Source organism: Paramisgurnus dabryanus, chromosome 2 (assembly GCF_030506205.2).
Source record: "Paramisgurnus dabryanus chromosome 2, PD_genome_1.1, whole genome shotgun sequence".
Lineage (NCBI taxonomy): Eukaryota > Metazoa > Chordata > Actinopteri > Cypriniformes > Cobitidae > Paramisgurnus > Paramisgurnus dabryanus.
In genome coordinates this window covers 6,428,413-6,572,591 of record NC_133338.1, presented here as the reverse complement: position 1 = coordinate 6,572,591, position 144,179 = coordinate 6,428,413, and the positions used below count along the sequence as shown (strand labels likewise).

At 37.2% G+C, this 144,179-nt stretch overlaps 6 protein-coding genes across 6 annotated transcripts in view; 3 read left to right on the top strand and 3 right to left on the bottom strand.

Annotated features, from left to right (window-relative positions):
- Positions 1-3,356, top strand: part of cemip (cell migration inducing hyaluronidase 1) — a 165,670-nt gene extending 162,314 nt beyond the window's left edge. The window contains exon 29 of the mRNA XM_065249447.2: positions 2,278-3,356. Coding sequence (XP_065105519.2) covers positions 2,278-2,405 — 128 coding nt within the window. The 3' untranslated portion in view covers positions 2,406-3,356. The remainder of the gene's footprint in view (positions 1-2,277) is intronic.
- Positions 3,357-11,642: 8,286 nt separating this feature from the next.
- mesd (mesoderm development LRP chaperone) lies at positions 11,643-14,115 on the bottom strand. Its single transcript, XM_065294270.2, has 3 exons — positions 13,929-14,115; positions 12,126-12,358; positions 11,643-12,028 (listed from the first exon to the last, which is right to left on the bottom strand). The coding sequence occupies exons 1-3, from the start codon at positions 14,079-14,081 to the stop codon at positions 11,806-11,808; spliced, it is 609 nt and encodes a 202-aa protein (XP_065150342.1). The 5' UTR covers positions 14,082-14,115; the 3' UTR covers positions 11,643-11,805.
- A 1,222-nt stretch (positions 14,116-15,337) lies between these two features.
- Positions 15,338-18,484, top strand: tlnrd1 (talin rod domain containing 1). Its single transcript, XM_065249448.2, has one exon. It carries the CDS (start codon positions 16,886-16,888, stop codon positions 17,948-17,950), a length of 1,065 nt encoding a protein of 354 aa, XP_065105520.1. The 5' UTR covers positions 15,338-16,885; the 3' UTR covers positions 17,951-18,484.
- A 19,896-nt stretch (positions 18,485-38,380) lies between these two features.
- il16 (interleukin 16) lies at positions 38,381-86,225 on the top strand. Its single transcript, XM_065294267.2, has 22 exons — positions 38,381-38,607; positions 45,924-46,312; positions 51,970-52,082; positions 52,235-52,346; positions 55,901-56,011; positions 58,340-58,448; positions 59,728-59,876; positions 63,035-63,145; positions 64,205-64,319; positions 64,472-64,545; positions 66,256-66,475; positions 68,802-68,919; positions 69,007-69,139; positions 70,184-70,283; positions 72,967-73,457; positions 74,419-74,527; positions 74,902-76,252; positions 76,765-76,951; positions 77,684-77,785; positions 78,212-78,458; positions 79,106-79,234; positions 84,939-86,225. The coding sequence occupies exons 1-22, from the start codon at positions 38,595-38,597 to the stop codon at positions 85,103-85,105; spliced, it is 4,650 nt and encodes a 1,549-aa protein (XP_065150339.1). The 5' UTR covers positions 38,381-38,594; the 3' UTR covers positions 85,106-86,225.
- A 2,228-nt stretch (positions 86,226-88,453) lies between these two features.
- stard5 (StAR related lipid transfer domain containing 5) lies at positions 88,454-95,473 on the bottom strand. The gene is made up of 6 exons (XM_065294266.2): positions 94,949-95,473; positions 94,812-94,861; positions 94,399-94,531; positions 92,509-92,626; positions 92,165-92,258; positions 88,454-92,033 (listed from the first exon to the last, which is right to left on the bottom strand). Exons 1-6 carry the CDS (start codon positions 95,036-95,038, stop codon positions 91,889-91,891), a joined length of 630 nt encoding a protein of 209 aa, XP_065150338.1. The 5' UTR covers positions 95,039-95,473; the 3' UTR covers positions 88,454-91,888.
- Positions 95,474-96,743: 1,270 nt separating this feature from the next.
- On the bottom strand, positions 96,744-136,863 carry LOC135731376 (transmembrane channel-like protein 3). Its single transcript, XM_073811889.1, has 23 exons — positions 136,677-136,863; positions 135,045-135,191; positions 127,631-127,706; positions 126,695-126,776; positions 121,374-121,480; positions 120,731-120,829; positions 120,505-120,647; positions 119,843-119,990; positions 117,761-117,804; positions 113,764-113,911; positions 113,480-113,589; positions 113,300-113,384; positions 111,335-111,619; positions 110,626-110,754; positions 106,248-106,315; positions 105,788-105,916; positions 100,413-100,523; positions 100,077-100,202; positions 99,889-99,967; positions 99,677-99,719; positions 98,495-98,759; positions 98,312-98,383; positions 96,744-97,993 (listed from the first exon to the last, which is right to left on the bottom strand). The coding sequence occupies exons 1-23, from the start codon at positions 136,781-136,783 to the stop codon at positions 97,132-97,134; spliced, it is 3,465 nt and encodes a 1,154-aa protein (XP_073667990.1). The 5' UTR covers positions 136,784-136,863; the 3' UTR covers positions 96,744-97,131.
- Positions 136,864-144,179: the final 7,316 nt, after the last annotated feature.

Below are 144,179 nucleotides of genomic sequence, written 5' to 3'. Positions count from 1 at the left end.
AGTGGGCCAGACACACTTAAAGGTGAACGGGGTATTTATCCTTGTTCTGTGATGTGACATGTAGACAAAAAATGTTTTGTTTGGGTCTGTAATGCCTTAGAAGCTTCCTAAAAACCTCTCTCAGATAGCTCTATTAGGGTGGGGGATTTTAAACAAGTGGTTTTGCACCTATTTGGCTCCCCCTACTGGCTTAACTTGCAATCTTATTACTGATTGGCTGACTTTGCTGCCACTCAAAAAATGTAATCAATTATTTTAAAGTGGAGGGGCAGGGAGATGCCTGTGATGTCATAAGCATCAGTTTTTCAGATTGGGACGTTTTCTGGCTGACATTTCTAAAAGAGGAATTTCTATGAGACTGAGATGTTTAGCATGTTAGCACTTTTTGTATGTTTGTGAATGCGGGTAGACTACCATTATTCAACAAAGACAAGGTAAAAATGGTTTTTCATTCTCTGTCCCCTTTAAATGTCCTTACATTACACAATGTCCTTACACAGCAAGAGGTATCGGATGCTAGAGGTGGATGTTTGGGCCATTTTTCAAGTATTTGTAACCAGCTGATCCTACTATGACCTTTGTGGATGTATGATGTAGAGATCTTCTTGGGTCGATAGAAATGTACCCGACCTGAAATGACCCAAATCATTTTTTTTACAACCCAAGACAAACACAACAAAATAAGACCCGTGTCCGACTCGACCGGCTTTTAACCCCCCGACTGGACCTAAATGTAAAAACTGCAAAAAATGACTTTCTAATTTAGTATTTTTGTCTTATTTCTACTGAAAACATCTAAACATTCTTAAATCAAGATGTATTTTCTTGATGAGCAAAATTACCTAAGAAAATAATACTAGTTTTTAGACAAAAAATATACAAATGAAGTGAATTTGTGCTTAAAACAAACAAAAATATCTGCCAATGAGGTGAGAAAATTTTACTTGAATTAAGTATTTAAGAAAAAAGAAATCTTATTTCACTTTTTTTTCTCACCCCATTGGCAGATAATTTTGCTTGTTTTAAGAACAATTTCAATTAAATTGTATATTATTTGTCTTAAAACTAGACTTATTTACTTAAGTCATTTTGCTCATCAAGAAAAAGCATCTTAATTTAGGAATTTTTAGATATTTCTACTGAAAACAAGACAAAAATATATCGTAAGAAAGTCATTTTTTTGCAGTGCATAATCTACACTGCAAAAAAATATTTTCAAGAAAAAAATTCTTAGTATTTTTGTCTTGTTTTCAGTAAAATATCTAAAAATTCTTAAATTAAGATGCTTTTTCTTGATGAGCAAAACGACCCAAGAAAATAAGTCTAGATTTAAGACCAAAAATATCAAATTTAAGTGATTTTGTGCATAAAACAAGCAAAACAAATCTGCCAATGGGGTAATTTTTCATGAATTTAGCGTTTAAGAAAAAAATTCACGATTTTTTGCTTACCCCATTGGCAGATTTTTTTGCTTGTTTTATGCACAAAATCACTTAAATTTGAAATTTTTGGTCTTCACTGCAAAAAATTACTTTCTTACTCAGTATTTTTGTCTTGTTTTCAGTAGAAATATAAAAAAATTCTTAAATTAAGACACTTTTTCTTGATGAGCAAAATTACCTGTTAAAATAAGTCTAGTTTTTAGACCAAAAATATCAAATTTAAGTGAATCTGTGCTTAAAACAAGCAAAAATATCTGCCAATGGGGTGAGCAAAAAATCTAAAAAAAATATTTATTTTTTCTTAAACACTTAATTTAAGCAAAATTTTCTCACCCCATTGGCAGATAATTTTGCATTTTTTAAGCACAAATTCACTTAAATTGTATATTTTTTGTCTACAAACTAGACACATTTTAACAGGTCATTTTGCTCATCAAGAAAAAGCATCTTAATTTAAGAATTTGTAGATATTTCTACTGAAAACAAGACAAAAATACTAAGTTAGAAAGTCATTTTTTCCAGTGTAAAAACTAGACTTATTTTCATGGGTCGTTTTGCTCATCAAGAAAAAGCATCTCAATTTAAGAATTTTTTGATATTTTGAATGAAAACAAGACAAAAACACTAAGATTTTTTTTCTTGAAAATCATTTTTTGCAGTGTAATGATGAGATCAGAATATTGACATACGAATATATGTGACCCTGTCCTGAGTTAAACCATCACAGTTTGGCAGTTGTTACACTAAACTGAACACTAAACCAAAACCAGATTTTTGTTAGCTACTGGAGATCAAACCGATCCCTTTAAAAACAAACTTGTGGTTTCTTTTTCAGATAAGTTAGCTTTTGTTGGCTTCAAAGGCTCGTTCCGGCCGGACTGGGTGAGAATGATGGTGGACGAAGAGCGCGTCAAACTCCACCAAGTGCTGCCCATCCCTGTGGTCCAGACAGTAAAACTGTGAAAACAAGCAACGTACCCCGGAAAAACTCAAAGACTCTTAGTAGCACAACTGTCGGGCGAGCCACCTACGCCCGTGTACACCCACTGAACCCAAACGACCAATCAGAATCAAGCATGTGTTTATGTGACCTTACAGCCGCTACCGACAGATTCCATTCTGTGTGACGACGTGGACATTAAGTGACGTTTGGATCGTGTTGTCTATTGTTTATACTTGAGTTTTTACGAAGAAAAAACGAACAACAAACAGCATTCCTCGTTCTTGTCCCTTTCAGTGATGTTTGCCTTCATGTTATTCTAAAAAAAAATCAAAAAATATGTAGAAAAGAGATTTCTGATTGTAAATGTTGTTGTGAGTTTTGTTTGTTTTCTTGTCATGCAGAAGAGCGTTCGGTCAGTTTTGTTTGTGTTGTACAAGAGAGCCAGCAAATACCAAATCAGTCTTAAATCGACCGAATTTCAAGAATGGAATGGAAACTGAGCATTGGTATATTTTGTCGGTCTTATCATACAATGATGCAAATCTGTGATAATCTGTGAGAAATTTGGCAAGATGTACGACGATGTCCCTTTGCCGAAATAGCTGGTCTTTTTTCGGGGATTGTAATTTGTTAGTGTTTTGTATGTTTTGTGTGTTTCTAAAAAAAATCCTGATTGATAACAGAGATATATTTTATACTTATTTATTGTACAGGCACTCTTACACAAATCTAAAAGGGACAGCTTTTAAGGGACTAAGTTGTAATGTATTTCTGTCTGATCTGTAAAAACAAACGTATAAGTTTCACTTTCAGTGTATAATTCAAATATAAATGACATCAACTTTTAAGTTGTATATGGATGTGATGTAAATGTAACTGATTTCAAAGTAAAAAGAAAGTGTAATACTTTAGATAAAAAAACGTATAAAGACTTTTGTACAGAAATAAATGAATAAATCTTTTTCCTCATATCTTGCTGTGTCCATTAAATGTGTTGCTTTCAAACAGAGGGTCTAGATTTAGGTTTAGTGCTTTGGTGCGTATTGCAAAGATTTGACGTATTCATATAATCCTACAAATGTCTATATATCGAATAAGCAGCCAGGCCGATATATTTTTACATAACTAAACTAAATGTGTTCAAAAGAGCACTTGTCTTTCTTTATTTTTACCTAAATATGTCTTAGTAGACATATAGGCAAACTTAAAGAGACACGCCACTTTTTTTGAAAATATGCAAATTTTCCAGCTCCCCTAGAGTTAAACATTTGATTTTTACAGTTTTGGAATCCATTCAGCTCATCTTAGGGTCTGGCGCTACCATTTTTAGCATAGCTTAGCATAATCCATTGAATCTGATTAGACCATTAGCATCGCACTTAAAAATAACCGAAGAGTTTTGACTTTGCTGCCGTAATGATATTACACAGCGCCTGAAAAAAGTCCCCTGTTACTGAAAGTTACCAGGGGGACTATTTTCGGCTGCTGCGTAATATCACTGAGCCTCCTGCAGCCATGTTACGGCAGCAAAGTCCTTAATTGTTACGCCAGAATGAAAGTATAGTTCCAAGCCATATCTGTATAGAAAATCTCAACTTTTATTTTTCCGTTGGTCTTAGTTCACGATGTAACAACAGAAGAGTCAAGTTTTAAATAGGAAAAATGTCAAAAACACTGGGTTTTTTTTAGCGTGATGCTAATGGTCTAATCAGATTCAATGGATTATGCTAAGCTATGCTAAAAGTGCTAGCGCCAGACCCGGAGATCAGCTGAATGGATTCCAAAACATTAAAAATCAAATGTTTAACTCTCAGGGAGCTGGAAAATGAGCCTATTTAAAAAAAGTGGAGTGTCCCTTTAAAATTACTAAATCAATCTATAGACTACAAAGGTAACACTAAAGTCGGAAGCACCATATCTACCTTAAAAATATCGGTTCAGCCCAGTGTTGTAAGAAATTGTTGAGTTAAAGTCAACTTAAATTTTTAAGTTATAACAACTCACCTGTAGTTATAACAACTCATCTCTAGTCAAGATAAATAATAGTAAGTTGAAATGACTTGTAAATCCGAGTTGATTCAACAAAAAAATTGAAGGCAGCAAAGTATTTTTTACAGTGTATATAAGGACTTTCACTGTACGTCCTGCACCGAAATGCTCATAAAAGAAATTAAGCAAGATTGTTACTTATGAATCTTTCATGTTCAAAAAAACTTTCTGGCGAAGTGCGTTTGGCACAGAAATACTCTGTGACACTTTGACACTTTGCCTATGTTTAGCATGAGAAATCCAACTCTTAAACAGTGTTAGTACGTCAGAATGCATGAAATAGCTTTAAAGGATTAGTCCATTTTCTAAAAAAAAAAATCCAGATAATTTACTCACCACCATGTCATCCAAAATGTTGATGTCTTTCTTTGTTCAGTCGAGAAGAAATTATGTTTTTTGAGGAAAACATTGCAGGATTTTTCTCATTTTAATGGACTTTAATAGAGCCCAACACTTAACACTTAACTCAACACTTAACAGTTTTTTTCAACGGAGTTTTAAAGGACTATAAACGATCCCAAACGAGGCATAAGGGTCTTATCTAGCAAAACGATTGTCATTTTTGACAAGAAAAATAAAAAAATATGCTCTTTTAAACCACAACTTCTCGTCTAGGTCTGGTCCTGAAAGCGCCAGCGCGACTTCACGCAATACGTCGTGACGTCAAGAGGTCACAGAGGACAACGCGAAACTCCGCCCCAGTGTTTACAAGTGTGAAGAAACGTTCCGACATTCTGACGTTGTTGTATGTGGAATGATAATAATTAATGTCTTTGTGTCAGTTTATTGTTTACAATGGTCCGCAAATGTGCGTTTTATATATGTAACACATGAGATCCCTCCGTCACTACGCATTTACGTTAGATTGCGCTGGACCGGACCTAGACGAAAAGTTGTGGTTTAAAAGTTTGGGGTTTTTTTTTGTCAAAAATGACAATCGTTTTGCTAGATAAGACCCTTATGCCTCGTTTGGGATCGTTTACAGTCCTTTGAAACTCCGTTGAAAAAAACTGTTAAGTGTTGAGTTAAGTGTTAAGTGTTGGGCTCTATTAAAGTCCATTAAAATTAGAAAAATCATGGAATGTTTTCCACATAAAACATAATTTCTTCTCGACTGAACAAAGAAAGACATCAACATTTTGGATGACATGGTGGTGAGTAAATTATCTGGATTTTTTTTTAAGAAAATGGACTAATCCTTTAACCTCCCCTTTAAGAATGACCATTGTGGTTGTTGGTGTATTGTACTTAAAAGTTGATTCTGCAGTGCAACCGTTTGTGTGGAGGTTTTGTGTTTAGCTACATAACTGAGTCAAAGTTAAACTCTGACCTGTGAATTCATATAGAAAAAACCTTTGACCAATGGCAGATCTAAACCTCATAGTAATGGTGCAGATTAACTACATGGTTTGTGCAGTGGTGTCCCATGATTTTTTTTACATTATGATGTTTTAGGGTGTTATTTATTATTTATTAATCGTGACCCTGGACCAAAAAACCAGGTCACACACAGGTATATTTGTAGAAATAGCCAACAATACATTGTAGGGGTCCAAATTATCAATTTTGAAATCATTAGGATATAAAGTAAAGATGAAGATATTTAGTAAATTTCCTGTAAAAAAATGTAAAAACTTATATTGATCATTGGTGATTGTGTTGCAAAGGACTTCATTTGGAGATTGAAGGCAATTTTCTCAATATTTTCATATTCCAGATTAGTTAGCCAAATATTATCTTATCCTAACAAACCATACATCAATGAAACGCTTATGTATGGAGTATAAATCTTCAAAGAATCGACCGTTATGATTTTTTTTGGTTCAGGGTCACAAATAAATAAAAATGTGACATCATATCCTGTTGCACATACAGTATTTGTTAAGGTGTCTACAGAATCTATGGTTCATGGTATGTATCTAACTGTGTGTGTTCTTCATGGTCCTCCACCGCAGCAAGATGTTTTCACTTCAGCAGATGGTGAGGAAATATGACCACGAAGGCCATACCGAAGTAGGGTGGATACATACATTAGAGCTCAAAAAGACAAGAAAAATACAGAGAATTTCTTGATGATTTTCTCTCGGTGCAATGCAGACATGTGTTGTTTTATCTAGATCTGCAAATTTTATTCAGATTGACCACATTCAGAATCAGAACACCATGTCATGTCCGAAACAATTATGACTGTGGTCGGTTTGGTGTGGATTAATGTTAACAATATTCGCTTACTTTGCATACTGTTTTGGCATGCAAGCACTAAATAAACCCTACTTTTCTATCACATAAATAGTACATCCTTTCTGGGCATGTAAGTAGGCTTTGTTACATGGCATACAGTATGTTAGGCCTGCACAGCAACCATCGCATAGTATTATTTATGTTGCCTAGCAATGCTCTGTTACTGTTTACTGGCTACTGACCAATCAGCATCCAGTAGCAGAAGTATAAATAATATGTACTTCCTATTGTATTACCCAATGCAAGGGCTTTGATCTCAACCCCCAAAAGTGTTATGCTTAGTACAGCACATGAAGAAAAGCCTCCATAGCACACAAAGTTCTGTAAAAATTGAGCCAAGATGCCGATGATGTGGAATAATGCCGAACAAGAAACGTCTACAAGAATTGATGAACGCTGACTGGATGCATTCAGAAAAATCGTCGATTAGATCACATTTCTCATTCGATGTGTTGAAAGCACACAGCTTTCGATGAGAAGTGCGTATATTTTCTCAGGTTTAATGGCATGTGGAGGTTCAGACGAGAAAGTATTGATTGATTACTCTATTACTGCTTAATGTCGCTCTAAAACTGGGGCAATGATTCTGCCTCAGCTAGATTCATTTTTATGCCCGAGGCTTTGTCTGACTGACTCTAGATCAGTTCATTTCTGCCATTGCTTCCTGATGCATCGCAACTTTCAGCTTTAAACCATTTAAACCAGTAAACATATGTTATCTGCTGCTATTAGATAAGACTGTGTATATAGGCTACTTAGCTTGTTACCAAAAACAGCAAAACCCAATAAGACGATGTTAGTTGGATAAATCAGATGAGGATCTTGATTTGTATGGAATGTTTAGGAACACATGTTTTTTTAACATAGGTGTCATCTGGGGACATGTGCCCACCACTTTTTGAAAGCATTTGGTTAAAGGGATAGTTCACCAAAAAATGAAAATTCTGTCATCATTTACTCACTCTCAGGTTGTTACAAATCCGCATACATTTCTTTGTTCTGATGAACAGAAAGGAAGATATTTAGAGAAATGTTTGTAACCAAACCATTTGTGGACCCCATTCACTTCCATAGGAAAAAAGAATACTATGGAAGTAAATGGGGTCCACGAACGGTTTAGTTACAAACGTTTCTCAAAATATCTTCCTTTCTGTTCATCAGAACAAAGAAATTTGTATAGGTTTGTAACAAGATGAGGGCGGGTAAATGATGACAGAATTTTCATTTTTGGATGAACTATACCTTTAAAATGTTCTGAACAATCAAGTGATACACTGCAAAAAAATAATTTTCATGAAAAAAAAATTCTTAGTATTTTGTCTTGTTTTCAGTAAAAATATCAAAAAATTCTTAAATTAAGATGCTTTTTCTTGATGAGCAAAACGACCCAAGAAAATAAGTCTAAATATTAGACCAAATATATAAAATTTAAGTGATTTTGTGCATAAAACAAGCAAAAAATCTGCCAATGGGGTAAGCAAAAAAAATCTTGAACATTTTTCTTAAACACTAAATTAAAAAAAAATAGCTTACCCCATTGGCAGATTTTTTTGCTTGTTATACAGTATGCACAAAATAACTTCAATTTGATATTTTTGGTCTAAAAATTAGACTTATTTTCTTGGGTCGTTTTGTTCACCAAGATAAAGCATCTTAATTTAAGAATTTTTTTAGGTTTAAAGAATTTAAAGGTATTTTTACTGAAAACAAGACAAAAATACTAAGAATTTTTTTCTTGAAAATATATATTTTTTGCAGTGTACCTGTGCGACTTACACTGCAAAAAAGACTTTCTTAGTTAGTATTTTTGTTTTCAGTAGAAATATCTTAAACTAAATTAAGATGCTTTTTCTTGAGCAAAATGACCTAAGAAAATAAGTCTAGTTTTAAGACAAAAATATATTCAATTTAAGTTAATTTGTGATTAAAACAAGCAAAAATATCTGCCAATGTGGTGAGAGAAAAATCTAAAAATAAGATTTATTTTTTTCTTAAACACTTAATTTAAGCGAAATTTTCTCACCCCCATTGGCAGATAATTTAGCTTGTTTTATCTAATTCACTTAAATTGTATAGTTTTTGTTTAAAAAACTAGACTTATTTTCCTACGTCTTTGCTCATCAAGAAAATACATCTTGATTTTTTTATATTTCTACTGAAAACAAGACAAAAATACTAAGTAAAGAAGTCTTTTTTTTGCACTGTACGACCAGGGTCCAGGGTCACATGCTGCATTGTGTTTTTATGGTGTGTTTTCTTTTACATATGTAATGAATTTCATTGTAATCATTGCTTTAACGCGCTACTTTTTTCTTCAGTATGGTGCTTTGGCACAGTTCGGTTGAGTTGGTGTTGTAGGGACTGCTACATGTGCAGTCGACATTGTTGAGGGTTTTATGCTACGTATTTTTGTGTTGTTGACTGGCCTACGCTATACCCATTTTTGATGCGCCATTACTCAATGTTTTTCCCGTCCTGCTGTAATGTTTTTTCATCTGATCTTTTGTCCCCACTTTTCAACACAAAATGACGCCCCTTTTTTTTAAAACATTTACATGAAATCAGGGTCCCCCACATATGATGAACCTTTAGCGAGGGACTCCTTTCCTAAATTATGCATCCACATTTTGTATAAAGAAACATTGAACTGTGTTTGATTTATAGTAATTTTAATATTATAAAGACAGCAAATCGTTTACAAACGGAAAGGAACAGTATGTAGTATTGTGGCCAAAACTGGTACTGCAATCACAAAACTGGTGGCCAATACACAACATGACAACATAAACATCAGTTGAGGGCTGCAAAAAAATAACCATTTGGACGTATGACAGAATATTTCTGTGTCAAATGCACTTCATCGGAGTTCGTGCAAAAGTTTTTTTTCCGACTACTGATTCTGTTATGTAACAAGTGCTGGAAGTCCAGTGTAAGTCCTTATATGGGCACTTCTCCCGAAATAGCACACGGACACACCAACCAAGAGCTGACACGAAATCAATGTCACTAAAAAAGTGTGTTGTTGTGAATTTTCCAAATCTTCCCAAAAAAAACACAGAATTATGGGAACAATAATTGTTTTTTCTGTTTTTTTTCAATGTAGGATACACCGAACTTGCAAGTGGAATATTCTTCCTACAGGCAGTAGGGGCGAGCGCGAGAGTCTTCATTCTCCCTGTAATGAGTCATTTAACCATATACCGACTTACTAAGATGATTAATTAACACGAAAACGTTCCCTGGTGTCCCTTTAAACCAAAGCAATCCTATTAGACATGCTGTTTTGATTCACTTATCAATGTGATATAACACTGATAAAGCCCCACCCACAGCCACTGACTGACAGTCCGGTATGACCATAGTTTCTGCCCTCAGTGAGTCGTTCGCGTCCGCCCTAATTTAATAGTGAGATGGTATTGTCTCACATTGCGAATTGAAAATACGGAAATAATTTCGCAAAAACTCCCATATAACTGCAATGGAGATGTTTAATTGCATTTTCAGGTCACTTGACGCAAGTCACATAATTATTATTTGAAGATAATGCAGTATGTGCTAAAACCTTCAGAAACATTTGACTACGTTTCTGCTCCCAAGTATAAGAGGCTTTCCTTCCAAATAATGTTTGAATAACACTCTTATATCTCTTTTGATTTAAAATCATGTAACATTACCTCCAAGAAACACCTATATGTTGCTGCTTCTAAGAATAAGTATCTAAGTATATTTCCTTGGCGTTAATATTTGAATAAAACTTGTACCTCTACTTCGGTTAAAAATAAAGCCTAGTGCTGTGGTCGGGATGTGATATTAGTAAACCTATAAACATCAGTCGACTTGATGTTTGGAATGATTTATCGCGAGAGGAAAAACTACCTTTCAGTCGAATATCATTGGTTAATGGAAACGCCATCATTTCGCAGTAGCGCTAAAGTTTTGCGCAGAGCGCTAAAGTTTTTCCACTGCAAAGTATCAAACCACATGTTATCAATCATTGTATATTCACTGAATTAAGTAGTTTAATCCATTTGTAGTTTTTTTTGCAATTCCCAAACAATAAGGGAGTGACTTAAACTAAAAGCTTCATATGAAATCATGAGATAAATGAAAAGATTTCTGATAACTGAAAAGAGACAGTGGACTTATATGGACGTATTTTCATAGATCTCCAGGAAATTGAAAGAAGGAAGTCAAGTGATGTCATCAGTGTGATTTTGATTTAAAATAAGAGTTAAATGGTAACACAAGTGACACAACTCCAGGGGACCACTACTTTGTACTTTCATTATATATTTTATCATATTTATTTAGCATTTTGTCTTTTAATGTAATTTACATAATATATTTGATAGTTATGGCCACATTATTGTATTTTAAATGGAAGAAAACACTGTTTTTGATCTCAAAATAAAGCACTTTCCCTCTGTACATGACTGTGGGGAAAAGCACTTCTGTGGTGCTTGGAATTCTAATTAATTAATTAAAATATTAATTAAATAATTTGTAATATTAATACAATTAATTGATTGTAATATTAATACAATGAAATATTGCTACATTGATGGCTAACATATTGTTTCATTTTAAAATATAAAAAATTGTAACCCTAAAGGGTGTTTCAAGTGTAATATTTCTGTAAAGGCTGGCTAGGGACAGAAAAAATCACATTTCCATATAGAATGACCCAAAGGTATAGCTTTTTGGACATGCTATGATAAATGAACTGTGGGGTATTTTGAGCCGAAACCTCACAGACACATTCTGAGCACACCTAAGACTTGTATTACATTTCGTAAAAATGGGCATAAAAGGTGCCCTTTAAAGGTTTAAAGTGATATTCTGACACCATCCCATAAATTCTGTCAATGTGAACAGATTTTGCAGGGGAAGACCCAGATGGATGTTTGCAGACAGCTTTGAAATCGATGGTAAATGATGCAATGCAAATAGTGTATAAAAAGTGTTTTATTCGTCGAATCACATCACGACGTACCTGTGTTACAATACCAAAAAAAATCTAATATTCTAAAGATTTCCAAAGATTAATGATCTGACGTTTTATGAAGTACACCAATAACCACTTGTTCGTTTTCAAGTTCTTTTATGGCATATGATTTTGAGGCTGGCATATCAAAGTTCCTGTTTGCTTTTATTTGCTCGGTTGGCTGCTTTCTTGTCTCCTTTCTTCTTGGTCTCGTTTTTCTCTTTCCCCTTGGCAGCTTTCCCAGGGAACACCTGTCCCTCCACGGTTACGTCCTCGCAGCGGTCCTGGGCGACCAGAAAGTCTTTAATCTCCCAGGCGTAGCTCCCATCGCGCAGCATGAAAATGGCGCGGTTAGATCCCACCACAAATCTTAAGAGAAAACAAATAAAATTAACTTTTGTTTAACATAAATACTTTATTTAACAACCATATGCCTTGTTAATGATGTGTTCTAGATAGGCAGTACCTTTGAATATCAAAGTTGGCATTGAAGAGGCTGCCCTGCCACAGGCTGGTGATCTCCTCTGTTTCTTTCTCTGTTGGGTTACCTGACACGGAGGCAAACACCATTAATGTCTTTCCTTTCTTGGACATCTTCAGGAGCTCCTCTGGTTTTGATGGATTTATTTTAGAAAAGTCGATGGGCGGAGGGGATCTCTTGTGCTCAGGCAAGTCGCCTTCCTCAATGTCATCATCTTTCTGCAGTGAACAAAAAAACATGTTTAGATGTCTAGCTATCGGCAGGTCAAATGGGTGATTCTTGCGTAATTAGACTTATGAGGTGTCATGAAACATTTTGATAAAAAATGTAAATGCAAAGTAAGAGTATCAAAATAAGAACTTACAGTTACAAACATCTCTTCATGTACTATTTTGCCCACGATTTCAAATAACATCATACAAACCAATTTTGATGTTTTTTTTTCACATTTAAGGGGAAAATTTTCATTACCGCAACGTGTCCATGACTGGATTTGGGTTTTTTGACATGGAAATATTTATAATTAAAAAATCTAAAAATAAAAAGCTTCAGTGCATGTTATACTATAAACATTTACAGTAAAGAAACATGTTGTATTTGGTGATCATTGGTAAATGTAGAGACAATAATAAGGAATATAAATGTGTCCAAGACCAATTTTCTCATCCTCCGCAACAATTTTCAATCATTGTTTAAGCCCTCAAGGAACATTAAAAAAAAATTGTTGGAAGGGACATAATTGACTGTGACGTCTACCTGGAAAGCAGTTCTTATTTTTTATCTCCAGGTAAAATTTTGTTTGTCATAGTACCTAGACAACTTTTTATTTCTCATTAAACATGAGTTTGTAAATGCATATATTTAATGTTATATCATGTTGCGGTAATGATCATTTTTGATAATGATAATCTAAAAAAAAATGTAAATAATTCTATAGGGAATATTTTTTAAATCCTCCAAAAATAATGGTTATAGTAAATTCAGACCTTAATCTTATATGTGCAAAAATCTGATGCTGGACACCTTCTAAATCTGGATTTCGTGAGAATCACCCAAATGTGATATTACAGTGTCACTGGGAGCCAATGTATTTAAATACATACATATGTACGAAAATAAATAAACAAGTAAATAAATTCTTCAAGACAAGTTTGGAAATCTTTATGAGTCCTGAATCGAAATATACAAAAGACTACTAACAAATGGCTTCAAATATATGTGCAAATATAATCTCTGTATTTTTGTATTCTGCTTTGGTAAAATGGCACTAATGCAAATGATACTTTCTGTGAGCTATGTATGTTCAGTGCAAAACTTTTAAAATGCAACCTTTGTCCCTATAAAATCTGTTAAACTTTGTTAAATGACTTTGTCTAAACCAATCACATTCCACCACATAAATAAATGACAGCGAGACACACACAGAGAGAGAGAGAGAGAGAGAGAGAGAGAGAGAGAGAGAGAGAGAGAGAGCGAAAGAGAGCCTAAAAAATAATAAATAAATAACAAATAGTGTGAATGATGTAAAATTTTAAAGAGCACATACATGTGTCAACATGCATACATTAGCAACATAAATTAGCAACTGAAATACGTCACGACCAGACAATTTAGAACAAATTTAAATAAGTCGGGTTTCAACCTGCATTACATAGGTTTGTCCATTCATGTTTAACATCACATGTGACTCAAACCCTTCAAAGTTACAAGGGATTGCGCTTGTGACAACTTGCCCCAGGCTCCCGACAGCAAGTAACGGTGAGCGATTTGTGGTTTATTTAAACCTACCTCCCACTCCTCTAGCAGTCTGGCCATATCCGCATCATTATAATCCCGTATGTCTTTCTTCTTTTTAGGTTTGGTGTCGTTACAATGAACCGAAATGAATAAAATAAGGAAAAGAAATACTGCTACAGTTCTGCAGCCGACGGGAGACGCCATCTTTAAACCTGGAGTTCGCTGATTGGATAGAATCCTTCGTGTCGTCATAGCAGTATAGAGGGGCGTGTGTCTTTCAAGTCAAGTAATAAAATGCACTATGTATAAATTTTAGGTGTATGAATTGAAATATTTTAATTATAAGTTTAATAAAATTGTATAAAATTAAAAATAAAACAAAAACAAGTATTTAAAAAAATAAAACAAAAACAAGTTTAATAAAATTGTATAAAATGTACAAATAAAACAAAAACAAGTATTTAAAAAAAAAAAATGGTTTTACCAATGGCTTTAGTCCTCTTGTGATTATACAATAATATAAAAAGTGTCACATAAAAAAAACTTTTTGGAAAAACATTTTTAAACACTTTGACGTTACAATAATTGTATAAACTTGTAAGTACTTGTTTCTGAGTTAAAACAGACACTGTCATATAATTAAAAGCTAACAAAATACAAATTTCGCACACTCAGTTGTTTGAAAATCTTGCAGCTCTGCACTGCAAGTGCATTTGCATGGGACTTAGATGAAGTGAGAGACTCATTCAACAGAATCCGAACAGTTTCCTTTCTGGACACCCCACCCAATGGCACAGTGCCCTGCAGCTGTACAACTGACATGCTTGTATGTGTGGCTCAGCCCCCACCTCGCGTTGTATGCACTACATACAAATGCTGTCTCTATCCCCTTATTATGCTATTATTACTCTTTAATAAATAATTAGACAAACCAAAATAATTATTCAAGGCTTAACATTAATATCACGACTTAAACTAGGCAACAGAGTAGAGCAGCTCAGTTGTTAAATATAAATTAATCATTTATATTGTTTATTTTGTTTTAGTATGATATTTGAGATTTTTTTGTGAATGCCCAAGTTTGACTACCTCTCTTCATGTTCAAAGAGGGAGTATTTTTTGTGAATCCACTCTTTTTTTTATTGCTCCTATTGGCTCCTTCACATTCTCGACTTCGTGTTTTGTCCAATGACGAGTACTTTACTGCATTACGTCATAGTTTTACAACGGTGAATCCGATTTCCTTTCCCAGGAAAATCCGCAGTTTTAAAGATTTAAGCGCTTCTTCGGCGCGGTAGGGCGAATTTTTATAAACAAGAAAGGTCAGATCTAATTAAACGCGTCAAGCGCAGTGCACACGGGCATGAGTAAAACCAATAAATAATTTTTTGAAAAATATATGTTATTGATTTCAATATTTAAAAACCACAATGCACGTATATTAGGAAAATGAAACGTCGGCGCTTCCGCTAAACAAATAATTATTCGTGCTGTGCCGCTTTGAATGTGAAACCTTGTGAAAGTAGTAAATATTCACACGCCAGAGTCGCTGTTGGTTATACAGGGAAGCGCAAACTGGAAAGGACAACGAAAACAAGGAAATACACGAAACAAAGAGAGGAAGCTAAAGGATTTCTTCACGTAATTTCTCTGGATCAGGCTCTTTGGGTGTAACTTTCGCCTCAGACCGGTAGTGGAGTCAAGCGACGGGGCCTCGGGAAACGATGACTGGTGAGGAATGAACACAACTTTACACGCCACGGACGTTACCTCAGGAAAACACGCGCTTCTCTTGCGCAGCTGATGAGGTAAAAGTTGGAATTTTGCCCCCTGCACGCGCTGTATTATCCGGAATAATGGTTATGGAGTGTTTAAAAGTGTCGGGGTTTAAGGGAAGCTAACAGGCTATTCAGCCACACCCTCCCGCCGCTTCCTGATACGCAAGATGTAGCGGGAGACTACAACCGTGTCTCGACAACTAGACTTCGTTACCGGTCTCGGAAACGTAAGAGGCTTCGCTCAAGAGCGGAAAATGGCGAATAAAAGCGAAACTATCCGTCACCGGACGACCGTTGTGTTTCTGCAAAAGTGGGCGTTTGGACGATAGATATGCATACGGATCTAAGTTTGCCCAAAGAACTTGGATTGTGTGCGAAAAAGAAACGGTTGAAAGTCGTTTGGAAGTGTTTTGTGGACTTTAAAGGTATCGTGGGATGATGGTGCAGAGGTGGCGGGACGCACGGTCGGCGCTTCGATCGGAGGGTCGCGTGCGTTCAGTTATACGTCCAAACACATCATCATCATTCAGGACACTTATTCAAATGACGCGATTTAAGAAACAAAAGTAGATGAAACGGATTATAAACGCCCAAACTAGGAGCTTTTGGAAGTCAACCTGCACTTTGCCTTTTGGGGGGCATCCTCGTACCTATGGCACTGCAGTAGCCGTTACAAGTGTTTTTTGCATTGTTGGATTGACATTGACATTGAAGCAACCTGTGAAACTGATCAGACTGTAGCCTACCTTTTAAAAGGTTGTTGTGAATTAGATTTTTTTGTCAGTATGCAAAGATTATTTAAACATTGGGCAATATAGAGTTTTTCAACTGAAAGGATATTTAATTATAGCTCTCCTGAGCCTCTTTTTGCCCACAATTGCTAAGAATCATCCACATATATATATATATATTTGTTTTATTTCATTACACAAGAAAGCCAGGCCCTTATTCTCATAACAAGTTTATTGAGTGAAGTTTCATATTTTTTGCAAATGTTTACTCAGAATCAAGTGGCCCGTGTGAGGTGACGGTGGACATTGTACATATTTTCTGAAGGACATTACAGAAGACGCTATGGCCAGTTTCAATTCATAGTTTCCATAGAAGGTGTGGATTTTTTAAACAACGAAGAAAATGTCATAAGTTATGTTTTCGCACCATAGACGTGTGTTGTAATCTTTATTTTGAAAAAAAAAAGAAAATTTAGGACATCAGTGTGACCACCCTACTATGGCTAGTAGTGGCTCGGGAAAATCAGATAGCGACGTTCCTACCAACACCCTTAGTGGCAGCTTGCAACAAAGGAAAAGACTTTTATCCATCTGTGACGCATGCAAAAGCAAAATGCAGCTGGTGGCAGACCTGCTTCTGCTGTCCAGTGAGACCAGGCCGGTCGTCCATGCCGACGGCCTGCCAGTAGCAGAGACTTTCGAGAAATGTCGTGACACGGTGATCGCCAGGACGAAGGAGCTGTCCATCATCGTCCATGACATTCAGAGCCAGCTTAACATGGGGAAGTTTGTAGAAGTTGGGGACCGACTGGTGGAGATGGGGGACCTCGTGGTCTCGCTGACGGAGTATTCGGCACACGCTGCCTACTTGGCAGCTGTGGAGACCCCGGGCTCGCAAGCTGCCGTTCCTGGCCTGGTGGACCGCTACAAAGTCACCCGTTGCCGGCACGAAGTGGAGCAGAACTGCAGCGCCCTCCGCCTGACCTCTCTGGCTGACCTGACACCACAGCTCCTTCTGGAGGTGTCGCAGAACATCCTGAAGAATCTCACCACACTTACGGACGCCTCCTCCCTGGCCAGTGATAAATCCAAGGACAAGTTTGCCAAGGAGCAGTTCAAAGCCAGTGTCAAGTGCATGAGCACCAGTGCCACAGCTCTCCTGGCGTGTGTGAGGGAGGTCAAGGCCTGCCCCAGCGAGCTAACCCGCAACCGCTGCGTCCTTTTCAGCGGACCCCTCGTGCAGTCGGTGTACTCCTTGGTGGGTTTTGCCACCGAGCCACAGTTCCTTGGCAAAGCAGCCACCATCACCCCCGAGGGCAAGGGGGTGCAAACGGCTGTGCTGGGTGGAGCCATGAGCGTCGTGTCGGCCTGCGTGCTTCTGACCCAGGGCCTCAGGGATATCTCTCAGCATCCAGAGAACACCTCCCAGATGCCCGTCTACCGGGAGCGGCTGCGGAACTCTGCTTGTGCCGTCTCGGACGGATGCACGCTCCTGTCTCAGGCACTAAGGGAACGATCTTCACCCAGAACTCTACCGCCAGTTAACTCTCATTCTGTGAATTAAAACTCATTTAGATACACAACACCAACCCCTCGGCACATTATTCGAAGTACCAAAGAATCTAATCAGGTTTAACCCTATAACAGTGTGATCCAGTTGACTAAATGTAAAGTTTGTTATCTAAATTAACATTTCACGGCAATCAGCTATAGTCAAGTTGAGATCAGAGGTTTGAAGGTTGTTGTCCATAAAGCACGGAATAGGGGAAAGGTTTGCTAAAACTGACAACTGTTTAAAATCTGTTTCCTCTGTTGCTTACGAATTTGGTCAGAAGTGTTTAAAACAGAAGTCTTAGTAAAATTAAACTGAAAATTTACCTCAGTGTTCAGCTGAATGGATATCATTGAGATGTGTAGAAGAGTTTGTATTCAATGTGTGAATTTGCTGCTGTGAGTGTGTGGCATAGGTTTTACACTATTTACAAGACTTACAATTATATTTTAATGTGCTGTGTTTTTTTTCTTTGCCCCCACCCCATGTTTTATCATGCATGTACTGGAGTATTTATTTCAACTTATTAAAATGTTGTTTCTCATACATGTTATTGTGAGACATCTCGGTCAAAAGATTAAATACTTGATTTGAAAGTATTGAAATAATTTGTAAAACCATTCTTACACAAAGTCTCGAATTTAACGGATTACATGCAAGTATAGTTTTGCATTCATTTGTTTCGTAAAATAGGCCTAAAGTGCACGGTCGAAGCAAAGGCATGTTTAGCAAAGCTGTTACAGTAGATGGGTGGTGTTGGAGTAGGCTCCTGATTAATGTCTCATAAGGGACACATCCTAGCACTCAGTGAATAGATCATCTGGACGGTTGTTTCTGTTTATATTTAAATAACATATCTGTGAAAAAATAGAAATCATTGTTTGGTGTAGTTCTACTTAATCCTAGTGTCTTTGAAGATGTTTTTTTCCCCAAAGCTACCTTGACTCTTTCCTGATGTTTTCCATTTGTTATCATAGCCCTCGATAAGCTTCCTGCTACCTTCATCTCCAGACTCGTCGTGTTTGAAGTCTGCAATGTTTATCTCTCTAGCTGGCCAAACAGAGAACAGCATCTGTGTTTAGAGGTTTATCCCACATTTCCTGTAGACTAAAACCCATGGATTAGTCTAATAATGCACATTTTAATACATATCCTTGACAAATACAACAATATTTTATGCTTTACTAAAATGGGGTGAATTTCACAAACATGTCCCGATTGTAATTAACCTCAAAATCATCAGAAAAGGTTCAGCTTGACTTACAGGAATTCGTACGCATTTTACGCGTTGGCTAATTCGTATGACAAGTGAATCGTACAAAAATGTATGAACCCGCCCCTTACCCCAACGTCATGGGTAAAAACGAAAAATGTATGAGTGTGGTCCCATGAATTAATACAAATTAGCTGCCTTGGAAAATGCATATGAATTGCCATAAAATCGCTTTGGAAAATTGCTAGGAATTGTAGTTTTAGGAGTGCTAAGACTTTGGAAAATCCATCCAAAGTATCCATAGTTTTTATTACAGTAATACAAAGACATATTCTTCTTATATAATCATTTCAGAAATGTATTGCTTTTATGCTGATGTAAGATCAGACAAATGGTTTTACTGTACAAAAAATACTGTATTACAGTACTGAGTCTCACCAGATGACATCATCAGTATTTTGTTTGACTCTTCATGGTAAATTAAGAGGAAAATATGCTTCGGTGTCTTATATTTCAGTGAAAATAATGTCGCAATGCAAAACTGTTTAAACTATTATTGCAAAAAATCACATTCTTAGAAATATAGAAAATAGATTCATTTTTGTTTTCCTTTGGATTTAAGGCAAAATGTGACCTGGATGTGTTTTCGTGAGATTTACTCATTAAGTGATTGTGCAGTGTAATGCAGTCTTGTTTTACATAAAGACTCCTGGCACCTCAGACCTTTCATGATAAAAACAAAAAAATGTTAGCGCACAACAGGAAGCCTCTGCTATCTGGAGACACTTCCTTCACAGCACAAAATGTTGGAGTCATAATTTCGACCCAGGTTTCGCCCATTTCCTGCTAAAAAGAAAAGTTTAAGCTCTTCCCTGTCCTTTTGGGTCTGTCTTCTCCCCCACTCATCCAGTTTCAATTTCATTAATATCCATGTAAAAAACTCAATGCAGAGACATTAATCGGAGATAAATTATGTTGTATCTCCTCTTCAGGAATCTGGGATGGAATTTGATTGTCATGGGATTAGGGGTTGACATATTTAAATTGTATTTGTAATAATCCATGGGCAAAACAGTGTAAATTTCAGATAAAACTATAAATTAACTATAGCTAGATGATTTCTGCAGACATCTAGCATTATGTAAACTCACCTCCACAATGCTAGAGACTTCTGCAATGATCTTTAGTTGGGTGTTTTTATCGCAGCACAATAACAAAACACTCACTCAAGTGTCTATGATATTCTGGTTCCTTTAGGCCCATCAGGTGAAATCATGTATATATACGTTTTTAAAAAGATATATAATGTGACTTATTACAGTGTATGGTATATATTATATATCAGTATGTATGCGTTCGAACCATGATCTTTTGCGCTGCTAACCAATGAGTAGGAGCACTTCACATTAAAGAGCCCCTAGTACGTTACCAAAACCAATGTTGTTTTTGCGTATTTGGTGTAATGCAATTTGTTCACGTGGTTTGTTTCAAAAGACATTATTTTCCACAGACCGTACATTAGTGTTGCTCCTCTATGCCCAGCCCTTCTAAAACACGTCAATTTGTACAATCAACGTTCTGAAAAGCGTGATGTGCTCCGATTGGCCAGCTATCCAGTATGTTGTGATTGGCTTGAATAACCAACGCTATCTCATGAGAATTCATACATATTTTACGAGTTGGCTAATTCGTATTAATTCCACATTCGTAAGTTTTGGTACGATTTGCCTTGACCCCTGTGACATTGAGGTTAGGTACAGGGTAACGGGTTCGGTTTCGTTGTGGTTTTTCATGAGAATCGTACGATTTGGCACGATTAACTTCGTATAAATTGATACGAATTAGTAAAATATGTACGTTTTCTGGTGAGGTCTGGTTGGAATACCTTATGCGTGTGCTGAAAATGTGACACTCCTTTTATATTTTTGGAAGATCAGATCCCAACAGGAGATAATATCTTTACTACCTTATCAATATGAGCCGGAATCTGATCCAGAAAATGCAGTGACCAATCTGATCAATCAACTTCGCCAGCGTGTCTTGAGAAGAACTTAAAGGTAAGGATACTAAAACATAAAACCATGTCTGTATTTGTGATAGTAGAAACACAAGTGCTATTCTACACTGTTCATGAACACTGAATCATGGTTTGAATCGTCAGTAGTAAATTCTTTAAATATGAAAACATACACTACTTACAGGTTATGAGTCAAAAGAAAAATGATAATGTGCATTCACTTCAACTCGCTGTGGAAGTAAACTGTTGCCTACAATCCTTGCGTTCATTGTAGTCCAAAAAAAGAGATCTCAGTTGGATATGATAACTCGTGTCATTGTAGACTTTGAGATTTGCATATCATTAACATGTACTAACACAGACTTACACACCAAAAGGGACAGGAAGTAGGATTTACCCCATCTAGTGGTGAAATTGTATTTTGCATTCAAACGAATAGTGCTCTCTAGCGCCTCACTTTTCCAAATGTGTTGCAACTACGGAGGGCGTTATGTACTTAGTGATCTTTTTGTCCGTTTCAGCTGATTCACATGTTCTGGATAAAAACGGGTTGTGGAAACACGTTGGTAGGCTAGTGCTTTTTGTCCCTCTCTGCTATTATAGTTTATCAATATGGCGTAACGACTTGGAAGCCTCCTTGGACTTACCCGTCCAATGTAAGTAAAGACAAGAAATTCTAAGCTTACAAAGAAAAGTCAGATCATTGGCAGAGGTCATTTAAGGACATATTTATAAATAAAGAGATTGATTTTGATTAATAAAACATTTAAAATCCTACTTACAGTGCCTTTAAGAACCATTTGCACGCCACTAAAACAAGCTGCAAGATTTGAGATATCACTCATGTCTGTGAATTGAATGTTGTTGGATGTGTGTGGAAGTTAAATATGAAGAGTTACAGTAGGTGTATGTTCAAATATACCTCTTACTCCCCAGCTCAGGTATAATACTGACTTTTGCTCTCATTCACAGCACTCTTGGTGTCTTCTGGTGCTATTAACACCATGCTTTTCAAACCTTACTGTGTGCAGGTTACTAGGAGACTAGGGTAGAGTCGAATGACACTGTGCTCATAATAAATAAATAAACCTCATCAGATGGCAGACATTACAATAAGGTAAACATGGTCATATACATCTTTCAACTTAGCACTGACAAATCTTGTGCTTTATTAAAGTCACAAGCACACATTTATGTTTCCAGATGAAAACAGTTTTGTGAAAACCAAGACAAAGATGCTCATAAGGAATTATTTGCAATAGAGTATATACATCAGCTTTTTAGAAAATAAAATTCATCTAATCAACCAAATATGTTGGAGTTTAGCAGTGTAAGACATCAATTGTTCTCTAGATCAAAAGTTACGTCTCTTTGTAACCAAGGCCAAATGTCTGTCTTGTGTGATACCTGATCTAATACCGAGCAGATCAGATGTCTATCTGCTTGTACAATATAAGGGACACACCTACAGTAGTGTGTAGGTCATTGTGCTAATGTTTGCAAACGTGCAGGTCAAGTTTCATTTTCAGTCATTCACTAAGTCTGAATTGCAGCTTGTTTACAGTTCACATTGCCAAGCCTAGATTCAAAAAGACTGCTTCATCTTGAATCAGTCTGTCTTTATGTTTAGTATACCGTATATAGGTAAGTGTATATATACGCAGTATACATATGAATGAGTTCGGATGCAAAACCCTCTAAGTGCATCTGATTCATGCATGTTTTCTAGTAAATAAGCATATTTTATCAGGCTCTGGCGCTGTTTAGTTCCAGGAATTTCACTTTAATGCCAAAGAAAAGGTTATCAGTCCGTAATTGAAAAGATTTATTTTGACAAATGTTTCTTTTGTCATTTCATTGTAATTTAACAAATTTGACTGTCTTTAGCTGCTCTAATGCATGCAAAGCTTTTGTGGCAAAACTTCCACTTCTAAAAAAATCTACTTTTTTGAACAAGACCATAAACAAATGCGAAATCATTAAAGATTAAACTAAAAACATTGCAAATTCTGTAAAAATTAAGAAACTGGACCACACATATACGTCTATTTATATATAAAAGTCACGGTTATAAAAATACCCGTGTCCTTGTGGACAAGGCCTTAATGTCACATACAAATTTGGATCTTTCATGTCTTTATTGAGAACGACCAAAAAACCTCATAGTGCTTGTGAAAAAAGTATGTGAAGCCTTGAGTTAAATTACCTGTGAAAGGGTGAAAGGCCACTCCTTCACCTCACTTAATTTATTAATCTATTGTTTTTATCTTTTTAAACCATGGTAACGCCAACCTTTCGGAGCTTTGGAATATTCCCGGGGTTTCGCCAGCACAAATGCGATGCTTTTGATCATTGGATTACTGTTACTTTGCTATCAAGATACACTGACCAGAGTCGATGCACCTGCTACCGGGCTCAGGACTTACCTGATAAAGTTTCCGTTACCGGAATTCTTCTACCTATGGATCTAAGGTACACTGCTGGTAGTTTACTAAACTGAGGAATTATCAGCTTTCAAATGACATCTATGGGATTTGCCAAAATGTCGGTATTTTACGACCTCCGCGCTATTTACATCGAGCTTCTAGGAGCACGTATACCCCCTCTTCAGGGGGAAGTGTCTATGTACCGTCATTTCACTGCAAATGTATTCAAACGGCATCAGTGTGTGCAGTATTAAACATCTTGTCAGCACTCCAATGTGCTGAGCTGCTGTTATACGCTCTTAAATGTTCTTCAGATACTGTATCTGTGCCACCTTCTCTGTTAAAAAGCCGTGAAATGACATTGGGAGTTTTAAAAAGTGAGCCAACACTTCAACATGCAGTGCGACGGCCACAATCCTCGTTATCTCCGCACTTGGTCAAGTCGGCCCTCTTTAATGCACGATCTGTGAATAACAAAGCACTGTTTATATCAGACATTATCAAGTAAAGAGAGAACTGGACTTTGTGTGCCTAAGTGAAACTTGGCACAAGTAATCTGATGGACTTCTGTTCAATGAACTTACCCCCCCCCCCCCCCCGGTTATAGTTTAATACATTCCCCATGACCCTCTGGTAGGGGCGGTGGAATTATTGTATTATCTAACCAGTTCATAAAAATAACACCGGTGCCTATTCCTCAGTTTAATTCTTTTGAATGTCTGGACCTGAATGTTTCTGCATCTGTTACTACTGTTATTGCTATTATTTACAGACCCCCTAAGCCTAATTTTGCTTTTTTTATCTGAATTTGCTGATTTACTGTCCATGTTGTGTTTGAAGTCTGAGAGATCTTTTATCCTTGGGGATTTTATTAATCATGTTGACAACAAAGACTTGGTACAAACAAAGGATTTTTTAGCTTTAGTAGTGTGTTTTGACCTGAAACAAGTGGTGGACTTCCCTACACATAACAAGGGTCACACTCTAGATTTAGTTATAACCAGTGATGCATTTTTGTCTCAACCATCTGCAGTGGACTTAGGCCTGATCACATGGCTCTTCTCTTTAATATGGAACTATTAATTCCAAAAATTTAATCTACCCGTACAGTTAATTACCGGAAATGGAAATCAATTGATTGTATAGATTGAGTCCTCTTTAATTGGGTTTTCATCTAATGACCCACTGGAAGAGAAAATTTCCTTGCTGAACTTTGCTCTCCAGGAGGGCCTGGACTCATTTGCTCCTGTGAAATTTCGATCTGTCCCTGGTATAATGATCAGCTGCACTCTAAGAAGGCAGCATGCCGGAAAATGGAACGTATGTGGGGACTTTCAGGTTTGTGTGTACATCATCAAGCCTGGAAGACCATTTTAAAGGAGTATAAGGCAGAAATGACTTCCATTAGATCTGAGTATTATTCTCAGGTAATTGTCAATAATCAGAGTAATCCCAGACAATTGTTCCATACATAAATAAACTCCTAAAACAACATAGTTCTCCTACTCTCATCACACATGATCTCTGTGATAGGTTTCTTGATTTCTTTAGTTTCAAGATTGATAAGACACGGAGAAGCATGAACATCACCTGTGGGTTAGCTGAAAATGCTTCCAATTCTTCTCAATTCTCTGGCACCCCTCTCACTAACTTTTTTACACTTGATTTAACCACCTTGAGCCAAATAGTGTCTAAATTGAGGATCAGAACCTCCATATTAGACCCGGTTCCAACAAGTTTATTTAAATCATGCTTCTCTAGTGTTGGCCCTGTAGTGTTAAGCATTGTAAATGACTCTCTGCGATTTGGTGTCATGCCAGCAGCTTTTAAAATTGCGGCGGTTACCACTGTACCGAAAAAGCCTAATGTCGACAGAGACGATTTTAACAATTATCGCCCCATCTCAAACATCCCCTTTTTAGCCAAAGTTGTTGAAAAAATTGTGTCATCCCAACTACATACACATCTTACTTTAAATAAGTTATTTGAGCCCATACAATCGGGTTTCCGCAAGTATCATAGTACAGAAACAGCATTGGTGAATGTTGCCAATGACTTGTTACTTGCGGCTGACTCTGGTTGCCTGTCAATCTTAATTCTCTTGGATCTCAGCGCTGCTTTCGATACAGTCGATCATTCTCTTCTGTTCACTCGTATGGAATCTGTGTTTGGCATCACTGATACCGCATTACTTTGATTTAAATCTTATCTTTCAGATCGTAAGCATTTTGTTTCAATGGGCGGGCTCAGATCTAAAACTGGGTCAGTCAAATATGGGGTTCCTCAGGGGTCGATTTTAAGTCCGTTACTTTTTAGTATGTATGTCATGCCTCTCTGTCTTCTTCTCAGATCTTTGGGTCTTAAGTACCACTTTTATGCAGACGACACACAGATCTACATTCACTCTGAGCCAGGTGACTACACAACTATTGCCTTCCTCGAACGCTGCGTGTCTGAGATTAAAGTATGGATGGCTCAAAACTACCTCTGCTTAAATAGTGAAAAGACGGAGGTGATGCTTATTGGCTCGTCAAACCAATTACGCAAAGCAGGATATGCAACAATTAATATAGATGGCTCAGTGTTAGAGTTCCAGAAAAAACTGAAGAACATGGGTGTCATATTTGATGCTCATTTAACATTTGAACCCCACGTACAAAACACAGTCAAAGCGTCATTCTTTCATTAGAAACTTTGCAAGATTACGTCCTATGCTATCGTTTTCTCCCGCATTGACTACTGTAATGCTCTACTAGCAGGTGTATCAAAAAATACTCTAAATAAGTTACAGTATGTTCAAAATTCGGCTGCGAGAATCCTGACAAGGACGAGATCGAGGGAACATATCACTCCTATTTTGGAGTCTTTACATTGACTCCCTGTAGCTTTCGTGTAGATTTTAAAGTTCTTATGCTCACTTATAAAGCTCTCCACGGCCAAGCACCTCACTATCTATCAGAACTCTTAAAAAGTCTACACACCAGGGCGTGCACTCCGCTCTTCTGATTTAGATCTTCTTGCTATCTCTCCTACACGCATGCACTCTTTTCCACCTATGCCCCAAAATTGTGGAACTCCCTCCCTAAGGAAATCAGGCAAGCCGCATCTCTTAGTGCTTTTAAAACCTGTCTTAAAACATATTATTTTAGACTTGCATATAAGTAATTGCTTTTAGGTATTATTGTAAATTGTTTAATGTGTATTTATGCTGTTTTATTTCTATTTATACGCTTTGGGACTGTTGCTACTCTACCAAGAAGTGGGCGGCCAGTCAAAATGACACCAAAAGCACAACGAAGACTCATCAATAAGGTAAAGCAACAACCCTTAATGACAGCCAAATATTTGAAGGCATCGTTGGAACTTGCTAACATCTCTGTTCATGAGTCTATAATATGTAAAACACTGAACAAGCAGTGCATCCACGGCAGAACACTACGAAGTAAGCCACTAAAAAGAACATTGCTCCACGCCTGATATTTGCAAAAGGGCACATTGACACTCCACAGTGGTATTGGCAAAATGTTTTGTGGACTGATGAAACTTATATTGAACTATTAGGAAAAAAGCACAGAGCTACATCTGGCGTAGAATGGGTATGGCATCATGATTTGGGCCTGCTTTGCTGCATCATGGGCCTGGCGAGCTTGCAATCAGTGAGGGGAAGATGAATTCCCAAGTATACCAGACAATTCTTCAAGATAATGTGAGTGTACTCTGTACGTCAGTTGAAACTGTGTAGAAGGTGGGTGATGTATCAGGACAGTGACCCAAAACACTGCAGCAAGTCCACAACAGAATGGCTTCAGAAAGACAAAATACGCCTTTTGGTGTGGCCAAGTCAGAGCCCAGACCTCAACCCAAAGGTTCACATACTTTTTCTTGCCACTCTGAATGTGTGTGTGTGTGTGTGTGTAACTGTTTAAGTGACAATTTTAAGGCTGGTGTACATTCAGAAATAATAGTTATGACAGTAGGAAAACGATGCATTTCCTATCAACTGGAAAACTAATGGAAATTCCTGGGTCAGAGGGTCTGGAAACCTAGAATATTCATGTGAAATGTGTGGAGTGGATATATTGTCCTGTGCCAGTGGGTTAGCTTGACATTTGCCCTTAACATTCAGTGTACATCACCCTGAATTCCTCAGAGACAGGGAGAGCTGGCAGGAATTCAAAAGGAGCTACATTCCTCATCATTCCCTTTTGGCTGACCTCAAACCAGTAGATTTTTACACCACCCTCTTTCATACCACAATCCTTATTTGTCCAGAGTTTGCTATATTTCCAACATTATATTTCTCCAGATCAAGCGGCACAGTTGCCCCTTTGTGCGGCTTTCACCAAAGCCCTGCGACCAAATGCTTGATGGAAACGAGCAGCCAAACCTTTCCTGGCATCCGGTTCTCTACAAAATCATCCTCATCCACATAGACCTTGCCCAAGGCCTGCTATTGTCTCTCCCGGTTTCCTGGAGAAGCAAAGGTCAGGTGGGGTGGTGCCTCAGCTAAATGCTATTGTCCTGAAATAGAGCAGTACCTCTGTAGAGAGAGCTTTCCTGATATTGCCTGTATGCCGTCATTGTCTAATGAAGCCCAGGGAACAAGACGTTTTCCTCGCCGAACTGCAAGCTGCCAAATGTTTGATGAGAAGCTTTCGTGTGTGTCTACAGCTCAGATGGAATGGGAGAAAATATGAAATGCTCAGAAGCTATTTTAAACCTTTGTCAGCAGTCTGACATTGGCCATAAAAATGTTTTAGGGTATAAGAACAAAAACATAATGATAAGTGAAAGCAAATTGAGTAGTGTTTAAGGCATCTGTTAATACAAGATAAACTATAAATATTGCTTAAACCTAGGATGTATTTAAAGTGTTATGGGTGTACTGAGAGGCAGGACAAGGCAGAGGATCCATGTGCAGCATATTTATTAAAGAACAATAAAAACAAAAGCAAAAATAATAAAAGCAGGGTAATTCACATATATAACGACTCACAAAAGACAACTGAAACCTTAAGCCCGATTTGTAGTCGTGCGTAAGCTCTAAGCCGTAGCTACGCCGTAGGTTATCCATAGCCTTGGCGTGGCTCTGCGTAGCCTGACGTGCACCTTGCAAAATTTTTAACAGCCCGTCAAAATCACAAACGCTGTGATTGGTCCACCAGAACCCTCCTGTCAGGTAAAAAAACTGGGTCGTAGGTATTTCTGTTTGAGACGGTGACAAAAAAAGATGAGCCAAGTTGAGGAGTGATTTAACTCAAATTGCAACAAAAGTCTTCGTTTACTTCCATCATTGCTGGTCTTCTCAAATCATACACAACAAGTTGCTATTTCTTCTTCGTTTGTGTGTTAACTTGCCAAGCTTATTTTTCTTTGACAGTCGCGCTGCTACTGTGGTTACACGCGTGGACGCGGACGACGACGCAGAAGTATAGACGGTTTCAGCGGTAACAACATAAACAAGCGGCTGTCGTGGTCCGTACGTAACTTCCGGTAATCTTCGCTAAAAATAAATAACAACAAAGTTCTTTAAACATAGTTTATTTATATAACAAGCAAAAAAACAACACATAGATTACCTAGGAAACCAAAACATTTGTTATTTTCGACGAAGCATTTGTTCAAGAGATCAGTTTAGCAACTAGTCAGACCATTAAAAAAAAACGGAAGTAAAGTTCGGATCCAGACGTGTATCGCGTCAGCGCACGTGCGTCGGATGAAACCGTCTATAAATGAAAACCGATGCGGAACCTACGCCGTAGGACCTACGCACAACTATAACGAGCCCTTTAGGGCTGTGTTTGAAACCGTTCACTCCTTCAATATTTCCTATATACAGAATGACATTTGAAGAAGTGAACAAAAATTAGTGTGCGACTTTTACACCTGTGTGTCTTTATGTATTGTACCGTGAAACGGTAAAGTTTACTTTTTTACTGTTTGTCACATTTGTCGTGTTTATTGTATTAGTTGATAATAAAGAGAACAAAACAACTGCTTGTCATATTTATTTACTAGGGCTGTCAATCGATTAAAATACTGAATCTAGATTAATTGCATGACTCTCATGAGTAAATTTGAGATTAATCGCAACTTAATCAAACATTTTTATCCATTTAAAGATTTTTTAAGGTACAAAAACAAAATCACTGCACCCATACCTTAAAATTACTTGTAACACAGGCCTGTTGAATGCTTTATTCTGATTGGCTGAGAAATGTTCCATGGGTGTTGATTATTTATCTGTAAACCGCACACCTAACCTTTTAAATGTCTTAAAAATGGGCACCAGTGCAATGTTTGTGCTACCCGTCGTATGTAAGGGATAATGTAGAGGCAGCCGGTAGTTATTGGGAAATAAGCCCCGACAGTGTGATCAGGACCCGACGCGAAGCGGAGGGTCTTGTATCACACTGAAGGGGCTTATTTCCCAATAACTACCGGCTGCCTCTACATTATCCCGCTTATTACACGGCTACTTGCCACATAAGAAAAAAACTGGACTTGAATATGAATTTGAAACATTTTATTGGCATATTTGTTTTAAATTAACATTTTTATCCTTCCGCGAAACTTTGCACAGATGCATAAAATGATCGTAATACCTTATTAAGATCCTCTGCTTCATAGTTGTCTGTCTCCATTTTTTTCTCTTTTAGCCAGTCTTTGAGAAGTTTTAATGCCCATTCTGTATTTTTGTGTGTGTTGGCTTCGTAGCTGTCATGCTCTATTTTGTCAAGTTCAGTCTCAGTAGATGTCTGTGTCTTGTCGTGGTTGTCCAGTGTTTGTCACAAGATGGCGCCAAACAGTAATCTTTATTGATCTTTATTGGCGCGGAGCGATTTTACTCGTGCAAGTAGTCCGGCTATGCGTTATTACTTTGGAGCGGTTATTATTTGAAAAGAACGAACCTGCAAATGTCTCAACTGACCAATCAGAATCAAGCATTCCAGAGAGCCGTGTAATAAAAGAGGAATAATTATCTGGTCCTTTGAATTATTTTAAAATAATGCACAACCGCGATGTAAAGGCACAATACCGCATTGGGTGTGCATTATTTTCTTATAATTCAACGGCCCGTCGTCAGTTTTTTCTTACTGGTAACATCACAACAGTAAGTTCTGCATAGGCAAACACCGCTTAGATGTAGCTCTGCTTTTGGTTTCATATCTTTTGATCTGCTCTACCAACTGTTTTAAAGACAAATGTAAGACATTACATTGAAGCATTTCTCCGTCTCAAGAATAAACACTTAATGGCAGTACAACAAAGGTTTGACTTCATTTGTGTTGTAATCAATCGTCGTACCGTCCAAGCTGCACGACTATCCTATGGGAACATTCACAGGGAATGACATCATTCCTGAGCAAGTCGGACACATAATAAGTTGGGCAAACAGTGCGTTTATTTACACAGTGTTAAATTGTGCAATAAACTAAAAATGGTGCTTGTAAGGGAGCTATCATCTGTTAGCTAAAAAAGCCTCACATGCTGCTGTTTTCATGCGTGGGCCATGTGGTCTCCACACATCCACACCAGAGAGTGTTATGGCAGGTGTGAGAGGAACTGTGAGTGTTATAAAGGGGACTTTTTCCATGTTTAAGTGTTATAATTGGGTCACCGGTGCTTCTATCAACCTAGAAAATGTGATAAAGATCAACCCAGTAAACAACCCACCCAATAGGTGCAGTGGATAAGACACTCGCCTTTGGTGTGAGAGACCCGGGTTCGACGTCACTGTGACACACCATTTTGTCCCTGAGCAAGACACTTAACCCATAGTTGCTCCAGAGGCGTGTGACCTCTGACATATACAGCAATTATAAAAGCGTCAGCTAAGTAACTAACTTAGTTTTGGTAAACCATTCTCTGCAAGCATGTGAAAAAATAGGTCATTGAAATTTGTCTCCCCTTGTGATGTCAGAAGGGGATAATACCACCCCTTAATCTGCACTATACATCCATGGCTCTCGCATTTAGTGCAGAGATCAGCTCATTTGCATTTTAAAGGACACACCCAAAAACGGCACATTTTTGCTCACACCACAAAGTGGCAATTTTACAATGCAATAATAAATTATCTGTATGGTATTTTGAGTTAAAAATTCACATACATACTCTAGGGACACCAATGATTTTTTTTACTTAAACAAGTTTTGTGAAATGTCCCCATTAATGCCAATCCCAAAGTCTCGCATAACTCAGAGGTCTGAATATTACTCTTATAATGATTTACTAGAGTTTTCCTCTTTTCCTCTCTCTTAAGGATGCTTAGAAAATTCAAAACAATATTACGGTTTTTGTTACGTATCAGGATAAACTGAAATGTTTATTGCAAATGAAGAAATGCAATGTGAGTAGAATAACTTGGTGCTGTGGCTTAGTTGGTTAAAGCAGCTGCCTAAATAAGAGATCCAAGGTTCAATCCCAGCAGTGCCTTTAGTCTGTGGTTCACTACTGAAAGATTATTGATGGTGTCAGCACATATCCATAAAAATAAACAATGTTTAGATTGAAATGTGCAATGTGAGTTCCTTTGGATAAAACTGTCTGCCAAATGCACACATGTCAGTGTAGACACGTCAGGAGCACTGTTTTCTCACCTCATTGAAAATAAATGTTGACCTTCACTGTAAAAAGTTTAAACAACTTAAAATAATAAGTCATTTCAACTTTTTGGACTAATTAGAAGTTGCTATAAATATAAAAAAAGTCGTAGTAACTACTTAAGCCCATTTAAAGAGGTCATATTATGAGATATTTTTAAGATGTAAAATTAGTATTTGGTCTCTCCAGAGCGCGTATGTAAAGTTTTAGCTCAAAATACCCCACAGATAATTTTTTATAGCATGTTAAAATTGCCACTTTGTAGGCCTGAGCTAAAATATGCCGTTTGTGGGTGTGTCCTTTAAAATGCAAATGAGCTGATGAAATGCAAACACTGATCACAATGATGGTGGCTTGTTGCAATTAAAACTCAATTGTGCTGTCAATTATTATTTTTTTTCTATCTCTCTTTCTCTCTGCACTTAATTGCAGTGTTGTGGTTGGATAGTGCAGATTAAGGGGCGGTACTATTGTAAAAGTCAAAAAACAGGCGAAATCATTGATCATCAATCAATTGCAAATAATTGTTTACCATAATAAAGTTACTGGGTTGATCTTTTTCACATTTTCTAGGTTGATAGAAGCACTGGGGACCCAATTATAGCACCAAAACATGAAAAAGTCCGATTTTAAGTCAAGTCCCATATGGGAAAAAAATTATTTATCTGGCCAGAAATATATTTTAAATATATGCTAAATATATTTTGTAGAAAGTAATCCTCAATTAAATACATTTTTCAATTTTAAAAATATATTTATGTTTATAGGTTCGTAACATAAACAAAGTTGATATAGTAGGCTGGATATATTTTGTAATGTTTTAAAAATTATTAATTTTTAAAATATATTTAAAAATCTACTCTAGATTTTGCTAAAAATCTACACAGTGCACCTTTACGTTAATCAAAATTGTATTGACAAACTGCAAGGGCCAATAAAAAGTTTCTATTGCCTTGAAGTTGACCTTTTAGTAGTCCTAAATTTGTATTTTTTATTTATTAAGGTTTATTTATTCCTTAATTTAACTGTATTTCGGCATAAACAGTGCATGCATTTGGTGTTTTGTGGGGTAACCTAATTGGTAACATGGGTTGCAACCAAGCGCCCGACTTAAAAAACGTCTGTGTATGTGCTGTTATTGTTTAAAAATCTGTGTAGGAGGGTAAATGGGGGAATGATGTTCATTCAGCGGGGCAGCCAAAGTGCAATGTCTTCCTCTTGGCACGCTTTCTCCTTCCTTTTCTTTAGGGTGTGGCTCATTTCCTCCCCTCCTCTCTCTCTCTTTCTCTCTCTCAAACACACACACACACATAGTCCACAGCAGAATCATATTATGTACACAATATACTTTTCTTCTTACCATTTCTAAAGTTTTGAAATGTGAATAACAAGAATGTGACATGGAGTTAAGCCTGTCCTACCCAATTCAAGGGGCATCGTTGTCTCACTCTCTGTTATATTGGGATGTAACAGACACTGAGACCGTAATTTTTTTACGTTTCGCATTTTTGCAATATACGTCTAAGGCCATTTGATGTCAAGGTGGCTTTAAGTGGCTGAATGAAGTCAATTCCTTAAAATAGTGTCCCAATATTTTTTTAGGTCAATGGGAGAAAAATACGTTTCTTTGGCATACAACTACATATACTGCAGAAAAATTATAAATAGTATAGCAGTGCACAAATATGGGCCAAATATTTAGTGTTTTATAGTGAATGGACACTAGATGGCAATAACAGGCTTTGGATCCACACATAATGCTGCTGCTTACCAGGAGAGGGCGCCACTGTAAAGCAATCCAGCTTTGATATCAATTTGCATGACATTTCTACTGTGACATAGTATTAGTTTTATTTGTATTGTTTATTATAACTATTACCGTAAATTAGCATTAGTAATAGTTATAGAAGTTGTGCAAATTGTGCAACAGCATCATAGCATGGTACACTAGTGATCATATTGAAACAGATCTTTGTGCGTGATCCTCCGTTTGTAAGTTTGATGCACTGCATGAGTTCGGTTTATTCAAGCGTGCATGTGTAGGTGCATGCTGAAGGCGTTCTCTGTCTTTACCAGACTGTGTACTGTATGTGTGCTTTGCTGGGCACACCGGGTCGGTGCTCAATAAACTGCAGTAATTTAGCCATAATTAACCCCAGGCATCGGAGCACAGAGGAGCCCTCAGTGTACCCACACACATACACTCGAATACTTCCACTCACGTTTACCCACACACGTCTGCCGTGAATGGAAAGTCTGTGCGCGGAGCAGTGTACTTTTGACTGGATAAACAGGAATCGCTGCACAAACATACAATTCAATGAGGAAAGTATATATGCAACATTTTTTTCGGGTAACCAGGTTTTGGTTACATAATGTTGACTCACCAGATACATTCCAATTTGCATAACAAGCACTATACTATTATTTGTTCAAATAGTGTTGAGTTCACTTAAAAAAATGAAACAAGACAAAGTGCACTGTGATTCCCCAGATGGTGCAGTTATGTAACCAAAAAAATAAACATGGAACGTTGGACACAAGTTTATGCACTCAACAGAAGCAGCTTTTAGCAGAAGAGGCGATATACTAAAGCCACATGCACATTTGATTTGACACCTTACTGCAAGCTAGTCACAAACATCACCGACGATAAGATAGAGATTTGTAGTGTGCACTTTGCAAGTTTAGTTTTGCATACTGTTTCATGACCTTCCCTTAGTATGTAACTTGTTCGGACAGCTGTGCAGGAGCAAAGAAAACTGCTGTGTGATTTCTGCAAGTAAAAAAAATCATACATACATTCTCCATAGAGAAACTGACAAGCTTCGAGATTATTAAGTCTCTTGTCTCTGGGTATGGCAACTTATGCGTTGGGTCAAAAAAGGACAAACCCAACAGTTGGGTCAATTAGAAACAGAAAATGTTTAGATTTGACCCAACAATGGGGTTGAAACATCCAAGCATAGGTTAAATTACAACCAAATGGGTTGGTTTATCAAATCGTACAAACATGCACGAATGATCGTACAAACTCATATGAATTAACCACCTCGTAAAATACATCCAAATTGCCATGAGATCGTGTTGGGTCAAACCCACAACCTCATTTCTTTTTTGAAGCCCTTCCTTCCCCAGGCTAGGCTGGTTGACTGGTTTATCTGGTTTAGCTGATGTAGGACACCACTTATTTAAAACCAGATGACGTAGCATGTTGACCAGACTGGAAGACCAGCTTAACCAGCTTTGCCAGGCTAGCTTAAACCAGCTAAGACCAGGCAACCAGCTAAAAAGCTGGTCTTTTCTGTAGGGTTTTGGATGCAGGCCACAGTAATGGCTAGTGTAATATTAGTTTAATATCATACTATACTTAGTGAATTACGTGCATCTTTTTATACACCATTTGTTTCATGGAACGAGTGTGTTTGTCTTTTTTATTTTCTAACAATATGTTAAAGGTGGTTGTCAGTTCCTGTGGTCTCATGGGATGAAAACGTTTCTGATACGTGGAACCAGGACAAGATCAAACTTTTTTCCAAATAGGGATTCAGGCATCCTACACATATTGCGTACTGCTTCTTATATACTATTGTAGAAAGGCATATTCAGATCGGGAACAGTTCACGGCTATAAACTATTAGATTGGATAGACAGGCTCCTGATTGGTTAACGCGGCGCGAAATTCCGCCAAAGTTCTAATTTTTCAACTCGGGCGTCAGCCGCAAATTCGCGTGATCCGCAAAATGCACAAAAGCACCATTCGCGCGTACCGCGCACAACGCTAAATTCGCACGAGCTTCACGTGCGAATGAGGCGGAAACGCGTCTTCCGCTCCGCGCCGAACGCCTCTTCCGTGCCGCGGGACCTCCTGACGCGCGTCAATGCGTCTGCACATTGACTTAACATTGAAATCACTCGCGCTTCACGCCTCTACCGCGGTTGGTGTAAATGCAGCATTACAACGACCTACCTGACCAACTTGAATTGATATGTGTTTCCATGACACAGCTTTTCTTCCGACGTCTCTATATAATAGGAGCGTAAACTTATATTATACAGCTCACACGGTACAAGCTTTTCGTCTATTTTGCTTTTTACGTTTGTTTGGATGCCCCGTTTCTATTGGCCGCTTGGGTAATCATCACAGAGCGCAGCGCAAAAGCTAAACCCTTTTAAACTTTGACCGCGCTTTGGTCGACCCAACAAAAAAAAAACGGCCTCGCACTGCACAAGCCATTGAAATTAATTGTTTTTTTTATAGCGCACACACACTTTGTCCAGTGTGAAAGCACCATAAGGGGTTTATCTAGCGAAACGAGCAGCATTTTTTTATGTACTTTAAACACAACTTATCACCTTGCACTAACCGTTTGATGCGCCAGCGCAACATTATGTAAGGTGACGCATTACATATGTGAAACACACACCTGCGGACCATTTTAAACAATAAACTGACACAAAGACATTAATAAGTATCATTCTACATACACAACGAAGCGGTCATCTTTCTACACAGTTGTAAACACTGGAGCAGTAGTTTCGCATACGTCATGCGTAACCTTTCGACGTGATTTTGAAATATTTAGTGCAAGACACGAAGTTGTGGTTATAAAGTACTTTTTTGGGGGGCTAAAATGACGATAGTTTCGCTAGATAAGACCCTTAAGGGCTCATTATAGTTTGGCGTAGGTCCTACAGTTTAGCCGCGTCGGTTTTCATTTATACTTTTGCGTCGTACGCGTCAACGTGCAAACACACGCGCAGACCACTGGTAGGCAATATCCACGCGTGTAACCACAGTTGTAGCGCGACCGTCAATGAAGAAGAAGCTTGGCAAGTTAACCCACAAACTAAGAAGAAACAGCAACTTGTTGTATGATTTGTGAAGACCAGCAATGATGGAAGTAAGTAAACAGGGACTTTTGATGCAGTTTGAGTTAAATCACTCCTCAACTTGACCCATCTTTGTTTTCACAGTCGAAAACGGAGATACCTATGACACAGTTTTTTTACCTGATGGGAGGGGTTCTGGTGGACCAGTCACAGCATTTAAGGTCCGCGTAGAACTGACGCGCTGTTAAAAATTTTGCGAGGTGTACGTCAGGCTACGCAGAGCTACGCACGGGCTACTGATAACCTACGGCGTAGCTACAGCTTACGCACGACTATAAATTGGGCTTTATGCCTCGGTTGGGATCATTTGAAGCTGCATTAAAACTGTAAACTATTAAGGTTCACTATAAGGTGATATATCATGAAAATACCTGAAACAATTTGAGGAACAGCGCTATAAAAATAATCCTGTAGACATTTCCTGAAATAGCGTTTGTAACGCTACTTCTTCTGTGGCACAAAGGGAGTTTCTGCATGAGAGCGCCCCCTGGCCTTCGGATGTGCCGGGATTTCACCGTAATTTTTTTCAGATTCATTCATTGAGAAAATTCGCATTTGCATGGTTAATCATTACATCCCTAATAAAATATAAAGATATGCGGCCCACCTCCTTCAAACCCAAAGAATTTGCATCCATCCGGAAGTTATTTTCATTTATCAGTCCTTCCAGAAAACGCAGAGTTTTTTGTGATTGTTGCGGGCTAAAATCCTTGATCTTGCGGCACGTTTTCTTAAAAAATGCAATGGAATATGCGGGATATTTATGCAATTTTAAGTGAAGAAATTGCGGGACTTTTTATAAGATGAAAGATCTAGGACATTTTTTTAAATAACTGAAAATGTTTTCGGCTAAAAAAATGATGGATCTTGGATGGCTCATTTTTGGCCAAACTGTCTCTTTAAAAGGTTTTTTCACAGCGATGCCATAGAAGAATCATTTTTGGTTCCATAATGAACATTTAGGGTGTTATTTATTTTTCAGATTTTTGTCTAAAAAAACTTTTTTTACTATAAAGAACCAGAAAGGTTCTTCAGATGTTAAGGTTCTTTTTAAAACCATTCAGCCAAAAATGCTTCTCCGATTTCATTGTGAAGCACCTTTATGTTTAAGAGTGATAATGGTGGTGGTTGTCTAGTTGATTAGGTCTTAGGTCTCTCTCTCTCTTTCTCTCTTTCTCTCTCTCTCGCTTTCACTCTCAAAATTGTCAGACAGGAAAGGGCTGTGATTTGGTGCCTTGCTCTATGAGACGGCGCTTGTGTTTAGTGGGATGCTAAGAAAAGGGAGGGTAGGCGGCAGTTACAAACGCTCCTCTTAACTCCCTGACAGCCTCTGGCACTACTGAGAAAAAAATCTCCAACCGTACAAGAGGAACTTGTTCAGCAGTGGACCTTTATCATGTTGAACTGACCAGTGTCTTTTATCCTTCTGGATTACCCTACATAGCAACTTCTAATAGAACGAGGAGTAATCTTTCCCATAAGGTACTTGAGGAAGCCACTATGATCAGCTTCGGTAAGTGTTTATCTCATTCCTCCTCGATGGAATAGGAAACTTGCCTGCGACTTGAACCAACGCTTGAAAACAGATGTTTAGTGGGGGACAGACTACAAACCTTTGGACACACATAGTTTACCATGTCAGGTTGACTGGCATCAACCAAACACAGGCAAAGAAAATTGCACGGCATCCGTAGCCACAAAACTGTGGCGTATCCCGGACCTTGTGTGTTTGCTGGTGTACTCCAGACGCTGTTTGTTATAATTAGATCAAATGGAGACAGCTAAAGCATGCAGTACTGTCAATGCATTAGTGGTGCCGTGCTGATTCATACTGTCACATTACAGTTCTGCCTGAGGTTCATCTCCGATTTATCATCATCATGCTTGTGGAAATCTAAAATTATGTTTGACAGATTATCCAAAATGTTGTTTTTAAGACCGATTGCATGCAGGGTTTGTTGGGAGGGTTTTAGTTCTTGCATAATATGAAAAAGTTGCATAGCTTTGGCTGTTGAATGGTTGGTAAAGACAAAGCTTTGACATGAGGTTTTGATAAAAGGGAAACAGTGTTTACACATTTATAAACACTTGGCGATTAGGGGATGGCTCATGACAGTAGAAATATGTAAAAAGGAATGAATACAAACAGGATTTGGGGAAAATAGCTACACTCAAAAAAAAAAAAAAAAAAATGCTGGGTTGCTATTAACCCATGCTGGGTAAATATTAGCCAGTGCTGGGTTGTTGGGTACTTTTTAACTCTTTCCCTACCATCGTTTTTTTTTAAGCTGCCAGCCAGCACCAGCATTTTTATAATTATATGATTTTGAAGTTTAATGCTTTCCAGAACATGTTCTTCTTTGTATATATATATTCTTCATCCCACCTTCATTTGTTCTCCTTTAATCACCTCACAAATATGGGTATGTTTTTTTCAAAAATACCAATTTTTTTTGCAAAAAACTGAGATAATTCAATTTTTAGAGATCAAATTCAGAGCGATGATCAAAACATACACAGAGTTCTTACTGTTTGCCATAAGGGGTTGCTTCCGGGTTTTGTAAGTTGAGTAAGAGCACCACCTGGTGGAATATAGTGGACATACGGATTGCCAGAAAAACTCGTCATTGGCAGGGAAGTGTTTTCTCTTAATTGATGAGTTAACTAATCAATTTCAGGGAAAGAGTTAAAGATCCAGTGTGTTTTTTGCAACATCTAGGGTAGTGGTTCCCAACCTTTTTCACTTCAAGGCCCCCTAGTTTCCCACAACAATATATGAAGGCCCCCCACTTACAAAATTTTTTCCACATAAAATTAAATAGGACTAGACATATGTATATTTGCTACTAAAATAGCCAGAAAAATAAAATAAATGCTTGGTTTGTCCAATTTTTTATAATTTTAAGTCATCTTAAGGCCCCCTTGGAAATCTGCTGAGTCCCCCCCCGTGGGCCCAGACCCCCTGGTTGGGAACCACTGATCTAGGGAAAAACTATTAAAAAATGTTACAAACATACAGCTCCAGATTTAAAGAATGATCATGTGATTTTTAAGAATGTCAGGTGACCTGTAAAAGCGAAATAAAACTGTTGCTATTGCAGTTTTGTTATATGTTCTTTCTTTGAATTGCCTGAAAAACCACCTCGAGCGTAAAAACTTTTTTTTTTGCAATATATGGAAATTTATGTGAAATTGATGTGTTCATTTTTTATTTGTTATTTCAATTTGCGCAATTTGAAGGGTAATGGAAACGCAGTCTCAAACTGTACTCAGATTTTCATCGAAGTCTGCATAATACAGGACCAAACTATAATGAAATGTGGGAATGGGTTCTTTTGCATTGGCCAGATTAGAGGTCTTCTCGGGTCCAAAGAAATGTACCTGACCAGAACCCGAACCCGAGGTGCATAAATCTTTTATTTAACATCTTTCGCCGCCATTGACGAGTTATCTCGACATTTATGAGTTCATATTTACCTGATAAATATGCCTTTTTGACGAATTTCTCTGAAAAGGTGTAAAACCTAATTTATCAAAAATTGAAGCAAAAAAATTATTTAATGATTCGTCTGATCTCCAATATAAATTCCTTAAAAAATTAAAATGTTTTAAGCTTTTTGCTCAAAATGTTGTATTTTTTAAGAGAAATATCCATATTTCAGTGGTTAAATTAATTGAAAAAATAAATATATAATGAAACGTTTTTTCCCCGTTTCGTTTGTTTGTTTGTTTGTTTGTTTATTGTGTGTTTGAAAGCAGAGGGTCTGTTATTTCATTTGTTCTATTTGTATGTTTATATATTTATAGAAGATTTATAGTCTTCTTAGATCCATTTGGCGAGACCTGATGCAGCTTATATTATACCCGACCAGTGTCCGAGGCACACATGAAACTTTTAGACCCGAACCCAATTGGGTCGGACCTCGGGTTTTCGTATCTAAGTGAACCTGTGAAGACCTCTAGGCCAGGGGTTTTCAAACTTTTTGTGTGTGTGGACCACTATTTGTAATCAAGCATTTTGCGGACCACCTCATAACTCATAATAAAATATGTCTACACAAAGTCCTGAATTTATCTGCACCTCTAAATAGGCTTACTACCTCTAAAACTATAACTGGTCATCACATCAGTACAACAGATTCTTAAAAAATATTCTTAAAAAAAAATAGTTTTCTTAAAAATATATATTTTATATTTTATTTTGCCTTTACACGGACCACCTGCAGTACCCTCACAGACCACTAGTGGTCTGCGGACCACAGTTTGGGAATGGCCGCTCTAGGCCAAATATCAACCACCCTAGAAACACGTATGGGATGTGCTATTTTGAACTGTGCTAGCAACAACCCAAAACACCCTAGAAACCACCTAGTAATGCCCTAGCTACCACATTGCAATAAACTAATGACCACTCAGAACATCTTAGCAGCAACCACATAGAAAACTTTAGCAGCTTTCAGAAAACATTACAAGCAACCTAGCAACTACCCAGTACACCCTAACAACCGCGAAGAGGTGCTAAAAATACACTCACAAAAATGTAGCAATGTTAGCGCTTTAGCTCCGGCAGCTACCATGAATACACTTACATGACAGGGACCGTTACTCGTGCAACCTCGCTACATTAACATATCAAGGGGTGAGAACCAGAAGGGCCTAAGTGACATTTCACCAACTTTAATAGAGGGCCAGAACAAAAAATACCATGGTTTGATCTTACCTTGTGTACTTATTTCAATGTTTTATAACTCCAAATTGATTAGGAATGGAATTAAACAGTGAATTAAACAGTGTGAATCCTCTGTGCCATTACATCAATGAGTCAATGCATTTCAATACCATACTGTTGCTATTGAAATGACCATAAATGAAGTTGGAAAATATTGCAGTAAATGACACAAAAATAGTCAGTGTACCAGTAAAACAATCAAACTTTTGTTAGTTTACCTCTGCCGTCAATGCACTCTGGTTATACCCTTTATTATTAAACTCAGTTAGTGAGCTAGAGTCCAGGAAACTACTCAGGTCTTGGGTCCAGTCCTGGGTGAGTCAAAGCTTTTTCCTTGAAGGGATTATATTATCCTGAACTTCTAAATTGGGTTTTGGATGATACCTTTGCTCAACCAGCATCATTAAATACACCAACCAACATAATTTTGCTTGTAAACATGATTTTCACTAGCTAGACTAGCACCAAACCACATCCTTGGACTAGTATAGAAATGTAGTTTAGCTGGATGCAGATGTTTTAAGGGCAATCCAGGCTTCTTATGTAAAGTGCTACAATTGTCAGCCAGAGAAATGAACTCAGCGCTTGCGACACACATTGGCAGATACTGTATGCTACTTTCAAGACTGAGGCGGGATAGGGAATGATATTTCGTCATGATTTACGTAATACATCCCAGTGGTTCATGGAGTGATGACTTTGCATTGTAAAAAAAAACAGAATTAGCTTGTGCAGAACCTTACAAACACAGTGTCTACTGTACATAATTGCCTTTTAATGGCGCATTATTGAAGCTGAACCTCATAAGTGCTCGGTTTGGAAGCCCATACATAGGCAGTAATGTACAAATAGCTCAACATAAAACATACAAATATGAAATCAAATAGACAGTTTGGATTGAGTATCGACGTTTACATTTATGCATTTGGCAGATGCTTTTATCCAAAGCGACTTACAGTGCATCACAAGGTATACATTTTTTATCAGTAGGCATATGTGTGTTTTCTGGGTTCGAACCCATTACCTTTTTGAGTTACTAACGCAATGCTCTACGACTGAGCTATACAAGAGCATTATTGACTGTTTTTATGTTATACTTCTATACTTTAAAGGGATAGTTTGGCCAAAAATGATATTAAACCCATGATTTACTCACCCCCAAGCTGATGCATATGTCCATAATTTTTCAGATTAACACATTTGGGTTATTTTCGAAAATGTCTTAGATGTTTGAGTTAATCAAATGTAAAGTTACAGGGTCCACGTCCTTCAAGTCCAAAAAATGTGCATCCATCCGTCACAAAATAAATCCAAATGGCTCCAGGATGATAAACAAAGGCCGTCTGAGAGAAATCCGTGCAGTGTTGTTGTAGAAATATCCATATTTAAAAACGTTATAAAATAACTAGCTTCCGATAACGCCGCCATCTTAGACTCCTCTGTATTCAGAAAAGAGTATCAGCGTAGTTTACGCACTTTTCTTAGTGACGTATGAAAAATTCGGAGGGCACAGAGCAGCAGCACAGAACCCTTCGTAAACTGCGTACACTCTAATCTTGAATGCAGACGCGACTAAGATGGCGGCAATACCAGAAACTAGTTATTTTCGTTTATAAAGTTTTAAATATGGATATTTCTACAACAAAACGGCACGGATTACCCTCAGAAGGCCTTTGTTTATCATCGTGGATTTTTGGCCGAACTATCCCTTTAATGCTTTTGTGTATAGCCAATATGAACTTTAATGTTTCGTCTGCAACTTTGCATGTTTTATAAAAAGTTTAGCATCAACAACATAAACAAACAGCTTTCGAGGATCAAACGTAACTTCCAGTAAACTTTCACAAAGAATCAATAACAACCTTTAACAAGCAAAATAAATAAGTAAAGTTATAAATAAGTAGATTACTTAAGTTAAAATCATAGATAAAGGGTATCAACTCATTCCCCAGACGTTTTTAGAAAAGTTGCCCGTCAGCATTTTTTGTGATTTTCACAAAAGTTCCACAAAATGCCTTCCATGGAAAATGTTCTTCTACAATTATATAAACATGCAAATATATCAAATGAAAGAACAGACCCTCTGCTTTCAAACAAACAATAAACAAACAAACAAACGGGGAATTTTTTGTTTTATTTGCGTATAAACTCTTAAATATGTTTTTTTTTTCTTAAAAAAATAAAAAAATAAAAATTTGAGCAAAAAGCTGAAATAATTTCAGTCTTGTGAAGGAATTTTGTTAGAGATCAGATTTAGAACGATTATCAAAACACACACAGTGTAAAATGAATAAATTATTTTTGCCAGTTTTTTTCTAGTGGATAATTGCGGTATTACAGATACTATATTACAATGTGGACTACAGATCGGCCAATGCTCTCTTGACATAGTGTTGATCCATGACCACCATCTCCCCTCGTCTTTAAGGAAAAAAAATTTCTAAAATGATTTTTGACAAGGTATTTGTTCCAGAGTTCAGTCTAGCCACTAGTCAGACCATTAAAAAACAGAAGCCGGAAGTTGAAACCGTCTATAGGATGAAACTGTCTATAGACGCTCTTTGCAACCCAGCAGACGATTCTGGGCCGAATCTGGACTGAAGTCAGCAGCTCCGGTGCAGATCCAGCCCGAAGTCATCTGTCTGGGAATGCATTATGTGATTGACTTTTCTGTAAATGAAACATGCCATTCTGCCTCAAAATTTGTCCCATTTTTTGTCTTGATTCATTTTTTGCATTGTAATGTTTGCAGACTTCTAAAGAGGGAAACATTTTTAATTCCCATATGAACGATCTCATGACTGAGTGCAATGTCTTTTTATAAGTGATTAACGTAAAGGAGTTATGGATTAAATGTCAAATAAATGCTTGATAGATGAGACGGATTATTAGGGAATGTGCTTGACAGTCGAGCTTTATTAGCAAAAATACATCTTGGGGCGGTTTCCCGGACAAGGATGAGACTAATAAATGTAAGAGGTGTCCAAACTGAAAACAACTTGCACTGACATATCTTAAAATACATTAGTGCCCTTTGTTTGCCTCAAAATGCACGTTTTTAGTAAGGCATATTTCCTAATTAAACTAAGGTCTAGTCCTGGTTTAAGATAATCCCTGTCCGGGAAACCACCCCCCATTAAGTTTATTTTGCAAAGCTATCTTTGGAATAAAGTGAGCCGTATGGACTGTATTAAGGTATACTTTTATAAACATTAAGTATTTTATGGGAAAACACTCGGTTTGGACTTCCCAAGAGGTTTTTTTCAATATCAAAAGACATTTTATGATCCATACAAAATCTGAGATGGCTTTGTGGTGCAATAACGTTCAATGTTGGTGACCATGACATCATTCTAGCCTAACACTTTTGTGCAGTAAGTACATTGTGATTTAGACACCGGCCGTCACAGTATATTCCCACATGCCATGATGGATATGAGCTCATCTCACATGTTTCATTAATGTATGTGCAGCTGGTCATTTATAATGCATGATTTTGCTATGTGTGTATGGAAAAAACAAGACAAAACCATTAGGTTCAATCCCCTTGGCATCTACTGTAGTAATAACGCTTGCATTTTCTACCATTTTCTACGTTTTCTCATTGGAAACTCAACCATCTTGCATTTAAATGAAGCAATCTAATCGAAGTTATAGGAACTTTATCCATATGACTCACTTTATTCCAAACACATGATAGCTTTGTGGGTAAAGTAAACTTGAAGGCCATGTTTATGCCCCAAATTTAAAAATGGCACATTGTCGACCCCCGAACCAAACTTGTATGTGTCGTAGCTGAACTTAAAATGCTTATATAGAACCTTTCGTGGCACGGTTTTGTAAAGAAAAGTCATGTAAACAATGTAAGTAAATAATGACACAGTTGTTGTTTTGGATGTATTCCCCTTCCCTTGTAATCTATTGCTGTCGTACATTTGTTAGATTCCCTGCCAAGTCAGTCACGGGACATTGGTTTCGCTCAGAAGAAAAGCGCTCTTAACTGCGCTCGTAGCCTCTGCGATTTCTGAAAACACTTAGGCCACAGGACTGTACGGCAGGAGGGACTCCTAACCGAATTTTCTAATTGCTTTCTTCTGCAGAGCGCCCTCCTCCATTAGCGCTGATGCATCCTGGGAGAGAACCTCCCTCTGTGGCCATCATGCCTCTGAGAAACACCCACCACCAACAACTGCATCACAGGAGGAGAACCAAGAGGATGGAGAGGGGGAAACCTGGATCGCGCTCCAAGAAACTAGCCATACTGTCCAGATCTCTCATCATCTGTAGCTCCAGCACCAATGAAGAGCCATCGAGCCCAGAAGAGAGGAACTGCGAGGCCTGGGATGAGGGATGCTACAAAGACCCGCTGGAAGGGTCAAATTCGGAAAAGTATATCACGAGGAGCATCAGCTTGCAGACCTCCGCGCAAGAAGCTCAGGGGGGCCAAGAGGGCCCCAAGAGAGCCATGAGGAGGTCCTTCTCCATTAAGGTATGTATTAGTGATGACATCACAGATTTTGAAAACATCACAATGTTCCTGTATTCCTGAATTGGCAAAGTGTTGCTTTAACAGCGCACAAGGTCATGGCTTTGATTCCCATGCTCATTTTAAAGGCGCACTGTGTACATTTCAGATGGATCTCTTGACAAAAATGCAATATAATATACATAACTATATTATTAGTGGTGTACAAAGACCTTACAAGATGAACTGTATAGTTTTTATTACCTTAGAATGAGCCATTTTTATCTACATACACCATGGGTCCTTCTACATGGAAGTCTCTGTCATGTTTCTACAGTAGCCCTAAATGGACAAACTGCTCTATAGATCGCGTTACAGCCATACTTTTTCTCGACATGTTTGTCCTGTGGCGGCTACCATATGAGTTTTGAAATTGAGGGGTGAGCTGTTGGTTGCAATTCACAATCTCACCACTAGATGTCGTTAAATATACACCTTTAAAGTATAAATTTATTATCAAACTTAGTAAGGTTAATGCGGAAGACAAGAAAACAAGGTAAGAATATCATGACAACAAATCTTTTTCGACCATTTCTGTGATGGTGTTAAATATTTTAACTTATTCCCGCCAGCCTTTTCTTCGAAAAGTTGCCCCTCCAGCATTTTTTGTGATTTCACAAAAGTTTCACAAAATGCCTTTTCAAAAAATTATCTTCTAAAAATATATAAACACACAAATATATCAAATGAAAGAATAGAGCCTCTGCTTTAAAAAAAAAAACAATAAACAAACAAACACAACGGGAAAAAAATGTTTTCCATCTTTCCGCAATACCGCTATTATCCACCAGATCTCAATGAAAAGTCGGAATTATCTCTGCTTTTTGCTCAAAATGTGGTGTTTTTGCAGAAACCTACCCATATTCAAAAGCTGATTACAAAAGAACCACTGAAGGTAGGATGAAACGTTTTTTTTTTTTTGAAAGCAGAGGGTCTGTTCTTTCATTTGGTATATTGTATGTTTGTGTATTTAAAGAAGAACATTTTCTGGAAGGCATTAAACTTTGGTGAAAATCATGAAAAACGCTGGCGCTGGCTGGCAACTTTTTTTTAAAAACGCTGGCGGTGAAAGAGTTAAAGTTGTCCAAATTAAGTCATTACACTGCAAAAAATTATTTTCAAGAAAACATTTTCTTATTTTTTTGTCTTGTTTTCAGTAAAAATATCAAAAAATTCTTAAATTAAATGCTTTGATGAGCAAAACGACCCAAGGAAATAAGTCTAGTTTTTAGACAAAAAATATAAAATTAAAGTTATTTTGTGCATAAAACAAGCAAATAAATCTGCCAATGGGGTAAGCAAATTTTTCTTGAATTTGGTGTTTAAGAAAAATGTTCAAGATTATTTTGCTTACCCCATTGGCAGATTTTTTTGCTTGATTTATGCAAAAAATCACTTAAATTTGATATTTTTGGTCTAAAAACTACACTTATTTTCTTGGGTTGTGTTGCTCATCTAGAAAAAGCATATTAATTTAAGAATTTTTAGACATTTTTACTGATAACAAAACAAAAATACTAAGAACATGTTTTCTTCAAAATCTTTCTTTGAAGTGTAGCAACTGCATCCATTCAAAAAAATTAAGTTTTGATATATTCACGGCAGGAAATTCACAAAATTTCTTCATGGAACTGATCTTTACTTAATATCCTAATAATTTTTGACCTGAACAAAATCAATCATTTTGATACGACTACAAATATACCCACGCTATTTAAGTTTTGAGTCACATATTTTTGTAAAATTTAAAAGTAAATACAATCACATGAAATATGCAAATATACCATGGTCAACCCTGCACTATTTTGTGCCAGTTGCACTTTCTGTCACTATGTACACTGCTAAAAATTAAGTTCTTACTTAGCATTTTTGTCTTGTTTTCAATAGAAATATCAAAAAATTCTTAAATCATGATGTATTTTCTTGATGAGCACAATGACAGAAAAAAATAAAAAAAAATTTACAAAAAAATTCAAATTTAAGTAAATATGTGGTTAAAACAATAAAATACATCTGCCAATGGGGTAAGAAAAAAATCTTGAAATAAGTTTTTTTTTTCCTTAAACATTTAATTCAAGAATTTTTTTCTCAGATATTTTGGCTTGTTTTAAGCACTTATTTACTTAAATTGTATAATTTTTGTCTAAAAATGTGATATTTTTTCTTAGGCCATTTTTTGCTCATCAAGAAAATACATCTTGATTAAAGAATTTTTTTATATTTCTACTGAAAACAAGACAAAAATACTAAGTAAGAAAGTCATTTTTTTTTCAGTGTAAGCCTGTGTATGTCACTATATATTGTATAATGTGGGATCACACAGATGTATCTTCACAATATGAATCATAATCACATGGCTGATGTGACGGGTGAATCTATGGTCCAGCCCGGCTCATTACATCAGCACAAAAGAGGTCTTGTTATGATACAGAGAGACACAGAACAGGGCTCTCATACAGTACAGGCCACATACAGTAGAATATTCATATAATGACATTTAAGTCCCAAAGGACCACACTGTGATAAAACGCCACTGTGACCTTTGCACAACATTTAAATGTATTGTAACAATGTTTATTTTAAAATAGCGCTGCTTTGACTTTATGAAAAAATGAAAGAGCTTTGTTTTGAATAGAATGTCAGTGTGCTGCTAGTTTCAGATTTTCGACTTTGCCGCTTACTCCAGCCTACAGACTTAAAAAAAACGACAGAAAAAACTGGGTAAATGACATTAAAAGCGACCAATAACAATACATTGTTTTTAAAGGGGTGTGTTTATTAAAAATAGATGATTGCCATTGCAATGCATCAAGATGGCCAGTGAATAGACTGTGAAAGTCTTAGGCTAACTGTGCGGTATAAAAAATAATTTTATGGAAAAACATAACTATTTGTGACCCTGGACCACAAATCCAGTCATAAGTCGAATAATAGCCAGTCATAATAGCCAACAATACATTATTTGGGTGAAAATGATCTATTTTTATGCCAAAAATCATTAGGATATTAGGTTAAGATCATGTTTCATGAAAATATGTATTTATCATTAGTAATATGCATTGCTAAGGACTTCATTTGGACAACTTTAAAGGTGATTCAATCAATATTTAGATTTTTTGCACCCTGTAGACATTTCATATTCATATGAATTAGCTACTTTGTAAAATAGATACAAACTATTGAGCCTGCCTTTGAGTAAAACAACCAATCATAAATGGATAAAATATTGATGATTATTTAGGGGAGGGGCCTCTTGCCAACCTGTGCGTATGTAAAGTAGCTGAAGTGACCTCGAAAATATGTTGTTTAATTGTGATTTAAGAGATATCTAGAGTGTTTTTCCATTCAACTAGATAGGATTTTTGTCTTGCATGAGTGAAATAACTGCCCAGAGGTGATGCAAACATGGCCGCCAAGTAACGTATTATGCAACAATTCACATTTTAACAGTAGTAGAGCATCTCGGGTCCGTTCTGCAAAACACATTCATTTTAATGACCCGATGCCCCTATTATGATACCCGACCCGTGTCTGAGGCACACGTGAAACTTTTTGACATGAACCTGCTTGGGTATCGTGCTTTTCGGATCTAAGCGGACCCGTGAAGACCTCTAGGACCCGATTTGACCAGAGTCAAATCCCCTTTGTTTGGCCTTTGCTAGGGACAACTTCCTCAATCTGGCGTAACCTTTCCGGACAACATGTGCTAAGTGCTGTCTGATCACAACACACTTTTTTTCACACAGGAAACATGAACACATGTTACTGTACACTCGCCTAAAGGATTATTAGGAACACCTCTTCAATTTCTCATTAATGCAATTATCTAATCAACCAATCACATGGCAGTTGCTTCAATGCATTTAGGGGTGTGGTCCTGGTCAAGACAATCTCCTGAACTCCAAACTGAATGTCAGAATGGGAAAGAAAGGTGATTTAAGCAACTTTAAGCGTGACATGGTTGTTGGTGCCAGACGGGCCGGTATGAGTATTTCACAATCTGCTCAGTTACTGGGATTTTCACGCACAACCATTTTTAGGGTTTACAAAGAATTATGTGAAAAGGGGAAAACATCCAGTATGCGGCAGTCCTGTGGGCTAAAATGCCTTGTTGATGCTAGAGGTCAGAGGAGAATGGGCCGACTGATTCAAGCTGATAGAAGAGCAACTTTGACTGAAATAATCACTCGTTACAACCGAGGTATGAAGCAAAGCATTTGTGAAGCCACAACACGCACAACCTTGAGGCGGATGGGCTACAACAGCAGAGGACCCCACCAGGTACCACTCATCTCCACTACAAATAGGAAAAAGAGGCTACAATTTACACAAGCTCACCAAAATTGCACAGTTGAAGACTGGAAAAATGTTGCTTGGTCTTCTATATAGACATTCAGATGGTGGAGTCAGAATTTGGCATAAACAGAATGAGAACATGGATCCATCATGCCTTGTTACCACTGTGCAGGCTGCTGCTGGTGGTGTAATGGTGTTGGGGATGTTTTCTTGGCACACTTTAGGCACCTTAGTGCCAATTGGGCATCGTTTAAATGCCACAGCCTACCTGAGCATTGTTTCTGACCATGTCCATCCCTTTATGATCACCATGTACCCATCCTCTGATGGCTAGCATAATGCACCATGTCACAAAGCTCGAATCATTTCAAATTGGTTTCTTGAACATGACAATGAGTTCACTGCACTAAAATGGCCCCCACAGTCACCAGATCTCAACCCAATAGAGCATCTTTGGGATGTGGTGGAACGGGAGCTTCGTGCCCTGGATGTGCTTCCAACAAATCTCAACTGGAAGATGCTATCCTATCAATATGGGACAACATTTCTAAAGAAAGCTTTCAGCACCTTGTCGAATCAATGCCACATAGAATTAAGGATGTCAAACACAGTATTAGTATGGTGTTCCTAATAATCCTTTAGGTGAGTGTATATTGCGCACTGTAAACACAATCATAGCTTCGAAAACACACACAAAAAATGGCACCTTGAACTATTGTGTTACATGCTAAATTGAGAGAATGGCATGCAGTCAATTACTTCAATTTCATATAAAATAGTCTTGTCAAATATTGAGTCAATGAGATGTTACCTAGGTCCATTTGTCATGCTGGAAAAGAAGGTCAAGCAGATTGCATTGTGGGATGCAGCATCCACCGCAGTGCGCTCCGGTTGTTTACCTCACTCTTTTTGCTGATGTAGATCTGCTAGGAATTCCTTGATGCAGAAAACAATTCTGCGGTATGACACTATGCTTAAATCCGCATCTATCGGTGAGAAAGTTTGTTATAAAAAAATGTAAAAGGTTTTAAACATTGTTTGCTTTCTAAACCATTGCTGTAGTAAAATGATCCAACCCAACTCTCATAGATGCTCATGTAGTCTTAATTTGTGGGACATTGAGCTTCTTTTTATTGGGACCCTGATGTGGTTTATGATCTGATGTGGTTCGTGGTCTAATAAAACACAGTTACTACAGTCACATTTACTTCAGCTGTCAAACCATTAACTCTAGGTCTGATTTTTTGGGGTTGTAAATAGGTCTCTTTAAATGTGGGAATAGTAGCGCCCTTGTTTGACCGATCCGTGGCTTTTCCCTAAAACAGGAAAGCAGTTTCTGGAGAATGTGTGTTGCCGCTGGGGAGGAGGGGCTACATGTGGGCGATAACAAACTCCTGTCCAATGACAATGGCGGCACTGTTGGTCAAGATCTGCACAGGTAATAATCACCTAATTTTTACTGTTTTGCCAACAAATGTCCCATTCACATGTTCCCATGAAAAATGCATGCATGTGCACGCTCAAACACACACACACGCAAAGCTCTGCATATTATAGTGTGAATGTAAGTGCTTTGTTCTCTGTCTCTAGGGACACTTATATCTACTTTGGAGACAGACTTACCCCATTTAACGGACAGATTGTAAACGATCAAACTAAACTGGAGCCTGATCCAGAGAAAAAGAGAACCACCAGTACTGAAGTAAGACTTTATAAGTTTCATATCTATATTCAAACTGATCAAAGGGTTTTTCTGAGAACAGTGACTACTTCTTACAAGTATCATGAACAAAATTTTATTTTAAATATTTGATTCATGGAAATCTTTGCTCATGTCTCCTGATCAGTGGCAGCCGGTAAGAAAGATCTAAGGCATTGAATAAAATGGAAGTCAATGGTGCCCCAGATCTGTTTGGTTCTTTACATTTTTAAATGTAGGCTATTTTTCGATGAACTATCCAAGTGTTGTTTTCAGAACAAAAAATGTAGTAAACAATACAAAAATGACTAATGAGATTCGAAAAAAATATTTTTATTACCCAATGGGAAAACAGTTTTTTCGTGTTTCCTGTAGCTCGATACTCTATGTCAACTATAGACATAAATATGTTCATTTGATTTCTCCTAAGGGATTTCAGGAGTGAAATCTGAGATGTTTTTTGTGCTTTTAGATCAGGAAACATCTATTCTGGGTGTTCTTGTAATGTCAGTGATCCCAAATAACTTCACTCCTACACTCTGTGCTATGCTTCTGATAGCAGGCGTACATCGCTATGAAAGCCATTCAGTGATTTATTTCAGACTAAACATGTGTTGTTCTCAACAGATGAAAAATAAAATGGCCTGAATGTCCTTTAGTTGAGAATGGTTCTAATCAGCCTTAAAGGGCACCTATTATGCCCAAGATGTAATCTAAGTCTCAGGTGTGGTCAGTATGTGCTTGTAAAGTTTTAGCTCAAATTATGTCCAAATGCCCCTATTTGAGTAGAAGCAAAAACTGTTTTTGTGCGTGTACCTTTAAATGCAAATGAGCTACTGCACCTAGACTCCCTTATCAAAATGGACAGTGAGTGCTTTTAGGTAAAATATATCTGATTCCTGTGAATACAGTCTTTCCCTTTTCCCTGGCTGGAGAGACAATGGGGCTCATTTACATCTCATTTAGCTAAGCCATACCCCCTGTAAAGCCGTTTTGAGATACAGATGTTCTAGCATCATATGTAGTATTTTATTGCAGAAGTCCGAATGACAACATGCAAAAATAAACAGGACTTTTACCTTTGTGGGGATCACAAGTCGAATCCAGTCTGTTTCAGATGTGTGAATCATCCAATGATTTTTGTCCACAAATGCGTATAATCCGTGAAATATAGATATATAGTCTATTGTTTACATCAGATTTTGCTTGAACTTCTGGTAATAGAATATAATATACAATCTGAGGACTATTTACATCGTAACATGTAAGGGTTTATCAGATTACACTCCGTCAAACACATGAACCCGCCTTCAAAGTTTGTATTTAAAATAGGGAGGTAGTATAATAGATAATCCAAAAACAGCACAGTCGAAAACGTGATGTCCTTAAGAGATGTTACCAATCGCTCGCTCGTTCCTCCATCAGCCAATGACTTCATGGAAAATATTGATAGACAAAACATGTAGCCAATTATATAAAGAATTCAACGATCTCTGTGTAACTTATATGAGTTTGACTTCATGCTGCGCTGCAAGACGTCAAAGTACCGCGAGAGCGAGTCGAAATTAAACTACGCCGTAAGATTTCTTGAAGAGCTCTTGCGGTACTTTGACGTCATCCGACTGCGGCGCCCCATAAAGTCAGTGACGCGGCTGACGTACGATGCGGCTGACTGTTATTTGTTCCGCCCCAGCTTCTTTTATTTTTCTTTTGTTTTGTGCGCCCGAGCTTCATTTACAGTCTGGGGAGACGCACGCTAAAAGTTTGAAAAAATAAATAAAACTAAGCAAACACGTCTGAGGAACGGGCAGCCGCGTCACTACAGTCACGTGACTTCATGCGGTTCAGAGCCGGAAAAGAAGACAATGCTGAATAAAGTCGTAATTCTTGCTATTTTTGGACCAAACTATATTTTCGATGCTTCAACACATTCTTACTGACCCACTGATGTCACATGGACTACTTTGATGATGTTTTTATTAACTTTCTGGACATGGAAACCGTACATAGATTTTCAATGGAGGAGACAGAAAGCTCTCTGACTAAATCTAACGTTAAATCATCTTAAACTGTGTTCCGAAGATGAACGGAGCTCTTCCGAGTTTAGAACGACATAAGGGTGAGTCATTAATGATATTATTTTCAGTTTTGGGCGAACTATCCCTATTCAGTAGTCACGCTGTTCCCTTTGGGGGCGGATATACACACAGACAATGACGCCCCCCGCTGCACGCTAGAATCTCCGGAAAAACAAGCCGATTTCAACCGCAAAATGTACGCTTTTAAATATACAAAAACTGCTATCTCACACATGGAGAGGCTTCTTTGTGATCTCAACTATCAGATTCTGCAATAAAACGAAAATCACAAATTTTGAAAAAAAAACTTTGTTTCTCATTTTCTCGAAACTTGTGCTGCCAACTTGTGTCACTGGTTTCCGTTACGGGTCACATTTATATCCAAACATCTAAAAGTGGATTTTGCATAACAGATGCCCTTTAATACAAAAATATGGTAAAACATTCTGAGTTGATTTAACTTAACTCTTTCCCCGCCACTGACGAGTTATCTCGTCAATTAAGAGAAAATGTGTATGTTTTGAATCTGATCTCTAACAAAATTCCTTTTCAAAAATGTATAAGCAGAGAAAAAATATAGATAGGATTAAAAGTTTTTTTTCCCGTTTTGTTTGTTTGTTTATTGTTTGTTTGAGAGCAGAGGGTCTGTTCTTTCATTTAATATATTTGGATGTTTATATATTTTCAGATTTTTTTTTTTTTGTGAAACTTTTGTCAAAAAATGCTGGCGGGGCAAATTAAAAAAAATGGCTGGCGGGGAATGAGTTAAGAGAAAACGCTTCTTTGCCAATGACGATTGTGCTTTTATGGCAATTTATATTTCTGCTACTACCCACTACATAAAATAAATGTAAGAGCTGTCCAAACTCGAAACAACTTGCACTGACATATCTTAAAATACATCAGTGCCCTTTGTTTTGCCTCAAAATGACAGAATTGATGGTCATATGATCAAACCAAAAAGAACAAAGTGGTGCCTATAAATAGCAGTCCCTCTCCTCTGTCCCATGACAATTTTTTCAGCATCCCTCCACTCTCAATTAGTTTCATTTATCCCATTTAAAGAGGGGGAAGTACTCTGGGTTCGGGCAAAAATTCCGAGCTCAGAGCCCTCTCCTCGGACAGCATGCCATTGCCAAGTATGCGTTATCTCATTTTCTTATCGATTACATGTTAATGCGAACTCATGAACTATCTGTATATTCGATATGTAAATGTATCGTCTTTTATAAATGCTTTGTCTTTTTTACTAGAAAACAAGACACATGTTATAAGTCAGACTTTAAGTCATTCACTGAATCTGTTCAGCCAAGAAAGACACTCTGCAGATTTATTAGGTGGTAGAAACTGATTTAATCCAGGACTGGAAAAGAGAAACAGAAACGCATGTGTCCTGTCTTACAGTACGATTCAACACACATTTTAAGAAAGATGGTCCTGTTATGTTAATAATTGTTTTCTGTTGTGTTTATACCGCAGGATTTCTTTCCATGTGAGAGCAGAACTCTGTTTACAAAGGTGAATGAATCAGACAGGCTTGGCTACAGTTATGGAGAAAAGGAGTCGATCGGAAACAATAATAACCTAAAGGTGCATAGAAACCTTTTTTTTTATTCTGCGCGATGTGTGCTGTATTAAGCCAGATTAGAGTCATGTCGTCATATGGTGTTTCGAAAACTAAAGTTACACAATGGATAATTTCAGCTCTTAAAGGGCACCTAAATTATTTTACCCCTTTTTAAAAGATTAAGCGTGTACATAATGTGTCTGTGTAGTTTCAGCTCAAAATACCCCACGTATAATTTATTATAGCATGTCCAAAATGCCCCTATTTGGGTGGGAGCAAAAATGTGCTGTTTTTGTGTCCGTACCTTTAAATGCATATGAGCTACAGCTCCTCACTCCCTTACCAAGAGAGACGATGTGAACGCTTTCGGTGTAAATAGATCTGATTCATGTAAATACAGTATGAGACAATCTTACTTCACTACTGAGATATGGCGGACAGCGTACAACTTGCTGAGGGCGGAACCTATGGTAATGCAGGAGTGTCAATCAGTGTCCATGGGCGGGGCTTTATCAGTGTGACGTCACATTAACAAGAGAATAAAAGTGGTCTGTCTAATGAGACTGCTTTGGTTTAATGGGGATTTTTTTCACTCTAGGGTTGCTGTGTTCACACACACTGCCAACACATATTTATGTCCAACACCTTGTTAAAGTCAATTTTGGGTAATAGGTGCCCTTTAAGTTTAACTGAATGATACATGACATGTTTAATGTTATAGTAATTTAGGCAATGTATACACACCTGTGTCGGTACACCAATGGATTTCTAAATGAATGTTTTAAGATTAGCAACTATAAACATCATCATTTGTGTCATTTTTGATATGTATACGGGTCATTCTACAAAAAAAGGTGGAAATGCTTGTCCCTTGCTTTTGCAGACCCCTTAATCATTTAATTTGACCCAATAATCCCATAATGATAAATATTTAATAAATATAGACTGTCCTTAGAATGATGAAAGTTTATTTATTTAAATTTCTTTTTTTTTTCCTTTTTTCCTTTTTTTTAAATGTCTGGTCCTGAAAATTGCCCTGTCCCTTTGATCATACATGGAAGTTGAACTGTGTACTTATTATTTAAAACCATGTTTTTTATAAAACAAATCTAATTTACATTAACCTTTAACCCTGTATGAATTTACTACAACACTAAAATTGTAAAAATACACTATTAATATGAATAATATCGAATAAATATTTGTCCCCCAAATTTATGTCATTGGTGTTACCCTACCCAAAGCACTTTTATTTTGAAACAATGCATCAGCTCTTTGAAGTTTTTCATGGGTCAAAAGGGTCAGTGAAAGAAGTGCAGTGGAGGAAGGCAAAAGGTTTTTGAGATGTCTTACCTTATTTGTATAAAATATCATGATATATCTAAGAAGTTTGAGATAAGTTTTTTTGGATGTCTTTAGTGTGACTCTTTTTTTTATAGCTGGGAGTGTAAAGATCTTTACATAAAAATACATTATACTGAATAAGTATGTTACATCTCTGATGAAATACCACATGACTAATGGCAGCCATTTTGTTAAAATGTTAGTTTTTTCTGTAAATTGTCATTGGTGTTACCGTCATTAGTGTTACTTCTCTAATGAGTACTTACTAAGCACTATTCCTTTAACTGACCAACATAAAAGCATAAAAACAAAACAAGATGGAAAAATTTATGAAAGTTTATAAGTTTTATCATATTCATTCTCTATAATTATATTCTAATTTTGTCATTGGTGTTACATTGTGTCATTGGTGTTAAACCAAGTTTTGGTGTTATGAATGTATTTTCTTGTACTTTCTAGTAATATTTTGTTGTTGATATGATGTAAGACATTGTTGATATTTCAATTTTTGCATTAAAGCCTTTTTGGTTGAATATTTTAGTTTTTGTTGGTTTTAAAGAAAAAAGTAAAAATGAGAATCAAATAATTTCATACAATGTTGGGTAAAGATAAGAATTTAATTAAACAAATATTAATAATCAATTATTTTTCTTGCTGTTATCATTCCTCTACTCAACCTTTAACTAAATACACAAACTGTAATGAGAAATTTTTTTTAGTACCAACATTAATGTTGTTTAAATCACAGGTAACACCAATGACAAATAAATGACTCATGGATTCTTTATAAAAATGTGTTAAAAAGTAAAAAATAGATTATTAAGCTCCCCGTTTTGCGGATTCATAGCTTTGACAAGTTAATTAATGCTATTAAAGAAGTTTTGGGTATGTTGAAAGAAGTTCATTTAAGCAAATTTCCATCACCAGAATTCCACCTTTTCTGTAGAATGACCCATACATTATGATATGACCACCTGGCAATAATTTCAGACTGTGTGTTTGTGTAGATGCCATTAATTAGGGTTTCAGAAGATAACAACAAGAACTGTGAAGATGAGAGCGATGATCTGAACTGTCAAGAGACGTCCTGCAAGCGATCTCGTTCCAACTCCACCAGTAAGACATATCTGCATGCATGTTTCTTACATATAGGCCTGGTTTCGCAGACTAGGCCTAGGTAAAGCCAGGACTAGGCCTTACTTAAATTAAGATGTTTAAGTATCTTTTATCAACATGCCTTAGAAAAAGACGTTACTTGTGTGCAGTGGCGAGTCCAATGACTTCTCTTCCGAGGGGCGCGAATTTCAAATATGTGTTTGGAGTGTCGTATGTGGCTTGTCATGTCAAAATATGTATCTGGTGCATCATGTGAACCTATGTGCACCATGCGTCATGTCAAAATACATGCCTGCTGCGCGTGTCAAAAAGGTTTATGATAAAAGAGACGCACATGTTCATTAAATACTTGCAAGACGCTAACGGTACATTCACATGGTTCGTAAGCGTTAACGATTCCCATTTACTTTTAATGGGTGACGTCAAGCGTTGGCGAACTGAATTGTGGATCCGTCAGCGCCGGTTCACTGCCGTTGCTCGCGGCAGAAGTTGAACATTTCTCAACTTTTCAAGCGGCAACGCGAGCGTCAGCCAATCAGATTGCCTTATGCAAATAACCTAGGCAGAGCCAGCCATTTACGTTTGTGGAAGACCTGAGCATTAACGCTTACGCCCCGTGTGAATGTATTGTAACTTAACACTAAACTCTGATTACAAGAGATTAAGCGAGTATCTGGCAAATGAGAGCATCACTTTTATCATAAACCGCTTCTAAGCGTCTGCAGCAGGCACGCATTTTGACATGACGCATGAAGCACATAGGTTCACATGACGCGTCAACGGGCTGTGTATATGTTTAGACGAGTTTCGCATCGTGCACCCTCCAAAAAAGAGTCACCGTCCGCCACTGCTGGTGTGTATCTTGGGACAAATCCATGGCACTGGCATATTTTAAGATCTGTCAATGCAAGTTATTTTCTTTTCAGACAGTTCCAGCATGTGTCTTAGTGTAAGACTAGCCTTAAGCCCTGTCTGTGAAACCGGGGGATTGTGTTCGGATGGTGTCAGATAAAGGGGACTTCTATCAAGTACATGTTGATAATATATGACCTGGAGATATTCATCACAGGTTTCATAAAATTCCCCCGCCTATTCACGCAGCACAGTACTGCGAAGACTGAGTACTATTACATCTTTATTCTAGCGAACACATCCTGAAAATAAACATATGGTGTGCTTTTCTTGCTTCATAACAGTAAACTGATTCATGCTCACATTGTCCCACTGTGCATGTAAAGGACAATGTCTTACATAACTTCACAAGTCCACATGGTTTTAGGCGTTCACCCATACTGGATCGGAGACTTGGACAGCATCATTATGAAGACGCCAGAGCTGTTCCCGTGTCATACGCACTCTACTGCAGGCTTTTACGGCAACCGGAAGTCTCTTTCTCAACAGCTGGAGTTTCCTCATAGCATTCCACAGGTGAGGGTGGCTGACCGGATCTGATCTCCGGGTCATGATTTCATCTTTTATAGTTTGTAGGATGTTTTATCCACTGCTAAAAAGCTTTTGTGAAACAGAAAGGTTCTGGATGTTAATGGAAGCAAAGAGGCAAACACAGAACCGACACCTTTTAGAAAACTTTATTTTAAAAGTGTACGTGACATTTATATATCAACACTTTCAGTAATCAGTAATAGAGAGCCGCAGGGATGATGTTTTTTTGTAGGCAAAACCCGAATCCAGCATTTTAGCACTTCCGGTTCCATTGTCCCAAAGTCAATAGGTTTTTTAATTTGGTTTTGGTTTTGATGGAGGGGTCAAATTGACCCTAATTGGATTCAATGCTATTCCCTTAAAGGATAATTCCGGTATTTAACACTTGAGTCTCATTTCTGGTTTGAACTTCAGGATGAACTTCAGTGATGGACACAGAAATTTTGACAATGGGTCGTGTCTTGACTTTTTGACTCGTTTAGACTCATCTCTTAACTGATTCAGAATAGAAGTCAATGACCATGCACAAACATGTCATTAAAACAACACTTAACGTTCATTTTCAAAACTGTGCTACTCACCGAGTGGTTTGTGGTGTTCGTTGATGATTAAAAACAAGTTGTGTAGCGAAATACAGTTTCTGTCGTGTTTTATTTGGCATTTTGTAAAATTCCATTGACTTCTCTTGGAAGACTCATTGCTCGCTGATATATCACTCCGCTGCCGGGAAACAGTAAAGGGTCTGTTTACATGTGGTTGTAGTTTTTTCCCTCGGTTTCTCTCAGAAGAAATTTTTCCCATATTTGATGGCTCAGTGACCAGCTTTAGGTTTGAAGTTGAGCTCGATTGTGACTGTCTATACGCTAGACACCGAGCGTACTTGTATGGCAAAGTGGTTGTCGCCATCAAGTGGTCGGGAGTGTTCTAACGCTTCAGACTCAAATATAGAGCGGAAGTATATACGCGGTTGTGAGGTATCTGAAAAAATAGTTCCACTATAGCAAATAACACGGATTGAAATCATACATTTTGCCAATATATTTGTTTTTAATCATCAACGAACACCACAAACCACTCGGTGAGTAGCACAGTTTTGAAAATGAACGTTAAGTGTTGTTTTAATGACATGTTTGTGCATGGTCATTGACTTCCATTCTGAAGCAGTCAAGAGACGCTTCTAAACGAGTCGAAGTCAAGACACGACCCATTGTCAAAATTTCTGTGTCCTTCACTGTAGTTCATCCAAAACAAACCAGAAATGAGACTCAAAGTGTTAAATACCAGAATTATCCTTCAATATCGCATTGTGAAAAACAAGAAGGAATTAGTTATGAACAGGCACCATTATAGTATCAGTAATTGTCACACATTACAAACACAAATCCTCTAAACAGTGAATCTAGTTTGTGTATCTAATATCTTACCTTTTGTTGTTACAGTCATGTAGTAGAATAAAAACATTTTGAAGTAAATTTTAAGTGATTTAACTCTTTCCCTGCCATTGACGAGTTATCTTGTCAATTAAGAGAAAGCATTTGCATGAAAAAACGTGTTCCTGATGAGTTTTTATGGTTATCTGTAACACCGCAATTATCCACTAGAAGGCCAATTTCTAAAAAAAAACTGAAGCAAAAAATAATTTATTTAGATAATCATTCTGAATCTGATCTCTTACAAAATTCCTTCACAAAAATGCAATTATTTTTTATACCCATATTTAAGAGTTTATAAGCAGAGAGAAAAATATAGATAGGGTGAAACCTTTTTTTTGTTGTTTGCTTATTGTTTGTTTGAAAGCAGTGTGTCTTTCATTTGATATATATATATATATATATATATATATATATATATATATATATGTTTATATATTTTTAGAAGAAAATTTTCCTAGAAGGCATTTTGTAAAACTTTTGTGAAAATCCCAAAAAATGCTGGTGGGCAACTTTAAAAAAAAGGCTGGCGGGGAATAAGTTAATGTTATTGACGTCAGCAATGAGCTTCTCCACTGTGTCATTTCAAACGCATGTGCACTTTAAATTCAAATAGATTTGATTGGCTGTCACTGGTTTATCGTTCATCAGATGAAAAAAACACTCAGCAAGCGATCCCAACGATATCGTTCATTGTATCTTTACACTGCAAATTACTTTCTTAGTATTTTTCTCTTGTTTTCAGTAAAAATATCTAAAAATTCTTAAATTAAGATGCTTTTTCTTGATGAGCAAAATGCCTAAGAAAATAAGTCTAGTTTTGAGACAAAAAATATCAAATTTAAGTGAATTTGTAATTAAAACAAGCAAAAATATCTGCCAATGGGGTGAGAAAAAAAAAAACTAAAAATAAGATTTATTTTTTCTTAAACACTTAATTTAAGCAAAATTTTCTCACCCCATTAGCAGATAATTTTTGGTTGTTGTAAGCACAAATTCACATAAATTGTATAGTTTTTGTCTAAAACGTCATTTTGCTCATTAAGAAAATACATCTTCATTTGAGAATTGTTTTTATTTTTAAAGAAAAAAAAAATACAAAAATACTAAGTAAGAAAGTCATTTTTTGCAGTGCATTCTTAAAATTGTGGTGTGAACTCTGCTATTCTCTTTAAAATAAAAAGATTTTTAAAATGAAATTTTTATAGTTATCTTTATCATTGAAATTTGATTGGCCCTTTACACTGGTATTGTTACCCAATCATATCTGTAGATCATTTACATGTCTATAAATGTCTTAAAGGAACAGCAGCATATAAACAAACAAATTGAAATTATTAAATTTGTCCCTTTGCTTCGACCCTGCTTAGGACTTTTCATAATGTTATCTGAACATTAAACTACCTTTCACAGTTGCGCTTTATGTGATAATGGGATTATTACACTGGTAATCATATAAATGGTCGTTACAGTAAGTGCTCTAAGAATCTCTATTCCTCTAAAAGTGCTCTTCCGAAGTGCTTTCCCGTTCCCATCAGCAAAGTGGCTATATTAATAAATATCACACTGCATGTGTAACACAAATATGACCACAATATATAACTCACATTTGCTCTGCTGAATTTCACAAAATGTAAACCTGTTGGCCATTTATCTGCTTCCCATATTAGTTAGTTGGTTAGTTTGTTTACTGTATCTTCTCTGTTTCTGCAGGCAGTGGTCAGACCATCTCGCTCTCTCAGTTCTGCACATTTGGTCCACTCATGCAGCAGCGTACAAGCTTTTATTATTTCCAACATCGTCCTAATGAAGGGCCACGGCAAGGTTGGAAAACACATCATGATGTCATACACGCAGGCTTTAAGTGTAAAACTTATTTGATTGGTTACATTCGTATTTTTGTCTTGTTTTCAGTAAAAATATCTAAAATTTATAATATAAATAAATGTACAAATAAAATTAAGATGCTTTTTCTTGATAAGCAAAACGACCAAAGAAAATAAGTCTAGTTTTTATACCAAAAATTTCAAATTTAAGTGATTTTGTGCATAAAACAAGCAAAAAATCTGCCAATGGGGTAAGCAAAAAAATCTTGAAAATTTTTCTTAAACTCTAAATTCAAGAAAAATGTGCTTACCCCATTGGCAGATTTTTTATGTACACTGCAAAAAATTATTTTCAAGAAAACAAATTCTTAGTATTTTTGTCTTGTTTTCAGTAAAAATATCTAAAAATTCTTAAATTAAGATGCTTTTTCTTGATGAGCAAAACGACCCAAGAAAATAAGTCTAGTTTTTAGGCCAAAAATATAAAATTGATTTTGTATAAAAAAGTGATTTTGCATAAAACACGCAAAAAAATTGCCAATCGGATAAACACATTTTTCTTGATTTTTTTTTATTTAAGTGTTTAAGAAAATGTTCAAGATTTTTTTGCTTACCCCATTTGCAGATTTTTTTGCTTGTTTTATGCACAAAATCACTTAAATTTGATATTTTTTGTCTAAAACTAGACTTATTTTCTTAGGTAATTCTGTTTATCAATAAAATACATCTTGTTTAAGAATTTTTTGATATATACTAAGAATTTTTTTTCTTGAAAATCATTTTTTGCAGTGTAACTATTAGCTCTATTTAAATTATATTTTAACCCATTGATTTCTAGTCTGGGTCTGCCTATATTACATTCTGTACGCTACATTGTTCCTTTTAAATATTTGGACACTTTAGCCACAATTGAAAATGTATGAAAGTCATTGCATGTATTTAAAACCACTTTTTAAATGGAAAAAAATTACTCAAAGTGATATTCAGCATAAGCTTATATATAATAAATAAACCATAATGTGATGCACTGAATCAAACATGTAAACATGTATTTCAGGGCTTGGGATTCAGTATAGTTGGAGGCAGAGACAGCATGTATGGACCGATGGGGATTTACGTGAAAACCATCTTTCCAGGGGGAGCCGCGGCCGCTGATGGAAGGCTACAGGAAGGTGGACTTGCTAGTTAAATATCACACTGTAATTGGTAATGGATGAGCATATCTATCAGGATCTATCCAGACGGGATGTTCGAAATGATGCATTAGCCGGAAGCGGGCCGAAATATTATATTAGGTAACTCTATTACTGTTTCTGGTTTACAGGAGATGAAATACTGGAACTGAATGGCGAATCGCTGCACGGTTTGACCCATGAAGATGCATTACAGAAGTTTAAAGTGAGTGACCTCACCTCCATAGGTGCATTTTAAATGTGATTTATTATTACATGATGAACGTATTTATTTATAAACTAATATGTGTTATTAAACGCCGATGACTAGACTGAGATGGAAAATAGTTTTGTGTGCCGATGTTGAGGAGAAATTGAATCATGATACAATGTTTTAAATTTAGCTAATGGTGTACTACAGTGCTGTTGCTAGCTAAAATTTAATCAAATTAACCAAAATGTTTTATGAACAAACATGCAGAGGAAATTTTAAACGATCGCTGTCCCTGTAACTCAATTGGTAGAGATTTTCGTTAGCAGTAATGCTCCTGGGTTAGTTGCCAAGGACCAAGGAAGTACACATACTGATTAAATTAGCGGGATTTTGTTCGTATTTTACAGGTTAGGTAATTTATATGAATTCGTACAAAGTTCATCATACAAAAACGTATGATTATTCGAAAAATAAAAACAATTGTGGAACCCCACCCCTAACCCCAATATCGCAGGGGCGAAAGCATAACAATAACGTACAAATGTAAATGTTGAATTAACTCATTCCCCGCCAGGCTTTTTTTTAAAGTTGCCCGCCAGCATTTTTTGTGATTTTCACAAAAGTTTCACAAAATGCCTTTCAGGAAAATTTTCTTCTATAAATATATAAACATACAAATATATCAAATGAAAGAACAGACCCTCTGCTTTCAAACAAACAAACAAAACAGGGGGAAAAGAAAAACGTTATATCCTATCTTTTTAAAACGTATCCGTACTAGTGAGCGGAGTAATAATGCAACCTACAGTAATGATGAGAGAAACAAAGCTTTTTGAAGCTTTGAATCAATTGAAACAATTGCTTAAAAAATGTAATCAGTTTTTCGAAGCGTTCGAAACACCACACACGCTGTTGACACCTGCTGGTCAAAATAGTGTAAAAGCAGGGGCACGTTCAATCTCACACCGGTGCGCAACGTTTTGCTACGGTTTCCGGGTTGAACGACATGTTTCCTGGAAACGGTGTGCAACGGAATCCAACAGGTTTTAAAAGCGTTTTCTCTTGTTTGGTGGGTGTGTCAGAAATGTCAGCTCAATCAGCGGCAAGATGTATTAAACCACGCGATAGTAAAGAGACAGCTCGCTCAATGGGTTCAAGTTGGAATGTTGTCTTTCATTCTGGACGGCAAGGTCAGTGACTGTAACATCGAGGGTATTTTACAGTATTAAACACACATTTATAACGATTTCATCAGGCTTCAGAAACATTTAAAAAAGAACACAAAGAATGGCCTCTCAGCTACCGTAGTTGCAACTCTTGCGTCATCACAACAGGGTGTTCAATGCATCACCGTTTCAGTTTAATAAACGTTGTGCAACGTTCTGTCGGGGCTGAACGCAGCCCAGTTCTGTCCAAACAGTTTACACTTTTTACAACACCCCCTAGTGGTGAATCATCGGATTTTCGAAACGTTTCGAAACAGTTATGACGTAATGAAGCCTCGTTGAAGCAGTGCTTGAAAACCGACCATCACTAACCTACAGTATATGTAACGTAACGTAATTCTAAGTTAAACTAACGTCAGCTGACTCCCAATGTATAATGTATATAATTATACATAAAATTGGTAATATCACAAATGTCCGTATGCGTACTGTGATTATGTGTGAATGTCATCTACTGTATGTCCCCAAGCAATAACCTGTGCATCTCTATCTGAAGCAAGTGAAGAAGGGTTTGTTAACGCTGGTGGTGAGGACCAGTCTGCGGGTGGGAGCTCTGCCGGCCAGTCACGGGCAGGTGTCTCAGCTGTGTCGATCCAGATCTCTGAGCTCCAGCACAGGTATAAGCCGAGCCAGCGCTGACCTGGGAGAATATAACTGCCTCAGTAACCCCGCCAAGCCCCAGGACAGGGTCATGATGGAAATCACCCTCCAGAAAGGTGGGTGCACAAGATATCCACTTGTGGGCTGGGCTAAAAATGCTAATTAGGCGAACAAAACTAGGCTTATAATGCAGATTAATGATGAGGTTGGAGCTCAGGTGCAAGTAAAAGTGATTTTTTCTTAGGGTGATAACATGCATTAGCATAAAATGTTTGCAGTTTTCTCATTTATTATATTATTTGGTAATATCACAAATGTCCATATGCGTACTGTGAAGTTAGTATATAGGGTTGCATATTTGCAATGCTTTGGCCAACATCTGTGTTTGTGTTAAGTTTGTTTGTTTCGGGCCTAACACTGTTTCAGATGTGATAAACACTGTGATGAGACAGCTAGCTGTTGCTGAAGCTTCATGTCACACATCATTCGAACGCTTCCCTTTCACGCCCCGCATAACAGCATACATTCAAATACATATCTTTAAAGGGCGCTTGTCAATGCTGGCATGTCCGTATATTCTCGAATAATTTCAAAATATACAAATGGCCAAAAAATGCTGTAATATATTTTAGAATATGTTTACAAATATATATTTTTCACAGATGTATTTTTGTATATTTTGAAATATATTTTTAAAATAAATATTTTTAAAATAGGAAATATATTCACATCGCATTAAAAGAAAAGATTTTTTCATGTTACAAACCTGTAGAGTAAAAACGTTGTATTACCATATATTTAAAATATATTTTGGCCAGGAAAAATAAATATTTTTGCTGTATGGATTGTAAAATTACTTTAAATTAAATTATGCTTGCCCCTTAAATACATTTAGAAATATATTTTGATATTACATTTTTAAACTCACAAATATATTTTATATATTTACTTTCTACAAAATGTATTTCGCCTATATTTAAAACATAATTTTGGTCAGAGAAATGTATTTTTTGCCCTATGGCACAGATTGACTGGGGAATGACGAACTATCTGGGATGATGTGTTGCTCTCAGATTGCTCTTGTGATAGTTTGATATCATATACTGATCTGTCTCCTTAGTAGAAGTAGTTTACGCGAAACAGTATGCAAACGCGTAAGTAGTAACATCGTAAGTCCTATCTTATCGATTTCTAACGACATTGAAGGTAAACACTAATCCTATTCTAATAGCATCACCAAGCTGTGCCGTTGTTGTTTAGCGACCTCTAGTGGTGAAAATTACATCTTGTGCCTTTAAAGGACAAGTTCGGTATTTTAGACTTAAAGCCCTGTTTTCAGATTGTTTATGGTGAAATAGAATGGTTTTGACTGAAATTTCGACTTTTGCGGCTGCCCTGAGATTTTTCGGGTGTTTGTGTTTCATCTCACACCTCTACAATGGGTTTAATGGTGCACTGGAACAATCCTTCCTAAAATGCATTAAACTTTCGTTTACACAGACGTGAAAGTCACCGAGTGGTCAGGGGTGTTCACTGATATGCTCACACAAAAATCGCTGCAAAATACGCATTCCAACAGGTTTTATCGTAGTTTTTACCAACTCCATTGACTTGTATTAGTTGTGCTGTGAGGTGCGGTATTACTCCGCGCCGGGAACTTTGTTTCTATTCTTGCAATTGGCAATGGCGGATTAGCGCCACCACCTGAGCTGGAGTGTTTATAATTCAAGCTCTAAGCGGAAGAATGTACGGGTGTGAGCCGTTTGGAAAAATAGGTCCACAAGTTAACAACGAATGCTAAAACAGCTGTTGGAAAGCATCTTTTGCAGCGATTTTTGTGTGAGCATATCAGTGAACACCCCTGACCACTCGGTGAGTTTCACGTCTTTGTAAACGAAAGTTTAATGCATAGGAAGGATTGTTCCAGTGCACCTATGCACCCATTGTAGAGGTGTGAGGGGAAACACAAACACGCGGAAAATCTCAGGGCAGCCGCAAATGTCGAAATTTCAGTCAAAACCGTTCTATTTCACCATAAACAATCTGAAAACAGGGCTTTAAGTCTAAAATACCGAACTTGTCCTTTAAGTTAACATAATACTTATGTTACAGTAAGGAAGTTTTACAGTGTAAGAATAAAATTCTGTAATCTTTTACTCACTTTCATATTATTTCAAACCTGTATGTTGTCGCTTTTTCTGTGTAACTCAAATATAAGCGACTTTCAGGCTAAATTAACGGCATTATAAAGATTTAAAGAGTGTGTTCATTATAAACATTATCAGCTCATAATTATTTATCAGTTCTTGTTGACAGGCAGGTAAATAAGTGCTGAAATATAGTTTATAAAAGTGCTTATGCAGTCGTTCAGTTTACTGAAGAAGTGACCGGTTTGCGTCACACAAAATGGATGTCAATCATTTTTATCGTCTATTTGTTCAGAGTTTGGTGTAGGTTTAGGTATCGGGCTATGCTGTGTACCTTCAGCTGGGTGCTGTCCGGGAATCTACATTCATACGCTGTCACCAGGATCAGTGGCCCACATGGATGGACGTTTAAGGTACGGACCCAACATTTCGTCTGAACCTAAATGTCATATTCATTTCAACCTAACGTTACTTTAATGTCTTTCTGTGTGTGGCATCAGATGTGGCGATGAGATCATGGAGATTAATGACACGGTGGTTTGTAGCATGACACTAAATGATGTGTACACAGTTCTGAGTCAGTGCAGCCCAGGCCCGGTCCAAATCATCATCAGTCGACACCCCGACCCAAAAGTAGGTTTAAAGTTTTTTCGGTAGGATAATGATTGTGGTCATTCAAAGCTTGAGTATAAACAAATGTAATTTTTTTTATCTAAGTCTAATGGTGCATTCACACCAGATGCGTATAAAGCCTTAAATACAATTGATTTACATGTTAAGTCAATGAAAAGATGCAACAGACATCCTGCGCTGCGAATGAGGTACTGCGAATAATGTGACACAAATTGAGTGTTTCAGGCGTTTGACGCGCGTAACACACAATTCGCACGGGTTCCACACGAAAACGTAACTTTGGCGGATATTTGCACCGCGTTAACCAGTGTTGGGGAAAGTTACTTTTAAAAGTAATGCATTACAATATTAAGTTACTCCCCAAAAACGTAACTAACTGCGTTAAACTTAGTTACTTTTCATGGAAAGTAATGCTTACGTTACTTTTGCGTTACTTTTGCGTTACTTTTTCTTACTTGGCTGAGACTTGATATTTTTCAGGCCTTGCAGGTGTTTTTTATGATCGCAAAAATGTCAAGCTCTGGCCTGCCATCTCCGTTTCTGACTCAAACTGTTTCCGCTCAGGCGCACAGAGTGCGTAATTCTACGTAAATATGTTCAGTTTAATTCAGTACATTATTTTATTTTTAAATTGAATTAATTAAACCGAAAAGTAACTAGCATTACTTTTTTTTAAAAAGTAACTTAAATATTAATGTTACATTTATAAAATATTGCGTTACTTTACTCGTTTCTTCAGAAAAGTAATATTATTACATAATGCGCGTCACTTGTAATGCCGCTTGCTCTAGTAGTGACGTGATTACGGTGTAGTGTAGTGTATATATATTTAGCTAGCTAAAGCCGGCAAATTGAGCGTATTCAAGTCTGAATTTTAACGCACAAATGACACGAATTCCACAAAAGACTGAAGCGGGTTAACTCAAAATGTTCAAGCGTCCAACAATGTGCGAATAGCACAATTTATTCGCTTCATTCGTGTCTGGTTTGAACGCACAGTAAGTTTACGAATGTTGTGTAAATTATGTTTTTGTGTGTATGAAGGTTTCTGAGCAGCAGTTAAATGAGGCCATCGCTCAGGCGGTGGAACACAGTAAACTCAGGAGAGACAGAAGTCAGTGGAGTATGGATGGATTTCACAGCAGTATGTTGTCTGTCTTATCCTTTTATATATTTAAGTCACGTTAAAGGGATATAGTTTGCCCCATAAATGAAAATTCTGTCATCATTTACTTCTCATGTTGTTCTAAAATGGTATGAGTTTCTTTATTGTGTTGAACACGATAGAAAATATTCTGATGAATGATGGTAACCATACAGTCGATGGTACCCATTGACTTTCATAGTAGGAAAAAACAAATACTATGGAAGTCAATGGGTTTATAAAAATATCTTCTTTTGTGTTCAACAGAATAAAGAGACTCATACAGGTTTAGAACAACATGAGGATGATAAAATTATGACAGAATTTTCATTTTTGGATGAACTAACCCTTTAAGTCGCAAAAATTGACTTTGACTCGACTCCCAATTCGCTGGTTTTACAAAAAAATTATATTACTGAATAACCTGATGTGGTTTAAATACAAAAAATTCTCCCATTTGAAGTCTTTTTTCTTCTTTAGTAAAAACACATGGGCATTTGCTCAGACCACAGCGGTTCAATGCCAGTTTTGCATACTTAACAGATTTAAGACAATAATGACTAAACAAGTACAGTACTTTACAAGCATGCAACCACTAAAATGTATCGTCCATCTGTGGAAATGACATCATATGCATGCATTAAAACAATAGCAGTGTTTAATTTAGGAATAGATAGACTCATCATTTGATCATGATACAGTATATTGGTAGTGTGGTTTTATATGGGGGAACACAAATCCGGTTTTCAATCCCGTTTATATACTAAATCAAAATAAAATGTAGTCATTGACAAGGCATTTACAGAAAGAAATAAACTTTTGAAATGAAAGAATGTGACATTAGTATTAAATCGAAAGGGTTTGTAAAAAGGATTTCATACTTGGACTTATCTGAACATATTTTGTTGTTTTTAAGTCACCATTGGACACCATTTTCATTGTAAAGACTTTAAGCTGTAAGGCTAAATATAAAAAGTCCAAAAATTGAATAATAAATGTAAATGCAATTTTAATGTCCAAGTGATGCCTCAAATTTTTATAAACTTAAGACTTGAAGGCTCAAACCTTACCAAGGAGGATTAGGGTCAAGCTGAAATGCGAGAATAAAGTCATTATTTAACGAAAATAAAGTCCGAATAAATATAATTTTGGGAATAAAGTTGTTATTTAACGAGAATAAAGTTGTTATTTAACGAGAATAAAGCCGTTATTTAAGGAGAATAAAGTCGCTATTTAACGAAAATAAAGCCGTTATTTAACGAAAATAAAGTCGCTATTTAACGAAAATAAAGTCGTTATTTAAGGAGAATAGAATAGTTATTTAAGGAGAATAGAATAGTTATTTAACGAGAATAAAGTCGTTATTTAACAAGAATAAAGTTGTTATTTAACGAAAATAAAGCCTTTATTTAAGGAGAATAAAGTCGCTATTTAACGAAAATAAAGCCGTTATTTAACGAAAATAAAGTCGCTATTTAACGAAAATAAAGTCGTTATTTAAGGAGAATAGAATAGTTATTTAACGAGAATAAAGTCGTTATTTAACAAGAATAAAGTCGTTATTTAACGAAAATAAAGCCTTTATTTAACGAAAATAAAGCCTTTATTTAACGAAAGTCGTTATTTAACAAGAATAAAATCCAAATAAATATAATTTTGGGAATAAAGTTGTTATTTAACGAGAATAAAGTTGTTACTTAACAATAATAAAGTTGTTATTTAATGAGAATAAAGCCGTTATTTAACGAAAATAAAGTCATTATTTAAAGAGAATAAAGTCATTATTTAACAAGAATAAAGTCGTTATTTAACGAGAATAAAGTCGTCATTTAACGAAAATAAAGTTATTATTTAACAATAATAGAGTAGTTATTTAACAAAAATAAAGTCGTTATTTAAGGAGAATAAAGCCGTTATTTAACGAAAATAAAGCCTTTATTTAACGAAAATAAAGTCGTTATTTAACGTAAATAAAGTCGTTATTTAAGGAGAATAGAGTAGTTATTTAACGAGAATGAAGTCTTTTTTAATGCGAATGAAGTAATTATTTAATGAGAATTATTTTCGCATTTTAATGACTTTAATCTGCAGATGGTTTTATTTTGGCCCTAATCCTCCTTGGTACAAACTTGAGGCTCGAACTATATACAACTATTTCAAAATCTGGAATCTAAGGGTGCAAAAAAATCAAAATATTGAGAAAAATGCCTTTAAAGTTGTCCAAATGAAGTCCTTATCAACACATATTACAATTGATAAATACATTTTTGATATATTTGTGGTAGGAAATGTACACAATATCTTTATGAAACATGATCTTTACGTAATATCCTAATATTTTTTTGACATAAAATAAAGTGTTTTAATTTAAATTTTGGCTATTGCTACGATTTTGTTTTAATTATAAAATAACTTTGTATATAAAAAACAATTGCATCTGATAAAATAAATACAACGTCCGGGCTGCCAAATCTGCGCTACTTTGCATTTTATTTTTACATTATACATTATTAAGCACAAAAAACTATAAGACAGTAAACTCAAAATAAAGCAAAGCAATAGATAAGGGAATTGCTATGAATATACTTAAGACTGGTTTGTGGTCCATGGTTACATTTGCATACAAAATAATAAAGTGGCTGTAAAGCTTGGGCATTAGATTTATTTTTGTATCTGATCTCAGGTCTGAGAAGATCAGAAGGTTGTTCCCACAGCAGACAAAAGTGCGTCCGATGTTTAGACCGGAGCTCAAACCAGTTAAACTGTAGACGGGCACAGAAGCCCATGATCCGGTCCTGCAGTGAAGGTGCCTACAGTCATCGCTGTATCCCTGAGAGTGTCAGCACTCATTCCTTCCTACAACCTGAGCACGTCACCAGAGTGCAGAGCATGGACGTCTCCTTAACCACCAACAGTGACATTTCTCTCAATAACAGACTGTCTCCATTTACCGACGATGATTATAACATTCCTTATAAATGTCCAGTGAATTTCATTGGACAACAACCAAGAGGTGTGGTGAGAACCTCAACGCCAGGACCAGCAAACCAGACACAAAGATGCTGCAGACGACAAGACGTTACCAGTCAGGAAGAACTGACTGATTCAAGTTGCTCCAGTCAAGGTTCTTCGGTGAGAGAGAAGGATCTACTGGCTTCTCAAAGCAACTGCCAGGTAGCTATTTATAGCTATATGAAATATTATAGCTGCCTGGACCCTGGGCTGGATCCGGGTCGGATCCGCTGACTTCGGCCCGGATCCGGCCCAGAGTTGTCTGTAGTCCGGGTGTATACATTTTATAACTTAAATGCACTTTTAAATGCAATTTATTTCTTAAACAAATTTGATTTGATTTTTAGTCAAGCAAACAAAATGTGTATATATTTTATACATTTTTAGATAAATAAATATAGGGTATTTATTCCTGTTTAAGATGTAAACCAATTTTTTTGTTGTTGTTTGCTCTCTTCCGATCTGCTCAAGTAGGCGGATTTTACTCTGCAGCACATGCATTGCCCATAAATGGTATTTGAATAAGTCAAGGCGTGATTGGCTAAGGTGCGATCCTCCATAAGTTTTGCAATGTCAGTATTATCATCAACACACATCTACAGGAAGCTACAGACAGTTTGACACGCTGTATCAATACGAATGCAATGATGCATTTGTTTTTGTATATTGATACACTATGTGTGTCATCATTTAAAATCATTCAAACCATTCACAGCCTCATGCAACTGTCTTTGGTCTCTCCACATGCATCTAGTTTTTCTGCAGTCTGTACAGGGCTTTGAGAAAGATCTCAAGGCTTCTGTTTAACCATGTACGTAGAAATCCATGCTTCCTCTTTTTGGAATGGTTTATGTTGGTATTTTGCGATGAAGCCTTTGATTTGTTCCAATGTTACATATTTTTTGCACTTCATATATTGAATTCCCCCCATTAGTGCATATGTGTTGATTTGATCAAATGAATGATTGTTGGTTTTTATGTTTTTGTCTTCATGTGAATGTTTGGACGTTTTGCATGTCTATGGTTGCATTTACGCATGATGAAACAATGCCGGATGTATTTCTTCACCTTTTCAAATTATTTGTACTTAAAATCAGGCAACCTTTTCCTGTTTTTGTGACAGGAAGTGGTTGAACCCTCAGAAGTCGGAAGTAAAGCGTCTGCATGTATCTCTGAAACTAAACCTGCAGTGGCAAGTGACACAACACACAGAGAGGGCAGAGAACACAGAGGTATGTCAGACATAAACTAATACATGAACTACTACAACCTGTCAAAAAACATTATAGTAATATATGTTATATAGGTTGGATATAGGCATTTCATTCATATTATTGTTTTGAAGATTAAGAAATTAAAATAAATGTACTTCCTCTGCCGGTTCTTTTCATTTCCTGACTCTACTTAGAACATGTGAAAATTCTAAAGCTATGTTTTCCAAAATAAAATAATATTTGTTACATTTTCAAATGAATACACAAAAAGATATCCTGTGACAGTTACTGAAACTGACAGTTTGTGGGTTACAGCTTTTTACTTTGCACTTCTCTGTTTGGTTGCTCATTAAAGGGAAATACATCTGAACACTATTACATAATTGTTACAGGTCCAAAAAGCCCTTCACCCGTGTGTAGTCCGAGCAGACGGGTCGGTTTGAGACGGCAGGCTTGTGTGGAGGTCAGTACAGATCAACAACTTGATCCCTGGGTCAAGATCACAGATAGCCCGGAGAACCAGTCCTACTGTTCCAAAACCATGAGTGACCTTAATGGGGATAATGAGGTTAATGGCACACCTTCAGAAAGCACCAACGTCACCTCGGACTCCTCTTCCGAACAGACACCCAATGTTAAAAAAGGCCCCCCGGTGGCTCCGAAGTCTGCGTGGGTACGACAGAGCCTGAAGAACATTAAGTCTGGAAAACCAGTTAAAGAGGCTTTGAAACAACCGGACCATCGGAGCCAGGACACCGGCAGAACCTTTGGGAGTGGTCTGAGGAGTGCTTCATCAGGAGGCAATTTGTCAATTAGGCAGAAGATCAGTTCGTTTGAGACTTTCTCAAATGCAGAAGCAGCAGAAAGGCCAAGCAGGCGAGTGGCCGCGGCAACATGCCCTCCTCTAATAGAGAAGACAGCTAAAACACAGAAAGCAGACTATAGCAATGCAGGGAGAACCAAGGTTGTCACAAGTAACTTAGAAAAAAATGATAACTGCCAGTCTCTACCAACAATTTCTGCTTCCATACAGCCTGCAGGGGAAGAAAAGCAATCAGCTTCCCTTAGTTCAAATATTGCTTCAGACCACCATTCTCTAGAGGAAGAAAAGCAACCAGCTTCCTTTAGTTCAAATATCGCTTCAGACCCCCATTCTCTAGAGGAAGACAAGCAATCGGCTTCCCTTAGTTCAAATATCACTTCAGACCTCCATTCTCTAGAGGAAGAAAAGCAATCTACTTCTCTTGATTCAAATATCACTTCAGAGTCCTGTGAGCCAATACTCATTGAGGAACCCACAAGCATCCTGAAAGAGCTTCCACCAGTTGCCGAGACCGAGCAAGAACCTGCACCATCTCAAGAACCTTCTCCCCCTATAAGCCACGTCCCACGGAGATCAAGCAGCTCAAAAGAAGGTACTTCAGAAAAGCCATATTCATCCGAAGGTGTTGGCACTCACACCGTAAGCTTGAGAACCAAGAGTCTACCCCTCAGTCCCTCAGATGCCCCCAGTCAATGTGGCCTGGAAGGGGAAAGTCTGGGGATCATCTTGTCTTTCAGCAACCAGGTGTCCAATGCTCTGATGCGGTCCATGCAGTCACTGCCTCAATCTCCTTGTGTCAGATTTGGTAACCCCTGGGGTGCCCCACCAGGATCCCCTCTTCATAATCCTGTAGAGCAAGCCTCGTCAACCGAAAAGCCCCCACCGACCCTAGAGACCAATGAGAGGGGGTTCTCTGTAAGGTATGTATAATCTCATGTGTTTAAATAGATGCACTTGCAGGATTAAAGCTTTTGGGTGTAATTACACACTTGCTTGACACAATATTGCTTGAGTTTGGATAAAATCACACAGTCGAGAGCCAACAATGCCAAATGCTTTCATGTTGAAAGCTGCCCGCACGATTAAGGCATAATTTGAGAGTCTGTTTTTAAATGAAACAAGAAAAGGAAATGCAGCTTGGTTGCATTAGTCACACACAACAGACATTTTCATAGTACTGTGTTGTACGCAGATAATCTCAGCATATCTTATCACTTTAGGGAGAAACAAATGTTTGACCCAGAAGAGTCTTCAGATAAAACACTTTGTGATGTTAGCAAATTGGTCGCAACATAAAATCAGCCTGTACTTCAAGCAAGTGTATTCATGAGTCTTTTTAAACGTGTTATGCTGTAAAACCAACATCCTCTTGGCAGAGTCCCAAATTTAGTTTTCGTGGTAGTGGCAGACCTTTATTTTTCCTGGTCCACAGCCTGGCCGAACTGAGAGAGCGCACTATTGAGAGAGGGGAAGACTGTGAGAAGGTAGAAGAGACACCCGAACGCCCCCTAAACTCAGCTTCGGCAGTCTGTGCCCAATCCATGATCTCAGCCCTTCCGCCGGAGGAGATCCAGCAGATGATTCAGGAAGTCAAGGATCTGGACGAAGACACGCTAAGGGTGAGCGGCTCTCTGGTTCCGTAATCACATGAACCACAAAGTACATGGTTTTGCCTGTTTTTCATTACTTCCACATTTTGCTTTGTAAACTTGAATATGTATGAGAGGTGTGACTAAACAACGATCAGTTCTCTATAGAGACAAAAGTGCCTGAAAAAGTGAATGAAGGAGGTTGTATTAAATGAGCAAAGACTCTTAAATGTTATATGCTAAGCTAAATGAATGGCTGTATTCCTCTGTTTAAGTCCGGGTTTGGATTTATTACGGAATAATGGGCTAATGCCCTGGAATGTCAAACTGTCAGACCTCAAGCTGCACATCACATCTCTTTTTAAGGGAATATGGCACATACTTTGCTATTAAAGTACTCTTTGAATTATTTAAATAGTCCAGCAAAACCCTGTGTTTGTTTATAGCCTTCTAAATTATTTTAGCCCAATCATCTGCTCATCTTAGCTGATAGCAGCCTCGTGGGACCACAGACCAGCCCTGGGCTACAGCACAAGCAGATAAAAGCCCACCTGGAAACTATTAAAAAGGCAGCCGGTCTTTATAAAACAATAAACCTGCATTCTCTAGCATGTTGCATAATGACTGCTATGCTAAATGGGTTAGAGTATGGATATTCCTTTGTGGATATTCGCTATAGCCACATTACAAAGGGTGTTCAAACCCACCAACCACAAAATGGTCCAGAAACAAGACTGAATTGGTTTTCTTAACATCCATTAGCAACTGGAAGACATCCACGTTGTGATTCTCCATAAAGAGGAAGGAGCTGGCTTGGGTTTCAGCATCGCTGGAGGTATCGATCTAGAGAACAAAGCGACTACAGTGAGTGATGCTCCCACATCTTCAACACCACGGTTAATGTACTTCACCTTTCAATAGACAATTAGCAAATGTTCAAATGCTTGATGCTCGTAAATGCACAAACCTCATGCCACTCCAACCATGAAAAACAACATCCAAACTTGTGTTTTCAGTGAATTGGGATTTGTACTGTCCAACTTTAAAAAGGACAAAAAAATGTTGCACAGTTTAAAAATGAAATTAAAGTAATCCATAGCTGAAAGGACATGATATCCGTGCAAAGTTTGAAGATGCAAATACATCATGTGGTCATGTGGTCACCATATCTGTGAATGGAAACTGTCTGTGGTTAATGCTAGCAACACGTCTCAATTAAATTAGCAGGTTCTTTTGGATCAAAGTTCACTGCATTTTACTCCACCAATGTACCAAATCCTCTTCTTTCAGGTCCACAGGGTTTTTCCCAGTGGCCTGGCCGCTCAGGAGGGCACCATAGAGCGAGGCGACGAAGTTTTGTCCATCAATGGGCAAACACTGAAAAACATCACGCACAGCGATGCCACGACGATACTCAGGCAAGCTCGCAACATGAAGCAGGCGGTGGTGGTGGTGTGCAAGAATAAAGATGCGGAGGGCAAAGATGCTAACGCTAATGAGTTTAGCTGCAGCAGTGGGACAGACAACAGCTTCACAGGTGGGTGTTGTGTTTATAAAGCTAATACTTTCTGAATAATGCTTGTGAGAACACCACAGTTTTTCTTCTTACCTCAGCACATCTTGAATGTGTTAGCATTTAGCCTAGCCCTATTCATTCCTATGGCTCCAAACAAAAGTTTTATGATGTGCCACCATACTTACTCATGTAACTACTCATGTAACAGTCTTTACATGGAAGTGTTTGGTGGCTTCTAAATTCATCCCTGTTTGGAGCCATAGAAATGAATGGGGCTAGGCTAAATGCTAACACATTTATGACACGCTGTACAAAGATTAAAAGTCTACATACTGAAAAAAGATTGGTATGTATTAATTCGAGGTAAGACCATAGTAAAATATTGAAAAACGGTGGTGTTTCCTTTAAGGGCGGGTTCCCGGACAGAGTTAAGATTGATCGAGGACTAGGCCGTAGTTTCCTTGGGAAATTTAAGTCGTTTTTACAAACGCATCTTTAGACAGATCAAGTGCACTGATATATGTTAAGATATCAAACATGCATTTTAGTCTGGGACTAGGATAAACACTGTCCGGGAAACCTCCCCATAAAGTGCAAATATAACAATATATGTTTGTAAATTGACATTATACTTTTAATCCTATGATTTGTGACGCAATGTCTCACAGGAGAAGACGGAGGTGAAGTTGTAACTCTCGAGTTGGAGAAGAATGCAGGTGGGATTGGATTTAGTCTTGAGGGTGGAAAAGGCTCCATTAATGGAGATAGACCACTGACTGTCAACAGAATATTTACAGGTCAGAACATTACAGAAACTTTATTCAAAACATTCACGTAATTCCATCATACAGATTTTTGCAATATTTTCTAAATGCAGATAAAAACTACAGCAAAATGACTGCTTTTCCATTAACCAAATTCCTCTTGCTAGAAGTCATATTTTTAATCAAAAGAGACGCAGACATGTTATCCAAGCATCAACGACAAGAAAATCCCCTTATACTTGGTAGCAGCCACGTATGAGGTTATGGAGGACCACAAGAGTCATGCAAAATGTAATAAAGAAATGCAATATTTAATAACTACCTGGACAATAAAAATATACGGAAGCCCTTCTGATGACATGGTAAAACTTGTTTTTTTAATCGTGGCAACGAATTAGCAATTCATTCCCACGAATTATTAAATCGTTGGCCACGTTTTAGTAATTCATTCCCTTGATTAATCTTGCGCACGTTTTAGTAATTCGTTCCCTTGTTTAAGCTAAATCGTGCGCACATTTTAGTAATTCTATCCCTCGATTAAGTTAAATCGTGCCCACATTTTATTAACTCCTTCCCTCGATTAAGTTAAATCGTGCCCACATTTTATGAATAAGTGCCCAGAATTTCATTTAAACCATCGGAATAGTGACGCTTATCGCAGCTCAATGCATTAATACATTGCTATTAAGTATAAAATTCATACACCTTAGGCTCGTGTATATATACAGTTTAATTAACTCCTTCCCAGAATTTCATAAAAAATATTGGGACATAACGTGAGCTAACGCATTGATACAGTGCTATTTAAGAATCAAATTCATACATCTTGGGTCTTAAACCGTTTTATTCATTCCTGCCCGGAATAATAAAAAATAAACCATCGGGGCATTAACATGACGCTTAACGCATAAATACAGTATGTAAAGATCAAGATTGATCTATATACCTTATTAATGAGCCATACTTCATATACAGGTTTATTAATTCCTGTGCAGAATAAAAAAAAAACTTAACACAAGCGACATTAACATGACGCTTAATGCAAAATCACTTTATTAATAAGTCACATAGTCCGTAGCAATTAATAGATTTGTTTAAAAATTCATTAATTAATCTATAAATAAATAGACAAAGTTACAAAAAAAATCATAATGTAACATTTTATTAGGCAATAAAAAGTAAGATTATAAAAATAGTGTAGAAATGAAATATTAATCCATTAATAAATAGTTCAAATTAATATAACAATTTACAAAAACAACATAAAAAACTCAATAAGTTCATCATTTTAAATTCCATTTATAAATTCTTAATTAAATAATGGAATTTCAAAATGTATTTCATAAAGCGATTTAGAAAGAGATTCGATTTGCTTTTCGTTTTAGCCTCTCTATTTAACTTTTCCGTGACTCTTTGGGTCCTCATCCGAGATCTATAAATACACATACAATCAGAGCCAATCAGCGAGCTTGTTACATCCAAATGGCCATAGCTAATTTGCATTTCTCATTTGACCTTTTGCAAGGACCCAAAGAGTCACAGAAAAGCCAAATAGAGAGGCTAAAACGAACAGCAAATCGAATAGCGAAAAGAACCATCAGGAAATGAAAACGGAAATGTTAAACGGAAATTCCCTTTTAAATGCCTAATTTAAACCTGTATTTGTAGTTCAATTTATAAATCCAGTTATTTATTTCTCGTTTTAAATCGCTTTTTGAAATACAATTTGAAATTCCATTATTTAATTAAGAATTTATAAATGCAATTTAAAATGATGAACTTGATGAGTGTTTTATGTTGTTTTTGTAAATTGTTATATTAATTTGAACTATTTATTAATGGATTGATTTTTCATTTCTACATTATTTTTATAATCTCACTTTTTATTGCCTAATAAAATGTTACATAATGATTTTTTTTTAACTTTGTCTATTTATTTATAGATTAATTAATTAATTTTTAAACAAATCTATTAATTGCTATTTTTTATTGTCCAGGTAGTTATTAAATATTGAAGTTCTTTATTACATTTCGCATGACTCTTGTTGTCCTCCATATGAGGTTTCTCTGAGGTTATTGTATGTGATTTCGCATCATGTGATATTTATGCATGTCAGGTGACCTGCGAGTCACATGCAGTTTTGCTATATATGGTTTTGCAAAATGTACGTGTTTCCATTGGTCATATTTTTAATTTGCCCTTTTAAATTGGCTAATGGAAACTAAACTTATGTCTGCTTTTATGCTTGGATGCAATATTAGATTTGACATTAATTTAACAGTACATAGCCTATATATGTAATAAATATATGTGATAATTCAATGAGTCATTCAAAGTAAGTGTGGCGTGTGAAAGTAAGAACACTCTTAGAACGGATGTGTTAAAAACAACACAATCAGTTTTAGTTTATGGACAACACACTAAATGCATGGTCTCAGAATACATCCATCTCTGTGTTATTATTGGAACAACACATTTTGTGTTACGTTACGTATAACACACCTTGTGTTTTATTTGAACACAAAATGACACATAATGTGTTAAATGACATAACACAAAAAATCTGTAAAAAAAAAGTAACACATCCTTTCTAAGAGTGTAGAAAAGTAGCATAGGACCTTAAAGGGATAGTTCACCCAAAAATGAAAATTCTGCCCTCATTTTCTCATCCTAATGTTGTTCTAAATCTGTATGATTTTTTTTTGTTGATGAATGCAAAAGAAGATATTCAGCAAAGTTGGTAACCAAACCGTTTTTGAGCACCTTCGACTTCCATATTAGTATTTTTTTCTACTATGGAAGTCAATGGGGCTTTTGTTTCCTGCTGCATTACAAACTTGTTCATTGTGTAAAATTTTAAGGTAAACTATCCCTTTGAAGCTAAATTTGAACACACTGAAGAATACTACAATACTACAGTCTTATTTTCCCATGTACTAAATTAACCCCGTGATCAATCTTAAAGGGATAGTTCACCCAAAAATAAAAATTCTGTCATCATTTTCTGATCCCAATGTTGTTCTAAATCTGTATGAATTTCTTTTTTTCTGATTAACATGAAAAGAAGATATTGAGCAATGTTGGTAACCAACTGTTTTTGAGCACCATCGACTTCCAAAGTAGTATTTTTTTCTACTATGGAAGTCAATGCTGCTTCTGTTTTCTGCTTCATGTTTCTTGTGTTACATTTTTAGGTGAACTATCCCTTTGAAGCTAAATTTGAACACACTGAACATACAATACTACAGTCTTATTTTCCCATGCACTAAATTAACCATGTGATCAATCTTAAAGGGATAGTTCACCCAAAAATAAAAATTCAATTCTTTCAAAATTTTTCCATCCTAATGTTGTTCTAAATCTGTATGATTATTATTAATATTATTTTGATGAACACAAAAGAAGATATTGACTAGGCATGGGCCGATTACCGGCTTCAAGGTATACCGAGGTTTTAAACAGTCAAGGTTTCAAAACCACTGAAATATTCTGTGATACCGTCTCCAAGGTATGAGCTGTGTTTATACAAAATTCATTAAATCATTAAGTCATGTGATTGATTTGATGTTTACATTTAATATACATTACAAAAATATTATATATTTTTTGAAAGCATATTATAATTTAAAGGCTTTATTTTTACCTGGCATTTAAAAAATAACACATTTTAGTGTTGCAATGGCAAAACCGTAACACCGTGAAACCGTGGTATTTTTGCTAAAGGTTATCATACCGCCAGAATCTTATACCGGCCCATGCCTAATATTGACCAAAGTTGGTAACCAACTGTTTTTGAGCACCATCGACTTCCATATTAGTATTTTTTCCTACTATGGAAGTCAATGGTGCCTCTGTTTTCTGCTTCATGTTTCTTGTGTTTAATTTTTAGGTGAACTATCCCTTTGAAGCTAAATTTGAACACACTAAATAAACAATACTACAGTATAGCAGACTTATTTTTCCATGCACTAAATTAACCACGTCATCAATCTTAAAGGGATAGTTCACCCAAAAATGAAAATCCTGTAATCATTTTCTCATTCTACTGTTGTTCTAAATCTGTATGAATTTTTTTTTTTTGTGCTTAACATGAAAAGAAGATATTGAGCAATGTTGGTTACCAACTGTTTTTGAGCACCATCGACTTCCATATTAGTATATTTTCCTACTATGGAAGTCAATGGTGCCTCTGTTTTCTGCTTCATGTTTCTTGTGTTTAATTTTTAGGTGAACTATCCTTTTTGAAGCTTAATTTGAACACACTGAACATACAATACAACAGTACTGCAGTCTTTTTTTCCCATGCACTAAATTAACCAAGTCGTCAATCTTAAAGGGATAGTTCACCCAAACATTAAAATTCAATTCTGTCAAAATTTTTCCATCCTAATGTTGTTCTAAATCTGTATGATTATTATTAATATTATTTTGATGAACACAAAAGAAGATATTGACCAATGTTGGTTACCAACTGTTTTTGAGCACCATCGACTTCCATATTAGTATTTTTTCCTACTATGGAAGTCAATGGTGCCTCTGTTTTCTGCTTCATGTTTCTTGTGTTTAATTTTTAGGTGAACTATCCCTTTTAAGCCAAATTTGAACACACTGAAGAATACTACAATACTACAGTCTTATTTTCCTATGCACTAAATTAACCACGTCATCAATCTTAAAGGGATAGTTCACCCAAAAATAAAAATTCTGTCATCATTTTCTGATCCCAATGTTGTTCTAAATCTGTATGAATTTCTTTTTTTCTGATTAACATAAAAAATGAACATATTGAGCAATGTTCGTAACTAAATGTTCTTCAGCACCATCGATTTTCCATATTAGTATTTTTTCCACTATGGAAGTCAACGGTGCTTCCGTTTTCTGCTTCATGTTTCTTGCGTTACATTTTTAGGTGAACTATCCTTTTTGAAGTATAATTTGAACACACTGAACATACAATACTACAGTACTGCAGTCTTTTTTCCCATGCACTAAATTTACCACATCATCAATCTTAAAGGGATAGTTCACCCAAAAATTAAAATTCAATTCTGTCAAAATTTTTCCATCCTAATGTTATTCTAAATCTGTATGATTTTTTTTGATGAACACAAAAGAAGATATTGAGCAATGTTGGTAACCAACTGTTTTTGGGTACCATCGACTTCCATATTAGTATTTTTTCTCCTATAGAAGTCAATGGTGCTTCTGTTTTCTGCTTCATGTTTCTTGTGTTAATTTTTTAGGTGAACTATCATTTTGAAGCTAAATTTGAACACACTGAACATACAATACTACAGTATTGGATACTTATTTTCCCATGCACTAAATTAACCATGTGATCAATCTTAAAGGGATAGTTCACCCAAAAATGAAAATTCTGTCATAATTGTCCCATCCTAATGTTGTTCTAAATCTGTATGAATTTCTTTTCTGATAAATTCAAAGAAGATATTGAGCAATGTTGGTAACCAAACCGTTTTTGAGCACCATCAACTTCCATACTAGTATTTTTTTCTACTATGGAAGTCAATGGTGCTTCTGTTCCCTGCTTCATTACAAACTTGTTCATTGTGTTAAATTTTTAGGTGAACTATCCCTTTGAAGCTAAATTTGAACACACTGAACATACAATACTACAGTATTGCAGACTTATTTTCCCATGCACCAAATTAACCACGTCATCAATCATAATGCTTTATATTTTATGTTCATGATCCATCTGTGTTTTCCTGGCAGGGACTGATGCCGAGCAAAAGGGCCTGAACTCAGGCGATGAGGTTCTGCAGATTCAGGACTCGTCTCTGCAAGGTCTCACGCGATTCGAAGCCTGGACGATCATCAAAGGTCTCAGTGACGGACCGTTTACACTCGTCATTAAGAGAAAAAAATGTGAGCAGGACTAAACTTGCCGTTTAATGTGAAATCAACTTGAATTTCGCACCATTTCGGGCCTTACGGAAGATGCCTTTACTATTTTGACACGAAAACGTCAAAATAGAACGGTATATTAAAAAATAATAATTAAAGAAATAGTTCACCCTAAAATTTAAATGGCGGCATTTATTCGCCCACATGCTGTTTTAAACCTGTATGACTTTCTTAGGTGCGTCAAACATAAAAGGTGCATTTTTGAAACATTACACAGTCTGTGGGTTTGATTTCAAGGGAACGCACAAACTAATAAAATGTATTGTTTTGAATATACTTCTTGTGTCTGCCAAATGCGTAAATGTAATGAAAGTATCATAAAAGTGGTCCAAAATATATTGCAGTATACATATTCATTCAAGTATTTCCATAAAAGTTATAAAGGTTTGGGATGATATAATGATATTGTTATTTTAGGATGAACTATTTCTTTAAAATTCTTTACTCATTCAGTTGTCCTTGGATCTGTTTGCTTTGTTTTGCCATTAATACATATTGACAGCTGTGTGACTTCTGTGCATGATGTGCAACCAGTCATGCTGGTATTGTACAGTTTCACATGATCAGGGATTAAAATAAGAACACGATTATTTTCGTCTACCTGTTTTGAAGCTAAGATTTGCACAACCCTGTATATAAATGTTTATTTCAGATCTATTTGTACACCGTTTTACCAAAGCAGAGTGTAAAGAACACGCATTGCCTTGCATCGGGTGTTTATGGAAAAGAGAAGATTATTCAAGATTAAAATATTTCAAAGTTATTTTTTTGCTTGTTTGTGAAATGCTTCCCATATAAAATGTATCATTAAAGACAAAATGATTATTCTTTATAACATTCGATACCCAGAAAGCCAACGACTCTGGGCCAGGTCTGCACCGGAGCTGCTGACTTCTGTGGGAATCTGGCTTGGAGTCGTCTGCGTGATTTCAAAAATATCTTCAAAAATAACAAGCATTCACCCTGTGAAAGTTAAGTAAACTAACTAGTGTGCCAATCACTGCTAGTTTTCTGGTGATGTTATTTATTAACCCCTTTCACACACGCAGTATATATATTTTCTTTCACCGCAAAACGCAAACTTATTTTTTTTTATAATAAAAAAATCAAATGCTTTGGTTATAGACTGTAAAATCTATACGTATATAATTTAAAATTGTAAACATTTTAAACAAAATGAGTTTCTTCATTCATGACCCACGAATTGCAAAATTACATTTCTGAAAAGGCCTTTACTGTATGTGTGAAAGGGGCTAAAAACATTAAAGTCTTCAAATGTTGAAATTGTTGCAACAAACACATTTTACAGTAACATTTTAAAGTTTTGTAATGTTCAAATAAAGTAACTAGTGGCAAAACCTTTAACTTTGTGTGTGGTTATGTTGCATGTTTTTTAAGTGCATATATGTGAAACCTATTAAATGACAAGTTCGGTATTTTAGACTTAAAGCCCTGTTTTCAGATTGTTTATGATGAAATAGAACGGTTTTGACTGAAATTTCGACATTTGCGGCTGCCCCGAGAATTTTGGGGGGTTTGTGTTTCACCTCACATCTACAATGGGTTTAATGGTGCACTGGAACAATCCTTCCTAAAATGCATTAAACTTTCGTTTACAAAGACGTGAAACTCACCGAGTGGTCAGGGGTGTTCACTGGTATGCTCACACAAAAATCGCTGCAAAAGACGCATTCCAACAGGTTTTATCGTAGTTTTTGCCAACTCCATTGACTTTATTAGATGTCCTGTGAGGTACGGTATTACTCCGCGCCGGGGACTTTGTTTCTATTCTTGCAATTGGTAAAGGCGGATTAGCGCCACCACCTGGGCTGGAGTCTTTATAATTCAAGCTCTAAGCGGAAGAATGTACGGGTGTGAAGCGTTTGGAAAAATAGGTCCACAAGTTTACAACGAATGCTAAAACAGCTGTTGGAAAGCATCTTTTACAGCGATTTTTGTGTGAGCATATCAGTGAACACCTCTGACCACTCGGTGAGTTTCACGTCTTTGTAAACGAAAGTTTAATGCATTTTTGAAAGGATTGTTCCAGTGCACCATTAAACCCATTGTAGAGGTCTGAGCTGAAACACAAACGCCCCAAAATTCTCGGGGCAGCCGCATAGGTCGAAATTTCAGTCAAAACTGTTCCATTTCATCATAAACAATCTGAAAACAGGGCTTTAAGTCTAAGATACCGAACTTGTACTTTAAAATACATTGTATGGGTTAAAATTATTATGCAAAAAATATTAGGATATTAAGTAAGAGATTGTTCTGTGAAGATTTTTAGTCAATTTCCTACCGTAAATATATCAACATGTATTTATTATTAATAATATGTGTTGCTAAGGACTTCATTTGGACAACTTTCAAGGATTTTTTTGCACCCTTAATATTCCATATTTTCAAATAGTTGTATCTCAGCCATATATTGTACTGTCCTAACAAACCATACATCAATGGAAAGCTTTGTTCATACATCAATTTATTCAGCTTTCAGATGTACAAAAGTATGGAGGTCCAGGGTCACATGTGTACATTCATATGTGTGTATTCAAGCAAATACAATTACAGGCTGATACACAATTTGGTCATCAATATTGTTTTTAATAACAATACAGACGAATCAGAATCTATAAGGAGAATCATTATACAGGCTTTACAGTTGTGCAACAGATGAAATCAATGTTAAATGGACATTAAACAAACAACACAGAGCTTAAAACATATTTAGCTTATGTAAATATAATACAATTTTCTTTAAAGTGTCTTTCCCTTTAACATACTTGGAATAACTTTTACCATCATAATAATTAAAAATTTAAGCCATGCTATATATTCTTCATAATCAAAATCTTATTATTTTTTTAAATTGGAAATATGTCAGATTATGGAAATAAAAGGAGTAAACAATAAAACACTTGAATAATCAAAAACCCTAATTTTGATAAAAAGGCAAATTGACAAACAACTCTCTCACTTGTAATGGACAATAAATCTATGCATTATTAAAATAATGTTTCGAAAATATACGTACAGAACTAGGCCAGTGCTACCAAACCAGAACAAAGGCGATATACATTAGATCCCCAAAATGCTTGCAAAATGCTCTTTTGTATATGACATATCTCCATGTAATGGACATGCATTGACAGTTTTTCATCTAACATCATACAGGCAATAAAATACACAGTACACATTGGTTACACAAACACACACACTTGGCCTAAACGGTTATTAGAGATCACAGTCAGCAAAAAGAAAACACACAAAAAAAACGGCCACACGCCCTATTTACTGAGGTCACGGGTATAAACAGAGTCCCTTTTGCAATTTAGACTGACTAAGCAATTCAGACAGGGACATCTACGTTTCTTGCTTTTTGGAATGTTTTAAAACTTTCCCTTTAGCAGCATTGGAGAAAATTGTTCATCTTAAAATTGAAGAGCTCAGATGCAAAATGATATTAACTGAATGCTTTCGACACGTATACGTTCATCAGTACGTTATTTGATTCTAATGCTTCAAATCCGCTTAATGCAGGCATCAGGCAATTCAGAAATAATGCTTTGTTGGCAGAATCCATTAAGAGTCTTGGGGGCTAATCACACCAACTGCGCTTTAAACGCTTCGAAACGCAAGGCGCGACGCACTGCCTTTTTTTAAAAACGCAGCTTTTTATATTGCTAAGCAACCACCGAGTCAGCTGTCTTGTCAATCAAATATTGAAGCGTGAGCGCTCTTTTGCTGTTAACTGTCATATTAGCAAAAACTTTCAAAAACCGCAAGACGCTCAGCGCGCATAAACAGCGCACAAACGCTCCATGCTCATAGAATATAATTCAAAAAAAGGTGCCTGCAACTGCCATAAACGCTTTGCCGTGACTGGCCCCTAACTGTGCGTTCACACCGCCCGAGGCGAGAGCGCCAGAGGCGTCGTTGGATGCCCTGCCAAACGACGCTATCGAAAAAATACAGTGGACGCTCTGACACTTGACTCGAGTGCATTCTCTGGAATCCTCTCAAGCGGAGATTTCCACTTCCGATTGGTTCCCGCCGAACGTTTCCACCCCGCAATAGCTTATTACCATAAAGTTGACCTGATTTCAACTCTCGTCATCACCAATTCTGAAACCGGCACACCCCTAATGTCGAGTATTTCGGGCTTTCAGCAATTCCGCTATTATCCACCGGGCGGTGCTCTTCTGCAACTTACGCAATCTGGAAGTAACGCCTCACGTGTAATGCTGCGTTTACACCAGCCGCGGTAGAGGCGGCAAGCGCGGGTGATTTACATGTTAAGTCAATGCAAAGATGCGATTACACGCGGATTATTTTCCTGCGGAAGGTGCGAAGCGTTGAAAAATCTGAACTTCGGCGGATTTCCGTGCCGCGTTAACCAATCAGGACCTTTCTGTAGTAGTGACGTGATTACAGGAAGCGAGCGGAGTGGCCCCTCCCATGACGCAAATGTCCGTGTGAATTTCATCGAATGACTACAATTTCACGCGCGCATTCATGTACAAATAAAGCGAGTGAACTCAAATGTTCAAGCGTCCAACTACGCGCAAATATCGCGTTTTTGGCACCCCTACACAAAAATGGAATTATCTCAGCTTTTTGCTTAAAATTTTGGTGTTTTTAAGAAACCTATGTATATTTGAGAGGTGATTACAAGAGAAATGATGAAGGTAGGATGTTTTTTTTCTTTCGTTTAAAAGCAGAGGGTCGGTCCTTTCATTTGATATATTGTATGTTTATATATTTAAAGAAGAACATTTTCTGGAAGGCATTAAACTTTTGTGAAAATCATGAAAGATGCTGGTGCCGGCTGGCAACTTTTTTGGGGCTGGCGCTGGCTGGCAGCGAAGAGTTAAACATCCTAATATAATTATGGCCTAGTCCTGGATTAATCTAAACCCTGTCTGGGAAACTGACCCTAAAGGGGATCGCACACCGGCCGCGCCGTTCTAAAAAAAAAAATCGAACACATTGTTTTCTATGAGTATACGCACACCGGCACCGCCAGGTGGCGCCTGTTCGCGCCGCCCAGCTGTAACTCAGGAAATTGCTTAAATCCCTGTCGCGCCACACAGCGCCACTCACATAGTTTAACATTAAATAACATCATATTTGTCCCAAATCATTAACGATTAACATTGGCTGCTAACGTATATTTTGCATTTTGAAGTAGACGCTATCTGACGAAGCTCGCACTATTTAATGTGCACTTCCGGTTTACAATACCTCCGAGTTGTCCTAGACGCGACGCGACGCGGCGCGACGCTGAGCTGCGCGGCCAGTGTGCGATCCCCTTTAGAGATTAAAAAATGCTTTTTTACAAGAAAACATGTCAGACTGGAGTATAGTTTGTTTTTTAAATGTACACAGATGCACATTTTCAACAAAACGTAGTGCCTCTCTTGGGCTATATTACATTATCCTGTAAGCGCATGTGTGAGCGATGCGTGAATGTTTCAACAATCTGTCACTCGCACCGTACGTGGACCCTTGTGAGCTTTTTAAAAAAATTGACCATACTTCGGCCTTTAGAGGGTTTTGCATTTAAGCTCTTCAAGTCATTTAATGATAATTCAAATTGAATGGTCTACTGGAATTTGAATTGGATTATTTAGATTAACATATAAACATATGTTGTTTTCTTATTTTAAATTCCTAAAATTACGAATTCTCATTTCAGAATTCTTGTCATGATTGTTCTGGTCCATTTTGTCAGTCTTGAACATACAGTACATCAAATATTTAGTGTAAACCTTAAAGCAACTGGAATTCTTAAAAGATCTGTGACAATACTAAAAGTATGCATTATAATCTTAAAGGGCACCTATTATGCAAAATCCACTTTTACAAGGTGTTTGGACATAAATGTGTGTTGGCAGTGTGTGAACACAACCACTCTACAATAAAAAAACATCCACTCTTTTTAATCACTCTTATTAGACATGCAGTTTTGATTCGCTTATCAATGTGAGGTCACACTGATAAAGCCCCGCCCACAGCCACTGACTGACAGTCCTGCATTATCAGTTTCCACCCTTTTCAAGTTAGTTAGGTAGTATTGTCTTCACAGGTATCAGATCTATTTTAACTGAAAGCGCTCACTGTCTGTTGGTTAAGTAGTGAGGAGTTGTAGCTCATTTGCATTTAAAGGTACAGACATGAAAACAGCACGTATTGCTCCCACCCAAATAGAGACATTTATGACATGATATAACAAATGATCTGCGGGGTATTTTGAGCTAAACCTTCACACTTCACATTCTGGGCACACCTGAGACTTGTAAAAATGGGCATAATAGGTGCCCTTCAAAAGACAACTGCATTGAATGTACCTGAAATTCAAGATATGGCTCTTGTAAAATACTGGCTCGCCTCTTTCCCAAAACCTAGTGTGCTGCCTATAGCAAGCATTATAGGTTCAAAGGCTATGATCACTGTAGAGTTACCGTCCGACACTCCTGAATTGCGGCAGAAAGTGAGGATATGGATTTGTGAGGCTTGCAAACCCACTGAAGTGGATAAATATTTGTGCATTGCATTAATCTCTAAGTTTTAGATTACGAGTTGAATGGTAAACGAAACTTTCTATTATTCCCTACAAAACAATGTTTTAAACATTTAGGCTATTGGACGAATCGAAAATCTAATTTCACTAAAGCATGATTAAATGCAAAGTGCGTTGAATTGATAAAAGAGTCTAATTTATGTTTAAAGGGTGATCATAAGTGTAGCCTGTGTTATTTTAAAGTTTTTAGCGCTTTGCTCAGGTTGTTGTAAAACTCCACCATACTACTGGGGAAAAATGAATCAACAACCGAGCGAGGGAGCAAACCTCCAAGATCGGTCTGAAAGAAACTGAACAGCTGGGTTTTGCCAGGTTCCCTAAAGAGAGGAAAAATAACATACGGTGCTCAGTTACAGAGTAAATACTGTCACGCTGTTTGACATCAATTTGCTGCCATCTGCTGTCTGATACTTCAATTACATCAAAGATGCTTCCAGACAAAACTTACCCAGGAACTGGAACACAAAAACAGCCACACGGGTGATTAAAGCCTCTGACGTACCCCGGCTGCGGAGGACAGTTGGGATGGCATACGTTTGTAGCTGGCAAACAATGAAAATGCGATTATTAATACGAGCTCAGATTTCCTTTTCTTTCCGTAATGATTTCATCCATACTAATCCAGTTTTATGAGTTTGCATTTTTGTAATTCAATAAGAGTACATTTGCAAACTGATGAAGCACATATTTTTATTTAATACATTACGTTCCTTTTAAAACAAATATTTCACTTTAAGCAACTTCAAAGGCCTTTTTATATCCTCTACAGGAGATTGCAAAAAACAGTCGTACCATTTGATGAAACTGTGCCATCTTCATAACGTTTGATAGAAACGACATCAACAAAGTCTCGAGGTGATATAATGCCCATGGCAGCCGACGGCGTGACAGTTCGACAGATTCTAACGTCCTAGGAAACAAAAAAAGGCTTTAGAAGAGCACTGAGTACTAAATAATGTATTGTGTACTAAATAACGTGTTGTGTATTAAATAGGGATGCACCGAATCCAGATTTTTTGGATTTGTCCGAATCCGAAACCGAATCCTACTCGCATCCTTATTCCACTAACACAGTAAACACAGCAGTTTATTTTTCATTTTATTTAGAATAGGAAATAGGAAAATAGGAAAAAGCTTATCTCCACGTCAGTACCCGATGTGTGTAATCAACGGCCGCGTGATGTCGACCAGCGTAGTGCAAGCCTAGGGTTTGTTTCGGTTGAAAAAAATCTAGGATCATCCGGAATCCTGTATTCGGTGCATCCCTAGTATTAAATGATGCATTATATACTAAATATGGTTGCAAAGGGGCGGAAAGTTGGGGAATGTTGGAAATATTCCAAATTGGAAACTTAATGGGAATGATTTGGAAATTTTGGGAATGTGCAGGGTATAAATTCCAATGAAATTGCATTAAATCTTGTTGTTTTAAAAATGTTCAACTACATTTGAGTTCCCTGTTATAGACAACTCTACAATATTTTCAAATTCTCTGTTTATTTATTCCCTTGCATTCCCATGGAAAGTTTCCGGCCTTTAACATTCCCAGAATCTTGCAACCCTAATACTAAGTCACCATCATTTAAAAGTGACTTAAAAACAATTAAACTTGGTTGCAAAGGGGCGGAAAGTTGGGGAATGTTGGAAATATTCCAAATTGGAAACTTAATGGGAATGATTTGGAAATTTTGGGAATGTGCAGGGTATAAATTCCAATGAAATTGCATGAAATCTTGTTGTTTTAAAAATGTTCAACTACATTTGAGTTCCCTGTTATAGACAACTCTACAATATTTACAAATTCTCTGTTTATTCCCATTTATTCCCATGGAAAGTTTCCGACCTTTAACATTCCCAGAATCTTGCAACCCTAATACTAAGTCACCATCATTTAAAAGTGACTTAAAAACAATTAAACTTGGTTGCAAAGGGGCGGAAAGTTGGGGAATGTTGGAAATATTCCAAATTGGAAACTTAATGGGAATGATTTGGAAATTTTGGGAATGTGCAGGGTATAAATTCCAATGACATTGCATTAAATCTTGTTGTTTTAAAAATGTTCAACTACATTTGAGTTCCCTGTTATAGACAACTCTACAATATTTTCAAATTCTCTGTTTATTTATTCCCATGCATTCCCATGGAAAGTTTCCGGCCTTTAACATTCCCAGAATCTTGCAACCCTAATACTAAGTCATCATAATTTAAAAGTGACTTAAAAACAATTAAACTTGGTTGCAAAGGGGCGGAAAGTTGGGGAATGTTGGAAATATTCCAAATTGGAAACTTAATGGGAATTATTTGGAAATTTTGGGAATGTGCAGGGTATAAATTCCATTGAAATTGCATGAAATCTTGTTGTTTTAAAAATGTTCAACTACATTTGAGTTCCCTGTTAGACTCTACAACTCTACAATATTTTCAAATTCTCTGTTTATTCCCATTTATTCCCATGCATTCCCATGGAAAGTTTCCGGCCTTTAACATTCCCAGAATCTTGCAACCCTAATACTAAGTCACCATAATTTAAAAGTGACTTAAAAACAATTAAACTGGAAAGCAAAATTATTAACAATGGATCTTAAATAAGAATAGTGAATTGAAACGTTTGAATACAGCCAAGAGGGAACTGGGAATAAACTTATTTCTTATGAGGTGAGTGTGCTTTTTACAGTATCTTACCGCAGACACCTGCTCAACTAGCTCAAACTTTTTAAGATTACTGTCCCATTTTACACGAAAACCATTGATTTCTGGTTTCAAGCAGTCCCACACTTTTTCCGGACTGGCATTGACAATCCCTTCTCCCTTATACCTGTGACACAGAGAGAAACACTCAATACAAATGCATGCTGGGCAAAGGTCAGGGTCACTCATCTTGTTTGCACTGCCTGCAGTATGTAAATATTTGGGAGATATACATAAATATTGTATATAACATGTAAAGAATATTATATGCGGCATAAACTAGGACACAAATGTGTCCTAGATTATCCAATCACACCGTGCAGAAAAAAACCGCATGATTATGTATGACAAAAGCACATTACGTCAATGATGACATTTACAATCACTGTATACATTTACAAACTTACACGTATCCTGAAAATTCACAAGAAGGTCTCCAACACACCACAACATCATTCTGAAAAACAATAATATCATAAAATAAAAAATATGTTTGTGTCTAGACTACATAACAGATATTTATGTAGTTGCATTCAATACTTACAGTTTTCTTGCATATTTTCCATCCCGATTCGTCTTTTCTGTAGCACAAGAGACGATCTTCGACTGATCTGGCGGTGTTTACATAATCCATGATGGTTAAATAAATACAATTTTATTTTATTTGACCCTTAACAGCATATGTATTCAAGCTTTATATCGCGCGCGACCGGCTGTAACCTTTCACACATAAAGGTTAAAATAAAATCGATTATCCGTCGATACGTTAATACGTCTAATTTGGCATAAAGTATGGGTACAACTCGCGTGAAAGAGTTTGTTGCGGATGTAATGTGTCCAGTTCATTCATTAGTTAAAAATGATGAGTTAACAGTTAACCATCGTGACATACAGGCGACGACACTAAATTATAGATACCGTATTTAAGTAAAGTACAAAATACCTCAGTTATCTACACACGATCAAAACGGGTTTAAAAACATGCAGTAAATGTGTCGTCGGATAGTTTAAAAGACATAAAAATCGGCAAAAGATCACTTCCTGACTGTGTTACGTGTCAGAAAAATGGTGCATTCTGGGAAATGTAGTCTCTACGATTACTGAAAGGTTCGTTTTAGACGTGGCATAGTTGATAAAATATTAGAGAATTATTTTTAAAAGATAGAAATCATTAAAAAATATCATCAATTCAATTAAATAAAAGAAAATAAATAGTGAATTTTCATATAATTTCAGTTGTTATATAATGATGTGTTTGCTATCCACATGACGCTGTAATATACTACAAAAGTAAATAATGTATTAAACTTTATTTACTAAAGGAACTATAATATAGTAGCCTACTACAGTATCTAGTAGAGTATTTTTCATATGGGATGCCAATTTATTAAAAAATCATATGTTTGAAAGCATACTCTTAACTTTTCTATCCCTGCTGAAAAAACAGTATACCAGCAAGAGCAGCATATGTTGTGTTTTGGTGCTGGTTTGCTAGTGAACACCAGCTAAACCAGCATCAGCACCAGCATTAGCACCAGCTAAACCAGCACCAAACCAGCATTAGCACCAGGGGCCTCATTTATAAAGCGTGCGTACGCACAGATTTGATCGTAAAGTGTGCGTAGGCGAAAATCCACGGCAAAGTCCATATTTATAAAAACCGTCTTTGACGTGGAAAACTGCTTAGCGCCACGTCAGGGTCTGAGCAGACGTACGCACTTTTGCTTGTCTGATTGCTGCAGGTTTTTGGAAATATAAGCCGTTCTTGCTGTTTGAAACTGGGTTTAAACATTGACAAGCGCTTTTTATATGTCTGACATTAATTACGCATCGCTTAAAGGCGGAGATCTGAAACTGCTCGGCTGCGCGCACAAGTTCAAGTTCATTTCTGATTTATAGATTTGAAAGGGGTACGCGCGTTTTCTGTGCGTACGTTCGGTTTATGAATCACACGTACGCATTTTTGTTAAATGATCGTAAGATCAAATTTAGGATGGTTTTTACGCAGCATTTTATAAATGAGGCCCCAGCATCCCATGCTGTTCATATCAGCAAGACCAGCATATGTTGTGTTTTGGTGCTGGTATGCTGGTGACCACCAGCTAAACCAGCATAGACCAGCATAATTTCCATGCTGGTCCGTGCTGTTTTTTTTCAGCAGGGAACCCTTTGGGCTTCATTTAAATGAAGGCAATTTTAAAGGGAAATCAAAATGTTTTTTCCCTGATTAATTCTTAAATGTTTACATTTATTCCTGTGCATGTGCTTACGGTGTAGACTTGAGTGCTGGGGTGTACAAATGTCCAAACACTTACTGCTATATTGAATTTAATGGAATACATGCAAAGTACACTTGTGCAGTTTGGTCATATCGGTGTGCTTTACAAGGCAAAACAACAAATTTCATATGATAAAACCTTATACATGTATAAATGGCTCTGTTTTATAATCTAGTGCTGCCTGCATCCTAAATTGTAACCTCATTAGTGGATTAGTGGAACACACTACATAGTCTGCAACATATACTGTAGTGCTCCTCATATAAAGCATATGTGGAGTGTACTCGCAGTTTCAACATTTTGTACTGTTTACATGTTTAAAATCGATTGTGTGTTTACAATCTTCATTTTCTTAAACTCCAGTACACATTTATGCCTTAAAATGCCACCTACACAGGCAGCCTTAGATTGTAAAATAGAGCCATACTTTTTTTTATCTATAAATACTTTAAACATTTGAGCAGACGAGATCATTCGAACTAGATGCATTCACTTTAATGCTGTTTTTGGATTTCTTTTTGGCCATCTTTGTGCTGGGCTTCAGGTACTTCTCTTTATTGTGAATGATTTGGATGTATTGATCTGTGCTGCTGTTCTGCGGGTCGCTGCTGGATGCGAGCGATGCCGAATCGGACTCTGTCAGCGATGGCTCCACTTTATGCTTGGCCTTGGACTTGACGTGCGGTTCCCTGTACCTGTGTGCCGACTCTGGACCTCGGATGTTTGTTTGAGAGCAAAGGTGAGAGCTGTCGTCGACCCAGTCGTCCTCATCTTCTTCATCGGCATATAAACCCTGCTCCATTGAGACCTGGCTTCCTACCGTATCGCCAATGTAGAACCTCGCGGTCTGGTGTAGGTCGGACAGTGACCGCGGACGTTGTGACTGTCTGATGGATCCTCTTCTTGTGCTGGTGCCCTTAGGATCTTCTTCCTCCTCGTCTTCTTCACTTAGGTGTGGCTGGTGGCTACGGTGAGGGGTTCGAGGAATGTAACACTTGACGTTGCGTGGGTACAGCTCTACGATCTCCGTAAGTTCATCGGCAAGGCGGTAATGTCTTGGCAAGCGCACAGTAGAGCGCATCTTCTTTCGAGCTTCATGTTCGTTGACGATGACGTAGCGGGTGGTATGAGCCCGCCGGCCCACGTAGCTCGGTGTTGCGATTATGCTGGGCTCTGCGTGCATGGGGCGGAGGGTCTTCCGTAAAAGCGGATCCGAGTGGATGCTCTCTCCATGCCTCGGGGTGTAGGCCATGTGGTGATAGGATTTTGATCGACCGGGACCACTGCTGCTACCCAAGTACCCAGCGTGCCTGGATATCGGAGAATGTGATATGTTTGTAAATAATCATTTGGAAAAGACACTTTATGATGCAGCTTGAATGTTGTAAATTTGAGCAATTTCACAAAGTGCATTGCAGTTTATGAAATGGGCGTGAGGTCAGATGAAGTTAATAATTTACTCTCAAAATGCAAGCACTCTTTTCAACTGAAATGATGACATGGCGTAAAGAAATTAATAAAGGATTTGGTATCGTAATAATTCTCATTGATAGATTTTATCAATAATTAAATGGGTTGTGAATGGATCTCTTTAGAGTAGGTTGACCTGAAACATGAAAATACCAAACCTGATGGGTACGTACTCCACCCGTCGTACTTGTCTTTGTGGAACTGAGGGGCTGCTGTACATTCTGAAAGCACTACACAGGCAAAAATGAAGGGCAGTGATACCTTATGAACTGCAGATGTGTGGGACAGCCAGCAGCAATGCACTAAAATTTAAAGCTTTAATACCACCGGGCACCACAGACCTATTGGGTACGTGCTCCGCCTTGTGTTTCTGTCTCACGGGGGCGGAGGAGCTCCGCGCCGCACCGGCTGCTCTGGAGACGTCGGGCCGTGATGCAGATTGGGTTATGGTACGGATGCTATTGCCTTGGCGGATGGGAGATTCGAAGTTGACGACATTCCCGTTGGGTCGTTGGGGGGAGGTGGATCGAGCAGAGGACTCCATGCTTGTGATGTCACTTTCCTGCTCTGGCTTTTTATCGGCACCCTCGGGTGCCTGAAGGCGCGCTGCAAATCACACACCGGACGTTCAGACACGTGGTGACAAGCTTATATTGCCTTCACTGAAAAAAATTCTTCATTCAATTTACTAATTTTTTTTAAGGTAAGTGGTCGCAATCAATTCATTTAAGCTACATTTAAACAAAAAAATTAGAAAAACAATTTTTTTTTGTTTAAATGTAGCTTAAATAAATTGATTGCAATCACTTACCTTAAAAAAAATTTGTAAATTGAATGACTAATTTTTTCAGTTTTCTGACGTTATATCCTATACAGCAAAAAATGTGTTTTAAATATATGGTAAATACATTTTATAGAAAGTAAAGTGTATGTTTAATTTAAAACTATATTTAATTTTTTTCAGTTTTCTGACGTTATATCCTATACAGCAAAAATGTGTTTTAAATATATGGTAAATACATTTTATAGAAAGTAGTTTTAATTTAAAACTATATTTAGGTTTATTTTTTATATATTAACATATATTTCAAAATGTATTTGAGCAAAAAATACATTTCTAATTTTACAACCCATACGACAAAAAATATACTTTTGTAAAATAAGTTTGTATAAAATGTATAAAGTATAAGAATAGTTTGTATAAAATATAAAATTATAAGTGTGTTTTTGCAGTTGAATATATATAATTTTAATATTTTCAAACATGCTATGTTTATAGGTTTGTAACATACAAACTTTTTCTTTTAATGCGACGTGAATATAAATGCTATAAAATATAATAAAAAAATTGCCAAAAAATATATTGGTGAAAATATTTTTTTTTGTAAAAATTTCAAAATAGATTTCAGCATGTTTTTGTATATTTTGAATTTTTTTTTGCTGTATGGGATATCCATTTGCCATTTCTGTTCAGTGCTCGGCACACTTGAAGTCCAAACATGGGGTGTTTTTTGATAATATACCTGCAGCCAACTGAAATACTTTCTTCTTGTCGTCTGTACGCTCCTGAAACGAAGAAAATTAAATTAGTTTTATTAAATAAACTGCTTGTAAATGAGATTAAATGAAATACTATGACCTAATCCTGTTCCTGGGTTTCTTAGTTATTATAAATAACAGACCTGTTAAACAGACTGAAATCCATCATGACGAGATTCGATTTAGACTAACTTACGGTCTGAAGCTGCAGTCTCAGCTGGCTGTTGGTGACTTTGAGTGATCTAGCGATGGACTGCAGGTAGTAGATCAGCATACTGAAACAGACAGAGATACACAGTACTAAAACACCCAAATAAGGTAGGCTACAATGAACGAATCTATTGATGTGCTTTTAAACTTTTTTTACGAACTTGGATCACTTACAACAGCAGAAGCGATGCAGGCAGCACTACCACAGGACTGGTGACGTAATCCATCACGTTATTGAACCATACAGGAAAGTCATTTGCGATGGTCTCGGAGATGATGTCGTAAATCTTCTCCTGACCACTACGGAACAGCAGAGATGGTATTAGTATATTTAGATAAAAAAATTACTTATGTTACCATTTACCTGAAAACAACCTAATGATGTGGTTTTTATGTATCTTGTGATCACTTCTGGCGTGCAATGTTGGCTTAACAATGCTTAACAAGTGTACAACATTTGACTATAAGTTTCACATTATTATGCATCCATCGTATTTAAGACAGTTTTACCTGAAAGGTCCACAGTACTGAGACGGCCTGTACCTCACGATGGCAAAGATGGTTGGCAGCATACACAGAAAAAGCATGAATAGAAGCATCGCCAGGTAGAAATTATTCGATCTGGGGAGAGAAAACTCAATTTAAAAACTGGACACTCAAATATTTAAGTAGACCCTGTTACAAGATAAAAGCACATTGACATAACTGTTGTAAAATATCTGATGATGAGTTATTATCCACTTCCAGCAGTGAACTGATTTCTTTTTATCGTATAAAAGCCTGCAGTGTCAACGAGTGTGAATTATGTGCGGACTACATAGTAATCTTTTCCCTGACACCTGCGGGAGACTGATAAAACCCTGAAAGAGAGACTGACCGGTGCAGTCGCTTGTCACTTTGAAGCATCCATTGTTATCTCTGTATTCACCACGGTGGAAAATGAGAGAGATTCGAATTCAATGAAGCGGAGAGTCCTTGATTCGCACATCGAACCTTCACTGACTTTAAATTATTCTCACGCCTCATTTAAAATTCAATTGAGTTTCACATCGCAACCCTTGTCACAGGAATTTACTCTCCCCCCATTTAGATCTTCATAAATGTCTTTGTTCAGTAAAAGAAATGTGTGGAAATGGGTTGGAGAGGTTTTTGAACATCTCGTAACAGATAGGAGTAGAAATTACAGTTTTGTTTATGTTGCATGTAATCGAAACAGGCTGTAACTTTGTAATTGTATCAGTATAAGTTAATGTCGTTGATTTTTAGAGAATAATATTTGCATGTACATTTTACATATATTTGACTATCCCTGTCAGGCGATTTTAACATACAGATTAAACGGTTTTTGTGTGCAGACATCTTTAAATGTTTTACATAGTAACATATGCTCAGTGTAATGGTTGATACGATTTATACGAGTTATTTATTTTGCTTGTTATTAAAAATAATCTTCTCTAGATAGACTCTGTGGTTACTAGCTGGGTTTCAATGCGCATTTTGAAGTATTGCATAAAAATGAGGGATGGAAAGACAAAATTTCAAATAAAAATCCGGTAACACTTTACAATAATGTTCATTAGTTAACAGTAGTTAATGTATTAACCAACTTGAACAAACCATGAGCAATACATTTGTTACATTATTAATTCATCTTTGTTAATGTTAGTTAATAAAAATTTAAGCTTTAATTGTTTGTTCATGTTAGTTCAAAGTGCATTAACTAATGTTAACAAGATTTTAATAAAGTATTAGTAGTTGTTGAAATTAACATTAACAAAGATGAATAAATGCTGTATACCTGCAGTTCATTATTAGTTCATGTTAACTAATGTAGCTAACTAATGTTAACTAATGAACCTTATTGTAAAGTGTTACCAAAAATCCTTTCATTTGCAAAAAAGTTTTTACGCTCGCTTGAGGTGGTTTTTGACTTATGCAAAAGGCGAATAATGTGAGGTGGAAACCCATCTGTTGAATCGATTCTGAGCCAACATAAAACCCACATGACTGACCGTCTAACTGTATAAGCTTGCTGCTATTGCCGGCGTCAAAAAATCTGCATTTCTTCTTCTTTGCACAACATTCAGATTGGCAATTACAAACTGGACTGCTAGTATAACTTGCCAAATCGTAAAGTCCAGTTTATAGTCGTGCATAAGGTCTATGCAGTAGGTTACCCATAGCCTCTGCGTAGCCTGACGTGCACCTCTACAAATTTTTAACAGTGCCTCAGTTCTGTGATTGGTCCACTAGAACCCCTCCCGTCAGGAAAAATAATGTAGAACGGCAAATCGTAAAGTCCCAATTTATAGCTGTGCGTAAGGTCAACGCTTTAGCTAAGCTGTAGGTTATCCGTAGCCTCTGCGTAGCCTGACGTGCACCTTGATCAATTATTAACATCGACAGTTCTACGTAGACATCAAACGCTGTGAATGGTCCACTAGAACCCCTCCCGTCAGGTAAAAGAATGTATAATGCCAAAACGTAAAGTCCAATTTATAGTTGTGTTTAAGGTCTACGCCGTAGGTTCCCCATAGGCTCTGCTTAGCCTGATGTGCACCTTGACAATTTTTTTACAGCAACAGTTCTAGACGGACAGCAATCGCTGTGATTGGTCCACTAGAACCCCTCCTGTCAGGTAAAAACATTTATAACGCCAAATCGTAAAGTCCAATTTATAGTTGTGCTTAAGGTCTATGCCGTAGGTTACCCGTAGCCTCTGCATTGCTCTGCGTAGCCTGACGTGCACCTCGAAAAATTTTTAACAGCGCGTCAGTTCTACGCAGACAGCAATCGCTGTGATTGGCCACTAGAACCCCTCCAGTCAGGTAAAAAAATTTATAACGCCAAATCATAAAGTCCAATTTATAGTTGAGCTTAAGGTCTACGCCGTAGGTTACCCGTAGCCTCTGCGTAGCCTGACGTGCACCTCGACAAATTTTTAACAGCGCGTCAGTTCTACGCAGACAGCAATCGCTGTGATTGGCCACTAGAACCCCTCCAGTCAGGTAAAAAAATTTATAATGCCAAATCATAAAGTCCAATTTATAGTTGTGCTTAAGGTCTACGCCGTAGGTTACCCGTAGCCTCTGCTTAGCTCTGCGTAGCCTGACGTGCACTTTGACAAATTTTTAACAGCGCATCAGTTGTACACGGACTGCAATCACTGTGATTGGTCCACTAGAACCCCTCCCGTCAGGTAAAAAAATGTATAACGCCAAATCGTAAAGTGCAATTTATAGTTGTGCTTAAGGTCTACGCCGTAGGTTACCCGTAGCCTCTGCTTAGCTTTGCGTAGCCTGACGTGCACTTTGACAAATTTTTAACAGCGCGTCAGTTCTACACGGACTGCAATCACTGTGATTGGTCCACTAGAACCCCTCCCGTCAGGTAAAAAAATGTATAACGCCAAATCGTAAAGTTCAATTTATAGTTGTGCTTAAGGTCTACGCCATAGGTTACCCTTAGCCTCTGCGTAGCCTGACGTGCACCTCGACAAATTTTAACAGCGCGTCAGTTCCAAGCGGACAGTAATCGCTGTGATTGGTCCACCAGAACCCCTCCTGTCAGGTAAAAACATTTATAACGCCAAATCGTAAAGTCCAATTTATAGTTGTGCTTAAGGTCTACGCCGTAGGTTACCCGTAGCCTCTGCGTTGTTCTGCGTAGCCTGACGTGCACCTCGACAAATTTTAACAGCGCGTCAGTTCTACGAGGACAGCAATCGCTGTGATTGGTCCACTAGAACCCCTCCCGTCAGATAAAAAAAATTATAACGGCAAATCGTAAAGTCCAATTTATAGTTGTGCTTAAGATCTACGCCAGGGCTATTCAAATCTTCCCTGGAGGGCCGGAGCACTACAGAGTTGAGCTCCAACCCTAATCAAACTTAACCACCTGTGATTGTCTAGTGATCATGAAGACCTTGATTAGATTGTTCAGGTGTGTTTGATCAAGGTTGGAGCTAAACTCTGCAGTGCTCCAGCCCTCCAGGGTAAGATTTGAATAGCCTTGGTCTACGCCGTAGGTTACCTGTAGCCTCTGCGTAGCCTGACGTGCACCTCGACAAATTTTAACAGCGCGTCCGTTCTACGCGGACAGCAATCGCTGTGATTGGTCCACTAGAACCCCTCCCATCAGGTAAAAAAATTTATAACGCCAAATCGTGAAGTCCAATTTATAGTTGTGCTTAAGGTCTACGCCGCAGGTTACCCATAGCCTCTGCGTAGCTATCAAAGCCTGACATGCACCTCGACAAATTTTAACAGCGCGTCAGTTCTACGCGGACAGCAATCGCTGTGATTGGCCACTAGAACCCCTCCTGTCAGGTAAAAAAATGTATAACGGCAAATCATAAAGTCCAATTTATAGTTGTGCTTAAGGTCTACGCCGTAGGTAACCTGTAGCCTCTGCGTAGCTCTGCGTAGCCTGACGTGCACCTCGACAAATTTTTAACAGCGCGTCAGTTCTAAGTGGACAGCAATTACTTTCATTGTGTGAGTTCAAATAATTTTTCAAAGGTTTGCAGTCTTAAGCACCACACATGCCCTGAAAAGTGAAGCCAAAACATTTCGATTGCACCTTGGGGGCTGGCTGCAGTATAGGTCATAAAATCCATCCTCCCCATGTAAACAAATGGGATGTGAGACAATAAAACCCATACAAATCAAATTACACTTTAACTAATTATTTCCCAAAAGTGGTTTCTGTTACTATAGTTACTATTATCACGTTGATGTACGTTTAAGAGTTAGCTTTTTTATTAAAGCGGAATTGAACCCTAGACATTTTAGCCTGTTATTACAGGTAATTTATGTCCATTTTGCAATTTAAATGTGAAAAAAAAAAGAAATTTGCCTGATTTCGATTATTAGATTGATAGTGTGTTAAAGGGAAATTTTCGTAACGGTCTTTGATGGACTCAATTAACCAGAATGCACTGTGCAAAACTAAGTCGTTAGCTCCACCCACTAACCACTGACTGATGCAGCCTTCAGGTTTGTTCGACTTCGGCAGCACCGCAAGAACCAAAAGCCAGATGACGTCAAGGTTCCGCGAGAGCGATTTAAAAGCAACCTTCTCCGTATGATTTCGCGAATCGCTCTCGCGGTACTTTGACGTCATCCGGCTGTCGATTCTTGTCGCGCCGCATGAAGTTGAACAAGCCTAATAACTCTTTTTACCACTCAACCTGCTCTCAAGTCAACTCAAGTCAACTTGAAGGTAGCCGGCAGACGATCCCAACCAAAGAGTAACTCCACTTTTGAAGGGGAAATCACCAAAACCCTCGATAAAAGATGACTAGAACCTGTGCAGTATGTGGATGTAAGCACAACAAATTCAGGCCACCGGTAAAATCACGGTTACTGTAGCAGTTTAAAGATTAAATTTTTTATATGGAGTTAGTACATTTGATGGAAGCACAATCAACTACATATATGTGATGAAACATAGTGTTGGAGCATAATGTTGTTTTAGGGTGGATGACTTGATTTGTGCGTTTGTGATCGAGTAAAGCAGGAAAACCTTGATTCCACAGCTCCACCTCATGTTCACTAACATTAACAATTGAGCAACATGCGAACTGGTTAAATTACTTACGTGTGATCTCAGCGTAAATTTTTGGCCGAGCTTCTGTTGCAAGAAAGAGAGTCATATCAGACCATACCAGTATAAACGGTATTGTCTAATCTCGTATCCTACTGGGAAAAATACCAATATTTTGTATTGATGGCTCAACTATTTTACCAATAAATGGTACGCCGACTGGTTTTTAGGAACAAATTGTAATAGCCGAAGGTCACGTTCTCACAGCCAAAACCAAACAAGGTCTCAGATCAGTGCTAAGTGAATAACCTCCAATGACCTCAATCTGCCTCACTGACCTGGAGGCCCTGAAGACCTGCTGATGAGGAACATTACAGGTCAGCACAGCCCAGCTGCGAAGATACATTAAACCAATGAGCTTCAGGACGTTAAAGGCGGGCAGACAGGGTGAAAAGAACGCTCCCATCCTACAGGCAAAGAAAAGCGACACAAGATTTATTTCTCACGGCAAGCCATTATTGTGGGATCACAAAGCTGGAGGGCAATGGAGCTGTGAGTACCTGTGTAAAAAGCACCGGTTAACAGGACAGTTCATGGGCGAAATAGATAGGTAAGGCAATATATAATAATACAGAGAGATAGGATTACTATTTCACATTAGGATTGGGTACCAGAGTTAAAGAGCAGACACAGTAATATAAGAATAAATCATTATTACTTCTTCCTTCTTTATGAATTTCTTATAATGATAATTGTATTATGTAAATTATATTGATAAAGAGATGGATTCTCTCTTACCATATCATTCCTTGGTTGTATATCAGATGAAGAACATTTTCAGCTATTTTAAATTCACCATATTCAGGCTGGAATAGAGCATATACAACAGTTTTTACCATCCACTTATTTTTTACATATTTAGGAAGGCAAATGGACCCATATTAAACTTTGCAGATTGAGTATTTACAATAAGTACAGTAGTGTGATGCTAGGGTGCTCTTGTGTGGTTGCTAAGGAACATCTAATGGTGTTTTCCATTGGATAGTATGGCTCGGTACGGCTTAGTACAGTTCACTTTTGGAGGGTTTTCCACTGTGTACAATACCTACAGTAGTACCCGATACTTTTTTTGTACCATCTTGTCCCTACCAGCGATATGGCTATATGCTCTTTTAGCGGTGAAAAACATCCACATGCCGAGAATCAAAAACAGCATTTCATCGACATGCTACGTTGCTCCTGTGTTAAGTGTTTGTTTGTATCGCGTTTACGATGATGTCGCAGCAGTAGAGACGGTGCACACGGACACAGGTATTTTTATAACCAGAGTTTTTCCTCCAGCAGTTAAAAAAATCCCCTCCACACATGCTCGGATTAAAAGAAATCTCTGCCTACATGAACACGCAAAAACTCGTGATCATGCGCTGTCAAGAGCATGCCACACCAGAAGGCCGTGATATAGAGACAGAGCGCAGCGCGTCATAACCTGAAAACCACGCCCACCGGGGGGGGAAACAATCCAACCGTCTCCATTGACTTTGTATTGCGAGAGGCTGCCTCCTTGGCATTTCTGGCTTATAACAAAAAACTGAATAATGCCTAAAAGCTGCTGTGTGACAATATGTACAGCTAACAAGCCAAAGAACCCAGAAATAAGTTTTTATAAGCTGTCGAGCCGTTAAACCCTGCCTTTAAGGAGAAAAAAGTGGATCGCCGACTACATTTCCCCCTAGTGGACGCAGTTCTACTAATAGAAGTACTATGAAAAGTTGCCTGTTTCCACTTTTGTGTCTTTAAACGCTTGTATTTTGGGGTCGACAGCTTATAAAACTTATTTACAGATTAAACTTAAAAACAGAATAATACTTTAAAGCTGCTGTGTGACAAGGTGTACAGCTAACAAGCCAAAAAACCCAGAAATAAGTTTTTATAAGCTGTCGACCTCAAAAAACGAGAGTTTAAAGACACAAAACTGGAAACAGGCAACTTTTCATAGTACTTCTATTAGTAGAACTGCGTCCATTAGGGGGAAACGTAGTCGGCGATCCACTTTTTTCTCCTTAAAGGCTGGGTTTAATGTCTCGACAGCTTATAAAAACTTATTTCTGGGTTCTTTGGCTTGTTAGCTGTACATATTGTCACACAGCAGCTTTTAGGCATTATTCAGTTTTTTGTTATAAGCCAGAAATGACAAGAAGGCAGCCTCTCGCAATACAAAGTCAATGGAGACGGTTGGATTGTTTCCCCCCCGGTGGGCGTGGTTTTCAAATTTGCATAACTGCGCTCTGTCTCTATAACCCTAATCATAAAGCCAGATTGGCCAATCAGAAGCCTTAATTAGAAGCCTTAATCAGAAGCAAAAACCCCGGTTGTACTGTCTACACGACAACACTGCAACCGGCGTTTCTGGAAAAACTTACCCTGGCAGGGGTGTTCAAAAATTCCCAGTTTCAGTGACATGATACTGCGTTTCCGTGTTTCCAATTATAGCACTTAAACATGGAAAAAGTGATATGTCCCCTTTAATAAAATTCGGATCTACAAAAATGGGTCCATCTGTCAGTTTATCACCCATTTATTGTCCGCCAGGTAAAGTCTGCAAGTCTGCTAAGGAAAATATTAGCACACCTCTCCTGGTATAATTCATGAACTATAAAGTATAATTTTTCATTGGACGCACGTGCGGTGACGCAATTACACGTCTGGTTGGAACTTTACTTCCGGTTTTTGTTAAATGGTTTGACTAGTTGCTAAACTCTTGAACAAATACTTCATCGAAAATAACAAATGTTTTGGTTTCCTAGATAATCTATGTGTTGTTTATTTTGCTTGTTATATAAATAAACCACTTTAAAAGAACTTGGTTGTTATTTATTCTTTTTATTATATATTTAGTTTACCGGTAGTTACGTGTGTTCCATGAAAGCTGCTTGTTTATGCTTTTACTGCAAAAAACGGCCTATAAAGTGTAAATTTGTATGTTTTTGTACAATTGGCTTTCACCTTGTGATGTTGGGATTAGGGGTTTATCATTCCTGTTTTGTTTTGAATAATCATTCATTTTTGTACAATTTAATTTGTAAGAACAGTTTGGGGGTATGTTATATGCTTAAAAGTATGAGCAATTGTGTTCCATTCGTGTCCCCTAGAGGGACTGGAGGCACTTTGGTTTTATGTCCGTGTTTAATTAATTTATGTCCGCGATTAATGGCATAAGAAAAAAAGTTTGTGTTTGTGTAATATTTGTTTTTGTATTGTGTGTAATTATTATGTACAGTATATGGGTGATTCTCGCGAAATTAGACTTATGAGGTGTCATGAAAAAGTAAATGCCAAGTAAGAGTATCAAAATAAGAAGCATACAGTTCCAAACATCTCTTCATGTACTATTTTGCACATGATTTCAAATGACATCATACAAACTAATTTTGTTGTTGTTTCCACATTTAAGGGGAAATTTTCATTACTGCAACGTGTCCATGACTGTATTTGGGTTCTTTGACATGGAAATATTTATAATTAAAAAATCTAAAAAATAAAAAGCATTAGTGCATGTTATACTATAAACATTTACAGTAAAGGAACATGTGGTATTTGGTGATCATTGGTAAATGTAGAGACAATAATAAGGAATATAAATGTGTCCAAGACCAATTTTCTCATCCTCCGCAACAATTTTCAATCATTGTTTAAGCCCTCAAGGAACTAACAGTCTAAAAAAAATTAATGGAAGGGACATAATTGACTGTGACACTCAAGATGGCTACCAGGTAAGCAGTTCTTATTTTTTCTCTACAGATAAAAGTTAAAATTTTGTTTGTCATAGTACCTACCCTGCTGAAAAACCAGCATGGACCAGCATGGGAATTATGCTGGTCTATGCTGGTTTAGCTGGTAGTCACAGCATACCAGCACCAAAACACAACATATGCTGGTATGACCAGCATGGGATGCTGGTGCTAATGCTGGTTTAGCTGGTGCTAATGCTGGTTTGTTGCTGGTTTAGCTGGTGCTAATGCTGGTGCTGATGCTGGTTTGATGCTGGTTTAGCTGGTGTTCACTAGCAAACCAGCACCAAAACACAACATATGCTGGTCTTGCTGGTATGCTGTTTTTTTCAGCAGGGTAGACAAACTTTTTAGTTTTCATTACCGAAACATGAGTTTGTAAATGCATGTATCATGTTGCGGTAATGATAATTTTTGATAATGATAATCTAAAACATGTAAATAATTCTATAGGAAATAGTTCAGACCTTAATCTTATATGTTCGAAAAAAATATTAATTGGCTTTAAGGGCTTTTAAATGTTTTTTATGGTGGACACCTTCTAAATCTGGATTTCGTGAGAAGGTCGACTACCAAAACACACCTGTAGCCAATCAGCAGTAAGGGACGTGTCTACTAACCAATATAGTTGCCTGGGGCGGGTCTATCAAATGAAGATCCAGATTCTATTGGGGTAGGGGCGTGTTTGTTTAGGTGATTTCAAATGTCAACATTGGCTTTCAGAGATCATGCACCCCACCTATAAAATATATCAAAATCTAAATATATATATATATATATATGTAAATGTTTCTTAAATACATGCATGTGTGTGTATTTTTCTTTTTTGAGGGGGCCATTTTGCCCTTATTTGATAGAAAGTAAGAGTTGACAGAAAAGTACAGGGTAGAGAGAGGGGTATGGGATCAGCAAAGGACCTCGAGCCGGGATACGAACTCGGGTCGCCAGAATTGCGTCTGCACCATATGTCGGAGCAGTACACACACACACACACACACACACACACACATATATTATGCAACAACAAACTTTTATTTTGTATACAATTAATTGCAATTAATCTTTTGACAGCCCTTATCAAAATACATCTGTATGTTTTAGTCAGATGTGTTTGTGTAAGTTGCTTAGGCATGCCGCGCATTTGCACGCATATGACTATAACTACCAAACGGCCCAAATTTACTTAACGGAGTCAAGCAGGTTTACATTTATGTATGTGTTTGCTTCGTAACTTTTAAAAATCCTGTGTTAAAACGCCTCTAGTGGACATTCCATGAAAAAATACCTAGCAATTTATTTTAGGTTATGAGATATTTAGGCAGAGGTACATAATATGGTGAGTGAGCCTGGGTTGCATAAATCTGCTTAAGATTTGGCATCCCACTTACAAACTTGCTCTCCAAATCCCAACAGCAGCAGTCACTCAAATATCGAACCACCAACCCTCGGATGAAATCAATAAGCAGGATACTTGCCACCGTGAAGATCATGTCAATGATGGAGAGCTTCAACATCTCCTGTGAAAAAGACAAACAAAATCCCCCATGCAAAGTTCAATTTTACTCCTCCGCAGACCATAAGCCTCCTAAAACGGCCCATTAAATCAGTCGTTTGGCTTTACACCAAGAGGGCTGATGCACGACCCATCCAACCCTGACAGCAGTTTCATTAAATAAATGCTAGGCTGCGTATTTCAACCTATGTATCTAATCCATACTTCAGTCCCCTACAGAAAAACAATTACCATTGGACATCCTATTTTCTTTTTGAAAAATGAACAATTATATGCCTTTAATAAATAACTATATAGCCTACCGTAGCAATACTGACGAATAAGGCACAGTCCATTAGGCAATATTGTTAAAGGATGATAAGCACTCCTGTTATCCTAAATTGTTTGGTTATTTTCTGTATAACCTCTCTTCAGAGGAAATAAATAACTCTTTATTAGGCTCTTTCTATCACCCAGCCAAATCGGAAAACATTTGAGATTTTGGACATGCCTTGTGAAAGTTGCTTAGTCAAGACATTTTATATATAGTAATTATTATTATTATGAGTTTTGAAGCAAAGCAATGTCATGATGGGAAATATTACCTGACCAACATATGTTTCCCAGCAAGGGTCTTGTTGTGATCTAGTATTGTACTCGTAGACGACCGTCTGGTTTAGGAGAGACTGCATTCTCATTGCCTGTCCATAGGACATGGTGCTTTTGATGGTGGTTACGTTGTTGTTAAGATCCAAAAGAGTCATGGTCAGCGTGCTGTTCTGTCGCTCGGTGATGTCCGGGACGATGGTGGACAGGTTGTCTTCGGTGGGTTGGGAAATGGTCGCGAGGTAGGATGTTGAGTCCGACAGGTTTCCTGGAGCAACAGGAATCTACAGAAGAGATTGACTGGGATTTACAAAGGTAAGTTTGCGCAGTTTCTGATGTATCTGAAAACATTGTGCATACGCAAAATCTGCCTTATATGCGTATGCACACGTTAAAGGGACACAAGGCAGCATTTTTATGTTAATAAATCATCTTCGTAAGTCGGTATATGGTTAAATGAGTCATTACATGACGAATGAAGACTCTCTCGTCCGCCCCTACCGTCTGTAGGAAGAATACCCCACTTGCAAGTTCACTGTATCCGACCCGGTGTCCTTCAGTCTCGTATAGTCTTAGATATAGAACGCATTTACTCCCAGACACTAGGGGGAGCTAGTAGAGAAATAATACTCAGACTTGCCTTGTGTGCCTTTAAAGGGGACATTTCACAAGACTTTTTTAATATGTAAAATAAAATATTTGGTGTCCCCAGAGTACGTATGTGTAGTTTTAGCTTAAAATACCCCACAAGTAATTTATTATAGCATGCCACTTTGTATGTGTGAGCATAAATGTGTCGTTTTTGGGTGTGTCCTTTTAAATGCAAATGAGCAGATGAAATGCAAACACTGATCACCATAATGTTTTTTTTATTGAAACTCAATTGTGCTGTCAATTATTTTTTCGCTCTCTTTATCTCTGCACTTTTTAATGGCAGTGCCGTGGTTGGTTAGTGCAGATCCAGGGGTGGTATTATTATAATAAGAACCCCCTTCTGACATCACAAGGGGAGCCAAATTTCAATGACCTATTTTTTCACATGCTTGCAGAGAATGGTTTAAAACATTTTCTGTGTTGATAGAAGCACTGGGGACCCAATTATAGCACTTAAACATGGAAAAAGGAGGAAATCTACACAAAGTTTTAGAAACGAGCTCCCATAATACACGCTGTTTTTTGCATATCTGATGTTAATCTTGAGTACCTACAGTATAGAGTAGTATTACATCCGTCATATCTCCAAAGAGTCTTTAGTTTTATCAGATTTATAAAAGACAGATCAGCTCTAGCGATTCTATCCGAAAATGTATGGAAACATTCGGAATGAGGAGTTACGAGCTGCGGGAGGAGCGGGTCACGAGCCAAGCAACACTGTATACAAAACTGAATAACATATTATTCACTACATGTTCATGCCATTTACATTATATGCACTTACACCGCACCGATTTCCAACATAACACCGAAGTCTTACTTACCGCATGCAACTCATGACCCGGTTGGGACTTTTCAAATAAAATCCAGCGTTAAACAAACACATACGCAAAATTCAGCTGCTACCCCGGATAAACAAACTATATCCGTTGTTTCTATAATGCTGACTTTCTTCTCCTTACATCCAAAAACACACTTCTGCTTTCGTGCCATTGTTGAGCCTTGATATAAAACAAAATTGTCGCGTGAAGTGATGCCTGTGACTTCTAGTGTCTTCCTCAGTTCTCGCTCTCCCACTGATTGACGTGTGGGCCTGCTTTTCCGGGGAAGTGCCCATAAAAAGAAATGATACGTAAGAAAAAACTTTCAGAAACTTGCACGAACCCTGATGAAGTGCATTCGTCACATAAATACTCTTTGCCTATGTTTAGCATAAGGAATCCAACTCTTAAACTTTGTTAATGAATCAGATTGCATGAAATACCGTTGAACCCCCACTTTAAGTAAGGAAGAAGGGGCAATGTTGTTACCTGTACAGCAGAGCTCATACTGTTGACTTTGTCCAGGAGTGCAATAATCAAACTGTACAGGTTTCCAAGATACAACACCAGTACTCTATAGAAAACAAACAAAGTATATATCTCTGTAATAATAACACCAAAAACACACAAACACCTTAGAAATGAGTGTAATAATAGTTCTAGTTTGACCTGGCGAGCTGAAAGCGAAGGCTTGTTCTGGGGTGATACATCTCCAGCTGTGCCACCAGCTCAAAGGCTGAAGGTGCGATCATCGTGATGAGAGACACCACCACGCTAACCTGAAGTAAGAACCCAGTATACACACAACACAAATATACATTCATTCAAAAAAAAATTTTACAGAATTTTTTTGTAGTTGGCAAATTCACAGACGCAATATGGACTGCAAGGTCATGGGTCCAACAATATTTAAAGAAGAATTATTTGAAGAAACCATAAAACTCAATCTGTACCTCATTTTTCTCCCACAGTGTCAGTTCAGGTTTCTCTTGCTCCAGTTTTTGAGAACGATCGACTACAAAGTAGATGATGTAGATGCTGCCAGCCAGAGACAGGAGGACCAGAATGTTTGCCAGAATCCTTAAACTGATCAGTACGGCTCTGTCGGCATATAAGAAAAACTTTATAAGCATTATTCTGTTTTTATAGTATTTTATATGCCAGCGCAAAAACCATCATTTTGGTCTTTTGCTAAAGACACGCAGTGGATAATTAGCGCTGAAAAGGTGTGGTCTAGTTATTTTTGCGACTGACCTTATTGCATATGCATTTCTATCAGTTTCCATTTCAGATGCAACATTTATGGGATTAGAATATTTAAATGATTTGCGCAACGTTAATAATGTTATGTAATGATATTACTGGTATTTGTGCCATTATTTAACACCAAAAAAACATGTCCTTAACTACTTTATCTTACCGCAAGTGGTGTTATAGTCACAACATTTTTGATTAATTTATTTATGCTACTGATATGATTTTCTGTTTTTCGTGCCCCTGGAGAACAAATGGCTTTTTCTTTTTCGCCTGTGGCACGAATTTCTGTATTGTGTCATTTAATTTTTTTTATTGTTTTTCCTATTTTTAAATCAATGAGTGCGTTCACATGCACAGTCTTATGCCGATTATGCTTAATAAACTGATAACATGTTGGGTATGTAAACGCGTAAAACGGTTTTCTTTTATCGAGAAAGCCCATAAACGGCGTAAGCAAAACCCGATCGGCACAGGTAGTTTTTTGCTCATTACCCCAATTTCGTGTGGCATGTAAACACCTTATCCGGCTTTCTCACAGGTTTGTCCATGTGCGCAAAGTAAAGCATAAAGGTCTGCGCTCGACTAAAGCAGTTTGCAGAGAAACTGCGAAAATAAAAGCTCATGCTACATTTACAGGCTCTGCAGACACAAGAAGTAATAAAACAGTATAGCTTAAGACAGATATGCCATAGCCTTTTTTAACAACTATTATGTACTATAGGCGGTGACGTCACTACCTGCAAGAAACCTGACTAATCTCCCATGTGTCCCATGTGAACGCAGTTGTCTGCATAGCCGGTTTATTGATTTGCATGTAAACGCATGAAAATAGTTATCCGCTTATTCTGTGCATGTGAACGCACTCATTGTCGCTTGGGGTTAGGGTTAGATTCGGGGTTTGCATCAGGATGTCATTTTATGCATTGGTTTCTACATGTTTTTTTGTCCGCTTTTAAAACTAGCCCAGAGTTGAGGTTTGGGTCAGGATGTCGCAGAAAGTGATTCTAACACCAACCCCAAGCGACAATGGTTAAGAAAATGGACAAACAATGAGAAAACGAAATATAAAAATGACGCGATACAGAAAGTCAAACTGTTTATATAAATTCATGCTGTGTGCCACGAAAAAGACATTCCTGTTCCAGGGGCACGAAAAACAGCAGAAAATTTTGTCAATAGCACTAATTTAAAAAAAATTTTGTGACTATAACACAAATTTCCGTGAGATTGGGTTGGTCCTAAATCATTTTGCACTTAAAATGGCTACATTTGTTGCTGATAGGAGAGGCATCTCAGAAATACAGTTTAGACTACGTAGAGACTACGCATTGCCAGGCCTAACGTAGCAACTTTATGGAAAAGGGATTCTTTTCTTTGAAAGCCAATAACTTAACTTTCAGCTTTGCAGCTTTTGCAGACTGTTTACATTCACTTACAAGCACATGACACACTGCATGAAATTTAATTTTCGAGATAAAAAAACTTGAGAGTGGTCGCACATGCGTCCTATTTTTTCAATGGTGCGACTTTAAAAAAAATCTGAGGTTGCACCAGTACGACCAGCCATTCAAGTCTTCTTCTGGTTCAACAACATATATACATTACACATACACATCGTGGTCTAAACCAATCAGATAGTGAAGAGGGGACACTTCCCTCTCCTCATAACTATGAGACACGGTTGTGGACAAATGTGAAGCGAATGCCGTGCGAAAAAGACAAAATGCAAGAAAGAGTCAGAGTCTGTGCGCGAGCAAGAGAGAGACGAAATGGGCGAAAGAGTTAGAGTCTGTGCGCGCAAGAGAGAGAGATACAAAATGTGTGTGCGCAAAACAAAGCAAGTTTGCCCAAGAGAAGACAGCCTACAGTAAATACATGAAACACTGAAACACATTTACCTATTACCACTATATTGACGAATATCTCATTAATACTGAATTCTTTATTGCCAAATGCTCTTGTACTCATTAACCAGAAATTAACCTAAGAAATAAAACCATGCCATAATCACTGCATTGTCTTGTAGAAAATCATCATTAGCCAACAAACTTACCCGGCATTAAGTATACAGATTTCAGCGCTTGTAAAACTTGCAGTGTTACATGCAATGCAGTCAAAAATTTAGGTGCACCTAACTTTTATTAGGCGCACCAGAGCATCACCACTGCATAATACGTGCTCTGACAGCCAATAAACAAATTCTTCAACATGTATCCCACAGAAAAAGCAATCCACGTCACCAGTTTCAAAGTGATTACTTCAGACTTGGCAGAACTTGTTAACACACTGCTTCGGACCCTTAAGGGGATCGCACACCGGCCGCGCAGCGCCTTGCCGTTTTTAAAAAAAATCGAACACATTGTTTTCTATGAGTATACGCACACTGGCGCCGGCAGGTGGCGCCAGTCCGTGCCGCCCAGCTGTGACTCAGGAAGTTGCTCAAATCCCTGTCGCGCCACACAGCGCCACTCACAGTTTAACATTAAATAACATTATATTTGTCCCAAATCATTAACGATTAACATTGGCTGCTAACGTATATTTTGCATTTTGAAGTAGACGCTATCTGACGAAGCTCGCGCTATTTAATGTGCACTTCCGGTTTACAATACCTCCGAGTTGTCCTAGACGCGACTCGACGCGGCGCTGAGCTGCGCAGCCGGTGTGCGATCCCCTTTATAAACAGCCACTAATGACGAATGCATACATATCTATAGTTGAGCCTTTTTCTTTTGTGTTGCTGTAACGATTCTCAACAAACCTTATGAACATGACATCAATGAATTTTTTTTCGATGTACATAATTTCTCAGTTTGCTTTAAAGTCTCAATGAAATTGAAGTAAAAACTGTCATTTGTTCTTGAATATTGCGTTGTTTTTTTTCAAATGACTTATCTGTGAGCTTCATTGTTGTTTAAAAATTCATGTGCCCTCATAATCTTAAATCAAAACCGCTAATCTCCTCCCCTCCTCGAAACGATCTCTCTTTACTTCCGGTCATATGGTATGGCAGGTGGGCGGTGTCCGGGATAAGATCACCACGATTAGCAAATAGCAACATGACCCAACTTCTAATGTTCCAATAAGTTCTCAATGGACGAATTCAAGTCCAGGTCTACCTATTCATTTCAGAAGCCGTTTCACTGAGATATACGTAACTACGGGAAAATGAAAATCGCTACTTCCATTAAAAAGCACATCAAAGTCACAAATATTAGAAGTTAAACATAAAACATACCAAGTGAAAGATAGTTTATCTGTATTTATCTAGAATTAAAAACATTAACCCTGTGCACATACAGTATGTGATGTAGGGCCTATTCCCACACAACATATTATTAATCTTCTCTTAAGGACGATTTTAGTACAGTCATCTGACTGCAGAAGGACGCTTGCATAAATTACGGCAGAATGTTTCGTCCGCTTGGCTTCTGCTGCGATTGCATTGGACGGGAAGGAGGTGTATAAATCACAGCGGCCAATAGAAACGTTACAGGCGGTGTGACATCCCCAGACAGAGCGAGCTGTAATTCACTTACTGATACAATCATTCCTCCCCTCAAAAGCCAGAAACAGCCTCTGTTAAACGTGCACTTCTGAGAAAGTGTGAGGGCGCTGAGAAACGCCTCAGTCAGCACTTTAGGGTTATGTTGAGGTGTTAATGGTGACACACAAATAAAGAGGAATACTTGCAGGCTTGTGTCTTTCTTCTTCTCCTGTTCCTCGACGATGGCTTCCTTAAAAACACAAAAAGGGAAACTATTAGGATCTAAAGTTGACATGGAAACTGTTGTTAGTTATTACACATATTATTACAGCACTTTCAGTGTACTGGCATTGAAAAAAGATCCGGATAGATCTTACACTGTTTGAAAAAGGTGCCATATTAGTTTCGATCACACAATGTATAGGCTATGTTTACATTAATGGTTTATCCTTTAAAACGCGTTACTTTTTCTACGTTTATGCCTTTCATCTACATTACACAACTGTTTTCGACCATCATAAACGGATTCGTTCGCAAACGCTGGAGACCCTGTTTTAGTTTGAGAACTCAGACTGCAGTGTAAATAAATGTAGACGGAGTCTTATGTAAACGAACAGCTGATGTTAACATGACAGCGCATCATTTTCAAAGTAAAAATTATTTTTATTAATATTTTATTAGGTAAATGGAGGTTTGCAAAGGAGGTTTTGCCAAAAATAGTAAACATCTACCAACCAGCTATTATAAACGCTATATCAGATTGTTTTAACATGTATCCTTATAGAGAATGTCTGTTTTATATTTATGTTTGAGTATTGTTGGGTTTGAATATTTGAAACTTTCTTTTTTGTTTATAACATCAACATTAACATATTAATCATAAATGCGCAAAGGTAAGCTATTATTAGAGTAATAAGTTATTTAAAACTTTTATGCGCATGCCCAGTTACGTGATTGGTCATGTTTCATGCATTTATGGTTGTGTATAGTGTGGATGAAGATTCTTTTTAAAATGCCAGTGTAAACGAGGATTGTTTTCATTTTAAAATGCTGTTTTAAAACGCAAATGCTCTAATATAAACAGGCCCTTATATAAGATAAAGCATTTAATACATTATACCTATTGTGTACTTATGTGCTGTTCTGGGAAGTTTTAGGGTTAACATTAGTAACATTGTTTATGTTTTTATAGTTACACTTTATTTTAAGATGTCCTTTGTACTTAGGTGTCATTGTAAAAAATCCTGATAATTTACACCAATGTCATCCAAAATGTTGATGTCTTTCTTTCTTCAGTCAAGAAGAAATAACGTTTTTTTTTTTTTTTTGAGGAAAACATTCTAGGACTTTTCTCAATTTAACAGAATTTATTAGATATGTGTGACGCGTGACCTTGCGACGTGCTTACGCAATAACTTATTGCACATTACATGTAATTACTATAGTAATAACCAGTGTTGGGGAAGCTACTTTGAAACTATAGTTTTATAAGCTACAAGCTACTTCAAATTTATTGGATATGTGTGACCCGTGACCTTGCGAGGTGCTTATGCAATATGTAAGGTCGCGCTGGCACGTCACACGCCGTGCTTACACAACCCAATATCACAAAATTATGTACCTATAGGCACGTATGGACCAGCGTGACAATGTCACGTTTTGCTGCCTTTGAGCGTGAGCATGTCACGCTTTTCTGTTTGTGTCCCTGTCACGTATTGGTTACTCAACTTTTTTGTCCTTTTTTCAAACCATTGTCGCTTCGGTTTAGGGTTAGATTTGGTGCTTGCGTTAGTCTGTCACTTTAAGTATTGGTTTATAAAAAAAAAGATACAAGACTTATTTTTTTATATTTTCTAAACTTTAACCAATTGTCGCCTGACGTTGGGGTTGAGTTGGGTTTGGGTAGGGATGTCATTTTATGTAAATCTAACCCTTGCCGTGTGTCTAGATTTAAAATAAACTTGAGCGAGACTTGATACGAATGGGCTCTAAAAGGAAGTCATAGATGTAACTTCCAATCGTCTATGAAAAATCATTATTTTATTGTCTATTGCAAGTAACAAAAATCTATTTGATGCAAAACTCATCAGTTTATGGTAAAAAAAGTTTCATATGAATATGATTTTTTCTCAAGTAAAACTAAAATTTGAAAGTCCATTACACAGAATAATAACATTTTCCTTATGACATTAGTAAAAGTGAAACATACACCTCTAGGCATTGTTTCACTAAATCATATTTGTACGATCATTTAAAATTTGAATTTTGGGAATGTAGAGAATGCTTACTCTGATGCTGTTGACAATAGCTGCTCCTTTGCTTTCCGCTGCTTCCGGATTTCCAATCAGGTAATCCCACGCACAGAAGACCCGCCAGCAGAATGTGAAGTTCTCACTGGAAGCTCCGGCTAAACTCATACGGGAGTTTTTAGCCATTCTGATTAAAAACACAAATACAGCTGCACTATAGATGAAAAGATCAAATGCTGGAAGAAGCATTTTGTCAATCCCTCAAAATAAAGCAAAGGCACATGGACACATATTTTTTAAAACCCTTGTTTGCCATGACTTGGGAAGACGTGTAATATGGTGCACTGTCATACACACTACATTTGGGATTTTGCTTTGTTGATGATCCTATATGAACCTGGAACTAAAAGTTCCTTAAAAGTCAAGGTTCACCAAAAATGTATTTGGTATTCCAAAAGGTTTGACATGAATGTGGATAGCGGAATTTTTATATTTAGGTGAATCATTGCTTCAAATCACAATTTAAAAGCGATCAGATGTCTTATCTGATATCCTTTTATCCCCCCAAAAAATGTAGCTTAAACTTGCTTTAAGCAGGTATACCAGCATCAAACTAGCATAAAGCCAACCAGGACCGGTGTGAAGATAAAAACTGTTTAAAGTAGATAAATCAAGCAAAGTATTTTCATAGTGATGATTACTTTCTTAACAAAGTGATGAAACTGTAGGCAAAAACAGCCATCCCAACCAGAAAATAGGCCAATGGTAGTCTGTAGCCAGCGCTGCCGATTTTACGGACATTGCCGTAGTAGCCGTAGAAAAGTACAGAGTATTGAAGATATCCCTAAAAAACAGACAAAATAGTATAAACACAACATATGTGTGTCATTTTGGAAAAACAGTCAATGGGGAAGATAATGGCCTTGCCCCCAGTGACCAGATGGTGTCCAGGTCTTGTGCAGAAGAGAGATGATCTTTGGGTATGGTCTTGCTGCGGGTCGTACCGAACGGAGCGCCAGCCAGAAGCTGATTGGACAACACAGATCAGAAAAAGAACAAGAGATAAAGAAAGATGAAGGTCAACAGGTAATTTCAGAGTGGAAATAGCTTTGTGTCTTTGCTTCAGGGTGTGAAATAAATCAAAGCATATTTTCAGGTGTTTTATTTAAATTGTACAAGGACAGCCATGGCCTTGGGTTTTAGGAAAGGTGTTTATATGAATGACTGTATTTGCATTTAAAAACTTGTTTAAAATATTTTTTAATCTGCATAATGGGTAACACGTTATTTTATGGTGACTATTACACATCTTCCATGTAATTATTATAGTGATAAATTATGCATAATTACATGCAACTAACCCTACACCAAACTTTAATCCTAACCCTAACCCTACAGCAAGTATATACTGTAGTAGTTGTTATTGATTATTAGTCAGTACTTAAATGTACATTTACAATGTAAAAGAGACATCGTAAAGTAAATATGTGCTGTATAAAACAAAACGAATTGTTACTTTGAAATTGTTAGAAATGTTATTATTTATTTATATATTAACATATACACTAACCTCAGGCAGTACGATAAACGCTCCGGTCATTATAGTCAGAACAATATTAATGCCAAACAGCCATCGCAGGAATATGAAATAAGACGCCACGCCTGATCCAAAGTGGCCTGCAAAGATCAACAAATATTTGTATCTACAGTATATTATCGTAATAACATAATACAGTACAAATACAATTTTAAAAGTCAGGTTTTCAGTCATATTAAATAATTCTGATGCATTAAAGGGGACCAATTATGCCCATTTTTACAAGCTGAAATATAAGTCACACTAAAATGACCCTATTTGGGTGGGAGCAAAAAATGCTGTTTTCATGTCTGTACCTTTAAATGCAAATGAGCTACAGCTCCATACTCCCTTAACAACGGACAGTGAGCGCTTTCGGTTAAAAATAGATCTGATTCCTGTGAGTACAGTCTAAAACAACAGTATATTTAGCCGCATTAGCGCTACAATATGCTAACAAACACATTGTGACCAGTTACGGAAAGTAGAGACACAAGTCGGATCTGGGGCATTTTGAGTTATTTACAGATTCTGAAAGTGCAGTTCTAAGCTTTCCAACGATGTGTAACACATGGAAATCTGATAAGATTTGAAAAAGTTGTGGCCATTTGAATGTAACACATTCAAGAAACAGAAAGATGAGAAAATAGAGATGGAAAGTTACTCTTTTCCCTGCCGAGAGAGACAATAGGGCGCATTTACATCTCATTTAGCTAAGCCATACCCCCTGTAAAGCTGTTTTAAGATACAGATGTTGTAGCCAATTATATAAAAAATTCAACGATCTCTGTGTGACTTTTTTGTGTGTGTTTGACTTCATGCTGCGCTGCAAGAACTGACAGACAGATGACGTCAAAGTACCGTGAGAGCGAGTCGAAATTAAACTACTCCGTAAGATTTCTTGAAGAGCTCTCGCGGTACTTTGACGTCATCCGACTGCGGCGCCATAAAGTCAGTGACTTGGCTGACGTACGACGTGGCTGACTGTTATCTGTTCTGCCCCAGCTTCTTTTTTTTTCTTTTGTTTTGTGCGCCCGAGCTTTGTTTACAGTCTGGGGAGATGCACGCTGTAAGTTTGAAAAAAAAACTTAGCAAACATGTCTGAGGAACAGGTCAGCCGCGTTACTACAGTCACGTGACTTCACGCTCGAGCCGGAAGAGAAGAAAATGCTGAATATAGTCATAATTCTTGCTATTTTTGGACCAAACTGTATTTTCGATGCTTCAACACATTCTTACTGACCCACTGATGTCACATGGACTACTTTGATGATGTTTTTATTACCTTTCTGGACATGGAAACTGTACATAGATTTTCAATGAAGGGACAAGAAAGCTCTCGGACTAAATCTAACGTTAAAACATCTTAAACTGTGTTCCGAAGAAGATTGGAGGTCTTCCGAGTTTAGAACGACATAAGGGTAGGTCAATCATAACATTATTTTCAGTTTTGGGCGAACTATCCTTATTTAGTAGTCACGCTGTTCCCTTTGGGGGCGGGGGCGAAAACAAAAGCCGCTTATCCAGTATGTAAATATACACTGACAATGACGCCCCCCGCTGCACGCTAGAATCTGCGGAAAAACAAGACGATTTTAAACGCAAAATGTATGCTTTTAAATATACAAAAACTGCTATCTCAAACATGGAGAGGCTTTTTCATGATCTCAACTAAAAGATTCTGCAAAAAAGATTTTTGCAATAATCAGCCCTACCATAAGGTATTTTAATTTTATTCAATTAAACATAGTCAAAAACGACTAAAAGGGAGCAAATGTGTTTGTGTTTTCCCTAGAGGTCGACCGATATGCTTTTTCTCTGGCCGATGCCGATTTTTTAGAAATCAGGGCAGCCGATGGCCGATATGTTTGGCCGATTTTCTATATGTACATAATAATCAAAATGTTCTCATCATTATTAGCAGATATTTTAAATGCAAAAATGTCACTATTTAAGTCAAAGTATTTAAAAATATATGACTGGTCTTTCTGAAGAGTTTTACAACCTCCTCTGCACCATGCATTTATCAGACACAGATTATTACCTGACACTCTGCTGTCATCATCTTTGATCAGTTTTTTACCATGGCTTTTATTGCTTTGTAGGATAAAATCCTTATTTGGTAGACCTGATAAAATATTTATTCATCATAAAGTTAACATAGTAAATGTCTATGGTTTTTAGTTGAGACTGTTATTTAGGGCAAATCTTTTTTAACACATTTACATTCTCATTTCTGAGACGCTATAAGTGACTGATTGTGCTGACAGTGACGTCTTGTGAGCTTAGTGTTGGGACAGATCTGTTGTTTCAACCGTTCATTCAAACGAATCCGTTCAAAGAAGTCAGTTCGCGAATCGGACGCGTTGTGTTCTAATCCAGGCTGAACAGCGCAAAACTGTAAACAAAGTGTTACTGTAACAACACGAAAAACATTTCCTCGGTGGATATGATTTGGTCTTCCGACCTTTCGCCATCGGGTCAGTTTTGTTTTGAGTAATAAAAGCAGGGAGACAGAAAGCGTGCGGGCGCGGCTCTTCTCTCTCTGTCACGCAAACAAAACTCATCATCACTCATTAATCACATGAAATGAGCCTAATCTTTACACGGACAGTGCACCGCGAGACATAACCCCGTCGCGCTGTTGTACTGGCTGCTTAATTCGCGCGATCCCCATCATTTAGTAAAGCTGTTTGTGAACGAGGCATGGCTGCACACACACGAGACGGGAGCGAGCTGCTTGCAGCAAGAGGCAGGCAGCGTCACGAGCTCTACAACAGCGCTTAGGTGCCCGCAGATGCGCCTGCCTATTAATCGGCCTAATTTTGCAGCAAAATCGGCCAAAGCCGATTTTTTAAAATATGCCAAAAATCGGCCAATTAATCGGCCGGCCGATAAATCGGTCGACCTCTAGTTTTCCCCTATCATTCTTTTTTTATGGTGGGTCTTGAGATTACCTGTAGGGTTGAAAAAGTTTGGAAACCCTTGATATACACAAGCAAGATTTAAGTATGCAGGGATAACAAATTGAAAAATAAAAATGCTTCTCTCTTTTATTACTTAGATCATTCATGTATATTGCCGAATAATTTAAGGTAGGCCTACTTTGTTGCAAAAAAGGACAAATACACTCACCTAAAGGATTATTAGGAACATAGCTTATACTGTGTTTGACCCACTTTCACATTCAGAACTGTCTTAATTCTACATGGAATTGATTCAATAAGGTGCTGAAAGCATTCTTTAGGAATGTTGGCCCATATTGATAGGATAGCATCTTGCAGTTGATGGAGATTTGTGGGATGCACATCCAGGGCACGAAGCTCCCGTTCCACCACATCCCAAATATGCTCTATTGGGTTGAGATCTGGTGACTGTGGGGGCCATTTTAGTACAGTGAACTCATTGTCATGTGTGGTCATAAAGGGATGGACATGTTCAGAAACAATGCTCAGGTAGGCCGTGGCATTTAACCGATGCCCAATTGGCACTAAGGGACCTAAAGTGTGCCAAGAAAACATCTCCCATACCATTACACCACCACCACCAGCCTGCACAGTGGTAACAAGGCATGATGGATCCATGTTCTCATTCTGTTAACACCAAATTCTGACTCTACCATCGGAATGTCGCAACAGAAGTCGAGACTCATCAGACCAGGCAACATTTTTCCAGTCTTCAACTGTCCAATTTTGGTAAGCTTGTGCAAATTGTAGCCTCTTTTCCTATTTGTAGTGATGATGAGTGGTACCCGGTGGGGTCTTCTGCTGTTGTAGCCCATCCGCCTCAAGGTTGTGCGTGTTGTGGCTTCACAAATGCTTTGCTGCATACCTCGGTTGTAACCAGTGGTTATTTCAGTCAAAGTTGCTCTTCTATCAGCTTGAATCAGTCGGCCCATTCTCCTCTGACCTCTAGCATCAACAAGGCATTTTCACCCACAGGACTGCCGCATACTGAATGTTTTTCCCTTTTCACACCATTCTTTGTGAACCCTAGAAATGGTTGTGCGTGAAAATCCCAGTAACTGAGCAGATTGTGAAATACTCCGACCGGCCCGTCTGGCACCAACAACCATACCACACTCAAAATTGCTTATTCCCATTCTTTCCCATTCTGACATTCAGTTTGGAGTTCAGGACATTGTCTTGACCAGGACCACACCCCTAAATGCATTGAAGCAACTGCCATGTGATTGGTTGTTTAGATAATTGTATTAGTGAGAAATTGAACAGGTGTTCCTAATAATCCTTTGAGTGAGTGTATATAATAGACTTTCAAAATTGAGTTTTACTTGAGAAAACACCATATTCATTTGAAACTTTTTTCAATAAGTTTAGCATCAAATAGTTTTTTTTTTAACTCTTGCAATAGACGATAATTGTTACATCTATGACTTCGACCTTTACATGCCTTTTAAGTCGAGTTTTATTTTAAATCTAGACGCACGACAAGAAACAATAAAATATAAATGCGTCTGAAACAAAACATGTGTTCACAGCATGTGGGACCACTAACAAAGGCAGATGGCAAACACAAAATAACAGACCGGACTACTGGGACTTCTCCCGGTAATCCCGATTAGCCAACCTGGGCCTGATTGCAGGTACATTTGGTATCCAAAGTCATTCTTTTTTATGCTTTTTTCAAATGTTTATTTTCAATTATTAAAAAATTTGGTACTCACTGTCTACCTTGGTAACAGAGTTCGACGGTAGCAAAATCGATACTAACTTACTCGAAAAAAGGAAATCATAATTTCCAGCTATATAATCACTTTTTAACTAAACATATTATATTGTTATGGCCTGTAACATCTTGTAATAATGATGACAATAAGTGCTAAACTATTAAAATAATAAAAATATATCCACTTAAAAAGCACAGGTAACATTGTACACCAAATGTATCTGCCAAAAAAAAGTTAGTCCTTAAAGATTCACTTTATCAAAATGATTTAATCATCTAACTACTTAATGTGCTAAAATCATATTGGGACAGTTTCCCGGACAGGGTTTAGATTAATCCAGGACTAGGCCTTAGTTATATTAGGACATTTAGGTAGATTTTACAAACAAACCTTACAAAAAACAAAACTGGTGTGCATCTTGAGACTAAAAAAATGGCACTGATGTTCACATATGTCAGTAAGGTGTTTTAAAAAATGCATTTTTGTCTGGGACTGGCGTAAGCCCTGTCCGGAAAAAACACCCGATAGTGTTTATGAGTTATCTGAGGTAAACATATTAATAGCAACATTTGCAGGCATATTAAACACACATTAGCAGCACTGAAATACACTTTAACTTGGCACTAACTTTCAATCTTTTTAATCCTCATCTCCCAAGGTACGAACAAAACAACAATGTTGTAAAGAACTCTTGAAATCTTCTTCAGCAACTGTAAATGAAACACAAACAGGTATGTTTATGTACGAACAAAGGCATAATTGTACATACAGTACACTAACGGCTAATTTTGCCACTCAAGCAAAAATCAGATTCGTATAGTGCGTAGATAGATACATTCATAAATAAATAAACATTTAATCCAAGGTGTGATTCAAAAGAGCTCCTCGTGCGTAACGAAAATCTAAATGCATAAATCTGATGCGTCAATGCGTACGGGTATCTGATTTTCAACCTGCCATGAAAGCCATAATCGGAATTAATAATTCACCATCAAATCCACTTGCTAAAAAGTCAATTAATTTTAATGGTGCTTGGGCAGCCTCGGCGAATGGCATTGGACATTTTAATTAAACCAGGCTTTAACAACAGGCCATAAATTTGAGAGCAACGTCTGAGAGCAGATGAGAAGTGCCGCTAAGGCAGAGAGACGTTGAACTTCTCATAAACGCAGAGCTAATGAAAGAAAGTAAAATGACGAGGGGCTACAACTTTAAGAAACATAAGGATGGACGAATGCATGGATAGATTTTTATTTAAATAAAAAATAAAGGAAATCATTGGCAATTTTGCAAAAATGATAAAAAATAACATATAAATAAAAAGAATCAAATAATAATAATAATTTTGTATTTAAATAAATAAATAATGAAGAAAATCATTGGCAACATTTCAAATATGATAAAAAAATCAAACAGCAAGCAACAGACAAATACTAAAAGATCCCAACCCTAACCTAAATAAACTTTATTTAGCTTTGAACCCGAACCCTAATAAACCCTAAACAAGTTCTTTAGATGCAGGCACATTCTGTTCTTACGCGACCAAACAAGGCGTTCGACTTACGTCTGCTCCGGCTGCCTGGTAACCTCGTGTCCTGGTCAATCTGCCTTCATACTTGAGGACCATCTCTTTAGCCTGCCTGAAGAAGCAAAAACACAAAACTTCAGTAATCCGGATCATTCCACATCATTTTCCGTACAGTAGTGGATAATGAATCCAGAGCAGTAATTGCTGTTGAAAAGACAGACATTGCTAATCATCAGCATATGTTGCGGTTTAGATTCTGGTCATCGGGACTGAATGCTGGTACAGTATGCTTGTATCTCTATAAGACTTCCAAAACTGTATAACCAGCAAGCGTCTTACAGTACGGTTAACCATGACCATAAAAAAAAGACCAGGCTTGGTCAACCAGCAATTTGTGGTGGTGAACAACATGGCCGACAACCTCATGGCAATTCATACGTTTTTTTTTACCATGTGGCTAATTCGTATTAATGTGTACGACCACATTTGAACCTTTTAGAGTGTCGCAGGGATGACGTATTTTTGTAGGCAAAACACGGAAGTGAGTTAGCATTTTAGCTCTTCCGGTTCCATCGTCCCGAAGTCAACGGGTTTTTGAAATGGGGTCTTGATTAAACTCCTTAAAGCGTAACTAAACCCCTGGTCAGAGGCTGACTCCACCCACTGCAATATTTGAAAAATGCAAGAAAAGTGGGCAGATCCCAACGGAGATAGAGGGGACGAACTAAGCTCGTATCAAGTGTGTGGTGAGATCGTAACAAGGGCGTGGTGAGCTTGAACCTGCTTACGTCACGAGTCATTTCTTGGACCCAACATCCAATAGGAAAATTCAACTGCAGTAGCCACCGTTCAACCTCAAGAGGGCAGCACTCAGACGTTTTTACACCATATATTGTAGTATTGAAACACTTTATATCCAAATGTCAAAAAACTTACTAAAATCAATGAACAGCACTAATAAAGCATCATTCTTACAGATCATTAACTAAAAAAAGTTGGTTTGGGGTTTAGTTACTCTTTAAATAAGATCTTGGGTTAACATAAGTCCAAGATATTTTAACGTTTTATTCTAAGACATAAAACGCACTACTTGTGATTTTTTAAAGCTTTAAAGTGTCTTTAAAAGGGCAAACAATTTGCTACATGGGACTACAGACTTTGTCGGAGACTAAATGTCACAACGCATGAAGATCTCAAAAACAACTCAACACGGGAACATTTCCCAACTAAGATTAATCCACAGAGTATTTCCATTTTTAGGGAGTATGTTTTTATATGTGTTTATTAAAGTTTAAAAGAGCTGTCAGAAGCTTGGTGGTGATGACGCTGAGTTCGAGACTGTGGTGTAGTTTGCTTGTAGCCTAATGCTACGTACACACCAAATGCTCGGTCTAGATTACTCGCGGGATTTAACTTTGTGTCATGCCAATTTTTTCGCTCGAGTCAACTTTGCGCGAAGACGCGTTTGAGACGAATAGCGCGTGTTTTCGCGGCAATCACGGTGCCCAATTCGTGTGAATCGCATCGCCCCGCAAATCGTCAAACTAGAAACTGGTGTGAACCCACAGTAGGGCCTTGTCCACACGGACATAGGTATTTTTATAAGCGTGACTTTTTTTACGTGGTTCGGCCATTCGTCCACACAAAAACACAGTATCAGGGCAATGAAACCGAACCCCTGCCAGGTTGAGGATTTTAAGAAACGCTGGTTGCAGTGTTGTCGTGTAGACAGTAAAACCAGGGTTTTTGCCTTGCGACGTCACACTGATTGGCCAAGATGGCTTTACGTTTTAGGTTATATCACCGCCTGCTGGTGTGGCATGCTCTTGACAGCGCTTGACAGCATGTTTTTGCTTTTTCATGAGGACGGAGATTTCTTTTAAACCTAGGATGTGTGGACGGGATTTTTTTGGAGGAAAAAGTGAGTGAGGCCTCAGGTTAGCTTTTTATTTCTAGTAAATGCATTTGGACTTCATAAATCATAAAAGTTTTCGTAAGCCTTTGTTAAACACAGAGCTTATTTTTGCGATAATCCAAAAGCTATGGGAAAAATGAATGGGCTTTTTGATGAGGGAACCAGAGTCCCGCTAAATTTCAGGTTGGCCTACAAAAATATGTCATGCCTGATGCAGTCTATTGTACGATTTCCTTTCGCCCATGTGACGTTGTGGTTAGAGACTGGGTTAGAAATTACGAATAATCGTAAGTTTTTGTACAATTCACTGCATAGGAATTCATACTCATAAATATGTATGAATTCCTTTGAGATCAGGCTGACATGGCTGTGTCAGTCCAGTAGGTAGACCAGCACCAAATTAACCAAAATAGACTGTAAAAAAAGATGGACAACGCCCGTTCGCTCTCTTCCATTGGTGAAAAGTGAAGCCACCCGTGTCCTGATACGGCGCTGACATCTTGGGTCTTGAGTCTGAGCAGTAGCGATTTCGGGAACAGTCCTGCGCAGTAGTGAGCAGGAAGTAAAGCTGCGAAATCAAGGCTCCGCCCTCGCTCTCGCAGAATGTGCATATTAAGGCTGTCAATCATGACGTGACACCACTGTTTTTATAGCATTAAATAAATTACTAAAAACAAACACTTAAATTTACATCAGCGTGATCAGAACTACAGTAAATGACAGATACCAGCTTCGGAAAAAAGATAATTGAAGTGTAATTAAATTGTTTAGTTGGTCTCAAGTCCCATTGAATAACATGTGGGAGGCTGGGTTTATGACCTATACTGGGACCAGTCCCTGGGGGGCGATCGAGACGTTTTAGATTCACTTTTCAGGGCTTGTGCGGCATTCTTTGTATATAATAGCTGGACCAGCAATGATAATACTGGTTTATACCGATTTAAACCATTCTTTTAAAGTCCCTGAGAACAGGAAGTTGCAGTTGACTAGATGTCCGCATTGTGATGTATTTCCGAATTAAATGGAATGTCACAAGGAAAATATCAGTCGTGTTCTTCATTGTAAATTGATTGGATATAGAAAAGTAGGCGTTTCATTCAGAAATAAGACTCACAGCAGACTGTCAATTGGAGGAGGCGGGGTTAACAGAAACACTTCAGCTGACGTCATCAAGGAAGGATTGCCACAAGAGAGCGGAAATATGTTTTCGGAATTTACGAGAGTTAATAAAAAGCTTTTCTCTTCGACTTTAACACAAGTCTACACTGTCAAAAAATGTGTTAAAACAATTTACACAAGTGGTACTCAAAGTTACATAGTGGTACCAAATATATAAATCATATATCTGTACCTGAATGGTACATATTAGGACCTCTTTAAAGTGACGCTTGGGACCATTTTTTTTCTGACAGTGTACAAATGAAAAATAATTCCAAGATTTTTTGGTAAATAAAAAAATCCGAAGACAAAGCCAACAAAATTTAAATTAGGCTTCTAGCATCATTCACATTAAGTAATAAAACCTTAATGGCAACATAATAGAGAAACCAAACAAATAGATTTTTTTCCAAAGGTGGGTGTATGTAATCACGGGTGCTCACCCAGACATTATTACAATGCTCATAAAATGTAGCATGAAGTATCTTCCACGCACCATCACACAGAACCTCAAAAATAAAGTGCTAATAAAAGCATTAGTCGTGCCACCATCATCTGTGAACATTAGGGAGGATGTGAACGTTCAGGCCACTGAAAGTCTACATGCCCTGGTGATTCAGGAAAGCATGATGTTAAATTAAAATGTTTAAAACGTGTATCATCTAAGCTGGACTGTTGGTTGTACATTCGGAGAGTGCCATGCATAAATCATAACTGTTTGCTTGTACACTTCAACTAAAATAATAATTCACAACGGGCACATCTATGAACCCCGCCTGAAGTAAAGCACAGAGAGTAATGAGAAAGAGCCAGCGGGGCTAATGAAATAATTACTCAGCTAATTTAGTTTGCACTCCAGGCGTTGCGTTGTAAACATGGTGGCCGGTTTTAAGCACTGAATGTAAATTCTTATTTACACTATGGATTTAATGCGTAGATGCTTTTCCACCACCATTATCCTCAGTTTTAACATTTTTAATGCTTTTTTCTATGTGGGCTAATTACCATAATGGACTTGAATTATCATTTTAGAAAAAAAACAGGCTGTCCTGTCTGCGATGCTGTACAGTCACTAGCCATAGCTCAAAACTTTTTAATGGTGTGTTATATATCAGAGAGTACGACCTGTACGACCACATTTTGGCCTAATAAATGTTGAACTTTTAAATTCTTATTTCCGTATGCCAGCCATAATGGCCAACTGGAGAACAAATCAACTTTATCACCTGATGTATACTGTTTTGCATTTTTTAACCTTTACAAGAAATGCTTTTTTGTCATTGGCATATTGGTTACCATTTGAAAAACCATGGATTGTAAAACCAAAGTCATGGTTAATTTGTAGTAAATGTGGTTTAACTATAATAACTAAGGATGCACCGATAGACCTTTTGCATGTTTGCAAATAGAGATGACGTTTTTTTTGTGGGCGGAGCCCAACTGCTGGCAGAAAGTGACAGCTCTGCAATAGCGGTGTGAAGTGTTTTAGCATTAAACTGTGATTGTTTTGGATCGGGTGTGCTGTTGAGGTCTGATTCCCCTATGTTTCTCTTTAGTGTAATGTTTCGTATAGTGTTTTAACAATGTTACGTTTATTTTTTAGATAGATTAAAGTTTAAATGGTTCGGCTACTGATATGTGTGCACGTAGCCTATATATGTATTCTTTATTTGTTAATCAATTATTTTTACATTATGAATCACTATAAGTACATATAAAAGCAATACTATCATATTCTATATAACATCATTTATTAAATATTTCATAATTTTCCTGTTTTTTTATTATTTCTTCCTTATTTATAGCCTATGTGTCTTTGCTCTAAAACTATTATAAAACTATTACGTTTATTTACAGATTAATTTTTATATCTTATTAATGTATATTTATATATTAATAACACTATACATCTCATGTGTATGTGCTTTATTTATTAAGTAGTCTAAGTAGGCAAAGATATAAAGTAAAAAGAAGTAATAGAAAATTGAAAAATTATGAAATATTTAATAAATGGTAATATTATTGGTATTATGAACTCATTCAAATCTTTCTAAATAAATTATAAACATAACATGATAAAAACGCTATAAGAAACACATAGAGGGAACAGACTTTGACAGAACACCCGACATCTTCTCTACTTATTTATTTTCTATTCTAATTATTAAAAGATTTCCAAATGATTTCATGGCTCCAGTCTGTACGTTTAAGGGCTTATTGCAACCATAAACACCTACGTTTATCTTCAAATGGTGTCTTTGACGACGGTATAGATGGAAATCAGTCATGTGACCTTTTACGTCATGCCGCCATCTTGAGGACCTACCGAGTACCACCAAACCACTGACAAGCATTTGCTAGCTTGCTACGATTTACGGATTTCTTATCTTTTACGGTCTATGATTCTTACGGATACAGTAAAGGGCTACGAAAGACAACATGTCGCATCTCGACTGTCATGAAAAGAAACGCTACTTTAAAAAATATATCTTGGTTAGGGTGTGATTTCCGAATGTGAATGAATGAATCTCATATGAGGCTCCTTTTTCAACTAGAAGGTCAATATTGTTTTTCACTTGCGACAAAACAACGAATTATTCGTGCATTTTTATGGAACTATGCTTTAAGAGCTATCAATTTTACTCTCCTCCCTCCTTACGTCGCAATTGGAGATCGATACATCATCACTGGGAAGAAGGCGGCGAGCGGACGCCAAATCATCTAAAGTCAACCTTCTTTTTAGTAAACTCTGTGTTCACAAAGAATGTTCTCAATGCTCGAGTTCACGTGTAGAGACACCGGCGATACTTCGAGCAAAATATCATGTTGTGTTGAGCCTTCTTAGTGTTGTAAAAAAGCGATTTTGATGCTCACAGCATATTGAAAGCATAGCTTCTAGTTCTTTTGCGACCACTTCAGGTCCTCAAAATGGCGGAAGACAAGTGAGTGACGTCAGCTGATATTCATGTATACTATAAAAATGAAGGTCATCTTTTTTTGGCATTCATATTCTGACACTCAACAGAACAACAAGACATTTTCTAGTGAGTTATATTGTTCATTTCACTCGTGTCTAATTCATTTCCACTGTTTTTCTGCCACCACATTGCGCGCGCAGCTTGCAGTGACGTAACTGTGACGTCTATATGTTGGCCTATAATCTGTATCGGCAGATAAAAGCAATTTTTCCCACCATTGGACATCTGCTGATTGGTTGTAACACAGTCTCACCCCATGTCGTCAATATTTGACGACACTTGACCATTCGTCATATGTTGACGCGAAGGGTATACCTTTCGCGTCATTTTTTGACGAACTGGGGACTTCAATACTATTACGTCCGTTGCATTCTCTTTCCTATTTTCTTACCATTTTCGCGTCGGTTTAGGGTTAGATTATGCAAAATTAAACAGTCTACGCGAAATTAAACAGTTGTCACCTGGCGTTGGGGTTAGAGCTAGGTACGCGAAATGAAACAGTTGTCACCTGGCGTTGGGGTTAGAGTTAGGTTTGGGTAGGGATGTCATTATGTAAATCTAACCCTAAACCGACGCGGAAATGGTAAGAAAATAGGAAAGAGAATGCAACGCACGTAATAGTATTGAAGTCCCCAGTTCGTCAAAAAATGACGCGAAAGGTATACCCTTCGAGTCAACATATGACGAATGGTCAAGTGTCGTCAAATATTGACGACATGGGGTGAGACTGGGTTGGCTGATTGTTTAAAATCACCCGATGACGTCGGCCCCGATAGTCCCGTGGTGTGCTGACATATAACACCAGTGTGTTCACAGCAATCCGTGATCAGGGCAGATTATATCCTGGCAGTCATAATGGGCAGAAACACATCGTAAGTCAACGTGTGTGATTATTTTAAACAAAATGTATTTTATAAGTTTGGAAGTCGCATGGTCATGTAATCCAACCAATCAGCGCAAAGAGGTGTCTATATATAGCCGTCCCTCACCTGTGTCCCGTTTTTGCAGCTTCCTTCCTCCACCCCATCACCTCACTCTCAGCTAGTTCATCTATCCCAATTAAAGAGGGGGGAGTACTCTGGGTTCGGGCTAAAATTCCGAGCTCTACCCCCCTTCCCTCGGACAGAATGTCAAATATGCTTTATCTCATTCCCTATTGATTACACGTTAATGCGAACTCGTGAAATTGGGTGACACTGACAACATAGTTGCGTTTTTTTAAGCTCTGCACTTCTAGGATTTAAGATCATTATTTGAATGAAGGAGTAAAACGCAAAACTATCGAATAGCGGTATAGGCGCATAAATGTTTTATCGGTGCATACCTAATATTTTTGGTTTATTGGTGTATTTGTAGTAAAATCATGGTTAATTTAATAAGCTACTCAGTAAGTTCTTACTTAAGCACTTTCAGTTTGCGTCTAATTGGCCAGGGTTTGATTCGGATGTTGGCAATGATCTCCTTCTGTTGCTGAATGTTCTGGAACATCTCCTCCGGATCATTACTGTCCACTCTCTCTCCATCCTTATCTTCATCATCAGATGCTCTGAAACACAATCAAAGAGATCAATAATCCCTTCAGTAAACCTTACAGTAACACGGTTGGAATTTTATTAGGAGCAATTATTACTTTATTAAAAATATAAATTACTGTAATAGTTTTAGATGTTGTTTTAAATGCTATGTATACACAGACTGCAGATGGTAATCTGTATTCGCAGCCCTCCACAGCTGTATCTGATATAATGTCCATTTGTATTTTAAATATGACAAAGTCTTTTAAATATATGCAGAGGTAAGTATTTTAGTTACATTTTCCAAGCATCTGTGCTTTATCAGAGTGTTTGTCTTGGGAATTTTTTTTACTTTTCTTTACTAAAAAATGTTCACTACATTCTAAAGCATAGAATCATACTGTGTATTCATTATATATTGCATATTAAAATTGATTTAATGCCTAATTACATAAAAGTGTGTACTTTTACTTTCTTGAGTAAAAGTACGAAAATAATTTTTACTTAAATAAAAGTACAAAAAATTACTAGATGTTTAATGTACTTAAATATTAAATATATAAACCAAAAACATAGAAAAACACTAATAAAATAAAAATAATTGAAAATTTATTTTTATGTTGAAAGTAAAAATACTTAAGTACTATACAAATCTGAATATATGTGACCCTGGACAACAAAACCAATCATAATGGTCAATTTTTGAATCTGAACTCTGAATAAATAGGTTTTTAATTGATTTATGGTTTGTTAGGACAGGAAAATATTTGGTTAAAATGTTTGAAAATCTGGAATCTTATGGTGCATTATAAATAAATAAATAAATAAAATTTTATATATATGTATATATATATGTATATATATATATATATATATATATATATATATATATATATATATATATATATATATATATATATATATATATATATTGCACCGTAACATTTATTTATTTATTTATTTATTTTTTTGAGAAAATTGCCTTTAAAGTTGTCCAAATGAAGTCCTTAGCAACACATTAACTCATGATAAATGCATTTTGATATATTTATAGTAGAAAATTTACAAAATATCTTACATTAACTTAAATTATTTTTAAAAATTCGACCCATACAATGTATTTTTGGCTTTTGCTACAAATATACCCATGCAACTTATGACTGGCTTTGTGGTCCAGGGTCACATATGATAAATCAATGTACATTGTATATGCAAAGCAGCTGATGCATCTAAATCAGGCCATATACTGTACCATAATGTATACATAATATACATAGAAACTCAAAATGTCAATGTGAAACATTTTTAAAACATGTTCTTTATGCACAATAAAAAAGGAGTACAAAGAAGATATTGCTTATTTCTGCTGACAAAATACCCACTGGATGAAGCACAGTATATACATTCCTAATAAAAATGTCCAAAAAAGGCAGTTTGTGTCCGGTGCAAAATCTTTCAATTTATCTTTAGTAGTAAAACAGGTTGTGAGTTCTGTAAGAGTTGGAAAAGCGACTCACCCGTTATCATCGTTGTATGGGGAATAAATCCTTCTTGTACTCTTCCTAACACTCTTGTGACGCTTAGAGGATATCAGTGGTCTGGTTATTGTTGCTGGCTCTGTCATGTCGCTTATATCCAGAAACTGTGAAAGTTTCTGCAGAAGTTCTTCTGAGGTGCTGAAGGGGAGGATGAGTCTGATCCTGATTGAATCCTGCACTGAAACTGCACTAAGCCTCTCCACCAGAGGACTTTAAGCATCACTTAAATGACGAATGAACTGGACTCTTAAAGGAACAGCGTATGAGTGCTGCAATCTGGCGGGGAACACACGTGGTCCTATATAAAGTGATCCTAAAGATAGAAAATATATAAATCAATATTTCAAAATGTTTAAAGAATAGGACACCCTAAAATGCAAGATGTTATTTGCTTACGCCAATCTTATATCTTAGTTTCTGTTTTTTGTAAAGTCAATGGCTGGTATTTTCAAGATGTTTCTACATTTCAGAATGAGATGCTTTTCAGGTGATACAGTCTTTAACAGAGATCAGGCATTGTAGTCCTGTCATGTTTTATAGTCCTGTCAATATAAAGCACAAAGCAGTATGTGTTAAAGAGCACATCGGACACTGATTAACATCTCATGTTGGCTTTCACAAAACAGAAAAGATACAAGATCATAAACTAAATATTAATTTTCACTGAACTGTTTCTATATAGTGCAATTTTTAAGGTCCACAAGAAACCCCCGAACACATTGCTAGTTTTTCTTTGATTGTTCTGCGATCAATCATTTTCATTTCCTCTAAAATTTTGCCTAAACTGTAATAAACGGACAGATAATATACCCGATAGCAACGTCGTGTGAATTTTAAGTAGGTATACGTTGGCAAATATTCAGTTTTCCTCAGAACTGGAGCTCAGGGTGCACTGAAATTCTAAAATGTTGTCACGTACAAAGAAAATAAATGTTCCCGCGTGAAAAAGACAAAGAGGCTGTGGAAGCTTAGTATGATAATGTGCCAGATGTAACACCAGTATCCGTCACATTGCCATCCCTCGAAATAAAGCAGACGGTCCGTAGAGACAAATGACACCAGATTGAATTCAATGAAGAGGGGAGTCTAATTTAATCTTCTTTATGCGACATCCCAGGGAAACCTGTGCCAAGATCTATTATTTAACCCATTGAACGTCAAGGTGTTTTACTATTTTCACATTTGTTAATAGTATAGGCAGTTTTATACACTTTTAAAAATAAAGATTCCTTAAATGTTCTTGGCTGTACTCCATAATTAACCTTTAACATCTACAAAACCTTAATGTAGCGCAAAAGTTGAATAAAGGTTCTATTTTAACTAAATAAAGTTAAAAAATACATGTTTCTTTTAAGAACTGTTACAGCCCCAGTCTGTCTGCCTGCCTGTTTCCCTTTGACCTAGTACACAGGTATTTTTATAACCGTGACTTTTTTACGTGGTTCGGCAGTTCGTACACACGAAAACGCAGTATTAGGGCACTGAAACCGAAAATTTTTGAAAACCCCTGCCAGGGCAGCCTGGTCTCACTTTTAATACTAGTATTTACACGTTATACTTTAAAAAACAAAGGTATTTTTTGTACGTTTAAATAGATATGTTTACAATGTAGACGTATTTACAACATTTAAATGTAGCATTATTACTAATGCTTCAGCTAAAAAACGTAAAACATTTACGTATCTTTCATTCCATAAAGATTGCTGTATAATTTCCCTTTAACCATTTTAGAAATATGTTACCACCTTAACCCTACCCCAAAACCTTACCCTAAACCTTACCCTAAAACCAAACCCTATGCTAGGGTGACCATACGTGCCATTCTTCCCGGACGCATCCCGTCAAGGATTTCGGTGCGTCTTCCGGAAGTCGTATTTGTTGACCGCATACGCCATTCAGTTAAAAACATAAGATATACAATCGTAGTTTCATTCTTACCTTAAAATGTAACGGTTGCTTTTCTGTAATAATAATAATAATAATCCTCTATGACGTACGCGGTCGACAAATACGACTTCCGGAAGACGAACACAAAATCCTGGACGGGATGCGTCCGGGAAGAATGGCACGTATGGTCACCCTACCCTATGCAAATATGTCACGTGGGGCGCAAAGAGCCAATGAGATTTTGATATCACTGCTGTAAAGCAATGTGTCATAAAGCTTCTTGAGGCGCGATATTTGAATTCAAATTTATATAACAAATGCGCAATCTGACTTTACGGTTGCTGATGAGAACGCGTTTTTGTGTGTTATGGCAAACAAACTAAATATAAAAATAGTGAAATGAATACAAAAATGTTATTCATTTTAAAGTTTTAAAATGTTCAATATTGTAAAATTCTCTGAATATCGAAATCATTTCATATGGTAAATCAGTAAACTGTCTTAAATAAATAAGTCAGAAAGCATGGAGATGGTCCTCACTGCGGAACACAACATCCAGGGGGCGGGGTTGGATCTAGATCCAACTCCTCCCACTTTATATAATTTGTTCCGCCAAATGAACCAGTATATTTGCGTTGTTGCAGCCCGCAATTAGTTGCAACATGTGGTCGCCACCGTTTGCTCTTATAAATTTAAGTGTACGTTTGATTAATAATATAGTTGAGAAAGATTCATAATTTAGAAAGTATCACAGTTAGGTGTAAGGAGAGGTACGGACATGTTCCCGACAGTTTGATATCACTGAAGGGATTTATTTGTACATTATCCCACTTATAACACAGCTATTCCTATACGAGTAAATATAAAAACAAATTTATTTGATATCTTTTATTAGCAAATAAAAAAAGTAAACCATCTACGAGGGAAACCTGTTTCCTAATGGCTGAAAGCAAGGACGCGTTTAAACAAGTTCAAAGTCCATATATATTTTAATAATTATGCATATTTATACTGTATCCATTAATAGGTCTTAAACTGCATGTGGTAAGATTACTCATAGTAGGCTTACCCGAAATGTTTTACTCCAAAACATTATAGCAAAAAACTTACAATACACCCTAAAGACACTACTTTTATTGTAGTCATAAGTAAAGTTAGTTTTTATGTCAAAATAATAACTTAATTTAGTTACGACTTAATGCGGAAATGGTAACGCAGCAACACGTGTATGACATGTCTTGTGGTAAAACTGCCGACCAATGGGATCTCTGGATCGGGATCCAGCTCCGCCCCTGGATCTAAATCCAACCCCGCCCCCTGGATGTCGCGTTCTGCAGTGAGGGGCTACTGAAAACATGACTGAAAACATGTTATTAATATGAGTAAGAAACGACAATGCCCACGAATTTAATATTTATGAATAGGAATAACTTGCGTAAAATTTGTAAGTTTGTAAAGCTGTAAATACGTATTAATATACTTATTAGTCCTGTCAAAACGTCTAAATTATAAGTTTCAGTGTGCTTTAAACGTTAGTAAATGTATGTATGGTACAACCACACTGAAACGTAAAAATACACATGTATTCTCATGAGATCACGTTGGCCAGGGTGAGGATTTTAAGAAATGCCGATTGCAGTGTTGTTGTGTAGACAGTAAAACCCTGGTTTTTGCCTTGCGACGTCACTTTTTGATTGGCCAAGGTGGCTTTACGATTGGGGTTATATCGCCGACTGCTGGTGTGGCATGCTTTTGACAGCGCTTGATAGCGTGTTTTTGCTTTTTCATGTGGACGGAGATTTCTCTTAAACCGGGCATGTTTGGACGGGATTTTTTGAAGTAAAAACTCTAGTTATAAAAATACCCGTGTCCGTGTGGACTAAGCCGTTGTTTTCCCCAGTCATCTCCCTAGGAACTCCCTTTCCCATAATCCTCCAAGCTCCTCACCTGTGTCTCTTCATCATCATCCTCAGCTGGCAGTCACCCATCACTCCAATGCATTAATACCCTGCTGTTCCCGTGGCTTGTGTCTGTTCTCGCTTATGTTGAATTTTTGTGTGTGACATTGTTGTGTGTTACATTGTTGCTGTATATTCCAAGTACTTGTAAATTACAGTTTGGTTAATTGTCAACCGTCATCTCTCCTTCGTACTCCACCACACACAAACCCTGACAAGAACCTCTGAAGTAGGGCTGTAAATATATATGTATGTATATGTATGTGTATATATATATATATATATATATATATATATATATATATATATATATTTAAGTAATATCGCACGAGTAGGAGTGTGATATAGCTCTATATCATCACGGCTGTGATTAGGCCAGAGGCAATCACAGCCGTGATGATATAGAGCTATATCACACGACTCTGAGAGCGATATTGCTTTTATACAACAGTTCGACGGCAGACGTTTGAAAAAAAAACTAGAAAATAACAATGGAGTTATTTTAAAAGCCTCTTTGTTTGGGAACTACTTTCTTCCGCCACAATTTGAGGGCGGCCGGAATGACAGGTAACACTTTCGGCTGCTTTGAATCTCATAATAACTCAATGGACGGAATAGCCGTTTCTTTATATTACTGTTTCTTGGTCACAAAGTGTAGTTTTAAGATTAGTTCAGTCAAGAATATATATGTATTATATTTAAATCTGCAGTCGATTAGTAAAGATAGTAGGGGTGTCAACAATAATCGATGCGGCAATGCATCGCAATGCGCACATGGACGATTCAGCATCGATGCAGCAAAGTGCCAAAATCGATTATGTCACTGTTTATTTTCTGGCCTCGAGTGGACAATAAAGTTGTGAAGTTTCAATTACTTATGGGGGCATAACAACAACAATCAAGATGGCTGAGGCGGAGAGAGATGACCGTGATAGACGGGTAAATAAAAACGCACCCTTTTCCATGGAACGTGGACATATGGGCACATTTCGGATTCTATGAAATTAATGGGAAACTAGACAAGACTTACGCTGTGTGTAAAATTCTCATCTCAGGTATATAATTGTCATTGTCTTAAAGCTGCTAAGCTTCCGTTTTTGTTGAGAATAGTTGCACTTGACTTTACTACTTGACTGATTAAAAATTTGCCTTGTTGTGTACAGTAGAATTCTGATGCATCGCAATGCATCGTAGAATCGAATTGAATTGAATCGTTACCTGGTGAATCGTAATTGAATCGAATTGTGAGGGCAGTGCCAATGCACACCCCTAAAAGATAGCGCCTGTTTGAACGTTTGCTTAGTAAGATTCGGTACATATGAGAACCAGAGCATGAGCGGACGTCAGTGTTCACTCGCCCCGTTGATCACCGCCCTCTCTGGGCTACATCTCTGACAGGGATTCCCTGGCTCTGATGTTTTAAATGGTCAGAAATGAGAGCAAATCAGCATTATTTGGTCCCATGATCAAACTATTACTTGGTTTCTTATTCATATTTAGTGTCTTTTGTGTTGTTATTGTTTTGGCGCGAGGTAAAAGTTAATAAAAGTATACTTATATAATGTTACTATTGCTTTCCCATTTAATCTTAACGCGATACGAGCCCTCGCTTATTATTAGACTTGTCAGTTAGCCTGACGTTGTCATACTCAATTCTAGTCAGAATCTTCCCCGTTTTTCAAATCGTGGTGGGCGGGGCTAAGATCGGCTGGCACCCAGGCTACTTGTCAGTACTATATAAAACTGTTTTTTATAAGTGTCAGAGAAATGTTTTTTGCATGCTGCTTATAAATATATCAGTGGCGATATCTCATAACGCGTTTTAATAGTCACGTCACGGTAAAATAAATGATCAATGTCCACATTTAAAAGCTGCGGTGCTTACCTGCAGTTCCACGGTGTTTTCGCGTTCTGAGGAGAGAGATCGCTCCAGAAAAAATGATTGTTTACATTCCTATGTCCAAGTGTTAATCGTCCACACGATGTGACAAGACATACCTCCCATTAAGTTTAACGTAACATTCAAGAGTGCTGATCTATGACGAAATAATTACTTCCGATTTGGATTCACAGACTGGTTTACGAGCTAGTGAACTAATGAGACACACGGTGAGTGTTTAAAAACAGCGCGTCTGTGTCTGCGTGCAGTTTTTCCAGTCAGAGACGAGCCTGTTTAAAGAACCTCCATTCACTAATACTAAAATGACCAGCAGTTGGCGGAATGATACAAAATGGTGAAGCGGTTACTGTGCCGTTATCAGTAGAATATCGCACGCCTCTTAGCCAATCAGATTCGAGAACCAGAAAGAACTGTTGTATAAAAAAATATATATATATACATATACATTTAAAGAAATGCTGGGTTATTTTCATGAAATGCTGGGGACATATCGTGAAAATCTGACTTTTTCCATGTTAAAGTGCTATAATTGGGTCCCCGATGCTTCTATAAACCTAAAAAATGTGATAAAGATCAACTCAGTAACTTAGTTTTGGTAAACCATTCCCTGCAAGCATGTGAAAAAATAGGTTATTGAAATTTCCCTCCCCTTGTGATGTCAGAAGGGGATATACCGCCCCTTAATCTGCACTCTCCAACCACAGCACTGCCATTTAGTGCAGAGATCAGCTTTTTGCATTTAAACGGACACACCCCAAAACAGCACAATTTTGCTCACACCTACAAAGTGGCAATTTTAACATGTTTTAATAAATGTCACATATGTACTCTGGGGACACCAAAGATTTATTTGACATCTTAAAAAATCTTGTGAAATGTCCCCTTTAAATTAACCCAGAAAATGTTTAGATTTGACCCAACAATAAATCAAAACAACCAAGCATAGGTTAATTTATAACACAACAGGTTGGGCGTCCTTTTTTGACACAATGCTGGGTTAAAAATAACCCATTTTAGAGTCTAGATGCGGCATTGACATCGCAACGTTCGCATCTGTAATTGTCACATTGCAGAACATGGAAAGCATTTATTTTTTAAAAGGAAAACTATTTTAGATGACTTTGCAAAGTGTTATCACGTTTTCAGAAACATGTATCAATGTTAAAAACAATTAATACGGTTTAAAAGGTTTTAATTACATGATTTGGTCTATTGACAAGATGTAATACCATCATTCCTCAAGTTGCCATAGATATGCAAAAATACAAGGCAGAATTAATCTTAAACAGAACTTTTTAAGTCATTTGGTGAAGTCATCCAGCATCTCTCATATCATAATGTACATTGCAGAGAAATAAAGTAAAATAATGCAATGTCAGTCCCCCCAATATCATGCAGCCCTACACTCTCAGAAATAAAGGTACAAAACTGTACCTTTTCTGTCACTGCCTGGGGCTGTACCCTTTCAAAAAGTACAGCTTTGCACCTAAGGATTTCAATTTAGTACATCAGAAGTACATGCTGGTACCAAAGAAAGCTTAATAGTATCTCAAAAATACATGTTAGTATCTCAAAGCTACATATTGGTACTAAATATCTGTACCTAATGGTCCATACAATTACCTTCTTAAAGGGTGCTGCCCCACTGACAGCTAGGGTACATATTTTGACTTTTTTCTAACAATGTAGGTCCTTAAGGTACAGTAATCTACCCAAAATTGTATTCTGTTTTTTATT

Bases quoted from the DNA above. Each gene is read 5' to 3' on its own strand.
- stard5 (XM_065294266.2), bottom strand. From the start codon at position 95,038: ATGGATTATGTAAACACCGCCAGATCAGTCGAAGATCGTCTCTTGTGC. The intron at 94,862-94,948 runs GTAAGTATTGAA...ATTGTTTTTCAG, and splicing joins GGAAAATATGCAAGAAAACT to AATGATGTTGTGGTGTGTTG. The intron at 92,259-92,508 runs GTACGACTGTTT...ATTGTTTGCCAG, and splicing joins TGGCACAGTTTCATCAAATG to CTACAAACGTATGCCATCCC.
- mesd (XM_065294270.2), bottom strand. From the start codon at position 14,081: ATGGCGTCTCCCGTCGGCTGCAGAACTGTAGCAGTATTTCTTTTCCTT. The intron at 12,359-13,928 runs GTAGGTTTAAAT...TGTTCACTGCAG, and splicing joins GACTGCTAGAGGAGTGGGAG to AAAGATGATGACATTGAGGA. The intron at 12,029-12,125 runs GTACTGCCTATC...TTTTCTCTTAAG, and splicing joins GCCAACTTTGATATTCAAAG to ATTTGTGGTGGGATCTAACC.
- tlnrd1 (XM_065249448.2), top strand. From the start codon at position 16,886: ATGGCTAGTAGTGGCTCGGGAAAATCAGATAGCGACGTTCCTACCAAC.
- il16 (XM_065294267.2), top strand. The intron at 56,012-58,339 runs GTGCATAGAAAC...GTGTTTGTGTAG, and splicing joins GAAACAATAATAACCTAAAG to ATGCCATTAATTAGGGTTTC. The intron at 79,235-84,938 runs GTCAGAACATTA...TTTTCCTGGCAG, and splicing joins TGTCAACAGAATATTTACAG to GGACTGATGCCGAGCAAAAG.
- LOC135731376 (XM_073811889.1), bottom strand. From the start codon at position 136,783: ATGACAGAGCCAGCAACAATAACCAGACCACTGATATCCTCTAAGCGT. The intron at 111,620-113,299 runs GTAACAACATTG...TCTCTTCTGTAG, and splicing joins GTATGAGCTCTGCTGTACAG to ATTCCTGTTGCTCCAGGAAA. The intron at 98,760-99,676 runs GTATATTATCAA...TGTGATTTGCAG, and splicing joins AGTATTTCAGTTGGCTGCAG to CGCGCCTTCAGGCACCCGAG.